Source organism: Alnus glutinosa, chromosome 6 (genome assembly GCF_958979055.1).
Source record: "Alnus glutinosa chromosome 6, dhAlnGlut1.1, whole genome shotgun sequence".
Taxonomy (NCBI): Eukaryota; Viridiplantae; Streptophyta; class Magnoliopsida; order Fagales; family Betulaceae; genus Alnus; species Alnus glutinosa.
Genome location: NC_084891.1, coordinates 2,549,148 through 2,693,326, shown reverse-complemented (window position 1 = coordinate 2,693,326; position 144,179 = coordinate 2,549,148). Strand labels below are relative to the sequence as shown.

Sequence of the window (144,179 nt, the reverse complement as noted above, 5' to 3'; positions counted from 1 at the left end):
CTCCATGACTCTAGGAAGCGGTAAATGTGATGTGAGGGTTGTTAGTAATGAGTAAGAGAAGCCTGACTCTCCATGACTCTAGGAAGCGGTAAATGTGATGTGAGATTGTGAGGAGATTCCTACAATTTCATCCAACAATTTTTATGAAATCATAGATTATCAAATTATAGAATTTAGGTTATTTTTAATACCAAAACGTTTAAAAAATGTCATTTATTAAAAAGTGGCATGTTACCGTATAGATTGAGTATATTTTTTTCAGGTTTTTCTTTTTGTGTTGTAAACAAAAATTGAATAAAAAACTGTCTTATAGTTTTCTGAATAGTAAACGCCTATGTAAAAGTAAAAAATAAGCATTTTGAGAGGAAAATTATTTTCAATTGTCTTGATAATATGCTCCATTTTTCAAGCTTTGTGATGCTTAAAAAGGGTCTAAATTCCGTAATATGATAATCAACAATTTTTTTGAAACTGTAAGAAATCTTAATACAAGTGTGAGACGGAGAATATCCATTTTATGATTTGTTTTTGTTGCATATATGTAGTCTGTTTACGGTTAGGGTAGTAAAGGCACGATTTGAAATTACTTCATCATCTTTTAACTTTTGATTTTCATTGACTCTAAGGATCGATTGATGGGTTCTGAGTCGTACACTTCGAATCGGCAGGATGGGTCTCCTTCCTACGAGGCTGTAGTTCGAGGGGTAGCTACATCTCATGTCAAGCATGCAGGGAAGCAATGTTTGGTTGATGAGCTGCGTGAGTTCGATTTGCTTCCAGAGTCGTGCTCTAGGGTGGTTGATGACAGAAGAAGGGCGGTGAATTGCTTTGACCTGGAGGAGCAACTGCACTGGTGGCCGGTGAAATCCTTTTCACGCGGCTCGTCGTTTGATCCGTTGGATAAGGGATTGATTCTTCGTCCGCTGGGTAAGAAGAAGACCCACGTTTCTCACTCTGCACGAGGCGTGTCTTCTTCTCGTTTGAATTTGAATTTGCATGGGTGGATCCACAAGCTCGTCAGCTTTAATTGGGCTTTGGGCCGGGTTATTTAGAAGCTTTTGGGTCGTACTGCTGGGTTCGGTTTGGGCCCTAAGTGCAAGGGGTTCCGTTTGGGTCGGCTTTTGTTGAATCCCATTATGAGACCCAAACTTAGAGTCCCTTTTCAATCGGTTGCCTATGAGGATGCGAGTTCGGTGTCGACAGCTGATCTTGGACAATCTTCTCAGCTGGAGTTCTCGTCACCTACAACTTATGGGTTGGTTCCGACCTTGTTTTCTTCTGGGAGTGGGTCTAGTAATTTGCAGGTTTCGGGCAGACAGGGACAAAATGGCGCGTCGACGGCCGATATTAGGCAATCTTCTTAGCTGAAACTCTCATTGACGTCAACTTATGGGTTGGTTTCGAGCTTGTCTCTTGTTACGATTCCGGCCCCTCTACCTATTTGCTCCAATCCTACCTCTTTATCTCAAGAGGCCACTAGCAAGTCGTCCCTTCCTTTCTCCTTCCCTCCTTCGTTGGTTACACAGACATTTCAAGCGATTTCCCTTGTTGGATCCCGTTTTTTTGGTGGACACGGTCTTGATGCTACCACCGTGCCTTGCAGCTATGGGTTCGTCCCTCCTCCGCTCACAGGGGCGGCCGAGATGGGTGAGAAAATTCGCTATTCTCTCCTTGTGTTGCAGCCTTCTAAGCCCTTTCCAACATTACTACCAAAAGGCTAAGGATATTATGGAAGGTCAAGTGAAATGGAACGATGGGCTACTTGCAAATTCCATTAAAGCTTTTGAAGAAGTCTAGTGGCTTATGTAATAAGGCTTCGGTTGCAAAGCCTAATTATAAGGAAGATTCTACAACACTCCATTTGAAGTCTTCCGCAGGTACGACGAGCAATGAGAAGAAGGAAGCGAGCAATGGGAAGAAACGCTTCCTTCGGAAAGTATTTCTCAACCTAAGGCCGGCTGTGTTAGCCCCTTCCACCTCCTTCTCCTTGCCCTCTGAGTTGGCCCTGTCTTCGACTTCGGAGGACAAGGAAGTTGATGTTGTGAGGGACAACGACATTACCCAGTCTCAACAGTGGCCTGTTGGGTTCAATCCTTTTGGGGAGGTCGTGGTGTGGGAGAAGGATGAAGAGTTTTGGGACGGGGTGCCTTTGGATTGGAAGATGAATGATGGTCTTGAGGTGGAGTCGTTGGCTATTCTTGATGTTATTACAGAGGATTTTTATCAAGATCAATTGGTATCTCACAAAAAGACCAGAGGCAAGAGAGAGCTTTTGAATTTGAAAAGCTCCGTTAACTATAGAGATATGAGCGCTCCCTCAAGACGTCGAAAAGGAAAGAATTCCATGACGTAGGGTTGTGTCTCTTTGGTGGGTTTTGTGGTCTTAGGTTGTTTGGTTTGTAAGGTTTGTTTGGGCTCCTTTGTTTTTTTGTTTTTTTTGTTTTTGGGCTTTTATTTTGGCTAGCTTCTGTATATACTACTGGTGTACTTAAGGGTGCCTTACACTTTTTAATAAAAAATTTCGTACTTATCCAAAAAAAAAAAATATATTGTTTCAATTTTTGTTAACTCGAAATAGGTTTCTCTATAAATTTTTCATTCAAGTTTTTCGTGACCCATTAATGCCACATCAATCTTCTGTCCAAGTTCGTTAGGGTTCATTTTATTAACAAATAATACATATATTATTGAAGAAAAAAAAAAAACTACCCACTCTAGTAGCATCCCACCGTTGGCCACCCCTAAAGGTAGCTAAGAGTGGCTGGCAGCAGTGTGCAAACCAATAAAATAGGGTATATTTCTCTTCTCATTCAAATCCAAGGAAACCTGACGTTGGATGCAGCTATGCATAGGGGGTGAGACTAATGAGATTGGCAACACGGGGAGGTTGTGGTGAGGAGATAGTGAGGTGGGCAATGGCGAGTGAGCTGTTTGGCGATGTTGACAGCGTGGCATGAGGAGACGGCAATGTGGGATGGCATAGTGGTTGGCTGCGTGTTGGTTCTGTCTCTGGTGATGTCTAGACATGCGGCTAGGGTGGGCTGCTCATGGCAACACTGTAGCGGGTGTCAAGCCGAAGACCCAAGCATGGCTCTTTGAGGCACGGTGCGGTGGCTTGTTGGCTGACGGGTTTTTTTTTTTGTGGAACCATGGCGATGGCTTGGTGCGGTGCTTTTGTGGTCTAAGGTGTGATGGGTTGTTGAGGTTGACAACAGCGCAAGCTGTGAGATAGATACTGCGATGCGGTGTGGTTTTGTTTGGTGAGTTTGGTTGGGATGTGTTTTTTATTTGGGTTTTGGGTGGTGGCTATGTTGATGGGTTGATCTGTGGTGGTGAGGCTTTAATGTGGTGGATTGGATCACGTATGTTGATGGAGTGGTTGTGGTCGTTAGGGTTTGGGTATTTGCAAAATGGTGGGGATGTGGTTTCTTTTGTTCGTTGTTTTCTAATGATAACAAGAGTGAGATTAATTGGTCACGTCGATGTGCTGCAGTGCCATCTCTCCGCTCCTTGACTAGCGGGGCTCTACCAGAGACTTGACACTCAAGGAACATAATATGGTTAGCTTTGTGGTGATGTGCAAAGCTTGGATTTGGTTCGTCACCGTAGCAGCCTAGCTCTAGTACCAAGTTGTTACAGACATAATTTCTCAAACACGTAACAAATAAATTATGATAATTTGAGGAAGTCTGACACCTGCAATACAATTATAAGAGCTGAATAATTAATAATTTTCTCTTCTTTTTTCATAAACTTGATTATGTATTTAAATAGATATTTACAATTCTTAGTATAAATAAAAGACTAGCTATAACAAACCAGTTAGGCAGTTATAATGTTATCTATAACATTTAATCATAATCCTAATGTTATTAATAAAGATAACTTATTATCTATAAGTTACTATAATTTGAAAGTCCTAAAGTTAGCAAGACTTTTCTACAGTAAGATGTAGACCCATAACAATAGTCTTCTACCAAAGGTCCTTCCATAGCCTTGGATGGTCATGGTCCCGGACCTCACTTATGGCTACCTAGAAGTTATTTGTTTATTTTGTTTATTTTTTTTTATATATATATATATATATATATATATATATATATATATATATATATATATATATATTTTGGTATAATTGATATTTAAAAAGAATTGTGTTAATTGTTTTTGAAAAAAATGGTGGAAATGACCCATTTAATAAAATCTTCAACCATAACAATCTTTTTGACAAGGTTAAAAATGCCAAAAACCGTTTATTTATTTATTTATAAAGAGTTGAGGTAAATAATGCGATTTTGATATTTTGTTTCTTAAAGCCAAGAGCACTTAACACAAAGAGATATATTATTTGTATATATTTTGTACACAAATTGTACACATAATGTTTTTTGGCATTTTTTTAAAAAAATAAAAATAAAACACATAGTCAAAAGACATTGTGTATATAACTTGTGTACAAATAATATATCTCTAAAACAAATGTCCAAAAAATAAGAAAAGTAAAAACCATATTACTTTAATTTTCATCCCAACAAACAGGGCACATGGGTTTTTCTTTGGGGGGTCATAAAAAAAATAGTGGGCACAAATGGCCTCCTTTGTACTGTTTATTTTAGTAACATTTTTGTTATTTTGTGTAGTATATGCTTAAGCATGTAAAAGTGATGTTTATTATTTGAATTATCTAAAATTAATGGACTTCTTATATCTATGAGTACCTGTTCTTAGCTTGGCTTTGAATCATACATTGATGGATATTATATATTCAATAGTTATAACATTTGCAAGTTTACTAAGAAGTTTGATTATGAAAAGAACAAATGCTCAGTTTATTAATGTGTTTTGGATGCTATTTTTTGTTTTTTGTTTGAAAAAATTGTTATAATATGATGTAAAAGTAAAAATTGATTTTGTGTTTTTATGAGTGTTTTGTATTTGAGTTGTTTGTTAATATTTTTGTTTTGAGAAAAAAAAAAATACAAATAGTAAAAAAAAAACAAAAAATTTAACAAACTAGGTTTTTTTTTTTTTTTTTTTTTTGTAAAGTAGATCAACCTTATATATAAAATTAGCAATTTAAACGTAGCGTTCTACATGGATAAGACCAGTAATACAGTGAGGGAATTCCTCAAGAATAAACTCGTTCCTCATTAAGAATGAGTGTTTCATTCGCAAGACTGTTGGTAGTCCCATTGGCAATTCACCAGATATGAAAAACCTTTCACTGAATAAGACCATTTAAGACCCCACGAGCCTCCTCAATTACATGCCCATATTCACTCAAATCACAACATTCTTTTCGCACGACCTGCACCACCTGGAGAGCATCTCCTTCTAATTTCACCTATTGATACCCAATTCCCTACAGAACAAAGTGGCTCACCGAGCTGTAATGACTTCAGCAATAATTGGGTCAATAATATAATTTTTCGGAGCTGACAAGGTAGCTAGAACCTCACCCTTATAATCTCGAATAATAACTCCAATACTTACCTTTCGATTGTCTTTGTCCACAACCACATTCTAATTAAACTTTACAAAACCTTCGAATGGGCCTTGCCAAGTCAAGTTCATGAGACGGATGTCTTCTCCAAATTGGGTTCAAATAATTAAACTGACATATAGTTAATAAACTGAATTTTAATTTAGACCAAAAAAAAAAAAAAAAAAAAAACTTTATCCTCAATTAATAAGAGGTGGAAAAGTACTAAAAGAGTAAATGAGCTTGTTTGATAAATCATCCACAAAATTTTCATTTTCATTTTACTTCTCCCAAAAATATCAAATAAAAAACATTCTTACTTTTTTACACTTTTTACATCACATCAATAATTTTTTATTATTATTCAACCAAAAAAACTCACTACAAAACAAAACTTTTTCACTTTTCTATAAAACATTCTCAAATTTTCTATCACATCAATCATTTCTTACTACTATTCAAATAAATATTCCAATTCACAATTACTTACCAAACAAGCCCATATAACCGAGATTCAAGAAGCTTGGAATATCCTTGGCTCAAGAGGGTTTATTCCCTACAAAGATCTCACTGGTCAACTCCCCTCTCCCATCTTTCTCACACACGTGTGTGTATATATATATATACAAACACACACGTAAACATATATTTTTTTTTTCTCAAATTCGGGTTGAAGAATTTTTTCCAACTTGTTGGGCATATGATTCGTACGTGTATTTTAAAAATATATGTAAAAATTATATATTTTGAAGATAAATATTAATTCAATAGATTGAATTAAATTAATAACAAATGTTGCATATTATGTTAATTTTATTAAAAAAATAGATTTTTTAATTAGATTGGAAGAACTTTTTCAAAATCAGTTTGGAATAAAATTTTAGCTATTTTTTATTTATTTTTATTTTTTAAATGACGATTATACTAAAGAGATATGGGATTTTGGAGGGTCCGTGTATCCTATGTTGTTTTTGGCCGTATTCCTTTGCTGTTGGCCTAATTTGTGGGTGTGTTAGCCGAGTAATTCTATCCGGCGAACAAACGTCCATCCAGAATCCATCTTCAGTGAATGAAACTTTTTGGCCATTTTCTTTCTTCCCCAAAAGTTTTTTTTTTCTCTATTCGTAACCATGAACAGTTGATGTCTCTAAAACAAACTAAAAAAAATAAGAATTCCTAAATCTTGCCTAAAATGACATGAAGTTCATAATGGAATTTTGAAATTCACAATAAACATGAGGAGAATATTTAATCCAAAAATTGGTCTAGCAAAAATCCACTGAAAATTATTAAGTGGTGTAATATTTAAGAAATGAGATAATTGTAGAAAGCAAAAAGCAAATCCAATCAAGCTATCAATGAATAACATATTCAATTAGCCAAAAGCAAATCCAATCAAGCTATCTATGAATAACATATTCAATCAGCCAAAAGCAAATCCAATCTAGAAATTGGTATATTTTACTGCTAGGAAAGACTAAACTAGACAGTAGTAGTCTAGATTATACACAAACATATTAATAAATTCTTATGCAAGACATTTATTTCATACCCATATTAAAGGTTGTTTTTCAAGCACGTTTGTTGAAAAGAAAGTTTAAGAAGCAGCCTCCTGCACTATTCTTCAAAGGTTGTCTTGTTCATAGTTGAATGGAGACTAGTGTACTAAATAGTATTATTCATTTATCAAGAGATTAATGCTATTCGGTGCGTGAGATTTATGTACGGGTCTTTATGCGCTAACATGACAATGTAGTCAATAATTTCTTTTTTTTCACAAAATCACTATATTTGGTAGTTCGGGGTGATGTCGACCACCAAATTTGTGATTGGTTAATAAAAGAAAAAATTTAAATCAACAACTTCGAGCGGATTAGACCTCTAATTAATTACTTTGAAAAAATCAACCTCCAAATAACTTAGACAAAGTTGCATTTCCTTTCTATGAATTGGCCCTACGACATCTACAATCTTAAATGGAGAAAAATTACACATATTTTGAAAATGAAATAAATTTAAATTTACCAACACAAAAGAAAATCAAGGGAATAACGACATCAACAAAAATAATATTTGGAATAAATGAAAATTTAATTTGAATAAAAATGGGAAATGTGGAGTTTCCTAGTTGAAAGCGATCACAACCGTCCAATAGCTTGAAAGGTTATGCAACAACCTTTGAAGGTTTGGTGGGGTCATCGACCGACACATTTACAACATATTTTTGACTAAATTTGGGTCAACCCGTTTTGTCAAGCTTAAATCTCATTTCATGTGAGTGGGTTGTATAAGTGTCGTGTATGAATCATTTCTTGAATATAAAATTGCGTGTAATATGAGCTAATGCTGCAGCATATAAGATGCCTATGCACGTGGCACGTGGCACGTGTCCCTCAAATCAAAGACCAAACTCCTATATAATCACCACAAGTTAACTGCCACTCTTGATCAGTCTCCAAGCTCTCCAAGTCCTCCTCAAAAATCTCGGTGAGAAGGAGGAGACCAAGAGCACGAGAAATGGCAGGAAGTGGAGTGTTTGCAGAGATCATAGAGGGTGATGTGTACAGGTATTACTCAGATGGCGAGTGGAAGAAGTCTGCTTCAGGGAAAACTGTTCCTATCATCAACCCCACAACCCGGAAGACACATTTCAAGGTCCAAGGTAATCAATAACCCCCTTCAATCCACACCCACTTCCTATTTCACCTTAAATTCGAGGAAAGTCTTGTCCTTTTTTTTTTTTTTTTGTTTTTTTGGTTGAAAGTTGTATGTGTTCTTATGTAAGTTTCTGCGGAGAATAGATGGTGCAAAGTCAATTTAGTTGCTGTTTTGGAGAATCTTTTTTATATTATCTTGCTTGGAAATGGATGGTTTTCCTATCATGGCTGTTACTGTTTCTGCTAGTGTTAAGTTAGAAAACCCAAAAAAGAAAGCTTTTCTCTCATAGAATTAATGGCATAAAAAATTAATGGCTCTGTTTGTTAACCCTTTTTAGAGGGCGATTTTTTATTTTTTATTTTGTTTGAGTGTTGGTGAAAGTAAAGTTGAGTGTTTTGGGTTTTGGGTTGTTTGTTAAAGTAACTTTTCAAAAGAAAAAAAAAAAAAAAAAAAAAAAGAAAGAGAGAAAATTTTATTAAACAAAGTTTCCAACTTTAGAGCAGAATTGAATAATCTGATTTTTTTTTTTTTTGAAGTTTCATGTACTAATTAATTGCAGATTAATCAAATTTTATAAATTAAAGCTCAGTAGTTATTGAGTCGAATAATTGATCAGACATGTTTTTCTTTAATTAAATCCGAACAGCTTGCAGTCAAGAAGAGGTGAACAAAGCCATAGATGCAGCAAAAACAGCACAAAAATCATGGGCAAAGACCCCTTTGTGGAAAAGAGCAGAATTGCTTCACAAAGCTGCAGCAATATTGAAAGAGCACAAAGCACCCATTGCAGAGTGCCTCGTTAAAGAGATTGCTAAACCAGCCAAGGATGCAGTGACCGAAGTATGTATACTCCCTGTGTATTTGAGTTGCGCCCATCTGTACCTTCTAATAAGACTGAACTTTGAGAAGTTCAAATGCTTATCAAATAATGCCTACTCCATGCATTAGAATTGGGTTTTGAATTGTCTTTGTATGTTTTATGGTCTGTTGAAGGTTGTTAGGTCAGGAGATTTGGTGTCATACTGTGCTGAAGAAGGGGTGAGGATTCTTGGAGAAGGGAAGTTCCTGCTTTCTGATAGTTTTCCTGGCAATGAGAGGACCAAATATTGCCTCACTTCAAAGGTAATTTTATCTAATTTTTCTAAGGTGGTCATGTGCTGTTGGCACCTTGTGGTAATTTGTTCTATTAGTGATTTAGTGGTTTTGCTGATAGAACCACTTCAGTGACCTTTTTTGTCCTGACATGAAATGAGTATTAATTCTGCAAGGCCTTCTGATTCTTACCATAGGGGAATCAAAATACAAAGGTATATCCAGAGAATCATTGACCAACCACTGCATTATATATCTCGGAAACCCCTCAAACAATGTAACATAATCGGAATGTCAATTTCATCTGTTTTTATTACCAAAAAGTGTTAATGAAGTAGTAGGCAAAATTCCATAGAGATCCTTCTGTAAAATAATATTACAAATCAGTTAATAAAATGAAGCATTCAAAGAAGATTCTTTGCCTTATATAACTAGAAAAATCATGGGTAAAGAAGGTGCAAAACTAAAAAGAATACTTTTTTTTGGGGAGAAGGGGGGGTTTAAAAATTAATTTTGTAGGGTCTATCTCATTAAAAAAAATAGAGGTATTTTTAAAATTTCGGGGGGCACTTGCATGTAATTCCGCCCCTGGGTTTAGCAATTAGTGGCAGTGGGTTTATGTCCCAAGGATGGGGCTGCAACTACTGGCCATCTGGAAATGACAGAGTGACGTTTGGCCATAAGCGAATCCAAGTATTTCTTGTGTGGATTTATTTAGTATTTATGTAGTGGCTGTGTGCCAAAATTACTTGGAACTACTGCTACAAGTCACTTTTTATAGACTTCATGCGTGCAGGTGTCTTAATTCATGACTCACGACCATCAAAATCAAGATTTACTTTGAGAAAAATGGTCGATTCTTTGACAAGATAGTACTGTAAAATCTGGTCTCATGATGCCATGAGGAAACATTTTTGGTAGTCAGGCATTCTCTTGATTTTTGACTTCAATAGCCGTTTTATTACTGATGCTAGGGGGAAAACTAGATGTGAATTTAGAATTGGAAGCTGTATCAAATACTAAGCCGAGTATTATAACAGAAATTGAGCATCAAGACAGTAAGATGAGGTAGAGCATTTTTGTTATCATTTATTGTGTATGAGTTCCCCGTGTGTTGTGACATTGATTAAAACTATAAGTAGTCCTAGCATGTTCTCAGACTCTTATTTATCTTGTTTGTACTAGATGAGTGATTTGGACTAACGCCTGTGTGCAGATTCCATTAGGTGTTGTTTTAGCTATCCCACCCTTCAACTATCCTGTCAATTTGGCTGTTTCAAAGATTGCTCCTGCACTTATTGCCGGAAACTCCATTGTGTTGAAGCCTCCAACCCAGGTATGGGATTAACCCTTGATGATCCTAGTATTCCACCTTCCATCACATATAAAGGTTCCGGTGCTGCTCCGCCTTTGATATTCCTATAATATCTCACCCGAATGGACTTTTATGTTTTTTTAACTGGTTTTCTTAGTCCAGTTGTTCTGATGAACTTATGTTATTCCTTGTAGGGTGCTGTAGCTGCATTGCACATGGTGCATTGCTTTCATTTGGCTGGATTCCCCAAAGGCCTTATTAGCTGTGTTACAGGAAAAGGTTCTGAGATTGGTGACTTCCTTACAATGCATCCAGGGGTCAACTGTATAAGGTAATTTTTTAGTCACCTTAAGATCGTTGCCTTCCATCACTTTCACTGGTTCTTATCCTTCCTGATTGTACAACCTTTTCTTTCTCCTTTTCTAATCATACAGCTTCATCATATGGAGATTTACACCTTAAACCAATATAAGCTATTGGGAAATTTACTTGTTTTTATTTTTTGGCCAAGTGGTTTGTGCATCCCTCTATAACCAGATATGATAATAGAAACATTATATTTACATGTCCTGTAAGTAGCAGGTTCTCCTACCTGACAATCATCTACCTCAGCTTCACAGGTGGAGACACAGGAGTAGCGATTTCAAAGAAAGCAGGCATGATTCCTCTTCAGATGGAATTAGGTGGAAAAGATGCATGTATCGTTCTTGAAGATGCTGATTTGGATTTGGTAGCAGCTAATATCATAAAAGGAGGTTTCTCTTACAGGTGAAGGAAAAAATATGGAATTGCTAAACGCACTCACTTTGACAGAATTCTCCATATCATCAAAGAGTCTTAAATTAATATTAGAGTTTCTTTAAGAACGTTTAACTGAAATCTAACAGATTTCATTTTATAATTTGCTTTTTATTCATGAATAAAGAATTTAAGTACCAAACTATTCACAAAATTGAAGAACAAGTCTATAGCAGCTGCATAAAGTTCCTTTTCCCCCCTGTATGAAACTTTTTTCCCCCAATATCCATATTGATCTGTATTTACTGTCCTTAACTAGAAGAAAGAATGATATTGCATCCAAAAAAATTTGTTTTCTAGCACATTGATGCACCCTCATGCTGTCGGCGACTCGGCAAGGGAGCAATGTCTTTCTTCCTGGCTGTTTGTACAAATAATTCCAATTAATTCTGGGCTCCAACTTCTATCTTGGAAAATAACTTATGAATCACAATTTCATCGCTTTGGTCGCTTTGGTTTTACATGGCTCTATCTGCAGTTCAAGCACATGTCCTCATAATTTTGTATTGTTATCTATATCAGTGGTCAAAGATGTACGGCTGTAAAGGTTGTCCTGGTCATGGAATCTGTTGCTGATGCTCTTGTTGAGAAAGTTAAAGCTAAAGTAGCAAAATTAACTGTTGGGCCACCTGAGGATGACTGTGATATTACTCCAGTTGTTACAGAGTCCTCTGCTAACTTTATTGAAGGCTTGGTAATGGATGCAAAGCAGAAAGGAGCAACATTCTGCCAGGAGTACAAAAGAGAGGGAAACCTCATATGGCCGTTATTGTTGGACAATGTTCGACCCGATATGAGGATTGCATGGGAGGAGCCATTCGGTCCAGTCTTACCCATCATCCGCATAAACTCGGTTGAAGAAGGAATCCACCATTGTAATGCTAGCAATTTTGGCCTTCAGGTATGATATTAGTCAACCTTTGTTCATCCACCTAACTTCTCATTCCAACTTGTCCAACTTTTTTTCATAACAAGTCATGTAATTCTTGTAAGTTTTTGACTGTTTGAAACTTTCTAACAGTTTTCATTTCAAAAATCCTCTGCACCATCCAAGTTTTCAGTTCAACTGATTCCAGAATTCCTCATAAGCTGATATACTATTTCAGGGTTGTGTTTTTACGAGAGACATAAACAAAGCAATTTTGATCAGTGATGCAATGGAGACAGGAACTGTTCAGATTAATTCAGCACCGGCTCGTGGGCCAGATCATTTTCCTTTCCAGGTGCATTATCTTTCCATGTTACAGGTTGGATAAAATAATCATTATGAAGAATTATTGTAAAAGTTTCAGAAAGTTGGAAGGAAACCACTTTCCTCTTCAGGTGCAAGACACTATTCACCCACATACATCATCTTGCATTGTTCCAGTCAAAATATTCACCTACTTATTTTTCCTGGCCAAAATAAGTAGCTGTGGTTTGAATAATTCCTTTTGAATCCCTTATGTATCATTCTCTTAATGATTTTTTTAACACGCTGCTTTGTTACAGGGTCTGAAGGACAGTGGAATTGGTTCCCAAGGAATCACTAACAGTATTAACATGATGACAAAGGTTAAGAGCACTGTAATCAACTTGCCCTCACCTTCTTATACCATGGGGTGATATGCCCCTGAGGATAAGCTACATGTACTAGTAGTGTATTTCGGCAAATTATGCAAGTGATATTATGTAAGAAGAGGAAAAAAAACTTATGTGGTGGATCTTCTGAGTAGCCACTGCAATATAAAAACTATCTGCTTCAGTGAATCAATGACTTCCATGAACGTGAGGATCAAGTAATGCTTATTAGAAAATGTACAGTTGGATTTAATACAAATTATAATATCTTATCTTCAGATAACTTGATGTTATCTTGATCCTGTGCTTGAATGGATATCTTTTTATCTTTATCTTCTCCCTTTTTTGAATTCTTTGGATGTTTAATCTTGTCTGCAGAATCTGTTTCAATAGTTAATATGTTTTGGGGGTGTTTTTTGTTTTTATTGAAAAAAATATTTTTAAGTGGAAAAAAATAAAAAACTAAAATTTTAACAAAGTCACCTTTTCTCTTTGCAAATATTTTAAAATTATTGGAAAAGTTCCACTTTTATAAAAGTAGTTTCCCTTACTTTTTTCTGGTTGTGGGCTGTTCAGACAGGCTTCACATAAAATTTTCTTCTTGCTTTTGTTGGGTTTTATTTTTGGTGGTTTGGGGGGATCTGTTGAGTAATTTTGTTTAGGTAAATGTTGGTAAATTCATTTACTTTAGTTGAATTATATTAAAATACTAATTACATCGTAATTAGTTTAAACCGTTAGGATAATTGGTAATTTAATATAGTATGAGAACAAATATTCTGTATATAAAAAGAATGTTTTGAATTCAAATTTTGTTTCATAATTGGCCATTTAACAAAGTATGAACTAAAACTTAAGGTTATGGCAAAACTCAAATCCATTAAGTTTGCTTGTCTTTTACATATTTCTTGGATATTTGCATAAAATGATCCACAAATTTTCTCTCAAATTGGAAGTTGAAAAGTGTAGTCCATGCAAGAAAAGAAAAGATGCTATAGATGATTGGTGATGTACTGCTCTTTGGCCCACTTTCTTTTCCCAACCATTTGAGGAATTTACTTTTACACTATCAAGAAATCAAACCACAAACCTTTTTCATGGAGAAATTTTTTGAATCGATATATATATATATATATATTTTAATTCAGTCTGTTAAATTAATATATGTCTTTAAATTATATAATTTTCACGTATATTTTTTATTTTCAAATGTATTTTTAATAAGGCATGTGATTCTTACATGCATCTTTTAAAATATGCATGATAATTATATATTCTATGAACAAATACCAGTCAAATAGACAGGCAATTTAGTTAAAAAAAAAATTGTTATTTTCTAATATGGTCTTTTTTTTTTTTTTTTTTTTTATGATAAAATTCATTTATAAACCGTTGTGGCAATACATAATTGGTTAAACAATTAAGAGCGTCTGATTGGTCATAATTTTTTTTTTTATTTCTTTTAAAAATTCTGAACTACCACGTCAATACAGATTTAAAATGAATTAATTTATAGTCAAAATTTAATGATGTTACGCTATTTAATAAACGACATGATGACCAGAGGACATGGCACGTGTCACGCGACCAGAGTCCTAATTGCTAATTGACTTTTTTGTCCCAACTAAAGCTGTTTCGTCTTTTTTGGGTAAAAATGTAATTCCCAGCTAAGCCCTCACCTGTCTGTTTTAGAAATTTATTCCTACCATTTGTACAGTCATTCATTGCAGCTGCCGGTTCAGATTCTATCATACTTAAAAAAAAATCCCTAAAATAGACTACTAATGTCATACTCGAAATCTATTTAATTCCATGTATTTTAAGTTTTTTAAATATTAAATATATATTTTCTTTAACAATTTTAAAATGTGTGATTTTAAAAAATAATAATTTAAAAAATGCAACTTTTATAAAAACGGTTAAAACATTTTTGTCAATTGAGTATTTAAAATTGTGCGTTTATTAAAACGTGCCCCATTGCCTACAACACAAAAATGTAGATTTTTTTATATTTTCAAACTATTATTGTTTTCAGACGTATTTCCAAACGAGACAATTTTTTTTATATAATTTTATTTAAAAATGTGCTTTTGGCATACAAAATAGCGGGGTTAAACACACTCTAAGTGACTTGAATCATTTCTAAATAAAATCACAGCCCTTTATAAAGCATTATAAAATTCTATAGTTAAGATCTATTACTTTTTGATGAAACAATATTTATTACCCTTCTCAAATTACTACATAATTTGCAAAGTCCGATGCATAATTACCAAATGGGTTGCAATATTCCTTATTTACTATCAAAAATAACAAAAATATCCTATATAAGATAAAAAAAAAAAACAAAATTTATAAAAATATCTTCTCAAAGTTGATGTGGCTTTTAAATTCACAATTGGAACAAAATTTAATTTTGATCTATACCAAATCTAATAAAGATTTAAGAGCCACATTAATTTGGAAGGATAAAAAGATAATCCCTACCTAGCATTATTAATAGTTAATGAATAATGTTACTCTTCATACAAATTTATTATACTCATTTCATACTACTAATAGCGTATTTTAAATAGTTTTTTGGGTCGGTCATTTAATAAAAACAAAAAAAAAGTCACTTAAAATGCACAAAATCAATTGAAATAAAATAAATGTAATAAATGAGTGAGAATGGTAGTAATTATTTATTTATTAACCACGGGTGAGGATAATAATATTCATTTTCCTGAAAAAAAACAACATATTTTTTCTTCGTATAATATGGTAGTGGATAATATTGTTAAAACAATTGTGAAATTTGACACCACACCTAATCACCACCCATTTATTCAGATACGCAGAAAAAAGAAAAAAAATCCAACGGTCCAGACAACTCCACGTGGGCCCCCACGTCCCGAAAATCAAAAGGCGGATCTCAAACTCGGAATTGAACTCAAATTCAATCCCCAAGAGTCCAGGCTTCGCTGGATCCTCCTTTTTATAGGCGCACCATGGTAAAAAAATCTAGTACCACGCGCCCACACACAAACACAGAGCCCAAAAAAAAGAAAAGAAAAAGAAAAACTTAATTTTGTATAAAATATTTTAGATCAGCAATTTTATTAATTTTTTCGCGAATTTTGTCCGGAAATCCCTAAAAAAAAAAATGGAACCCTAAAGTTTCTCTCATTGAAAATTCCCAATTCTCTGTCTTTGTCTCTGTCTCTTCGATTCGTACGTTCTAGGGTTTTGATGGTGTGAAATCGGAGCGAGAGGTGTGAGATTTGGAAGGATCTAGGGTTACGAAGCGAGCAACAATGGCGACTTCGGATACGGAGCTCGAGGAGCAGCTTCTGCAAGCGGGGAATAGGCTCGTGGACCCTCCGTCGTCCGTGGATGAGCTCCTCCCTCTCCTCGACGTAAATCCCTAATCTTCTTTCCCATTCGTACCAAAACTTTAACATTTCAAATTGTTTGTTGGAGTTTGCACGTGTTCCTGGTTTTTTTATTTTGTGTTTGATGAGATGGGTTCGTGGTATCTTGGGCAATTGAATCTTGTGATGTGGGGGTTTTAGTGGTTTTATTGATCTGTGTTATTAGCCTTTTTGCCTTTTTATTATTGTGTTGCATGCTGTGTTCTTGCTTATTTTCTCGGTTTACAGTTTTATTTTCTGAACTAATCTTATGAGCTTACTTCATGGTGCTGCTTTCATACGTATTTGAAGAACTGGTTGGAATTAGAAGTTGCGCGTGCAGTATAACTAATCTTCCGATGTTACGCTGTTGTATTTTTGTTAGTCTGTTACACTCATTCTTGACAGTACTATGGATGAGAGATTTTAGTGAATCTGTAGCGGTGAAATTTTATTTTATTTCTTTATTGTGGGGCTAGCATCTGTGTAAAGTAGGTCTGCGCGCGCATTTTTGAAGTTATGTATGCAGATATGTGCGCCTTTCTTCATTAGCTGTGGGGCAATTATTTAGATTCTGCAATAAACACAATGCCATATTAGCGTTATGCTCAGGAGATTGTCAGGAATGAGCTATAACTAAGATGGCATGTAGTTGGGGAAACATGAATGACTTAAGATATCAGTATTTATTGACAAGATTTAAATAATTAATTAATTTTTTCTCGAGCAGTACAACTAAGGAAACCAAGTGGATACTGAGAAACTTTTGAGTTCGTTGAATTTTAATTATTGTCGCCGTAACTGTAGAGGAATTGAGGGAGCGAGTGAGGGGAGAGAGATTACGTTTGGAACTCTACGATCTCTGTTTGTTTCACACATAAATTCTGGAAAGAAAATATGGAAAGGAGAGGTACATTTTGGATTATAACTTCTTCAAAAGAGGAGGAATTATGGATAAGCACGTCACTATAATAACTGAAGTTCTTGTTTCTTTCCTTTTCTAACTGCATTTTTTCATCAAAACATGGTTGTAACCATTTCTTCTTTTCTTACTGTCCGTTTGTTTTGCTTTCAGACAACCAATTATTGAGAGGGGTGTTGTCTTATTTCTTTTAATTTCTTTGCTGTTCTTTACACACATATTTTTATGATATGTGTTTAATAGATTTAAAGTCAATTTCAAGAAGTGCCTTTAGTGGGTGTGATAAAATTCTGTCACATATTTTATGTAAACTACTTTTAGAAGATTTCTTTCCTTTTTTGAAAGTAGGGAAGCCCTATTTTTGGTCATGGGGGTGTAGGTGGGGCATAAAAGGAAATCATCAAGGCCTGATGTGTGCATATGCGTGAAGCTCTTGATTCTGGATTTATTCAAAGTGTCCTCAATGATGTTTCCCTGAAGTTTACAATGATCCTACATAAGTTATATTTTCAGAATTTGAAGCATTTACAATTTTTTACAATTTTTTTTTTTTCTTTTTCTTTCAAGCCTGTGATGAGCTAGGTAGATGGTGCATGTTTGATAAGTATCTTAATACTCTTTAAAAAAAATGCTCCATTCTTGTTATGACCAAACTTGGATCATCCATGCAGCGCCTGATGCAAACAGGAAGTTTACTTGATTTCTTTATAGAATATTGCTATTGATTGTCAAAGAAAATTATCAAACTTCACGAAGTTTTGTTGTTAAAAAAAAAAAAAACTACATGAGGGTAGAAAATTTTTACGGAGGAATTTTTGGAAATTTTGAGAAGGTACATGTTACAGGGCATTTATGGAATCCAATAAATTTGGATCTGTAGAGAATACAAGAAGTGTGTATTACTGAACTAATTTTGTTGAGAGAACGCAGATTCTTGACCTGTTAGTAGCATGGAAGCTGCTTGTAAAGATGATCTTACAAATGATAAGCCTCTTGATTTTGTGTTGGTACTGCCATATTTTGCTTGAGCTATATAATGTTTTAGTGAGAGATATAATTTTTAAAAGATTAGTTGTTTCTTCAATTTCAAGTGTAATATGTTTTCTTGCTGTTGCAATACCTTGAAATTGTTCTTTGATTTAGGACAGCTAGAAGCCTTATTTTTCTTGGTGGCTGTCCTCCAAAAAATCCTTCTTTTTCTTCCCTACATCACCAAAAGCCGCGTCATTCCATTTCTTCAAATCTACTTTCAAAGCTTTCAACTTACTTGCCAATATAAAGCTTGGTAATCCTTGAAAGCTATAGGACAGCCACCAAGTTTTCACGTGCACCACAAATCCCTCTGATTTCAGCCACATATTTTCAAACTTGAAATACTCGCTACCTCGACCTGACTCCCCACAATCCAACATCAATGCAAAATGATCTGACAAGATTATTAGAAGTCTCCTCTGTGATACCTGTGCACTAGGGTTGCGCCCCACTGCGTTTATTTAATGATATTGAATTACTTATAAAAAAAAAAAAATTTATTAGAGCTGTCGGTTTTGGTTACTGCTATTCATATTTGTAATTTTGAGTTTGTTTTACATGCACTCTCTTCCATTTTTGGTCTGTTTCATTAATGCTGATGCACCTTCCTTTTGCAAAATTACCAAATGAATTTGCAACTGTTAGGCTGTAAATTTGTTGAGTATCAGGCTAATTGATTGTCCACTGTCACACCTTTTTCCATTCAGCGAATGTTTAAATGGTTATGTTATATTTATCTTAATTTTTGTAATGATGAGAGGTTGAAAATAGCAAAGCTGTTACTTTTTACTCGTTCTCATGGTCGTTGCATTTGAATAATCCTTTTTTTTTTTTTCCCTGGCGATTTTAGCGAGTAGAGAACTGTCTATCAAGAGTGGAACAATCTCCTACCAAATCAATGCAAAGTGCACTTTCTCCATCATTGAAAGCATTGGTTGATGATAAACTTTTTAGACACTCAGACGCTGATGTAAAAGTTGCAGTTGCCTCTTGCATCAGTGAGATAACAAGGATAACTGCACCTGATGCTCCTTATGATGATGACCAAATGAAGGTACTTGGAACTAAATGTTCTAGACATTGGGAGAAAAGTTATATACAAACTGTCTGTCTCTTTGTTCTCTAAAGATTACAGCGTTTTGATGAACTTTCATTTTATGTTATGCAGGAGATCTTTCAGTTGATTGTATCTTCATTTGAAAATCTATCTGACAATTCCAGTCGGTCATATACAAAGAGGACCTCGATTCTTGAAACTGTTGCTAAGGTCAGGTCATGTGTGGTGATGTTGGATCTTGAATGTGATGCACTGATCCTTGAGATGTTCGAGAATTTCCTAAAGGCAATAAGGTATGTAAATTATTTTCCTGTTGAGAGTCCCCCCTTCTTGAGGATATTTTGTTATTGACAGATATCTACTGTAGTATGTCTTTCATTCTGAAGTTTGGTTATCTATTTGATACATTTGATTTGTGAAATGGTACATATACATAAGACCGATTCTTTCTCAAACCAAGACAAACTTTGGTGTCAGTGGTGCTATTGGGAACAGGGTTGGCTGCATTTATACGACCTTATTATAGAGCATTATATTCGTAGATGGATGGTTCCTTAAATGATCGTACTGGATACTAAAATACAATTATACACCTGTGCTTTGTGGTTTGACTGCTGAACTTATGCTTATACCATCTTGAAAGATCTATTCGAATATTTACTTGACATAAATTATATCAATCATGTATTATTGATTTATATCAAGTAAATATGCTTGGAGCCCAAACTGTCATTATATACCCTGGTCTTGTAAATTATATGGCTGAATCCCGTGACAACTATTCTCTTTTACATTTGTTGTTGTTTGTGTTGTTATTTTGCTAGATTAAGTCATTACAACAAAGATACTAATAAGATGATTGTTTGCAAATGCTTACAGTAAAAATGTTTATCAATTTGCTGTTAGGGATTTCAGGGCTTGTTTAGATATTGTATTAAAGTGGAAGTTACCAGTAATATATTACCACTTTTGTTGCTTTGTTAAAGGAACGAAGGGTTGATGGTGTAGATCAGGTAGAGAAGAATAACAGACCTGGCTGAAAACTAATAAATAAGTAAAAGATATGAATATTCAATAAGTATTTGTAGTTAAGGTGTTGTACTCATATTTAACACTTAGAATATAGTGTAATCAATATCAAGTGGTTGAGATTTATGGATTGTTTCCTTACGCATTCATTAATTCATTGTCTTTTAGAATTTGTTGGGGTGGAATATTTGGGGAAACAGAAAATTCATATTGTGGAAGAGGATTTAGGATGACATAATATTGTTGCATGACTTGAAGTGATAAGTTTATGCACCTTTTTTCCTTAGTTTCTGCTACTCCCTGTTTTTCATCCTCCTTTTATCATTTATTTGATATTTTGAGAGCCTTGATTTTATTGATTTTTATTTTTTTTAATTTTTTTTATAGAGAGGTATGCAGTATTCCTTTTACACTGTTCAGCCCTATCCTCTTCCCAGATTATCTAATTTATTGCCTTTTGGTTTCCTAATTCAAATCTATACTGCCATGATCACCAATAAGTTGGAGTTACTGTCCCTCAAAACCTTCTTTTTATTTTATTTGTTTCAATTTGTGATTTATCTCGTATTTCTGATGGTTCCCCTTGTTCAATTATCAGGGACTATCACCCAGAGAATGTCTTTTCGTCTATGGAGACAATTATGGCCCTTGTTATAGAAGAAAGTGAAGATATTTCTCTAGAGTTACTCACTCCCATCTTAGCCAGTGTTAAAAAGGACAATGAGGTTAATTATACAGTGTGGCTGACAATATGCTTCTACCCCCTCAATTTTATTAATTTTCTGACATCCTCCATTTGCAGGAAGTTCTTCCCCTAGCTCGGAAGTTGGCGGAGAGAGTGCTTGAAAGCTGCACTACTAAAGTTAAACCTTATTTGATTCAAGCAGTGAAAACCTTGGGAATATCTTTTGATGATTATAGTAAAGTTGTTGCTTCAATATGCCAAGAGACATCTGGCGCTGTTGAGCAGAATGAAGTCCATGCTGCTGGCAAAGATATGGTATTCTTGCAATTGGTCTCGAGATAGACAAATTTTACATTTGTTGTTTTTTCATAACCGCAAAAGAACTCTTGATTTGGTGCTTCCTCCATAATCATCACTATAGCTGCCCCTATCGGCTCTGACCCATTCGTCATGGCATTTGACTAGCATTTCAACCAAATCTAGTAACTCATCTGGTATCATTGTTGCCATTTTGCCATCTTACTGTTGCTTTGTCCACCAATCACCATCTCTTCTCCTGCTAACTGTGTATTCCTTAATTGCTCAAAAACAAAATTTTATTTGCTTATGAAATATTGCCATATAAATAGTGTCTTGAAACAGTTGTCTCATGTGGGATATTTCTTCCATCTGGCCAAGTTGTCATTGGTTGTTGCTTGCGCTAGTTCACTGGTGTTATAATTTGTGTATGTGACGAGAATATAACTAAGAAATTGCATGTTTATATTCTGCAGGCTGATGAGAGCAAGTCAGTTGGGGCATCTTTGGATGAGTCAGCCCCAGTATGTTGTTCTTCCACTTCTTTTTAGTGTTTTGCTCTACTTTTTTATTTTATTTATGATTTTTTGCTTCTGTGTAAGCTAAGTTTTGAGCCTGTGGTGGTCATTTACATAATTTTTCTAATGATTAGGAGGATAAAGAGAGAGCAACAGCAGTTGTTTCTTCTGAACAAGTTGATCCTGCTATTCAGAGATCTCCCAACTTGGTGATGAGCAATGGTGTTGCAGAGACTGGGGAAGATGACTCTTTGCCACATTCAAATTCCGAAAAGAAGCAAGAGCATGATCATCATACTGATCAGTCCAAAAGTATTAATACATCGAGCAATGTTGAACCTGATAGTTTGGACACTAAGAAGGAAATAAATACAGAACTTAAGCCAGAAGAAACTACTAAGAAAAGAGGAAGAAAATTGAGTTCTTCAGCGAAATCAACTGAACCTTCTGACAGTTCTCTTATTGATGATGAGGTGGAAACTGAAAAGCAGACTGAGCATAAAAGTCACAGTGAGGATGTGCCTAGTTCACCTGTTAAGGACCCATCTGTTGAGGCAGCTGGGTCTACAGAAAATGAAAAAGAAGCTGGTATTAAGCTATCCTCACCTAAGGTTTTGGAGAATGAATCTGGGAATGTTGCTTCTCAATCCCCAAGTGGAAGCGTTCCTGATGAAAACCGTTCCAAAAGGGCTGGTGGACGACAAAAGAAAAAAGGGAGCTTGAATAAGGAGGCTACCCCATCTGCAGATGATGTTTCCAAAAAAGCTTCTGAAGGAACAAGTGATTCAGAAATAAAACCAAATAGACGCTCAGGGAAAAAGGTGCCCGGGGACGTTTCTAATGAGAACAAAAATCCAACTGCAGTAGATGCATCCAAAAAGGAAAGTGCCAGCATAAGTTATTCAGAGGCAAAACCATTGAAGCAGTCAGCTAAGAAGGTAGATGGAAGCAGTAAGATTGGACATGGACCCCTTTCAAAGCAGCTAGAGGACAAGAAAAAGCGTGGACGAGGAAAAGCTATTTCTGAAAAGGATGCAACAAAATCTTCTGCTAAAGATGATGACAAAGTACTTTCTTATTGGCTTTGTAGTGATGAGTTTGCTGTCGTTTCAATGTAATGCTATGTTGAATTCTGTAACTAAGAGAAATGTTGTTATTATGATTTATGTAGAAAATGGTGACTTCACCAAAGTCACTGACAAAATCAACTAAAGATGATCGTAACTTGGAGGAGACCCCAAAGGCAAGTTCCAAGAGGAAGCGTATTCCAGACAAGGAAAAAGTATGTAATCTTGATTCTGCAATGATTTTTTTTTCCCCGTTTCAAAAATAAATTTCAACTTGCGTGTAATATTGTGCTTGGGATTTGAATATGTAGAATGTCCTCCATAGAACAAGTAGATTGCATGCTGGTAACCTTTTTTTGTCAGATTTTGGCTTTCTATTTTTGTAATGAAAATCAGTTGCAGTTCTCTTGATGTAGAATGATCAGTGGATACTTGTAGACTTAAAGTTTGTGTAGGTGTGTTAGTTTTTCCATTGTGATTACTGTTGATGTTGTTGATTGGATCTACTGATACATCCACTTGTTTCACCGGATGTATGAATTCATGCATGCAGAGAATTATTTTTGTTGCTTGTAGGCTTTCATTGTATTATTGTGAAATTTTTTCCTACACGAGTAAACAAATATCTAGAATTTGTGGTCTTCTGTATCCTTTTGTTTTCAGATATTACTTTTTTGGTGCACAAAACTGAGCTGTTTGTTAATACCATGTAGAAGACTAATACTATAAAAGTAGTCGCATAGATGGTTTGTTTTGTCCCTATTAAAATGATTATGTTACGAACTTTGAGCCAACCTTATATGATTCAATAAGTTGTTTTAATAACACTAGGCATTGTGCTCTTTAAATTATTTCAATTTCAAACACACTGCAAGAGTTGTCTTTCATATTTTATATTTGGGATTTCACTTGAAGACCCCTTTATGCTTTTGGGATCAATTTCTTACCGAGTGATTTTCATCGCAGGACTCTGATTATGGTGAGAACTTGGTTGGTTCAAAGATTAAGGTTTGGTGGCCGAAGGATCGGGCGTAAGTACCATTATTATCTTCTCTATGCTTCAAAAGTTTTTGCTTGGGCTGTTTTGTGGGTTTTGGGTTTATTTTGGTTTCTCCCTTCTTTTTTTTTTGTTGGGGGGGGGGGGTTGTCCTTGTGTATATTTCTAGTGTACTTTAGGGGCGCCTTTCACTTTTTATAAAATGTGCTTGTTCGCCTATCGAAAAATAAATTTTTTTTTTCCCTGGAGATCTTCATTAATTGATCTTTTTGAATGCTGATTTTCTGTGAGGTTGTGTATCTTATGTTTTATATTTTCTCCATTTTCTTTCTAAGCCATTCTGGAGAGTTTTGTTAATTGAACTGTTGAGTGCTTGTGTCTCCATGTGTGTTCGTCATCTATAATTTTTTTAGGCCTTGTTTGGTTCGCGGAATAGATTCTTGGAATGGAATGACTTTTTCATAAGAATAGTGGGCTTGTTTGATAAATACATGTACAGAACAGAACATTACAGAATAGTGGGTTGTTAGTTTTGAAATTAGTAAAAAGTGATGATGTGATATAAAATAAAAAGAATTTGTATAAAAAGGTGAAAAAATTTTGTATTGTAGTGAATTTTTTTATTTGAATAGTAATAAAAAATTATTGATGTGATATAAAAAGTGAAAAAAGTGGGAATGTTTTGATGTTGATTGGTGGTGAAAAATATAAAAAAAATGAAAAAAAGAATGCATGAACAGTGTTGTATTGTTTTGTATTCTAACAAACAAGGCCAGTAATTCTTTTGTTTGGTAGGGGTCTATTCCTTGAAATAGTTTGGGATTGCGATTTTAAACCAAATCGCAGAAAATAATCATTTGAGAACTGTGTTTTTAAAAATTGCGATTTGAAAACGCAGAAAATCTGTCTTTTCAAATCGCAGGTAAGATGGTGTTTTTTTTGAAAATGCAGAATTTTAAGGGCTAATTTGCTATTTTAAAGGTTAATCTATGATTTTGCCAAACGGTTAACTGCGTTTTTAAAAATCACTTTTTTCAAATCACACACTTTGAAATCGTTATTTTAAATTGCACTTTTTGAAATTGCAAACTCAAATGAACTCTTATTCTCATTGGAATAACTATTCCATTACGAAGATGAATACTTATTCCTCTAAAAAAATGAGATAAATAGTTATTCCAATGGGAATATACTACATTTTCTAGGAAAAAAAAAAACCTCTTTTCTTTTTTTTTTTTTTTTTTTTTTTTTTTTTTCTTTTTTTTTTTAATTATTATTATTATTTTTTTTCAAAAAAAGAAAAAGAAAACCAAAACCCCAACCCCCCTTTACAGCAATGGGTGGTTGGCCTGCCACCGGTTTTCGAAATTTTTTTTTTTATTGTTTTTATTTTTGTTTTTTGTTTTTTGTTTTTTTTTTTATAATTGGAGTCTTTTTTTTTTATAATTTTTTTTAATAGTAATTTTGATTGGATTCTAATTAAAGTATATGAGTTGTTACCAAACTAAAAATTAGGAATAACCATTCCATTCTACTTTCTTTTATTCCTGGTAATAACTATTCTATTTTCCAATAGAATACTCATTCTGCAAACCATGCGAGGCCTAAGTGGTTTTGATCAAGTGTTTTTGTTATATGTTATTCAATCATTTCATAGACCTCACCCAAAAAAAAAAAAAATCATTTCCTAGACTAGTCATGTCATCATTTTTTTTTTCTTTCAAAAATCTAGGTTCAGCTTCTTTCATGACAACTAATTGCTGTAATTGTCAAATACTTTTTCTTCAATTGTTGTCAACTTTTATCATCTTGAATACAAGTAACTTTTGTCATATTATTTATATATCTTAGATGTCAGACCTGAAAGTTAATGCTACTTAGGTTTCAGTGGTGATGGCTTGTCCCCTGTGGCGTCGTGTGGAATTCTGTGAAAGTTTGGTCTTTATGGGGGTAATTAGGTCCATTTGGAAGGAGGGAGAGACGAGAAATTTAGGAGGCATAGAGGTGACAAATGAAGTTGTAAAGAAGGCAATTCCTTCATTAGCAGCGATTATGATGTGTAGGTACACTGAAGTTTAGAGGATGTTGTATTTTAAATATTAACTAGAAATTGTGAGCCTAAATGAGGAATGAAGTTGAAAAGAAGAATGAGATGAAATTTTGCTTGGTATTAATTGGGAGGTTGAGTAAGTAGTAGATCTATTGGAGGATATGTAGATAAAGAAAGTGGGTTATCTTTATTGGTGTGACTGCTGACCTGGATGAGAGGAAGCTTTCATATCCAATTTTGTAGGTGGGGAAGGGATCCGAGAGACTTTGATTGGGAAATTCATTGTATTTGAGCTATGGAGATGTTGAGCTTGTTTTTTCTTACGCCTATTTTATAATTTTGCAGGTTTTATGAAGGTGTTGTGGAATCTTTTGTTTCTGAAATAAATAAGCACAAGGTCAGAAGCCAATTGTTCTAGCCATATAACTATTATCTCTGTTACTTATATTTTTTTTTTTTCATAAAATTTGCACTGGTGATTATGAAAATTTATACGGATTATTTTATTCACTAATAAAGATGGCCTTTTTTTTCTCTTCCCCTTTGTGCATTGTATTTGATGTTGACTTTCCTTTTTTACTTTGATTGTGGTGTTCTATATAGGTCTTATATACTGATGGTGATGAAGAAATATTATACCTTAAGAAGGAAAGGTGGGAGATCATTGGAGGTGACTCTGGGTTAGATGGGGTGGGTGGCGGCCTGATTTATATTTTTGCTAGCTTATACTTTCTTTCTATGTGTTCTAGATTAATGCTAATATGTTGCGTTAACAGGAACAAGCAACTGATCACCAAAGTCCTGATGCTCCCACTAAAACGTATGTATTGCTTTCTTTGATATCAACTTTTCAATCATGAAATCGTTCCATTATGCTATTCTTTTGAGGTGTTCTAAATTTAATTCCTCAGTGTTATTTTTAATTTCTGTTGAATTACAGAGTCCAAAACCAATTTTAGCAATTTTTAGCTTTGTTGCATTATTTATTTCCCTGCCATGGCGGATGCTGCTGTAACCCTGTTTTGTATGTTGTATCAGCTTTTTGTATTGGTCTAGCATGATAAATTTACTGACAAATTTGTCATTCGGGATATCAAGTTAATATGACCTATTAGTTCCATTTCTGCCTGCTTTGAATTGGTGCCAAATGGTGCTCTGCTGTTGTAGTATAACACTACATGAACTTTAAGTTTTTTATTTATTTATTTTTTTAAATTTTTTTATTTGTATTATTTTAACCTTGCATTTAGTTGTTGTCCTTAATACAAAGTGGCTTATGTGGTGGGCTCCTTCGGCTGTCTCGTTTGTTTATTTGCAAACGTTCTTTCTTGTCTTTGTAACACCTGCTTTGCTTTGTTTTGATCATTACTGCCAGGTCCTCAAAGAAGAAACTGAAAATAATTTCTGGTGAGCCAACAAAGCATGGAAAGATGGATGCTTCACCCAAGAAGTGCGTGCATTTATTAATCAATTTTGGGTGTTGTTCTTTAGTTGGCTTCTAAGAGTTTGGTTTACATTTCAGGAGTGGAGGTGCTTCCTCTAGCAAATCCAAAGGTACATCTTCAAAATCTGATCGTAAGTCTCGTGATGGCAAGCCGAAAGATGACTCCCTCAGGACTCTAAGCAAATCAGAAGATGTCAGTAGCGGCAAATCTAAGGATCATGCGCCTAGAAGTGGCAGTAGTAAATCAGTTGATGCTGCTCCTAAATTGGCTGGGAAATCCAAGAACAATGATCCTGACATACCCAAGACTGGCAAATCCAAGGATGATGATACTGGCACACCGAAAGCTTCCACAAAACCCAAGCAAGATATTGCAAAGACTGGAAAGTCCAAGCAGGACACGCCCAAGAGTGCCCCCATTTCCAAAGGCAAAAACCCAAAAAGTGGTGGCAAGTCTAGTGCTAATAATGGTACTGGCAAGGTGAAATCTGGTGCTTCATCAAAGATAAAAGAGAGCGAGGATACGAGGGAAAACTCAAGTGATTCTGCTAAGGTGCCTGAAAGTACAGCAAAGGGGAAGTCGCCAAGTTCAGCGAAAGGACAGGGAGGAAGTGACTCCAAAAGTGGGAAGAAGCGACGAAGGGGAGCTAAAAGTTGATAAATTTGCCCGCTCGTTGCTCTGAAGCCTGTTTTTTTTTTTTTTTTTTTTTTTTTTTTTTTTTTTTTTTCTTCTTCTCTCCTTTTAATATAATATTCAAATCTTCCTACCGCCATCTTCTGCAGCTTTCTTTGATACTCAGCGCTGCAGTTAACATAAGCTGTCAATTAGGTATTCTTCATCATCTTTTGACATAATTGCCAGGTTGTGACTTTAGCTTGTAATCCACAGGTAGACTAGTTTATAGTGGTTTTGTTAGGGTTTAGTTAGCTTTGCTCTACATTCTTGTTTTAGATTGAATTTCTCGTGTTATTTGGGAGACAGCAGTAGAAGACATTGGTTAGCTTTGTTCAACAAAGTGGCTTTTATAGGCAGTGTAATAGATTCAAAAACTTGGCTGGCAGAAAATTTCTTCTCTTGACCGTCCCAGCATCCTGTTGCTTTCCCACGCTAACCAGGGGTCTTCTTCTTGATACTCCAATAATTTACCGGCCAAATCTTTTTCTTATAAACGACTTTTACATAATTTTCATGCTTAATCATGTAAATGTTCCATCCTTAATATACACTCGTAAAACGTGGATTTGAACCCAAATCTTGTGTTTATCTATTCCAACCCTGATTTGATATTTGCAACTCTCACATAATACTTACATAAACGTCTCATAAATATCGTCTTTTGTTTTAAAAAAAACAATATATTTGTTTAAAAACAATATATCTATTGCGCTGCAATCTGGGCCTTATTTGTTCGGACAGGTTCATAAGTGGGCTTGAGAGGTTTTGAGCCCAATATAATATAATATACTAAAGAAGATCTAGGCCTGTGGACCGATTGAAGCACTTCCATCTTGGTGCACAAGATAGCCATTTATGTTGAGGAAAAAGATAAATTATTATCAGTTGCTGTTTAAGGCTTTTGGGCACGGTTCTGGGGGATTTATATATGGTATGGGCGGCCTTTTACTCTCTTTTACAACCAGTAGTAGATCACAAAAAAAAAAAAAAAAGATTTTTAGAGGTGGAAGAAAATAAAAGAAAAGACACCTGTGAGAGCTTTTGTTAAAAGAATGATGTTAGAGGTGGGACATCTTTTATTATAAATTCCTTACAAATTGATGTAGTAGTTTATGTGTCACTCATGTAAACTGTGACGTAAAATTGTAAAGAGATCTTAATAAAAGTTGTTTAAATGGAACAGTGTTTTCCAATTTATAAATAAGTAAAATATAATTGAAGTCCACATCATTTAAGATTTGGATGTACCCATTTCGAAATACAATCCAAAATTTCAAACCCACTTCATGTTTTTGCTTTCCCACTTTGTTTATCAAGTATATTGTCCTTATCAACTCGATTACACTTTCCCTTTTTCTTTTTTAGGTGTTTATCCACTGCGAGTAGTGCAGTGTTGCATGTACATTCCCAAATTCAGGGTTTGACTTTATTGTGCCAAGGAATTCCGGTAAATAACAAAATTTTACTCTAAATTGAATTGGAAAAAATTAAATCTTTCAACTCAGTCGGTTAAATTAATTAATTATATATAAAATATATATGATTTGCACACGCGTTTTAATTCTCGCATGCATTTTTGAAAATGGTAAGCTTAATCGTTTTCACCTTGATGTGACAGCAGAACAATCATTCATACAAAACACAAAACAAACATCCTTTAAAAAGCATATATTAACAGACAGAAGCTTTGTCGTCTAGTAAAATTCCACAAAGTTAAAGGGCATTCTTTCACGTAAAAGGTTGGATTAACATGGACCGTAACTTTCAAAATGAATACCAATAATTATCTTAACACAGCGATTTCGTTGAAAAAGCAGCATATATATCAATTAATTTGCTTTGTTAATTAGTGAAAACAGTAAAACTTTTTTTTTTTTTTTTTTTTGATAAATTACTCAAAAGCTCAAACTTCTGTGATTATTGCTCCAATCCCCACGCGACATCCGTTTGCCCCCCACTTAGGTAGTTTCACAAAGTTAGTGGATCGATCACCTTTTTTTTTATTATTTTTTTGTTTTATTTTTTTTGTATGTGGGGGTGGTGGTTGAAGAAACTCAGATTCCAAGTCTCTTTTGGGTGGATGCTGCTTCTTTGTTCCTTTCCTTTTGTTATTTTTTTTATACTTAATTGTTTTCCTATACTTTGTATTTGGTCAAATGTTGCTGCAAAAGTTCAACTTCATGTCATGTTTCTCCGTCAAATTTGAAGATATGGTTGGCCAAGCAAAAGTGGCTTTCATTTTGTCCTATATCGACAGGCATATATGGGTGCTGTCTGCTGAGGAAGTTGGAGATACTGTCCTCTTTTCGGCTTTGGAGGTTGGAGATATTGTTCATGCATCTCACTCATGGACATCACTTCTCATCATGCAAAAGTTACTAAAAAGATGCTTCATATATATATATATATATATATATATATATATATATATATATATATAAAACACATGTTACTATGATTTAACATGGTATCTGAGTAGAACGTACCGAGTTCTAATTAAATATTCGACGTGTTAAGCTTCACGTATTTAATAGCTAGACGATGAGCTGCCATATTTATCTCTCTTTTGATATACCATGTTAAATCATAGTAACCTAAGGGTTAAAACTAAGGGCGGAATAGACAATTTTAAAAATCTCTCCATTTTTTTAATATTTTAATGAGATGGACCCTAATATAATTTTTTTCCCCCTAAAAAGTTGTTTAATTCTGACCATGCTTATAAAGTGAGGGTTAAAACCATTTAGAGAAGATTCAAAATAAGACCCACACCAATCTTATGCTTTTACCACTCACGACATTTTCTAGCTTCCAATGATTGAATGAGATCAATTGACAGGGACGAAATGATCAGACCATTAAAGTAAAAAAAAGAAAGAAGAAGAAGCTAGATTTACCAAATGACGCAACCCTATTCCATAGAGTACTTTTAATGTGGCAGATTAGGTGTTTAATTAATTAGGCCATTAAGAAGAGACCGGCTCTGTTTGATAATTTTTTTTAGATGGTAAAAATAGTTTTAACTGTTGTTTTGTTTTTAAAGTTGTTTGTTAATATTTTTATTTTGAGAATGTAAAACAAAATGAAGAAAAAAAAAGTTTTATCAAACAAAGTCTCCGGACTTTATCGGAATCCCAAAATCTAACGAGTAATGCTTGAAATCACATTTTTATCACATAACTATTTCGCAATGCTAACATGATAGTCTCAACTTACCATTTGATTTATTATTATTATTATTATTTACGACGACTTATCAAAGGATTGGTTGGGACTGCAATATTAACATTGTGAGATGGTTATATGATAAAAATGTGATTTCTAGCTCTACTCAAATCTAACCGTATTCATTCGAGTAATGCTATAAGGAGGACCCATGTCCTCATTGAGTCCTCCTAAAATTGATGTGTCTTTAAAATCACTATCGAATTAAAATCCAATAATGATGTATCACACATCTAATGGTGATTTTTCAGAGAAATCAAGGAGGACATAAGTCTTCTTTATAACATTACTCTATTCATTCAGTTACATGCATGTGAAGGTAGACACATGTGATATGACCATGATTTGAGGACTCACACTACAAAAAAACCCCCAATTATTGACGTTTTTTTTTAGACGGTTTTAAAAACCGTCTAGAATTAAATTTTTATAGACGGTTTTTTGAACCGTCTACAATTTGGTTTTTAAAAAGAAGAGAATCAATTTGTAAACGCCTCCTCGAAAATACCAATCATCCATATTCCTTTTTTTTTTTTTTTTTTTTTGAGAAACACTCATCCATATTTCATGTCATCGATCCACACCACAAAATAAAGTTCACGTCTCAACCATCTCTTTCAAATTTATCAACGACTTAAAACACCCCACAATCACACAATTTCTCTTTACTTTATTCATAGACTTGGCCAAAGAATTCCCAAGAGGCAGGGCGTGCAGTTCTCGTTCTTCTTCTCTCTCCAATCGGCGACTGAAGACGGGTTACGGGATTTGGACGAAACGGCAGGATCGGGACGATGGGAATGGAACCGCTGGAGAGAGTGCCGGAGATGGAGTGCCGGATTTGTCAAACCCATGCCGGTGTGCATGGGTTTTCGACTGATTTGGCGAGGTCGTCAGGGTTTCCGGCCAGAACTGGCTCTGGGTCGTTTTGGGTTGGAGCTAACAGGTTGGTAATTGGGGTGGGTTTCGGTGTTTCTAGGTTGTTTTATAATTTCAATGGTTATTTGATTTGGGTTATGGAATTTTGAAATTCATTATCGATTGATTGAGGTACACCATTTGTTTGTTTTGATTGTTTGAAGTACTATATTTTTTGGTTGATTGGTGAAAGGGGGGTGTTTGGCTGTGGTTGTGCGATGAGGGAGGAGATATGGGCTGTGACTTGTCTTTCTTAGTTTCTCTTGAAGTGAAAGAGAAACAGAAGAAGATGTCTATAACCTGAATAGTGACTCATTTTTCTGGACGGTTTGAAACCGTCCAAAATAAATAGTCTAGTCTTTTTTCCAAACGGTTTCAAACCGCCTAGACTTCCAATTTTTTTTGTAGTGTCAATTCCAAAAAGTTTAGTTAAGAACCATGTCTAGGTCAAAGTTCTTAGAATGGTGCAAAAATAAAGTAAATATACAAAAGCCAAAGGAGATTAATCTTAGACACATGAATTTGCGAAAGGGCAGCTGTCGAAAATGGTGGTGGAAAAAATTACTAACGACAACATTCATATAAACCACCATACCACGTCAATTAAATATAGATTTGTTTGAATTGCTAAAATCAGATTAATTGGATTGCAAACAATTATATATATATATTAACTATTCTTCCAGTTAGAATAGTGTTTCTTTCTTTTTTAATAATGTAGGTTGCAAACAACGGCGCTTACATCCAGTACCCCCTAGAAGGAATAAAATTTTATTTTAAATTGAGTTAAATAATTTTTATTTATTTATTTAGTCTATCTATCTTTTTAAATCTGTTCTTATTAGGCATATGCTACATATCACCATTGTATCTCCTTTTTGTCTCTTTAAAATTGATGTGGCTCTTAATTAAAAGCTTCATTAATTTTAAAAGAACAAAAGAGTGACACAAAGGTGATATGTAGCATTTCTTAGCATATATAGCTAGCTTATGTTGCGCATATTAAAATAAAAGCTTAAGCGTGGTGGTTGATGATAATTGTAGGGAGCAAACTCAGTGCTCAGTGCTCACAAACAAAAATATGTCACTTATAAATAAGCATGCACAAAACATAAGCCATCCAGATGAGAAGGTGGGATATACCTCCTAACTCCTCTCTTTTGCTGGAAATGTGAATTCCATTATGGAGAGGTGAGAGGTGGAAATCCCTTTCCCTTGCATTGGGAATGTTATTTTTATTTAAAAAAAGAATGACAAGAATGCCCAAATTGAGCTCTCTCGTGTGTGCTAACTCTCTCCCCCTCCCTTGAGTGGATGAATCTCTACGCATCGATGTGGTTCGATTCCTAGTAATTAAGTTTCCTTCCAAGCCCCAACTAGCTAGGTTTTTCTTTTTTTGCTAATCTCTTGTCAAAATCCATTGTCATGTCTTTTTACGGACTCAAATTCATTGTCTCCAACAAATTATCCAATACGGTATATTACCGCTCCTTCCGATAGTTGTATAAGGTAGAAAATAGTGGAATTGATCTTTAGGCTGGGAATTCTTCGTCGCGGGGTTGACAAGAAGAAATGGCACGGACAACCTTTCTCCTTTTAAATGGTTACACCGAAAATTCTCAGAAGAGTAATTTGTCTTTGGAGGATGCTAACATTCTCAGTAGAGGACTTGCAAGTCCATGGAAGTAGTGTCAAGGAAAAATGTAACTAATTTTCAGTAATTTGCATTAAGCTAGTGAGGTCCAAAGTGGATCATCTGGAGAGTTTATTGTAATAGCCAAAGTTTTTGTTTGTACAGCAAACCGCACGTCTAGAGACCAGCCAACAAAACTTGCTAAGACAAGAAACAAATAAGGGTAACTTGCTGGAGGTATTGATATGATGGACAACACTCGAATGCACAAGTCAGTAGGATATTTGAGAGAATGCAATGGGAAGAGAGTGGAGAGGAAAAATGTGTGTATCTCTTATAATAGGGTCCATCACATTCACTTATAAGATTGTACGTCGTCGTCCTATATAGGGAGTGCTGACCAGCCGAGCTCAGTCCATCCAAAGGATGGATAGATGGACCTTTCTGAGCCCGTGGGGTTAACGGACTTTATTGGGTCACCGGTTTTCACACCAATTTGTTATGAAAAATTAGGATTTTAAATGACAAACAATAAAGACATAATATTTATTTGGTATAGAACTCTATGAAAATATCAATTGTATACAACATTAACAGATAATTTAAAAAATATGTTAGATATTTAAGCTATGAAAATGTTATACACGTGGACAATAGGATTCTTTAATTTGGACTGTCTCCAAATGATACTTTTTCATTGAAGAGTGTCTGGGAGTGTGGAGGGCATTCAATGGGTAGCATCCAATGCTAAAGGGGAAGAGTCTCTTGAGCCTTATTATTAAGTTAATATTTACTGCAGCTATCTAATATTTATAGAGAAAAAAAAATGCTAGAATTTTCAGAAACGATAATATATATTGAAAATGTTTTCTTATATATTTTGTCTGGGGTTAGGTCACGGGATATTAGCTTGGACTTGTGTAAAGTGACCCCTTTACATGAATCAGGTAATATTTTGACTTTGCCAACAGGCTAACCCAAAAAATTATTTGCACTCCAAACAATTCAAAGCTTAAACCTCATGGGATAATGTTGGCATTGGCTTTTAGCATTTTTATCTTTAATAGATCATACAACCATACAAAACAATGGATCAATGGCAATAACTAGTATTACCCAAAAACTCTTTTTTATTTTTTATTTTAATGCAAAGAAATGTTAGAATTTTCAGAAACAAATAATATTGAAAATGTTTTCTCATATATTTTGTTTGGGGTTAGGTCACTGGATAATTATTATTATTATTTTATAATGACGAGAAACTCTTTGACCTTGTATACCCAATTTTATCAGGTAAACCTTAAACTTGTGTACAGTGCCCCCTCTATATGAATCTCTGGCTTTCCCGGCATGCTAGCTCTAAAAAATTGTTTTCACTCCAAAAAATTCGAAACTTAGACCTCACGGGATAATGTTGTCTCTGGCCTTTTATCTTTAATAGATCATACAACGATACAAAACAATGGATCAATGGCATTAACTAGTATTAGCCATAAACTCTTTCTTTTTTTCTTTCTTTCTTTTTTTTTTTTTTTTTTTTTTATTTTTTATTTTTCAATTTTATTTTTATGCAGGGAACACTATGAAGGGGCTGGTCTCCATGAAGAACAATCCAATTGCATAACACTATGAAGGGGCTGGTCTCTATGAAGAACAATCCAATAACAGTGGGTATACCAGACTTGCAAAACCTGTGAAAATCAGAATGATACACAACCCAAAACATATTAAAGCAAATAATATATATATATGGAGAACCAGATGAAAGCAAACATTAAAATGAACACAACACCTGCCCTCAATTCATTCTTCTTTGCATTTACTCACTGATTCCCTGTTTGTGTATCAAATTTGTCCAGCTGATTCTGCAATCCTATTGTCATGAATTTATGCAAATTATTTTTCTATTCATTATCATTAGGAGAAAAAATAAGAGGAAAAAACAACAGAAAAGTGAGTCGGGAAGAAGAATAAGGCAAAATAAGGGGGCCAAATGCAGTCAATCTTTAAACCTTTCAAGCACAGATTTTTAGATGGGGAAAAAAGCAAAATCATTGACGAAAAATCATAAATTAATCCAAACCCTAACTTCCTTCAAAGATAGGTGTTGAGCTGCGTGCTGCGTGCTTGAACTACTTGGCCAGTAGGTCGATCCCAGGCGGGTTCCACAGCACTAGCGGGTAGGTCGCCGGGTGGACGGCAGCTGCGCGTTCGCGCTTGGCATCTGCTCTCCCCCGCCGCCGGCCGCTCGAGCCCGACGCATCGCCTCCATTTTCCACCAGACAATTTTTGAATAAAATGGAATGGAAAATTAAAAATTAGGGTTTTGGGAGGGTCGCAATGTACGGGGCCATTAGAGGGGTAAACTTACACCCTAGATTGCAGCGAGAAACGGAGAAAGATCGAGAGAGATTTGGAGGGAGATTGTACAGACACGAGAGAGAGAGAGAGAGAGATCAATGGGAGACACTGGATTTTGCTGATGGTTTGTGTGTTGGCAATGGGGATCGAACTATGAAGCCTGGATTTGGGGAAATGGAGAGGGAGATGGAGGCGCGCCTACCAAGATAAATCTACACGTATGTGCTCATTTCTCGGCGTGGTATATATTCAATATCAAAAATTAGGATTCTACGTGTATTTCTATTTAAAATTTCATGAAACGATATTAATTTTTATTATCACGCCATATAATAAATACTCGAGAGTATTTGCAATATTCATTTAATCTTATCTACATATTGTTTTACATATCGCTTTATATACAAATATTAACTAGATTTTAGTTGTTATTGTGATATGATTCATATAATAATCGACAAAACTTGTCGTTGAAATCAGTGATTACAAAAGTCTTCGCTAATAGGAAAAAGGTTGTTACTAATTAGCTATAATAATTAGCAATAATTAATATGTCGTCGCTAATAATTTGATCGCTAAACACTAAATTTCTTGTAGTGCCTCAACTTGCAAAATGATCCCACGCAATTAATACAGACTTTATTAGAACCCATCCTTTTAGGGCTTCAAATTTATTGGGTTGGAATCAACATGAGATAGATGGAGTGCCACCTGTTAAACTGCTAACACCATCCTTTTTTTTCTTTTTAAAAAAGAAAAAGAAAAAGAAAAAGGAACATCGATCAGTCTCAATTCCTAAACATAGAGATTGTGCTGTTTTTAAACAATGAATGCTTTTTGCAAAGCATTGGAACAGAAATATTAATTTTAAGAAAATATGTGTTAGTTTTTTTATATGTAGATACTAACTTATTATTTATGAAAATAAAAATAAAAATAAAAATAGATGGTCATCCCCAACGTACGGTTAAAAAGGTGGCTACCCAACATGCATAACACAAACGACACACGAAATCCATCGGAATTCATAGGGGTCACCGTATGAATGAAGAGGGTTAAGTTTAATTTTAATGGGTGACAACTTAGCTAGTTATTTAAGCGAACAAAAAAAAAATGTATGTATTTAACTTATTAATCTTTTAAAAATAAAAAATAAAATTGAAAACAAAAGGAGGCCATGGCTATCTTGGTCGATCTACATGATTTAGATGGTCTTTTATTAACTCATGCCCCACTTACATGCAAATTGCAACCCAACTGACGCTAGTCACATGCATGGGGTTGCTATGCTCCACTTGTCAAGATTCCTAGACAAAGATATCTGAGTGTCTTCCATAGATCGATATGATGGGGATAGGAGAGAACTCGTAAGCAAAGACACCAACATCGAAAAATTAGTGTGCAAATAGTTAAAACACAAACAAAATTACAAATACCTTACTATCCTTCTCCTTGGACTTTTGCGACTTCATTTATTGGCCTTTGAAAAAACTACAGCACATATATTTTAAGAGAACTAGCAACAAATACCTTAAGATTTTTTCTTTTTCTTTTCTTTTTTTAAAATTTAAAAAACCAAACTACTTTTTGCTTCTCTATACAAATACTCTTCACAATAAATTCATTTTATTTTTTCTTATATCATTAAAATAATATTTTAAACTTCTTTTTTTTTTCTTTTTATTCCATAAACATCATCGTCTCTCTTTCTCGTCTTTGTCTCTCAGTGTTTTTGGGTTGAAGATTTCGTGGATTTAGTGTTTGTTCAATCTTCTGATCTTGGTTTGAGTTGGTTTTGGTGGCCGATTGAGGGCTGGAAAGGTAAGTCAAAAAAGAAAAGAAAAGAAAAGAAATGGGTGTCTTCCTAGTTTTATGATTTGGTTGTAGAAGGTGAAGAAATTGTGTATGGGGAGGTTTGGTTGCATAAGCCAAAAGGTGGAGAAGGGGAAGAAATCGCGTATGGGGGAGGTGTGAGAAAGCGTGTATGAGGGCGTGTGAAAGGAGAGAGAATGATTTTTATGATTATAGTAATGTAACAGTGCTACCCAATAGTTTAGAGAACATTTGGGGAAACATGATGCGGGTGTTTTTTTTTTTTTTTTTTTTTAAAGATTTTTCCTATATTTAGGGAAATGAAGTACTACTTAAGAGCACCAGTCGTAGCTCCTTTTAAATTTTTTCTCAATTTAGGGAATTAAACCACACCACATTTGAAGCAGAATTTCAGGATCTTCTCGTATTTAAAAACAACCCATATAGAGTTGTTCTTAGTGTTGATCTTCCTTCCCCTAGCCAACGGTTTAGAAAGGTCAAGCACAATAGGTCAAACCGCTATAGGCATATGTTGCCTTTATTTTATTTTAATATATATATATATATATACACCCCTTCACCATTATCCCAAATTCTAAAAAAATAAACTACAAATTTGCAATCAATTTTCATTGTTTTTTTTTTAAAAAAAAAAATCAAATCCCATATGAGATTTGGAACGGCTGGAAGAGCTCCGTTTTTCTTCATTAGAGAGAATCTCATTAAAGTTGCCTATGCAAAGCCACGGTTCTGGTTGCATTCTAGCTAGAAACCGCAAAAGGGACCACGCCTCTAGGCGTTTGGCAACCTCAGGATTGCTATAGAAACCTGAAAACTTCCATGAACGAGCTGAGCATTAGAACCGAGTTGCACTACAACATTTATATGCCTACGGCTGTAGTTTTGGATGTAGACCATTGTATCTGTCTTCCAAAAGAGCATCAGCCCCCCGCCCCCCCCCCCCCCCCCCCCACTTATTCCTTTACAATCCACCATTAAAATTAAACATGATCATAACCAAGCTTGTTTCTCAAAAAACTATAATTTTTTTGCATAAGTTTTGTCTCCATCAAGAAGACCAACGTGGGCTTCTTTTCTTTCACTAAATTGTGAAGGTCTTTAATTGTCTAGGAGTTCCCAAACCCCCGATAATTCTAGCTTAGAGCGCCCATTAAATTAGGCGGGGCTGTGTCACAGCCTCCACCTTATTGTCCTCATTTATATATTGTGTGAGTTTGACCTCATCTTTATGAATTGATTTTAGAGTAAAAGTTTGTTACTAGTCTCTACGGTACAATATATTGTATATATTCTTTTTGGATAAGAAAGAAAAACGACTAATCAATTAAATGTTGTACCGTACTATATATAATACATAAGCTAGCGTAAATCCCGAGTGTTTGAATTATCCCTCGCATAATAACAGAATAAATCCACAGATTTGAATCTCGAATAATAATGTGGGGGAGGATTTCATCCAAAAACAAAAAAAATAATGTGGGGAGGATGACTATATATTAAAATTATAATGTATTATAATGTTGTAGCCTAGCCTAGCCTACACCGGATGTACCTCCCCCCCCCCCCCCCCCCCCCTCTTTTTTTCTTCCGTTAATAAAATGTTCGATAATTAATTGAGAAGAGGATAACTATATATTAAAATTATAATGTTGTAGCCTAGCCTACACTGGCCGGATGTACCTCCCCCCCCCCCCCCCCCCCATTTCTTTGGTTAATAAAATGTTTGATAAATAATTGAGAAGAGTAATGTTAGAAACTGCATTTTTATCTTATCACTACAAAAATGCATGCATTTTGACGCGTGTCTACAGTACCCGTTACTGTAGACACGCGTCCAATTTGACACGTGTCTTTGGAGACACGTGTCTAATTGTACAGCCGTCACAAATTGACACGTGTATTTAATACACGTGTCCAATTGGACACGTGTATTTAATACGCGTGTCCAATTGGACACGTGTATTAAATACACGTGTCAAACTATTTTTTTTAAATATAATTTTTTTTTAATTAAATAGAATTTCAACAATTAGACACGCGTATTAAATACACGCGTCCAATTTGACACGTGTATTTAATACACGTGTCCAATTGGACACGTGTATTACATACACGTGTCAAACTGTTATTTTTTTCCAAATATAATTTTTTTTTAATTAAATAGAATTTCAACAATTAGACACGCGTATTAAATACACGCGTCCAATTTGACACGTGTATTTAATACACGTGTCCAATTGGACACGTGTATTAAATACAAGTGTCAAACTGTTATTTTTTTTTCCAAATATAATTTTTTTTATTAAATATAATTTCAACAATTAGACACGCGTATTAAATACACGTGTCAAACTGTTATTTTTTTCAAATTTAATTTTTTTTATTAAATAGAATTTTAACAATTGGGAACGCGTATTTAAATACACGTCCCGAATTGGGCACGTGTACTGAGTACACGTGCCCAATTGTTTGGTTTCTCCCGGTTAAAAGTTTATTTTTCCCGCTTATATATGTGTATATATATATATATATATATATAATTTTTAAAATTCAAATAATATAATAATATAATAATAGATTAAATATATATATATATATATGTACATACAGATCGGAACCCATTTGGGTTCCGATCTGAATTCTCTCTCTCTCTCTCTCCCTCTCTCTCTCTCTCTCTCTCTCTCTCTCTCTCTCTCTCCGTCACAGTTTCGCCGGCCAACGTCCGGCCACCGCGCATCAGCCCTTCCCGCCGGTGAGACGCCCTCTCTCCACCTCTCTCTGCTCGGTACAGTGTTCTCGGTCTCTCTCTCTCTACCTCTCTCTCTCTCCCTCTCTCTCTCTCTCTCCCTCTCCGTCACAGCCGCAGCGGCCAGCTTCCGGCCACCGCGCATCCGCCCTTCCCGCCGGTGAGCCGCCCTCTCTCCAGCTCTCTCTGCTCGGTCTCTCTCTCTATCGCTCTCTTCCTCTCTATCTCTTTCTCTCTCTCTTCCTCTCTATCTCTTTCTCTCTCTCTCTCTACCTCTCTCTCTCTCTCTCTCTCTGTGTATCTCTCCCTATCTCTCTCTGCCTCTCTCTCAGTATCTCTATGTCTCTCTCTCTACTCTCTCTCCCTAAATCTCTCTGCCTCCCTCTCTCTCTCTACTCTCTCTCCCTATCTCTCTCTGCCTCCCTCTCTCTCTGGATCTCTACGTCTCTCTCTCTCGAAAATAATAAAATTTGGAAAAAAAAAAAACAAAAATTTATTAACCCAAATAAATTTAAATAAACAATAACAAAATTAAATTGAAAAAAAATTCCAAATTTGGAATTTAAATAAACAATAACAAAATCAATTTGGATTTTTTTTTTTAAAAAAAAAAACGTTTTGACACGTGTATTTAAATACACGTGTCAAACCGTTTTGACACGAATATTACAAATACACGTGTCAAACGGTTTGACATGTGTATTGCAAATACACGTGTCAAACGGTTTGACACGTGTATTTAAATACACGTGTCAAACCGTTTGACACGTGTATTTCTGTACACGTGTCAAAATGTGCAATTAGAGTCTTGCACATCTGACACGCGTAAGACGCGTGTCAAAATACTCGTGGCAAACATTTTGACACGTGTACAGTGCCGTACACGTGTCAAAATGCACGTGGCAATTTGACAATATTTTTGTAGTGACAGTTCCAAAACTTATATATGGATTAGGGGTGAAAATATGAGCGGGTAATAACCGCTCGCATCTGCTATCCGCATAAGCAGATGCGGTTAGCAAAAACCAATATCTGCATATGCGTATAGCGGTTTTTATATATATATATATATATAGTGATCATATAATGCGGATACGGATGCATATATTTAAAAGTAATAGTCACATTTTGCAGATGCTGATGTTGCTAATAACCGCATCCGTATTTTCACCCCTATAATATTAATCAATTATTATAAAAAAAAAAATAAAAAAAATCAAGAGGTTATTGGCACGAAAAATGCTATATGCAACACTCCCATCATACTGGATTGATGTGGCAGTGTCCATCAGTCTTTATTTATTTTTTATTTTTTAACAAGGGTTGATAGGCACTGTTAAATGTTGTTTCTAGTATTAGATTGTAGTATATAACATATTAGCTATTAGCTAAGGTGAGATAGTAGTTGTATAAAAATTTTGTTTTTAGTATTACTCAATGTAAGATTTGAGAATTATATATTTCTGCCATGAATCTTATGGGATTATTGCTTTGATATTTATAACTATTATTCAATCATATAACTTTTACTATAATTATGAATGGTTAGAACACTCACCTCTTATTTCATTATACATCTTCTAACATTTTGTATTTAATGTACTGTGGGAACTCTTCAATGATCTAGCCATTATCATCTTCGCCTATAAATGATAAGATGCTTGTCATTACTGCTTTGAATTGAATCTTTTAACACTCAGGTGAAAAAAGGGAAAAGAAATTGTTTCTTGGTTACCAAAAGAGACACTAAAACCGGAAGACATAATGGGTTGGTTTTCAATAAATTTGTCCCATTTAAGGATTGGTCTTCAATAAAACCAGGTCAGGTGGTCCATGACAACTAGCAACCCTAAAGCTAAGCTATTGAGGTATTTAAAGGGAAAAAGGACAATTACATATATATAGGTATACAACAATATTAGTGGCTTTATGGGCGTGGTCTGTGCTTCCCCTAGCCAGATCCAATCTTTTCAGTCTCAAAATACTAGTTTATTAATTTGCACAGTTGTTGGAGTTGGCTATTTAAAAATTTATAGGCGTGGTCGATCAGTGCATGATTACATTTTAGGGTGAAAATGGTGTCGCCTTATTTAAAAGTTTTATATGATTTGACAAGATATACGTTATTATTATCTAAACAACAAAATGAATATTCTCAATTTCAAAATTTAAGTTAAAAATTGTTAGCCATTGTGTTGCGTGTCAAATTGGGGTCATTTGTTCACATGCTCTTGAACATCATTCCCTTGCAAGCCAGTTTTTAAGGGTGAGTTTTAGCTACTCAAAGTTTGAATCATTTGGTGTCTAGAGCCAAACCTCACGCCATGGTTTGAATTACGGAGGGGGCAACCTACAGGTTGGATTGAAATACTGATAGGTGAGTGGAGCCGCAAAAAGAGAAAGGCTACCATTGGGTCATTGTCTATAGAGTGAGCCGCCGTAGGCATTAGTTGCGAAAGTGTGGTAATATGTTACGATCCTTGTTCACATGCTCTTGGACACCCTTCCCTTACAAGCTGGTTTTTAAGGGTGAGTTCTACCAAATGCTTGTATCATTGAGACATGCATATAAGACTATATATATAGGTTAATCATAATTGGACCCATTTAATTATATGGGTCAAACCCCTCAACCCTAACTTGCGAATTTCGTGTTGTATTCACAATCTAGTAAAAAATATTTACCGGCCTAATTTCACATATCTGGTCGGGTAGATACATCCCTTTCACTTATTTTTTTCATGTAGCTATATACATCCCCCGAGTAAAAAAAATAAAATAAAATAAAAACTATATACATACTAATTAATTAATCTGAGATCTTTTATCCGAGTAATGCTATAAGTCATTCTCTTGTCATTCTTGTGTCCTACAAAAAATGATGTGACTTTTAAAATTATCGTTGAGCTTGTGATTGATCAATATTGAATTTTGATTAAATGACAATTTTAAAAACCATATCATTCTTGGAGGGACGTAAACAAGAATGACTTCTAAAATTTATCATTTTATCCACAATCATTTTTTTATTTTGTTATATGTACCAACGTAACTACACTTTTTATTGTTTGATTTTGATTTATATTTTCGCTGAATTTGTTTGATTTCTACTGTTTCTTATTTGTTTGATTTTTAGATGTTTGTATCCAATATATCAGCATCGATCTTATAATTTTATTTTTTTTAACGAAATTCTTTGATTTCATTACTTTGCCCTTAACATATATTGTCTTAGTTTATATACCATAATCAAGCATACCTTTGGTCTCTGTGTGTGTGTATATATATATATAAGTCTGGGACAAAATCGAAGGTGAAAAAAGTTGAACTAATTAAGCAAACCCTAATTATTAGCTCAGCTTATGTATTCAGCTTATGGGAACACTGATGAGCTCTTCACACGCCTCGTGAATCGTGATCCTATGTTCAATCGCATTTGACTCTGTCCCCAATTAAATTCCCAATTAATTACAATTTACTTTGACCGTGTTTGTTTGGATGTAAAATAGCTTTTGAATAACAATATTTTCAGCTAGAAAATATTAATAAAAAAAATTCACTAATTTTTCATTGTTTTAGTTGGTACAAAAGATATTTTTTCACAATGATTATAAACCATTCCAAAACAAAACCGCTCAAATTTACTTGACAATGTCAAATACCCCGGCCCCTCCCCCACACACAAATAATACAACGAAAAAGAAACCCCACAAAAAACCTATAGACAAGGAGGGGCGCACGACAAAAGGGAAGAGGGAAAGTTGTTGGAATGCTGCAATTCAAAGAATGAGGACAATTGGAGGGAGGAGGTGAGAAAGTGATCGAGCTAGAGAAGGTGGTGTCAACGTAGAGAGGTCGTTGGGTTCCTCTATGGGGGTGCGGGTTACTGTAGGGAGGATTGAGACGGCATAGGAGGGATGACGGATGAGAGCCGGAGGGGTTGACAGCTGGGTTCCTCTATAGGGGGTGGAGGGAGTTGCAGCTTAGGGCGAGGGATGTGGTACTATAAAGGAGGGACAATTTCGAAAAATAGATTACGCCTTTCAAAAGACATAACCTTCTTTTTTTTTTGACCCAATATTATTTTATATTAATGAAATCTTTTACCCACATCAGACACTTAAAAATACAAAAAAAATATATATATTTTACACCAAAATAAATGTAAAGTTAATATACAAACTATTTGACTACTTCATGAGCTCTTATCTCTAATTAGTTGATCACGTTATTGAGATATTCTTTGGCAACTGCAATCTTTCTATCATTGGACTAATACAGAGATATTTAGAAATGCTAATTTAAGAGCACATCAACTAGGCCGGCCGTTATCAATTGTATTTTTGGAAGCATGCATTGATTATTGCATTCTCAATTATTTTCCTATCCATTTTTATATTTGTATTTATAGTAAGATAAACTCTCCTTTTAACTTTTCTCTCTCTCTCTCTCTCTTTTTTTCCTTTATTGCTGAGAAAACAAAATAAAAATAATTAATAATTAAAAAAAAAAATGGTCACGCTATTGACCAAACTGAACTGTAATTTAGTGCCTATCTCAATCAAGATATCTTGAACTTTTTATGTTTTAGGGACACCCTAAGATCCCTACCCTAAGATACCTAAGAGGTAAAGAGCCAAATACTCCATAACCGAAAACGCCCAAATTTACATTTTGTCAGTTTTTGAGACGGCACTAAGGTTTTGTTTGGTTCGTAGGATAAACCCTCAGAATGAAATGACTATTCATATTTCTATGTTTAGTAGAGGTATATTCTTTAGAATAGTTATTCTCATTGGAATACCTATTCCTCTAGAAAATGAAAAGAATAGCTATTCCAATGGAAATAGACTAGATTTTTCTGAAAAAAATAAAAAATAAAAATAAAAATCACTCTTATTTTTTATTTTCTTTCAATTTTTTTTTTTAAACAAAAAATAAAAAAAGGAAACCCCAACCCCCCCCCCCCCCCTTTAACAGTGGCTGGCTGACCACCCTAATGGGTGGTCGGCCAGCCACATATGGCACCAGGGGTGGCCGCGGCTATTTTGTGGGTGGGTGGGTGGTAGGCCATCCTAATATATATATATATAATGCGAGGTTTTTTTTAGTAATTTTGATTGCATTCTAATTAAAGTATATGAGTTGTTACCAAACTAAAGATTATGAATTACTATTCTATTCCACCACTTTTTATTCCTATAAATATCTATTATTTTTCTTAATAGAATAGTCATTTTGCAAATCAAACTAGACTTGAAATAAAAAATAAAGAAAAACAAAATTCTTGTCTAGGTTAAGGGGTAAGTCAGACAAATCATTGAACTGGGATAAACACTACTACTAGGAAATTAAAACTGATTTGACATTTCCTTCGAAAAAATGAGGAGTTCATTTAATTTGGAAAACAAATTAATTAAGAAAAATAATAGTGCCGGATTTTAAATCTTACATTAGATCCTTAATTATTAATTATTGAGTGAGACTGAACTTTATAACTAATTATTTCAAAGTGATAACATAGATGTGGCTATATCTTTTTTTCGTGTTGTTATATAGATGTACAATAAGTCACCTTGTCTCAACCATCTCTCCCCTAAGAAACCATTAAGTTTTCCTTTTAATTAACGTTGTATTACTATTAGAGAGTGGCAATACACTCCTTAATTTACTGCAACCCAAGAGCTATATATATAACAGCAATAACAAAACCTCTTGCAACATGATTTTTACAGTACTTTTGTAGGTGATATAGAATAGTCACAATTGATCTCTCCTGCCCGTCTTTTAAAATAATAATAATAATAATTTTTTAAAAAAAATTAGGAGGAACTCGGTACGCTAGGATAGCTAGCCTTTACAACATCTAAATTCCCTACGATTCCTCTAGCTAGCCCTTTTAGAGGAGAGGGTATAATATTGGAACCATAAAGGCCAGAGCCTTGCATCCTTTATGGGGAAAAGGACTTATCTTTTAACTTTGGACTCAGTCACTACTCTAGCCAAGTCCAAACTATGAGTAAGATCGAGTCAATCTCCTATGCAAAGCTTTACTAAAAGGTTGTATACCTCTGACATATTGTTGCTATTATGGCTTACAATTTGAACAAGGTTGTATATTCAAGGCATATTGGTTTTTATTGGCCTACTTAAGGAGATAAATGTATTTTCTGTTGGTTGGTTGAGGAGAATATTGGCTTCTTTTTGTTTGATGCCCATTTTCAGAAACTATTTGGTGTAATATTTGAAATTAATAGGTGTAAGATTTTTTGGGCTTGTTGGAATTGAGAGGTGTTTATTTATGGTTGCTACTACAATATATGCTATATGGCGCGTGAGAAATGCTAGATTATTTCATTAGAGAAATAGGAATTTTTGGTGTATTGTTTTGAAGATTATGTGTTGGGTTAGATCCAAATTCAATTTCTTTAAGGGTGTCCGTAATTCCTCCGTTAATCCCTTTAAATTTCTAACAGCATGGGCCTTGAGATTTTTCTAATGTATTTAATTGTATCTTTTGGTTTTGCTTGCTTGCTTGCTTGTAGTGCTTATCTATATGTAGGCTCCCTCTGGTTTTTAGGTCATCTTGTTTAATTACGAGAGATTGCTTGTGAATCCTTTTTGTTCTTATTGTGTTTAAATTCAACCAATTCTTATATATATATATATATATATATATATATAAGATTTACTAAAAGAGTCCATATCAATGCCAACTTAATGGAGGTTGTATTAAGAGTGTGTTTGAGATTACGATTTCGTAGACAAAAAGTGTGATTTTAAACTAAATCACAGAAAATGAATCGTTTGAGAATTGCGTTTTAAAAAAATTACGATTTGAAAACGTATAAAACTAATTTTTTAAATTGCAAGCAAGTGAGTATTTTTTTGAAAACACATAATTAAATTTGAAAACACAACCTTTGAGAGAAACTAATGATTTCACCTTTTAATTTTTTTTTTTCCTGAGCATAACTTCTGGAGGGTTATCAAGCCTAGAGTCACTCTCCTTACACATTAAGACCACCCTACTCCATGGACATTTGTCTAACATGTAATACATATGAACAAAACTTCCTTTAAATCAGGTTAGATAAATTTTCTTCAACTCAGTTTATTTGTACAGTAACCGTACGCTAAGCACAAGAAGGGAAGGTTGAAAAGAAGACGGGTGGTTAAAGATGCCCGAAAGAACCGTTTCTAATACTTAAGTAGGTGAAAGTAGGAGACGAAGTAGATTGACAAAGTCTAAGTATGAGAGTTGTGATGCATACATGATGGAAGACCCCACATTCTCTTTATATTGATACAATCATCCCGCCTTTTTTTGGTAGGACTTTTGGGACTTCCCGCCTAAAAATCGGGGGAGGTCATCTAACGTGAAGAGAAGGGGAATTGTTTATGACTACCTTACTATGGTTTAAGTGCACTTTGATATTCTTGGGGTAGACCGCCTCCCATGGTAGGGTAGTGGGCTTTTCGTTAGGATAATTATTCAAATGGCTGAGGGGAAACTTTAAACCCTTTGGTAGTGGCCAGGTGTTTCAAATGTAGTCGGGCTCGAAGGGCCTTAGGGTAAACGGGGCCTTATGACAAAGTAATTATGTGGTTGGGTATATCAGTAGCTCCCCAATTTTCTGTCGGTCAACTTTATTAGAATAAGATAAATAAAATTGGCAAAAACTTGTTGGATAAAGAAATATTTAATGTCGACAGATGGTTCATCTAACATGTATATGGGAAGGGGGGGAGGAATGAATGAATGATAACTAGTTGACGTTATTGACTTATTGGAAGTTAGATAATCTGTTGCTCCGTTCTCTCTCCTCTATCCCCTTCCTTGATTTTTTTCCCTATGCACACCGCCATGGGAGGGAAGTACTGTGCTTCCCTCCCCAACACCCATCTCCGTTTTCATACCTTCTCCTTCTACCCCGACACGCAACCACCCCTCCTTCTCACTTTCTATCACCTATTACTTCACCCATCTAGCTTCTTTATCGTTTTCAAGGCCTATGGAGATAAGGCATAAGCTCCATTTATCCACCTATCTAGCTTCTCTTCCGTTTTTCAAGCCTTTGGAGATAAGGCATAAGCTCCATCTACCCACCTATCTTACCTGCTTTTTCCTTGTTTTTTCGTGTCTTCAGTCTATATACGGGCTGTTCTTGCTCCTTTCCTCCACTGTCCACTGAGTTTTTTTGTAATTTTTGGCAAGGGGTCTCGTTTCAATTTTTCGGATTTAGATCTACATTCCTCCAAAAACAATTACAAGACACGCATCTCACCAACGGGCTCACTGGCGTCTCCGGATTCCACCGACGGTCGTCGTTCAATCCGCCGGCTTCTGCTCCCCTGCGCGTGGCACACACGCTTCAGAGAGCTCTCTGCTCTTTCCGGCGCGTGGGTGCCATGGTTGTTCTCCCCGCTTTCCACCTCGACCGCCTTCGATGTTTCTGGGCTTTGCCGGCAAATCCGGCTGTTGAGAGGCCTCCCCTTGGCGGCGCGTGGACTTCACGCATCGTCACGGACGGCTCCCACTCCTCCTCCATTAACAGGACTTTTGTTGTATTTGCTGTTTTTGTGTTTGATTGTTTGTTTTATTGAGCTTATTTGTTGTATCCATCTCCCCTAGTTTACCCCCTGTTTTGGTGTTTGGGTATTTGTGACTCAATACACTTGTGAAATCACCTTTAATGGTGACCCCGGCTTTGTGACATCAGTGTCTCAAACCAAAGGGCTCGCATCTTCGGAAGCATTGTCCCTGCGTACTTTCGTTCTTAGTTTATATTTTGGGTTGTCCAAGCCCTCCTTTGTTTGTATTTTAAATTTTTTGTTGTAATCGTTTATGAAGTACTTATTAAAATAATAATAATAATAATAATAATAATAATAATAAACAACTAAGTTGACGTTATCATGCATTTTAGGGCAGTACAGTAAATGAGTGGGTCAAGTAGAAACGGCGCCCAGTACTACTCTCCTTTAAGAACGGCGTCCTATTTGCAGAGACATGTACTGCTCCGAGCATATAATGTACTATATATATCAATTACCAGAATCCAAGGTAAAGAGGGGGAAAACAATTGATTCTAAAAAAAGGCAACAAAGTAGAACATCAAATATTTTTTTACACGAAAAAGGAAATCAATAATAAATATTAGGGTACAATTGGTCCCCGCCCAGTACCACTGTACCCGGCCCCAACATAATAAATATTGCACCTAAATTAATTCCAAAGGTGACCCTCCTTTCCAGAGCCTTATTTACCCCTTTTTTTTTTTTTTTTTTGTCACCAAGAAAAAAATAGTAAGAGAGCCGTTGGAATTTGACACTCTCTAGCGGATCGAGATTTCAGAGTGCAGTGAAGTTGTTCATTACACATTATATGGGATCCAAGTATCTTTTTTTTAGGATCGACAATTTTTTACTTCATCTGCGAATCTAATACAAATTCAACATGAAATTAATATGTTAAAGTTTTATATAATTTAGTTCGGATCAACCCAAATTAACCCATTTAATTAATAATCATGTTCATTTCGAATTAACTCGTTTAACACATGGATAACTAGCATAAACCCTAAAAAGGCTAAAATTCATATGAATTCATTTTTATATAAAATGAATAATAGGCATGAATCTATTGGACAAGGAGGCGGTTATCTCACTAAAAAATAGATATAATAATGAAATTTATTAGCAAGATTTGAACTCAACCCAAATCCTTAATTAATCTTTACATGGAGAAACTCTTACATATGAATAATTGATTTGACTAAGTAATATAATGTAGTAATTGGAAAGATTTTTTTTTTAATAATAATAAAAATCTAAATTTATCAAACAAATTTTATGAATTTAAATGTGTTAGAAAATACAATATTAATTAAATGATTAAATTTATTACTTTCTATCAATTTAAAGTTTTGAGATAAATCATGATTTGATATGATATTAAAACAAAAATTTCGAGTTTAAATAATGCCTTTGTAATTCACATTTTATTTTAATAAAATATTTTATGTGTTGGGTTATAGTTAAAATAAAAATTAAATGATATATTAAACTGATCCAAAATAGTATTGAATTGTATTAGTTCTCTCTTTTTTTTTTTTTCAATAAATTATAAATTTTATTAAAAAAAAAAAGGGAAATTAATAAACAGTTGTAAGACAATGGATGAATTACAAGGGAAATTTGACATATAATAAAAACAAAATGGTGTGTGTGTCGTAGGTGTAGGTGTAGATTTCTTTGTAGGTTGCATGAGTTGATGGGTTACGCTAATAATTTACAAGGGAAATTTGACATATAATAAAAATAAATAAATAAATAAAGATTTGACACATATTAATTAGTGTATTTTAAAGAGATAAAAATTTGGTCAACTTTAAGATGATTAAAAATAAAATTTAGGCCAATGTTTCCACGGCTCGCATTTCAATCGATCCCATCCTAACTGCCTTTGGGCAGTTTGAGATGTATGCATGATTAGCTAGTTGACCGAAAGAATATGTAAAAGACGACAATTGTGGCTGTCATTGCGGACAATTTGTCCTCTCATGCTGTACACAATATTATATTTGTATCCTATTTTCTTTATTTTCTTTATTTTTTTTTTTTAAAAAAATTAATTAGCAATTTCACATTAATAAAATGAGATAATATTGCGGTATAAAGTATTTTTTATTTTATTTTATGAAATAACAACAAAATGAATTCGCTTTACAACCTTTTTTCAAAAATACTAGTGTATGATCATGATCAAGGGGTAATATTATTTATGAGATTAATTGTTATATAACTATTATATAATTTAATGATGTGACAACAAAAATTAGTTATTGGATCAACATTAATTTTTTAAAAAAAAAGAAGAAAAAAACTAAGGGTTAATTTGTATTACCACATTATTCAAATTGTATAACAATTGAATATCAATATACTAAATATCATTATTTTTTATAGATTTATTTTGTTGTTTTTTTTCACAGGCCGAGTCTTTCACTAGACGAGTCGTTAGACGGTAACTTAAGACTTAGAGCATTCCTAGTAGCTTCATCAAATTTTACTCACTAAAGTAGCTAAAAATCACTTTTCTCTATTCTAGTGAGCCACTTTTTTAAAATTTTTCCAGCAGCCTCACAATTTTAACTATTCACAAGCTATCACTATTCCATTTAAATAATATTTTTTTTTCAAATTTCTTTATTTAATATTTTTATACAACAGGCTACTATACACCTTTATCTTGAAATTAGATAATTGCTAAGAAATTCACAGAAGTTTTCATTTACTTCTCAACCAAATTCAAGAAAGAAATAAATAAAAGATAAATGAAAGAACCACAAAGCTTATGTCATGGACAAAAAAACCTTCATGTCCATGAAATAATGACATCATCGTATGAGAGAGATGAGAGATGAGAGAAGAAAATGGGAGAAAAAATTGAAAAAAATGTGCTGATCATGTGAGAGAGAAATGAGAAACAAAATTGGTGAGTGAATATTACTCACCAAAACTTTTTGGTTAAAGTTGTGAGGCTGTTAGGAATGGTTTTTTAGTGTTTTCATCAAATTGGCTAACCAAAAAACTATTTTGATGAGGTTACTAAAAATGCTCTTATAGTAAAATAAAACCCTCAAATAATAATAGTATTGGTAGTTTTGATAAAGGGAATATATGGTTAACGAACAAAATTTTCTTGGGAACCAAACAATGGATGGACACATGGCGATGGGTTGGGGGCTATTTTTAATTAATTAATATTTATTTTTCGTTGATGTGGAGCTAAAATGAGTGTGACGTGGAAAATCATGACATGTCAACTATGATGTGGCAAGTTCATCATCAATTTTTTTAATGGATCACTAACGGAGGTATTGAAAAAATTAATTTGCAAAATTCAGGTATTAGAAATGGGATTTAACACTGTAATTAATACTTTAACACTCTCTTTTTACGGCCCGTAAAGATAACACATTACAAATTAATGAATACATAAGCTTAGAATTTGTTGTTTTAATTTTTGTGAGGCAATTAATGAATAATACGATAAATATATGAGAGAGGGTAGGACTAGTCATTTTCATCATCTTTAATTCCAAACTGGTGCTTTGAATTTTGTAGACATATCATAATGTGAACTGTGTGGAAAGGCGACGATGATTGGTTGAAAAATTCATTTCCGTCAGGTAGTCCTGCTTTTTGAGCGTGTATTATACGGTCAAAGAGTCTTAAATGATGCTGTTTATGTAGTGGACTCGTGGGTCTAGTTTAAATTAGATTTGTCGATTTTTTTTTTTTTTTTTTTTTTTTTTAAATTTTTTTTTTATCTCACTTTTATATTATTGAGTTGATGTGGCAATGTCTATCTACCTTTAGATCAGTTTTTATTAAAAAAATAAAAAATTTAAGGATTGATGTGGCAATGCCAGTGGTATGAGTCGATGAGAGTGGGATGTGAGATGAGTATTTATAATTTATTCATAATCTCAATGGGTTTAGTTTTAAATCCAATTATCCTAAATAATATTAAAAACAATACTTTTATCTCGCTGTTGTTCCACATGTTGACGTGGCAGTGTCAATTATTTTTTTTTTCTTTTAAGCAAAGATTAATTTAAGAGCTGATTGATACTGTTATGCCAACAAAATGAAATAATGGTGTGAAAAAAAGTATAATTTATAGCATTATTCTTAGTGAGATTTGGTTAGTATTAATTTGGAGATCTAGGCATGGGGGAAGGAACCATATTTAGTGAGTGAGGAATGGAATACCACAAGTACTGAGGATTAGACCGATAGATGTTCTTTGTAATTCCTATTGGTTAGGTTGGTTAGTTGGATTGCTTATAAAATGGGAGTTCAATGATGGATGTTTTTTTATTGCCATCTAAACCATGTCCATGATTATGGGTCGCAACAAAAACAATAAAGAATAAAATGGACGCATTAACGTTGGTCAATGACAAATTTGATCCATCAAAAATAATGCTTAGAGCACTAGTAATAAATTTTTTATATCGGTTCCCTTATCTATATTTAGAAAAAATTTAATGAAAAACACAAAAAAACCTATCATAACAAATGCTCTAAATATGCGTTAGGGCCTTGGGAATGTACAAGTAATTCCCTAAATATACATGGACACTGTACATTCGCAATGTATTATCTACATATAAAAAAAAAAAAATTTAATTGATATAGGGAACAGAGAAAAAGTAGGAAAGAGAAAAAGAATAAAATGAGAGTAAAAAAAATGAGTAATGCTATATATCATCTCTTTGTCCTCCTTTTATCCTCCCAAAATTGATGTGACTCTTAAAATCACCGTTGAATTTATGATAGATCATTATTGAATTTTGATCAAACGGTGATTTTAAGAGCCACATCAATTTTGGGAGGATAAAATGAGGACAAATGGATGATATGTAGCATTACTCGTAAATAAAAAATATTTAATTGATATAGAGAAATATAAAAGAATCTATTGTGAAATATTTTTTTTATAGGGAAACAAAAAGTAATTTTGTTCCCTAAATATAAGAAAAATAGTTAGGAATCTATTGTTAGTGCTCTTACTATATATGTTTTTGTTAACGATTTCAAAACGGCCAGTATTAAAAAAGAGTAATATTAGAATTTAAAAATTAATTACACTTTTATTTTATTATTTGTGGTTTCTAATATTATTTTTTGAAAAAATAGCAATTTTTAAATGTAGTTAAGCGTTTGACAAAGTTACGATTTGAACTTTAAAAATCTATATTAAACTTTAAAAATCATGCATCTTTAAAAATGTATAGTCCATATCTTTACACGGTTATATTTTTTATTTAAATAAACTATGAAAGGGGAAACCTTTCCTAATTTTATTAAAAAAAAAAAAACACATATTTAGACTTCAATTAAAATGATGGACCAAAAGGAGCTATTTAATAAATAAATGATTAAAAAAATTGATTAGTGTGGAGGGGTCATGATGATTGACACCCAACAAAACGAGAGAAGTGACAACCCAACAACAACTGTTCACAATGGGGTCATAAATAGAAAATAATAATCAATTGTTAATTATAATAATAAAAAAAAAGGAATATTAAAATCTGAAAGCTGTATCCGTTGGGAGGGGGGGTTACGGATTTGGTAGGGTTAGTTAACTCTCACAGCAAGTTCCGGTTTTGACCCTGGTACGGGGATAGCAGTCAGAGGCTGCCACGTCACGGTACGTTAGAGAATGATTAAGTTAATTAATCCGTGCAAGGCTCATAGTGATTGGTGCGGTCGCACATCCGAGTCTGTCTCCCCTGGTGACGCAGTCCCATCAGCCCCAATTTCCGAGCAGACGCCATAAAGGACAAGCGGGCGCCGTGGGGCTGGCCCCATCATCATTTGTGATCTGAGGGCAGGGAATGGTCTGTCACCGGAGTCCAATCAACGACGGTGACTCCAGATGGAGTCACCGACCCATGATTAACAACACGTAGCCTGCGAAATATCTGAGCCAACCAATCCCATCCGTATACGTTGCCCTCTTCTCTCTCTCTCTCTGTCTCCTTTTTTCCTCCTCGAAAAAGCTTCGTGTACTCTTTTGTCTTCCCCAAAAACACCAACGAACCACACACACACACGCACAGATGTACACACGTACCGGAATCATGATGAGAAAAAAAAGCCAATCCAAAGCAAACCACAGTTCATTAGAGAGACTTTAAAGAGTCAAGAGACTCCTCCTTCCAACTTCTATCCATCCATCAAAGCTCTGTCTTTCTCTCTCTCACTTCCTTTCCATTCCTTATTTGGCCCTTTTTTGGTGCAATTTCTTGGGTGCCCGTCGGCACTGTTTGATTTGTTCTGAGAGAAGTCAGGCTCGGGCGGCGTGTTTTCGACACCTGTACGTCATGCATGAGAGAGGAGCAGGGAATACAAGGGAGGCAGTAGTGAAAGAAGAGAGAGAGAGAGGGTTTGTTTGTTTATTTTCTGTTTTTCTTTTTCTTGGGTTTGTGGCTTTTTTCTTGGTGTGGAAAAAACCCTAAATCCTCATTGAAAGTTTCCCAGTTTTTTTGCACCGAAAGAGAATGGGAATATAGGATCATAGATTTTGAGTGACTTTCAATTGCTTTCCTTAAATGGGTCTCACTGCGTTCTCAGATCTGACTCATATCTTTTTTCCTTCTTTGAGTTTGTTCGCTGAATCCTTTCGTTTCCACATCTGGGAATAAAGCCATCTTTATTCCTTTTTTCGCTTCTAATTTCTGTTTGTTGTTTCCCTGGGACATAGAAATTGACAGAAGAGAGTGAGCACACAGAGGTAGATGGTATAAGTCTATGCTATTTCTTTTGCGTGCTCACTTCTCTTTCTGTCAGATTCCGGTGCCGGAGGAGGCCTGCCATTGTTCCAGATCCTCTCTTTATTTTTCTATTATTTTATTATTTTTATTGTTCTCTTTTTAATATTTTCGATCTCCTTGATCTTTCTCGTGGCGTTGTGAGACTTGATCAAATAGAGGGTTGAAAGGGTGTGTGTCAAACAGTGCATCTAGAGTAGTAGTCTATTGTTTGAAATTTTTGACGAATAATTATATGTTACAGTGGTGATTGTGTATTGAAAGCGTGACTTTTGATGGCGTTTTCATGAGAAGGTGTGCCTGATTAATTACTGTGCGGATTAAGCGGCAAATTATCTTGTTTATATATCATGGGACCATTCCCGTTATGTAGGAGTATATAGTATGGTCCTCACCAACCCTCCTTCCTTTCTCCTTTCACCTTCTTCTTTCTATCGCCGTTCCCTTTTTTTTATTCCTGCGCATGCGTTTTTCACTCGATAATTGGTTCTGATTGGATTTTGTTTTCACCTGAATCTACCCAGATTCTGCTTCCTTGTTACCTCCCTTCAGATAGATGTTTTTTTTTTTTTTTTAATGGGTTTGAAACCCTATTCTGGCAAAAGGGTTTTCTAGGTCTAAGAAAACAACTAATTTTCTGAGCATCTTTCATCTTTTGGTTAGGTTATGGTGATGATCAGAATTTAACAGCTATGGCCTTTATTTTGCCTGTGTATTTAGAGTTTGTTTTGCAGGCAGGTAGGCACGAATGCGTCAACTCAGATATCAAAAACTTGTCAACCAGGTTTTGGGCATGCTTCCATTAACTTTATTTGTTGCACTTGTAGCTTCCACTTCTTCCAATAAGTATATAACTACATATAAATATATTAAATATATATTGGAAACCAAGTTTTTTTTTTTAATAGGGAGATGGTTGATGATGAGGTGAAGAGCAGACTGAAATTACAGGCCAGACAGCTCGAGTTGTTTTTCAACAGGTTAATTACATGGAGTCATAGACATAGTTTCGCCATCATTTGGCTTTGGGCTTTTTGTTCTGTCTAAGCTGAAACTAGATAAGTTTGAGCTGACTCTTTCTGGAGCTTTGAAATAATATTGGCATCTATATGCTTGTCTTTATCGTAATCAACAATATTTGGATGTTTGGGGTCATTGGTAGGAGCATCGATCAGGTCAAATAAATTAGTTATCCTATTATTTTATGCCGACTTACAACTAATTATGTTATTATATGTTCTCATGATTCAATTTCAGAGCTTTAGTGTTCCTGCCAAATGCTTTGGGTTGCCAAAATGGAATGTTCGAATGATCCTATGTTTGTCAAGGTAATTTAATCTGCTTCAGAATAATATTTCCTGTTTAAAAGTTGGAATTAGTTGCTGGTACATATTCATGAGTGACATCATATATATACCAAAGTTTTGTATTCTAAATTATTTTTTCTTGCTGTGCCTCGTTTTCAGTGTTAATTCTTTCTCTTAATGTTAAAGTGATCCTGAAATCATGGGCTGTCTGGTGCATAAGAAATTGATTGAAAGAAGAAGCTTCCTTGTCATTACTTGAAGGTTTGTTATTTAAATTAATGTTGCATTTGGGGATTATGTAGAATTTAATTTAGCGCTATGTAGTTAAGCTAACAACTAATCATTTTGAGAGATGTTGATGTCTTATCTAAGCAGCTAGTGAATATACTGAATTGACTATGGTATAATTGGTCAAGAATTTCAGCTGGTTAATGCCCTTTGATTTTGGTTATATATTACTTTAGTGTGGATAATGTGTGGACATAATTGTTTTCGTAATTCATTTTTAATGCTTTTATACTTTTATTAGTTCAGAGGCAACACATTGAAAATCAGTTGTTGTATGAAAAAGGAGGTGGAATAGTAGTTGGTGGATGGTCCTCAAAATGGAAGACTAGTTGGTGGATAAATATTGAATACAGGTTAATGAATGTGTGAATCTTTATATATATATATATACTATTTGGGTACGTGTGGAGATATATTTCAAAGAAACTTCATTCTATAAGAGTATATATTTTCCAATTTATAACATCATGAAGTCATTATATATATGCTCATCTAGATGAGGTTTGTTAGAAATATACTGGTGCTGATGTATATATGTACAATATATGTAAATTTTTAATTATATATGCAGATATCCTATTAAACCAACTAGTAGTGCAATCCAAATTAACATATATTGTAATTATAAATGCATGTAGTATCCTATTAAACCAGCTAGTAGTGAAATCCTAATTTCAATATCTCAAAACAAAGTTTTCTTGGAAGGTGGGAAAACATTTCTCCTTGAGGCTCTAAGCTGCTTGATTTCAATATTGTAAAGACCATGATCAACTGATTTTTCTTCTTTTGCTATATGATTGAGATGCAGAAAAGTTCTTCCTTACAAACCTATGTAATTAATTTCAGTGTTGATCTGCCCATACAAGGGTCTTGTTGTGCTAAGTTTCCACTGATTTTCTACCTCAAAACAAAAACTATACATAACAAAACTTGTAGTAATCTTGAAACAATAAGATAGGAGTTAGAGAATCATGAAATATAAAATGCAAGCCCTAGCGGATAATGAAAAAGTACCTAGCTTATTCATCCAAAAAAGAAGAATTAAGGAAAGTACCTTTTTTTTTTAGAGGGAGGGGGGGCAAGGAAAAACAATCTTGAATGCCTTCAAGAAATTCATTAGACAAGTTGGTGGGCTTTAAGAACTGTGATTGCATATTTGGGCATGTTCAACTACTACTTTCCATGTGTTTTCAGATGAAGAGTTGCTTCCAAATTGCTGGCTTTCAGGATGTTGTGTTTGCTTTAGGGTGGAAATTTGACAAACACAAAATAAAGATGATTATATTTCTTGTGTCATGAACAATTGACAAAACTCACTGGTCGATTAATAATTCCCATGCTTATTGAGTTATGTAAACAAACTTATACTAGATCTGTCAATTTACAGTACTATCTTTTGTATATATGGAAGTTGCCAATATGAATTCTGATTTATTAGTTTCATATGAGTCAACTCTTTAATAAGTAGAAGTTGAATTTGGAGACTTTAGTAATTAAGTCAATTTTATATTCTCAGCCCATTATTTTAGCACCAATTAACATTTTCCTTCGAAAGTGTACTCAATAGTACTTCTCTTTAGCCTCTAACAACCCACCCTCCGGTTGCTCCGTGATATATAAGATAAAGAGATGCAACTGTTAGAATAATTTGACAAGAATAAAAAAGAGATGCAACTGTTAGAACAATAGTACTTCTCTTTAGCAGTGCAACTGTTAGAACAAGAAGGCGAGGCTCCGTGATAACAAGGTGCTTTTATGTATATGCAGCTATAATTTATACATAGGCTTTTTAGAGATTTAGGTTTATATTATCACAAGGTGCTTTTGTGTTTTCTAGATCTTAATTGGAATACAAAATTCAATCGATACAGCAGTGATATCAAAAAAACATCATTTGTGATTGCTGGGATTAGTGAAAATATTCAAGGATTTCTTTGTGAATAGCTCATGTATTTGCGTTATTAGTTTTATGTTTCTACAAAATTCCAGGATATTATTCTTATAGTTCTTTGTTCTTTTAATGCATATATGCCTTGTGCTTGAATGAATTATCCTTTCAATCTTTTTTATTCATGTCAGTCATGGATCTTCAATGTACATGGGTGATGGATTAGCCCCAAGCCTAAGCTATGGAGCTAGCTAGCTTTCCATGCATAGAGGTATATTTGCAAGCTTTATTAAACCCTAATTACATTTTGGTACCTTCTACAGATCTTCATGCCCAGCCTGCAGTATAAAAAGATAACAGAACTTTTATTCTAAAAGCCTAAATATATATATTTTTTTTAATATAAGAAAATACATCTTAATTAAAACAGAGTGATAACATATTTTTCTGTTGTAGAAAATCACAAGGGAAAAGCAAGAGTAATATATGATTAATTAATTCATTATTCGTTCCTAAAAAAAAAAAATTGATTAGTTAAAACAGGGATTCAGGTTTTGGACTCAATATGTTATTCCCAAGCTTGAATGGAGTTGGGGAGTGAAAATTATTTTATTTCTTGAAATGGGGAAGAGGGATTTTGTTTTGAGATGCACCCAATTAAGCTTGAATTTGCTGCCCCTAGTTATAAGACTTCTATATATTAAAGTAACTCTCTCATAGTAGTCGCTTGATTAATAATGAATATAACAAGTTCAGTGCTATTCCTATGCACCATAAAGTACGTTCATGATAATGTAACCATGTATCTATGAGTTCTGTTGATTGGATGGCTGAGTTTGGTGGCATTTCTTTTGTATCCTCTCTCAGATTATGTGATTTATTGAATTACCTGTTGGAGAGATAAACGGTTAAGGAGTTTTTACTTTGAGTACATTAATATTCATACTTGGACACCACTCTAACCCAAAAGCCTAAGCTAATGGGATTGGGTCCAATATTTATGTATATTAACTACTGTTTTTCTTTATACTTTCTCAATGTAGGACTCAACACTCACAAGTGCACTCACAACAATTTCCCCTTCATTTGTTAGTATTTTTCACATTGACCTAACTTCTCATCACTTGCGAGTCTTTTTTTATTTTTAAGAGTGTCACGTGTATAAGAGTTGCCCTAGAGGACCACAGAACGCAACTCCAAACCAAATGCATCCAGACACTTCCCAGGATAATCATTGCTCTAATATCACTTGTTGGGGAGATAAATGGTTCAGGAGCTTTTACCTTGAGTACATTAACATACATATTTGGACATCATTCTAGTCTAAAGGCCTAAGCTAATGGGCTTGGGTCAACTTAAGTATATTAACTGCTTTATTTATTTTTTATTATTATTATTTTTTAATTTTTTAATACTTTTTCAATGTGAGAATCCACACTCACAAGTGCACTCACAACATTACTCTCTGTAATTTTTAGGACAATATCCCTTTTTCACTGCCTATGTGCTTGGATTTTCTCATATTATCAATAAATTACTTATATATAAGAAGGAAACGGAGTACTGTATCTCTTCTATATTAGTTGACTATCTGATTCATTAGCCATATTGGCTGGTTTGCTAGTGACATTTTGTTGTGGTGAGTAGGGTTTACGATTAGAAATGTCTTTGCCTCATGAAAGTGGTCCTACCAAAGTATATATATGGAGTATCCTTGAATTTGCGAACTTAGACCACCTTTAGAGCATCTCCGGCCAAAAGATGCTTGAAATGTCACATAATAGCTAAATATAATTAATATTGACTATTTTTCTCCTCCAACAAATGCTTTAAAATGAATTGTTTTGAAAATTTTGCTACAGTAAACTTTCATATCATATTTGTAAGTAATATGTAAGTTTACTGTAGCATATTGTATGATTTTTGTATTCATTTTTCTCCCTTTTCTCTCTCCCTAATCGCTCTGATTCTTTGCCAATCGTAACAGATATTTGAGCTTGAAAATAGCACTAGAAGCACAAGAATTCAAACCTGCATGATTTCAAAAGAGAAACAAAGGGTGATTAATAGAAAACAAAAGGGGTTGGGACTGTTTTAGATAACCAAAAACAGAAGCAAAAAAAGGGAGAAAAAAAAGGGGGAGAGAGAGAGAGAGAGAGAGAGAATTAAAAAAAACCTAAAAAAATAATATTTAAATAAAGTAGAGGGTTGAATACATATTCTCTGTTGGGGTTTGTAGTGAAAAAGTAGTAACCAAAATAAAAAATAAAAAAGTGTGTTTCGAGAAGTTAAAATAGCAATTGTTACTAGAGATGCTCTAATTGCACATATAAGTATGGGTAAATCAAGAGTTAATAGATTGATGTTAATAATTTTTCTAAGAAATTGTTACTTGTTTCTTTGATATTGAGGTATTTCCTAAGCTTTCCCCTTTCCCCTTACTTTTAGCCTTACAATTAATTTTATATTGATTTTTCCGTGGATCTTTTTTATTTCATTTTTCTTCTTGAGTGGGAAGACTTCATAAATATTTTTCTTGACGGTTTTAATTAGGAACAACAATGTTGAATAGTTCATAATGGGGAATAGATGACTATATATATGTAGATATATGTTTGTATATTAATTTATATGTCTATAACTAGTGATGTGTATTATGAAAATTTAGATTAAGAGAACAGAAAATTCTTTGATATATTTCAGGCCTGTAGCTTAGCATATTGCCATTGTTGTTCATTTATTTCATTGTTTTTTTTTTTTTTTTAAAATTATTATTAAAAACTAATATAACACTGTTGCAAGCAGTGATTTTTTTGAACTACAACTCTAACTGGCACCATGACATGAAGATTAATTAGTTGTGGAGGGCATGTTTGCTAACCAATTAAAAAAATATCTGGTCTTGAACAGAAAAAGCTATTCTTTACATCATGAAAATACGTTTGGCCCTTGTTTTTGAAAAATTCCTTTTGGAGAACATTTGAAAGATGTTCTTGTATTAATCTTGTTTCTAATTAAAGACGAGAAAACATCTGGCATGAACAGTGCACATTAAGTGCATTAATGTAACCAGCATATAAAAGGCACTTTTTGTTGTATATATATCAGTTTAATTTGGTTGATGTTTAATGCTTTCTTATTCATGCAAAAGTTCTCATCTCTTCTCTCTCTCTCTCTCTCTCTCATGGTGCAGAAAGTTGAGAAATCGGCTAGCCTTTGGAGCTTTCTTCTTTGAGGAAGTAAAAGGACCAGTGGGTCATGATATGATAAAAGATGGTAATGATGGGGATCAATTTTTTTTTTTTTTTTTGAATTAAACGAAATATCATTAAAAGCACAAAAGACACAATCCAAGTACGCATGAAGTATACAAGAAAAATACCAAGTTAGAAAGAGAAAACAAGTTGAGAAAATTATGAAAACTAGGCATATAAAAATCTAATGCAGTTGTCCAGAGGTAAAGAGTTTTGAGGAAGAAAGACTTTAGTTTCACTACTGTCCTTTTATGATCTTCAAAAACATTTATCATTTCTCTCTCCAAAGACACTAAAAAAGGCATGTCAGGACCAAATTCCTCACAGCTACACACTGAGAACTACCTCCCAACTCTCTCCAACAAGCAAAAAGGTCAACAACTCTTCTAGGCTAATAGAACACACTCTTCTAAGTTAATAAAACACCCTAGTACTTGAAACCTTTTGCTGTATAATTTCCACTGTGCTCATCTTGATGAGCATGTATTGATATATATAGATTTACAGAATACTAGAATAGCTACAACACTACCTCTCTGCATTTGAATCCATTCTTATCTACCTATCACTGCATGCTGGACCTTATCATTCTATCATAGCATGCGTTTACAAAGTTGTATAGTTCTAGTATAATTCTAGGTTATATCTCTATCACTAGAGTTCCAGATGTGATGATTATCTTTAGTTTCCCTAGACTCACGTATAGGATGTGAGTCTTTAGGGGATAAGTTAGATGTGCTAATACCATCCCACAAGGTCAACAAGGGGAGAACATACATTGAGCTTGAAACACAACCTTTGTAATCGAGTGGAAACAAGAGGTTTGGTCAGAACATCTGCTAGTTGGTCTGAGCTTCGAATGAAGAGTATTTCCAAAGATTTGTCTACAACGCGATCCCTAACAAAGTGGAAGTCGATTTCTACATGCTTTGTTCGTGCATGAAAAACTAGATTGTACCGCCAATGTTGTTACACCATAGTTTAGGTGTAGAAGTGAGAGAGATATCGAGTTCATGAAGAAGAACTTTAATCCACATAAGATCAACAGTGGTGTTGGCAACTGATTTGTATTCGGCCTCTGTAGATGATCACAAGATGGTGGGTTGCTTCCTAGAGCTCCATGAGATCAAGTTTGAGCCAAGAAAGACACAATAGGCTCCTGTGGAGCGGCCATCATCTGGGCAGCCTACCCAATCAACATTTTTGTCGGCTTGTAGGCTGTTACACTATGTTCAATGTAGAAGTAGGCCATGAGAAATTGTGTGCTTGAGGTATCTTAGAATCTTTATTACAGCTTGCTAGTGTAGTTTAGTTGGTCTATGCATGAACTGACAGACACATTTAACATCAAACCCCAAGTCAGGCCTTGTCAATGATAGGTATTGTAGTGAGCCAACAGTACTGCGATATAGAGAAGGATCTTCCATTGGATCACTCGCAAAAGCTGACAGAACTGAGGAGGATGACATACGGGAGGTGATAGGTTTGGCCTCCAACATGTTTGTTTTCTTCAATAGATCCAAAATATACCTTCATTGGGAGAGAAGGAGATCGGAGTTGACTTTGAGAACTTTAACCTCAAGAAAGTAGAGAAGATCACCCAAGTCCTTAATAGCAAAGTCGATACTAAGGAGCTGAAACAGTTCTGTAATTGTAGCAGGTATAGAGCCGGTCATGATGATGTCATCTACATAGATGAGAAGGAACATGGTGACTGATTTGTTGCTGTAAATGAACAATGATAAATCTGTCTTTGATGCCGTGAAGCCAAGTTGAATCAATTTCTCACTTAGTATAGACAACCAGGCATGAGGAGATTGTTTTTAAACCATATAGGGCCTTGTGGAGCTTGCATACATGCTGTGGATAGTTTGGATTGATGAAACCGGGTGGTTACACCATGTGTACTTCTTCGGACAGGAAGCCATGAAGGAAGGCATTTTGAATATCGATTTGTTTGAGAGCCCAACCTATAGAGTAGGCAATAGATAATACAATACGGATGGTTGTAGGTTTAACAACCGGACTATAGGTCTCACCAAAGTCAATTCCAGCTTCTCGGTGAAAGCCTTTGGCAACCAGCCTTGCCTTATGGCATTCAATTGACCCATCAACCTTCCTTTTGAACTTGAAGACCCATTTATAGCATACTATGTTTGTGGCAGCCATTGGAGGAACAAGGGACCAAATCTGGTTTTAAAGAAAGGCATTAAATTCCACTTGCATTGTAGCACTCCATTATGGAATTGTGACTGCATTTGAGAAGCATGTACGCTCTATAAGAGTTGAGTGAGTCTTAGACAATAGTGCTCAAGGTATAAGATACCTGATTGTACCATCTGTGAGCTGCCTCTGCTAGACAATATTATTGAGGGCCTTTGTGCGCATAGGATGAATGCAAGCATGGGATGTTGGAGTGTTCGAATCTGAAATAGTCACACTTGGTTCTGTAGAAGAAGAATGTGACACAGGAGAAGATGCTGGAATTGTATGAGATGATGCAACAAGAAGAGCACGCCAAGTTTCTGTAGGTGTTGAAAGATGTAGATGAGGAATAAAAGGAGTAAGGAGGAAAGGAGGAACTTCAGTGGGTGATGATGCGGCAGCAAAAGGAAACCGATCTTCATGGAATACCACATCCTGTGAGATGTACATGCGGTCAAACTCAATGTGATAGCATTTGTAGCCTTTGTGATTAGGACTATAGCTGAGGAAGATACATTCTTTGGAATAGAGGGAAAAATATGAGAATTGTAGGGATGAAGGTTAATGAAACATGCACACCCAAAGATCTTGAGGAATGTGTTATCAGGTGTGCGGTTAAACAATTTTTGAAAAGGAGACTTATTTTTTAGAAATGGAGTGGGCAACTGATTTATTAGGTAACAAGAGGTGAGTCATGCCTCATCCCAAAAAATTTTGGGAAAGATTACTTTCAGCTAGGAGGGCTAATGTAGTGTCAATGAGATGAAGGTGTTTCTTTTCAGCACATCCATGTTGTTGGTGTGTGTGAGGACATGAGAGACGATAGATGATGCCAATAGATTGAAAATAAGTGTTGAGACTGTGATATTCACCACCCCAATTTGTTTGAACACTTTAAATTTGGAGTTTAAAAAGATAGGCATAACATCAAACTTAGATTGGTTGGAAAATACCCATGTGAAACGACTGAAAGCATAAATAAAAGACACATAATAATGATTACCATTTATAGAAAGAGTTGGGGAACGCCCCCATACATCTGAATAAATCAAATCCAAAGGATTACAAATGCTAGAAGTTGAAACTAGAAATGACAATTGATGTCCTTTGGCATAAGGACAAGGAGTCGATGCCCTGTTGGGGATGACTGGAAGCTGAAACATAAATAGGACACTTTGAACTGTGCAAAGAGCGGGATGACCTAAGCGCTTGTGCCAGTGATCGGGGGAAGTACGTTCACCTTCAAGGGCTTGATTATTGATGGAAGAATTGGATGAAGTTGATAAAGTCCATCCTTAAGTGGGTCGTGATGTAGAGTGATCCCTATTTAACAGTCCTTAATCAAAAAATGAGAAGAATGAAATTAAAAAAATAATGAATTATCAAGAGCAAATTTTTGAACAGAGAGAAGGTTTTTGCTTATTAGAGGAACAAGAAGAAGTTGTTTAAGGAGATGTTGACGATGAGTAAGAACGAGAAGTGCATAACCAATGTGAGTTATAGGCAAACTTGTGTCATTTCCTACATGAATCTGGTCCTGCTCGTAATAATCCTTAGTTGATAGGTTGAGTTGTTTAAGCTCACTAGTGCCATGGTGAGTCGCCTCAGTATCGAGGTACCAATTTTTCTCATTTGGTAGGGCAGGAGAATAGTAGGCCTAGGGATTCTACTAATAGGTCTATGGATGCTGCTGTGAATTCGAGGAATGGGTTGATTTGAGCCTTTGGTAGCACCGAGCAATGGTGTGGTTGATCCTACCACAAAACTAACATATAGGCCGGGAAGTAGGAGCAGCATCATTGTTGAAGTAGGAACCACGTCCACGATTGCTAAAAGATGCGCCTGGACACGAAAATAAGAGTGTCCACCAGATGAGGAGCCTCGGCCACGATAGCCTCTGCCTCTGTGCATGGGAGCTCGAGGAGAATAGTTGGTAGAAGGCTGAGTGAGGTCGAGAGAGGAAAGTTGCTGCTTAATTCGAATCTTATGAGCCATGAGATGCCCATACAGCTCATCCAAAGATAAATGATCCACCTGGGTCGTTACAGAAGTAACAAAAGGATCAAACTCGGAGCCAAGGTCTTTGAGAAGAAAAGAAACACTTTTAAAGTCATTGAAAGGCTGTCCAGCAGCAACCAAAGTGTCGCTCAAGGTCTTGATGGTCTGGAACTACTCAATGATGGAGTTATTTCCCTTCTTGACCGTGGCAAGTTGGAAGTAAATTTGCATGACATGAGCCTGGGCTTGAGATGCAAACATGGTGGCCAATGTGTTCCACAGAGTACTGGCCGTAGCATAGCGGACAACATGAACCGCATACGGCTCAGAGAGGGTGTTGATGAAGACATTGAGGATCATTTGATCCTTTTGACACCACGCAAGGTATTTTGGATTGACCATGGTGGCAGGAGCACCAACAGTAGTGTTGGTATTTGGAAGAATCTGGGGCTGAGATGAGCCATCTAGAAACCCAAAAGCATCTTGCCCTTTGATGTAGGCAATGATCTGCGTCCTCCAGGCCATGAAATTCCCTTTGGATAGCTTGATATGTAGGGAATGATTCATGTTAGGGACGGTAAAAATAACAGAACTATGGTTAGTTGGGTGGGGCGGTGAAGCCATGACAGAAACAGAAGCAATGGAGATATCAGGAGAGGTAGGTTTAGAGGCTATGACAGCAGTAGGAGTGTTAGGTTCAGAGACAGACATATGGATCAAGACGTTGGTCTATAGGCTGTTTTGATACCATAATAGAACATCTTAGTTTCCGAAACCTTTTGCTGTATAATTTACACTGTGCTCATCTTGGTGAGTATGTATTGATATATATAGATTTACAGAATACTAGAATAGCTACAACTCTACCTCTCTACATTCGAATCCATTCTTATCTACCTATCACCGTATGCTGGACCTTATCATTCTATCACAACATGCGTTTACAAAGAGTTATAGTTCTAGTATAACTCTAGGCTCTATCTCTATCACTAGAGTTCCAGACGTGATGATTATCTATAGGCTCCCTAGACTCACGTATAGGATACGAGTCTTTAGGGGATAAGTTAGATGCGTTAATATAGGCATAACTCAAGCTACACATTGAATGTAGCACTCCACAAAGGACTTGCGGTCTCATATTAGAGAAGAAGATGATCTACAGTCTCCTCACTCCTTTTGCACATACAACACCAGTTAACTACAATGACACTTTATTTTCTTAGGTTATCTATAGTTGTGATTTTCCATAGGGCGGATGTCCAAGCAAAAAAGGCCACTCTCAAAGGAATCTTATGCTGCCAAATACTATTCCAAGGAAAGGGGGTGCTCTCATGAGGTACAATGACGTTATAGAAAGATCTTACATCAAACATTCCTCACTTGGAAGGAGCCCAATAGCTTGTCGTCACCTCCCTGTCTCAATCAAAGAGAATACAACAAATAAAAAAACAAAGTAAAGACATCAATTTTCCAGTCATGAACCGCTCTAGTGAAACTTATATTCCATATATTAGAACCACTAGATAACTCCAAGCAATCTATTACTGAAGCATCTTTTGCACAGGCAATACTATACAAAACCGAAAAAGATTCCTCCAATGCTTGATCTCCACATCACAAGTCATGGTAGAATCTAATATTGGAACTATCACCCACTTCAAATTTGGTATGACGAGAAAAATCCCCCCCAATTCCTCCTGATAATTTGCTATCACCCTAACCCATACGACCCATGATCCTCATTAGAACACCACCCCACGAACAACCATACTTAATGGCCACTACAATTATCCGTAAGGACTCTCTCATGCACAGAACACCAAAGCCACTTCTTCAAAAGAGTACGGTTGAATAAAAGTAAATTTCGAACTCCAATCCTCCCTAAAAAATTGGGGAAAAAACCTTGGACCAACTAACAAGCTGAAATTTGAACTCATTCTGTTATCCACTCAACAAGAAATCTCGTTGTAGCTTTTCTATGCGATTGGCAACACCAGTAAGAACTAGGAAGGGGAAAGAGATGTAAAATATGTGGGTGAATTGGAGAGGGTACTTTTTTTTTTATTTTTTTATTCAAGTAATCCTTCCGCCCTTAGACAAATACATCATTTTTCACCCCGCCAAACGGCGCTCAATCTTTTCAATAACACAATCTCATTGACTTGGCCTTAAAAGAAGCTCTCAAAGGAAGGCCAAGATATTTCAAAGGCAAAGAACACACCCCACAACCTAGAATGGTAGCCAAGCCATTAACATTATGGGCATAGCGGGAACCAACTTTGATTTGGCCAAATTAACTGTCTGACCGGATACAACTTCAAAGCATAAGAATAAGGCACACAAACAATGGATGTGATCAGGGTTAGTCCCATAGAAAATCAAAGTGTAATATACAAACAGAAGATGTACGTGAGATATGAAGCACATCGGAGTTCATATACCCCACAGAAAAGCTTGAAAAAAAACAGCCCCTATCAACATTAATTAGTAGAAATCATTTTACTTAGAGCCTTCATAACAATGAAAAAGAGAAAAGAAGATAGAGGATCGCCCTATCTCAAACTATGAGAACTACTTAAGAAACTTGAAGGGGTAGTTCCATTCACCAAAACGAAAAAACGCACCGAAGAAATTCATTGCGTTATCCAATTACACCATTTCTCCCCCAAATTACCTCTCCTTAACTAGTACAAAATAAAACTCCCAGATGACATGATCATAGGTCTTCTTTATAGCTAGTTTGCAAAGTACACCGGGAACACGAAATCTAATCCTATTGTCCAAGCATTCATTAGCAATGAAGACGGAATTTAGAATTTGCCTACCATTGACAAACAAATTTTGGCAATAATGTTCTAAATCTCATTCACAATACTGATAGCTAGGTCTAAAATCTTTAACAACAACCCTACTCTTTTTTGGAATGAGATAATAAAAGTAGCATTAAGGATTTTTTTAAACTTACCTTTAGCATGAAAATCGTGGAAAACCCTTATGACATCATCTTTAATCCTATTCCAACATGTTTGGAAGAAGGCCATAGAAAAATCATCACGGCCTGATGCAAAAAACCTTTGAGGTTGTTTTGGAATTATAGGAAGGTGAGATGTGGAGAGTTTTTTTGGGTAAATGACAAAGAAATATAATTAAATCCACAAAGAAATGCAAAAAATTTAAGAAAACCCCAAGCAATATCATCAACCATGTAGGAAATCCAAAACCACAATAGGCCAAGGACAAAGATGTAACGCCCCCTTCTCATAGGAAGACGATATTAGTCATCACTCTAATCAGAAACATAATATATAAGAATTTCATAAACTGAAAATTAAAGTAAACCAAACATTTCATAACAAATGAAAACTCAATCCATTGTATTACTGTTATTACAACTCATCCCATTAAAACTTAACATTTAAACCCTTAGTCTTAACATAGAATGTGATTAAAACAATTTTAAGACAACAATTGCATTAAAATTTAAAAGAAAGAAAATGCATGATCATATCTACTTACCTCGCTCTTTAGCTTCAAGAATTTAACACACTTCTCTTAGCAACCTAAGCAAACATTTATGGACAAATATTGTCTATTAACGCTACCGTATATTGTTTATTCTTTTCTATTATTCGCTCCTTAGCTATGTTTCGTCTTAGGTCAAGATGTGTTGATGGAGGTATTACTCACCAACTGGGATCGGGAATCGTGGTGTTTGGTTATGGAAGATTTGCAGATGAGCGATGTATGGTGAGTTGATTGGGTTTCGAGGTTTAGCGGTCGTGGATTGTGTCGTTTTTGCAGTGGTTAACAGGTAATGCTAGTGACCATCTTTTTATCATCTTTTTAATGTCTTAAAGTTGATATGACTTTTAAAATCACAAATGGATCAAAATTCATGAATAGTGATCCATTCAAAATCTAATTGTGATTTTTAAAGCCACAATCATATATAGCTAGTGACATTTTAGCTAGTGAATCTTGTCTTAGTAGTTCCTAATACAAAATTAAGGTAGGCCTAGTCCTCAATCCCAATTTAGTGTCCGCATGTAGATTCGCTCGAGGACATGTGGAGTCTGGTAATTAGTGCAGATAAGCTTGCAGGAATTAATGGGGCTTTAGATTATGCAAAGCCAGGAAGTGGGAAGTGGGAAGTGGGAAGTGAAATGGGGGATGTGGACAAAAATTAGGGAATTGTTATATAATTGTTGCAATTGTAGTGCATAGAAAATAGTCCAAAAAAGGTGGCGCACCTTAAATATTTTAATAAAATTAAAGCTTGGCCTTTCAATCATGGCTGGGGTATATATATATGGAGTTGTTGTACTGCTCGATAAAGACATTTGCCCCATACTAGCTAGTTGGTGTACGTGAGTGTGATCATTGTCTCCATAGTGATGTATTAATTAACTCCTTTGTCAATTGTTTGCAGGATGTGGAACATGATGATCATCAGCTTTGTGCTTGGTGGCCTGCGTTGAATATACTCTGCCGATTGCTTATTGTGCATGCACAGTCGAAGAGGATCGATCAAAAGTAGTGTTTCTGTTTCTTTTTTCTTTTTTAAGTGGATAAGTTAGTTTTTATTAATTCTCAAAACAAGCATTAGGGTTCCCTAAGCCCCAAAGCTCAACACAACCTACTCCCTTGTTCAAGGAGATCATATTTGAGCTTGGGGTTTGCCTCAGTGTTCTAGCTTGTAAATCTTTCTGTCTATAAAATTCTTATTTACACAAAAAAGAAAAAAACAACATGAGGGACTCTAGATCCTACAAATTAAAGGGTATGGAATGACCAATTCAGGTGTTCACACCATGAGAGATCGAGAATAGATTTCTACTTTTGTGCATCGGTTTTGTTACCAAATCTTAAAAAATGGGGGGATTCTATATATATTACCAAATCTTAAATGTTATCTTTGTTGCTTATATATTTTCTTAATGAAATATATATATATATATATATATATATATTCTTTAACATATTGTAAAGCATTAAGTGAATGTAAAACTTCATGCACACAACATTTTTAACCAAATGTTATTTCAATGAATAAAGTTTTTTAAATTTGTTTTGATATTTTATGTAGACTCCCTAGCATCACGTACTCTAGGGACAATGCATACATTTTTTCATAATTTTTTTTTTCAAAAAAAAAAAAAACCGAAACAACTCTGTTGTGAAGAGACTCACCCACCATGAATTTTCCAAGAATTGTTAAAGAATTAAAAAGAAAATATGACCTCTTAGTTTTGTTACAGGTTCTCCATCAGGAGTAATGAAGGCTAAAAATAACTCTCTTTGGGGGAATTATTTACTTATTCAACAAACAAAGCCCGTGTTTTGAAAAGTGTTTGATTTTTTATTTTTGAAAATATATGTATATATATATATATATATATATATATATATATATATATATATATATATATATATATATATATATATATATAATGTTTTCATGTACTATGAAAAATGAAATGTGATTTTTTTTTTTTTTTTTTGGTAAGATTCACGTTTAAAAGGTGTTTTGGTTTTTGAATTATTAATAAATAAAGATTTTAAGGAAAAAAAAAGAAAGATATTTCATGGTTATTGCGCTAGCTAACCAGGAAGCATCCTTTTTATAATTTTTAATTCTTAAAAGTCATTTTGTGGTTGCTCTCTTTGGATTCTGAGAATCAAAGAATTGAAAGAAGAAAAATAAAAATAAATTGTTTTATTTTATTAATATATTCAAATAGATTAGTGAAGTGGTGTTTATTTTAGTTTTTCTCAACGAATAAGAAAAAACAAATAATCATAAACAAATGACAGTTTTCCTCCAAAAACTGAATTGAATAAAAATTTTCTAACTAAATTTATTAAATTGATATTTTTCCTTAAAACATGTAATTCTCATATATTGGTTTGGTTTGGATCCAATTTTAGTTGAAATTAGACCCGTTAGGATTAGAACATGTATTCTATATCAAGGGACAAGAGACACGTGTCCTAATTCCAATTAGAGAAATGATCCCTACACTCATTTCTCACAACAGCCCCACAATAAGCTGACGTGGCTGGTAATATTTTATTATTTTTTTACAAAAAGAAAACAAAAAAAATAATAAAATATTACCAGCCACGTCAGCTTGTTGTGGGGCTGTTGTGAGAAATGAGTGTAGGGATCATTTCTCTTCCAATTAAAATTGGGCTCAAGCCCAATCCAACATGTTAGCAATATTCGTGCTTTCTTTAAAAAACTTTCTCACATTCTCTCTCTCTCTCTCTCTCTCTCTCTCTCTCTCTCTCTCTCTCTCTCTCTCTCTTTTCTCATTTTTAGTGATTTTTAAGAACTCTAATAGATAGAGGTGATAATGCGAATGCATATGCGGTTATTAGCAACATCCACATCCACATCCGCATATGCAATAATGACCATTTTCGATTATTATATAAACCTATATGTAAGTTTAAATAATGCGGGTTATTACTATATGCATATTCAAACTTAAATAAATTAAGATTTTACTTATTACACAATTCAAGATTATCAACTATAGAAGGTCATTGTTTCATTAAATAAAACCTAACATAACCTAAAGATCTTAAACTTACTGAATCCAAAGTGACATTTTATTGAAATTATATATATATATATAAAAGGAATGCGGATGCAGTTATTTACAACATTTACGTACCCTAAAACTGCATACGCGATTAGATACGAATAGCAAATGCGGGCGGTTGTTATCCACCCGCATTTTCACCCCCAATTACTTGGCCCAAAGGATTGAAATTGGAGCAATAATGCAAATTTATCACAAATTTGAAAGAGGTGGCAGAGTGAATATATATGATAATAAACCACTTTTACCAAAGCTAATATCCTTAAAAAGATAATATGCTTGCATTGTTTTTTGGCATCTTACTTTGCCACTCGGGTTGGGAATAAGGACTTGCTCTTATTTCAAAGATTAAATCTAATCATTCATGACTATCCTCCTCATTTTGGCACCCATCGGCGTTCGCATTTCCTTTATAATACTAACTACTTCTCCTTTATGTGGGCGCGTGAGAGAGATGGACGTTGAAAGTTATTTATTTCAAATCTTTTCGGATGCATACGTGTAAGAGGTAGTGGTGGAAAACGATGGCCATGACGATGATGTTTGTGGGGCTTGCTGGAAACCAATATCCGGTTATGCTTTCAAACGACGTTGTAGCGACCTCTTCTTTCATTTATCATGCCTCGATGAACCCACCAATTACAAAGCCCTTGTGTTGCACTTCAACAGTTGGCATATTTTAACATATTTCAAAGGCTTATATAATAGCAAAGCAAATGTCTTTTTCTAGAGACAATTTGAAAGAATATGTGAAGCGCTAACCCTTGAGAATGACCTGACCTAACAATCATGGTTGTTTCTCCTAATGTTCAAACTCGTAAGAACGGCTTAACCTTTTGTGCCAATAGAAAATCGTTTTTTTGTTTTTTTTTTTTCATACATATTTGTCCTTATTTTTTTGGGGACATAGCCTTATCTTAAAAGATGTAACTTGTCTAGAAAAATATCAATTGGGTTCGAGTCTGTGTTGCTTAAAGGAAATTTCCAAACTATATAGTTTAAGAATTTTGAAATAAAAGACAAAGACCTATGCCATCTAATGGGTCACCATGACAGGACAACTATAATCAATTTCAACAATAGGACTCGAATAGTAACAAAACAACTTGGTGGGCCAAAAAGCATACAACCATCAAGAACCCCAAACCCCAAATGAATAATATTTTGCAAAAACTCTGCATCAATAAGTTTTTTAAATAAATCATTAAGAAAATAATTGTAATCACAACACAGTTTACATATAATTGTAAGAAAAAATGACAAACTAGGAATATCAATACACAACAATACTCCAAAAGACATATATGGAGAGAAATATTACCTTAATAACTTGTAACAAATATATTTGTACCTTACACATTGACTATGTAAAGATTAGAATATGAAATTTGTCCTGCACATTGAAGAACTAGAAAGCTTTCACACAAATATTTGAAAAAAACCTTGTAATGTTTTATCTACCCGATTAGTAGACAATAAGTCAATCAAAATGGTGGCAGTGGTCGCATTTGCCGAAAAACCTTTGTCAACCATCGTTTTGATATATTTCACTACCCATGATGTCTCATTATGTTGCAAGAAGCCTTGGATGATTGTGTTATATGTGAAATCATTAGGCGAACAACCATTTTCCTCCATTTTCTCAAATAGCTCCATTGCTTCAATTAGTAGTCCCTCTTTGCAAAGCCCTTTGATCATTATATTGTAAGTCCGAACATTAGCTTGCAAACCTTTAGTAGGAAGAGTATTAAAGAGTTCTCTTCCAATCATAAGTTTCTCGGCATTATACATACCATCAATCAAGATGCTGTAAATCACTATATCAAGGTGTAACTTTTTGTCTTCCATCTCATGAAACAATGAGCTTGTTTGGTAACCAATCCAAACAATTTCCATTTCCATTTCACTTCTCCCAAAAAAATCAAATCAAATCAAAAACATTCCAACTTTTTTACACTTTTTACATCACATCAATAATTTTTTCTTACTATTCAAATAAAAATACTCACTACAAAACAAAACTTTTTTACTTTTCTATAAAACATTCTCAAATTCTATATCACATCAATCATTTATTACTACTATTCAAATAAAACATTTCATTTTCCACAACTTACCAAATAGCTTCAATGCCATTGCCTCTTGAAAGTGTAGATTCTTACACAAGCCATCTAACAAAATAGCATAAGTTTGGAGATTGGGATGTTGGCCACAAACTTGCATCTCATGGAGTAGCTCTAATGCATTCTTAAGTTTCCCAACTCGGCAAAACCCACCTATAAGAGAATTGTAAGTGACAACATCAGGGAAAATTTCCTTTATGGACATTTCACGAAAGAGACTAATAGCCTTGTCAATTATTCTTTTTTTACAATATCCATGGATTAATATGTTATAGCTCACAATAGAAGGCGAAAAACCCTTTCGTACCATTGCATTAAATGTTTTGACAGCTTCATCCATATTATTTTGCAAACAGTAACCATCAATCAAAGAATTGTAAGTGATTGTATTAGGCTCTATATATGCCTCTCTGAATCATCACATCATAAACTTCTTTTGCTTCTTCAAACCTCCATTCTTTGCCAAGTGTGTCCGTCACTATGTTGAATGTACGCACATCTGGCATGATTTTCCTTTTAACCATCTCCTTCCATAGTTTAATTGCCTCCTTCCACCTACCGAAATTGCATAGGCCTTGAATTAAAGAATTGTAAGTGAAAACATCCGGTTGAATTCCTTTACTTGTCATTTCAGAGAAAAAAGTTCAAGCCTCAGGTACTGATCTGTCCTTACATAAACTATCAATGATTGTGCTATACAGCACTACATCAAGTTCAAGATTTCCTTCATCCATCTTTCTTGACAACCCAGTAGCTTTACTAGTCTTACCTATTTTACACAAACCATTTATTATCGTTTCGTAGGTAATTGTATTAGGTTTGTAGCCTATCTTCTCAATATTGTTTGCCAACTTCACAGCTTCAGCAATTCTACCCTGGAGACAAAGCCCTTTGACAAGAGTACTAAAAATTATACAGTTCGGTTGAAAACCAAGTCTCAAAGTTCTTGCTAAGATAGAGTAGCCGAAATCCACCCTGCTCAAATGGCAAAAGCAATTAGTCAGAAACCCTTAGAGTACAAGCATCGGGAGCAATTCCTGACATTTCCATTTCTTTAATCAGAGAAATCACGGTTGAGTGATGCTTCATTCTTGCAATTGCACTCAGCAAATGATTAAAATCCACGATGGAAGGCAAGGGGGTTATGCGAAGCATTCTATGAAACAGGGGTAAGGCAACATCAAGATTGCTTAAGCTTCGAGATCTGCATCGATCTCTCACAGATTGCAAGAACTGATTGGGGCTTTCCACAACATCTCTACCACTATTGGTAGTGTTAGCAGAAGTAGCACTAAAACTACGACAATAATCATAAAAATTTCGAGCATTGAAAGAAACCCTTAAATGACAATAATGAGGATCGTTAAGGAAATGATTGAAGAAGAAAGCAAGAGAGAGTGTAGACTTAGCAGTCGTACCCATGTCAGCCGATCTGATGCAGTGGCTCAAGAGAAATAAGCAGAAGAAGAAGCAGATCTGATGCTCAAGAAATGTAAGAGAAACTGTCACAATCTCCCGAACCGTTCCGGTTCCGACGATGGAGAGGCCTTTTTTGGGAGAAGCTGACGGTCTCTCAATGCAATCGGGTAAGAAAGAGAGACGAAACGAATGACTGAACCGACTCAAAGAAAGGAAAGCATCGGATAAGCATGAAACTATTTAACTATCCGCGTAGACAAAAGCAAGGGGGGAATGAAAGAGGGATTACACGACGTCGTTTTGTCAGCATACAACCTTCAAAGTTCAAACGATCGATGCGCAAAGCACACGTGTCACCTCTGAGTATTTCTTTTTTGCACCGTGCAATTACCTTTTTGCCCTTTCTTCAGCTTGACAATTGCAGTAGATGCGCTACAGAGACACACAGAGAGAGAGAGAGAGAGAGAGAGTACAGAGGAGAGACAGAGTACCTGCTCCGGCCTCCGAACAGGTACGCTGAAGCGTGCTCAGCTTGCTTTCTTCTTGGAAAGCGTGCTCAGCTTGCTTGAACCCCTTCTTCTTCAGGTACGCTGCCACGAACTTCTCTATTTGATCTTCCTCCATTGCTCTCCCTCTCTCGCTCTCTCTTGCTCCGAGTGAGCCTCTGATTTTAGGTCTTGCCGTTTCGGGAAATTTGCTCGCGGGATCTTGGGCCTGAGTTTGGACTAAACCCTTGTGCCTATGAAAACATTTTCGGCCTTCATCAAAGCCCAATACCCTTTTTGGGTCTAGAAAGAAGGCCTAAACCCAAAAGGCAAATAATGAAATGGGCCTAAACTTTGAAGAGATGAAATATAGCCCTAGTATATATATCTTTTTTATAGATCATTAAAAACAGAATTAGGCAAAAAAATTAGGATAATTATGCGAAAATAAAACTTCCATCCTAATTTTGAAGACTTTCATCTAGATGAGTGATAGGGAAATAATCAGCTCTGACGCCACGTGGTCCCCATGACAAGTTGGAGGTTCAACCCATAGGTCCGACTGAGCTTGGTCACCTTGGATGTTTGTCACAACCCTATACGAAGAAATCAACCTAGTGCCTGAACACCTCGGATTATGACATGTCTTGATAGATTGATCACCTCGGACATAAAGACTCCACAGGGCGCGAAATATACCAAGATCTCCTAGTCTGGATGGAGCGAACACATCTCGAGTATTTCCACCTCAAAGTGTTGGTTGGGGTATGATACAATCGCCTTGAAGCTATCTTCTCAGGTTTAACAAGTAAGTGTTTGAAGGCTATTAGAACTCAATATCCAAGATTCGAGGGCATAGACTCGAATCTAGGGATTTTTGTTAAGGGTCAATCTTGAGAATCTCGGGATTGACCCTTATCTCGACATTAATGGGATAAGGTACCTATCAATATGGAATTCATCTAAAGAGGCAGAGTACTATCCAACTTCTACTCGATTCAAACTCTAAGAAGAATAGATTGAAACCTACATGATTCAGGACTCAGACTAGAAATCCAACTATGCTACAAGAACTCCAGTAAGTCTTTAACTGTGAGCCTATAAATAAGACTGCTACACCAGATATACACACAGATTCTCTACGCTCTGAGATTTCTAGTTCTCTATTAAAGTCATAAAGTTTGTACTGACTTAGTTATCGGAGTGGGCGTAGTCGGCACCCCCAACTAGTTGTTTGTTATTTTTGTAGATTCCAAGGAAGTCAGAAAAGACGAAGCTTTTGGTGAACCACAAGGCGACATGTCATCATACCAGAAACTGTACCAACAATGAGGTTTGTTAGAAATATACTGGTGCTGATGTATATATGTACAATATATGTAAATTTGTAATTATATGTGTAGATATTCTATTAAACCAACTAGTAGTGAAATCCTAATTTCATTATCTCAAAACAAAGTTTTCTTGGAAGGTGGGAAAACATTTCTCCTTGAAGCTCTAAGCTGCTTAATTTCAATATTTTAAAGACCATGATCAACTAATTTTTCTTCTTTTGCTATATGCATGATTGAGATACAGAAAAGTTCTTCCTTACATAAACTTATGTAATTAATTTCAGTGTTGGTCTGCACATACAAAGGTCTTGCATGTTGTACTAAGTTTCCACTAATTTTCTACCTCAAAACAATAACTTTACATAACAAAACTTGTAGTAATCTTGAAACTATAAGATAGGAGTTAGAGAATCATGAAATATAAAAAGTAAGCCCTAGCGGATAATGAAAGTACCGAGCTTATTCTTCCAAAAAAGATGGAAAGTACCTTAGTCATGCATATTGAGTTATGGGAAAAGATTTTTACACAACAAAATTGTATAACACATGGACAACACAAAACACATGGGTGGAACCCATGTGAGACCTATGTGAGTGGGACTCACCACATGGGTCCCACCCCATGTGTCTAGTGTTGTGCAATTTTATTGTGCACCAATTACAACTCTTGAGTTATATAAACAAACTTCTACTAGATCTGTCAATTTATAGTACTATCTTTTGTATATATGGAAGTTGCCCATATGAATTCTGATTTTTTCTTAGTTTGATATGAGTCAACTCTTTAAGTAGAAGCTGAATTTGGAGACTTTAGTAATTAAGTCAATTTTATATTCTCAGCCCATTATTTTAGCACCAATTAACATTTTCCTTCGAAAGTGTACTCAATGGTTCTTCTCTTTAGCCTCTAACAACCCACTCCCCGGGTCCCCAACCTCCAAAATAAAAAGAAATCTGTTTTTTTTTTTTTTTTTTTTTTTTTTTTTTTTTTTTTTTTTTGTTTCTTCTATAGCAAGCAATGTATTATAAGAAAATTAAAATTATGGAAGAGAAAAGAAAAATCTTTAACATATTTTAAAATTGAACATATCTTTGTATTCTATTCTTTCATTGTTTTCTTTTTTATTTGAACCAGAAGACCCAAAACTATTAGAAATGCCCCAGGAATTAGCAATGCAACTGTTAGAACAAGAAGGCGACGCTCTGTGATAACAAGGTGCTTTTATGTTTATACAGCTATAATTTATACATTGGCTTTTTAGAGATTTAGGTTTATATATCACAAGGTGCTGTTTCTTTGCTCCATGATATAAAAGATAAATTTGAAAGATTGCTTTTTATTTTTGGTTGCTCTTTGCTTTTGTGTTTTCTAGATCTTAATTGGAATACAAAATTCAATCGATACAGCAGTAACATCATTTGTGATTGCTGGGATTAGTGAAAATATTCAAGGATTTCTTTGTGAAAAGCTCATGTTTTTACTTAATTAGTTTTATGTTTCTACAAAATTCCAGGATATTATTCTTATAGTTCTTTGTTCTTTTAATGCATATATGCCTTGTGCTTGAATTAATGAATTATCCTTTCAATCTTTTTAATTCTTGTCAGTCATGGATCTTCAGTGTACATGGGTGATGGATTAGCCCCAAGCCTGAGCTATGGAGCTAGCTTTCCACAGAGGTCTATTTGCAAGCTTTATTAAACCCTAATTACATTTTGGTACCTTCTACAGATCTTCATACCTAGCCAGTATAAAAAAGACAACAGAACTTTTATTCTAAATGCCTAAATATTTTTTTAATATAAGAAAATGCATCTTAATTAAAACAGAGAGATAACATTTTTCTGTTGTAGAAAATCACAAGGGAAAAGCAAGAGTAATATATGATTAATTAATTCATTATTTGTTCCTAAAAAAAATGATTAGTAAAAACAGGGATTCAGGTTTTGGACTCAATATATTCCCAAGCTTGAATAGAGTTGGGGGTGAAAATTATTTTATTTCTTGAAACGGGGAAGAGGGATTTTGTTTTGAGATGCACCCAATTAAGCTTGAATTTTGTTATAAGACTCCCTATTAAAGTGACTCTCTCATGGTAGTTGCTTGATTAATAATGAATATAGTAAGTTCAGTGCTATTCCTATGCACCACCATAAAGTACGTTCATGAAAATGTAACCATTAATCTATGAGTTCTGTTGATTGGATGGCTGAGTTTGGCGATTTCTTTTGTATTCTCTCTCAGATTCTGTGATTTATTGAATTACCTGTTGGAGAGATAAATAGTTAGGGAGTTTTTACCTTGAGTACATTAATATCCATACGTGGACACCACTCTAGCCCAAAAGCTTAAGCTATTGGGTTTAAGTCCATTTATGTATATTAACTACTGTTTTTCTTTATACTTTTTCAATGTGGGACTCAACACTACTCACAAGTGCACTCACAACAATCTCCCCCTCACTTGTTAGTATTTTCCACATTGACCCAACTTCCCCTTACTTGTGAGTTTTTTTATATTTTTAAGAGTGTTACGTGTACAAAAGTTGCCCTAGAGTACCACATAACGCAGCTCCAAACCAAACACGTCCAGACACTCGTCCCAAGAAGCTAACCATTGCTCTAATATCACTTGTTGGGGGAGATAAACGATTAGAGAGCTTTTACCTTGAGTACATTGACATACATACTTAGGACATCACTTTAGCTTAAAAGCCTAAGCTAATGGGTTTGGGCTTATGAAGCGGAGGTCACTAGTTCGAATTCTCCATCCCCCTTTTTGTGTAAACATGTCAAAAAAAAAAAAAAAAATGTACTCACAACATTACTCACTGTAATTTTTAGGAAATATCCCTTTTAATTTTCACTGCCTATGGGCATGGGTTTTCTCATTTTATCAATAAATTACTTGTATATAAACAGGAAAAGGAGTTCTACTATCTCTTCTATATTAGTGACTATTTGATTCATTAGCCAGGATATTGGCTGGTTTGCTAGTGATATTTGGTTGTGGTGAGTAGGGTTTACGATTAGAAATGTCTTTGCTTCATGAAAGTGGTACTACCAAAGTATATATGGAGTATCCATGAATTTGCAAACTTAAACCAACTTAGAGAGCGCATCTCCAACAGATGCTTGAAATGGCACGTAATAGTTAAATATAACTATTATTGACTATTTAAAGAAAGTAGAGGGTTGAATACATACTCTGTTGGGGTTTGTAGTGAAAAAGTAGTAGCAAAAAAAAGTGTGTTTCGACTTTCGAGTAGTTAAAATAGCAATTATTGTTGGAGATGCTCTAATTGCACATATAAGTATGGATAAATCAAGAGTTAATGGATTGATGTTAATTTTTCCAAGAAATTGTTATTCCTCTTTCCCCTTACTTTTAGCCTTGCAATTAATTTTATATTGATTTTTCTGCGGATCTTTTTAATTATTTCATTTTTCTTCTTGGGTGGGGTGGGGGAGTTTAGAAGCAGGCCCTTCTTGAGTGGGAAGACTTCATAAATATTTTTCTTCACAGTTTTAATTAGTTATAACAATGTTGAATAGTTCATAATGGGGAATATCAGCTAGGTTGCATGCATGTTGAATCTTAATTTGTACGTACAATACCTGTCTTCTTGAAGGAACTGATCAAACTCCCTTAATTATGCTGTTTTTCTTTTCCTTAAACCGATGCTGTCGATCTTGCCTTGCAAATTGGGATGTTGTTTTGATGTTAATTAGTTGCATGTTTTTGGTGTCACAAAATATATATAAGATGATGATTGCTGAAGAGAAAGGGTGGGGGAGTCTTGAGTATGAGAAGATGATAGGCAATATTTTTCAGTTGGTCAAAGCCAAAGCCAATAGATGACTATATTTAATGTAGATATATGTTTGTATATTAATTTATGTCTATAACAAGTGATGTGTATTAGAAAAATTTAGATTAAGAGAACAGAAAATTCTTTGATATATTTTGGGTCTGTAGCTTAGCATATTGCCATTGTTGTTCATTTATTTCATTGTTTTCTTTTTTTATTTATTAAAAACTAATATAACACTGTTGCAAACAGTGATTTTTTTTGAACTACAACTCTAACCGGCACCATGACATGAAGATTAATTAGTTGTGGAGGGCCTGTTTGCTAACTGTTACGGGTCTACACCCGGTGAAAAGACAGCTCAATTAGATAATTAGAATTAGGTCTCTTGTTAGATAAGGTAAGAGACGTATTGTCCCCTTTAGGAGAATAATAGATTTATTATCCCTATTAGGAAAATAAGGAGTGTTGCTCATAAAGCAATATCTCTAGTAGGAAAATAAGGGATTTGTCTCCCTTTAAAATTATATTTACTATCTACGTTATTTCTATTCTTACTATGTAATCTTTTATTTAAACATGATAAGTGATCAATAAAAAGGATGGGAAGTTTAATATTCAACTCTAACAGTTGTTTTAGGAGGTTAGACTTCTTGAGGGCATGTTGCTGCTTGTGCTGGCTTCCCCCTCAAGCTGTTAGGCCTTCTTGTTTTTAAGGGGTTGCCTTGCATTTCTATTTGTTTTTCTTCTGATTTCTTGTGTGGAAGATGGTGCATTCGTGTCTCTTGTAGTGTTTTTGGATGAAAGAAATGACAAGTTTTGAGAACCGTGAGAGATCATTAACGAAGCTCGAGTCTTTTTTGTTTTTTGTTTTTTTGTTTTTACTTGGACAGCTGTATTTGTAGCTCCTTGGGAGCTTAACTTTCATAATTATCAAAACCACTCTAATCAGAAACACCCATTTCCATAGGGAGACTATATTACTCATCGCTCTAATCAGAAACATAAGATATAAGAATTTCATAAATTCAAAATTAAAGTTGTAACGACCCAAGGAAAAACACTATCACCCCAAAATGCTTTTCCTTGAGTCGTTACAAATGGTATCAGAGCCACCTAATAACGTCAGGTCATGTAGTACTGGAACACCGCATGACTTGGCCTTGACGAGGACGTCAGGGGTTTAAAGGAGGGAGTTTGTAACACCCTAATCCCATATTGAGAAGAGATGAATAGCTCACATAAAGTGAGTGGTTTATAAAGATACTCATGGGTGTTAAGTTCCACATTGTCGAGTTACTAGGTGAAACTGGGCTTTATAAGGGATTCTAGGAAAGCTCCGAATTGACTAGTCTTTTTAGAGTGATAACGTAGATATGACTAGCGCTTTTCCTTGGATCGTTACAAAAGTAAACCAAACATTTCATAACAAATTAAAATTCAATCCATTGTATTATTGTTATTACAACTTCTCCCATTAAAACTTAACATTCAAACCCTTAGTCTTAACATAGAATGTGATTAAAACAATTTTAAGACAATCATTGCATTAAAATTTAGAAGAAAGAAAATGCATGATCGTATCTACTTACCTCCCTCCTTAGCTTCAAGAATTTAACACACTTCGCTTAGCAACCTAAGCAAACATTTATGGACAAATATTGTCTGTTAACGCTTCCGTATATTGTTTATTCTTTTCTATTATTCGCTCCTTAGCTACATTTCGTCTTAGGCCAAGATGTGTTAAGGGTGGTATTACTTACCCAACTGGGTTTGGGAATCGTGGTGTTAGGTTATGGAAGATTTGCAGATGAGCGATGTATGGCGAGTTGTAACAGATATATTAGTTAATGGGCCGCCTTAGTAGTTTAATGGGCCTTGGGCCTTATTAGTTAGTGGCCTATTAGTTTAGTGGCCTTTATATGGGTCTATATAAACAAGTCTAGTTAAATGTTTTAGGCATGAAAATGGTAATGCAGTCTTAGATTGAAAATGGAGGGGGAGTACCTCGAATTACTTGCGGAGGTTTTAGGCATCCTCGAATTTGCCTAATTTCAATATAATATCATTTTCCAATTTTGTTGTTCTTCATTGTTCTTCCATTTCTTCCTCAGTTCATCCACTACAAAAAAAAAAAAAAAAGAAGCAAATTCTGGACGGTTTTAAACCGTCCAGAAATGCGAAAAAACCGTCTGGAATCAATTCCAGACGGTTTTTTCTAGACGGTTTAAAACCGTCTAGGATATAACGTCGCTAAATAAATTTCTGGACGGTTTGGACAAAACCGTCTAGAATTCCAAACGGTTTTGTCCAAACCGTCCCTAACTAATTATGGACGGTTTGGGACCAAACCGTCCAGAAAATTATGGACGGTTTGGTCCTAAACCGTCCAGATTTTTTTTTTTTTTTTTTTTTTTTTTTTTTTTTTTTTTTTCCGGTTCCCTTTTACATTTTATTAATATAATTGATTATATAATGAAAATTCTCTGGACAGTTCGGTTCCACTGCTTGGGGGTTTCAGCGGGATAGGGCCTAGAAGGGACCGTCGCCATCGTAGCCAGGAGGGACCGTTGCCGTCAGTGACGAACACGCAGAGGTCGAAAGGCCTTGGAGGGGCGTGGGGATGCGGCGGACGGCCGGGAAGAGTGGGCCAGGGAAGTGCGGCATGGACCTTGGGGTACATTCGGCGCATTGAGGCCCTTCACGATCTGCTGCGCCGTGGCTAGGACTCGATCCTCTCCGCCTGTATTGATGCTCTTCGTGGTCGTGGTGGCCATTTCCGGTTTCGGATTCTTGGGGTTTCAGTCTCAGAGACAGAGAAAAATGGTTCGGTATCAGGAAATTAGGGATTAGAAATTTGGGGATAGGAATAGCGATAGCGAGGCCATTTTCTCTTTTCTTTGTTGGGTTTGCGTGAGTGCGTGTGTTTGGGTTTCGGAGGAGCTGAGGTTGACGCTGAAATGAAGAGAAGTGGTGGCCATGGGTGGGAGGGTTTCTGGCCGGTTGTGATGTTTCAGGCTAGATCAATTTTTCTATATACATATGTTTTTTTTGGCTGTAAAGGAAATGGGTGGTTGTGATTTTGGCTGGGAAAAAATTTGGATGGATGTGGTTAAATTTGGGGACATCACACGGATTGATGATATGGCATGAAAAAAAAATTTCCAGACGGTTTTAAAAGAAACCGTCTGGAAATGAAATTTTATGGACGGTTTGGTAAAAACCGTCCATAAAATTCTCTAAGAATAACATTTATAGACGGTTTTGGATGAAACCGTCTATAAATTTCTAGACGGTTTCATCCAAAACCGTCTGGAAATGTTAAATTCCAGACGGTTTAGTTAAAACCGTCTGCAATTTTATGGACGGTTTAATAAAACCGTCCATAATAAATTTTTTACAGACGGTTTTGAAAAAACCGTCTGCAAATTTTTTTTTCTAGACGGTTTTAAAAATCGTCTAGAAAAAAACCGTCCATAAATGCCTTTTTTTTTGTAGTGATCATCAATTCTATTTTCATTTCATTTCCGTTTACAAATCCCATACTTAAACCCTAGAAATCATTAACAAGCATTTTTATCTTGTTAAGTGCTAAGTGCATTTAAAGCGTCTAAGCGACTAAGCGACACGCGTGCGTGCGTGCGACGACCAGTGCTTCGCACTGGGGTGACGCAACTGGCACAACTAGCACATGTATACTCAAAATCTTATTTAGTATAAGAGCTTGATAAATGCTTATAAAGCACAAAAAATACTCATAACTTTTTAATGTGGGACAAAGAATAATAATAAAAAAAGAGAGAAATTTAAATATTCAAATTAGAGATAAACTTGGATTTTCATGAAATAATTTTCAACATTCCAATCTGTTTTGAAGAACTAGTTAAAGTGTTTTTAGCACACATGCATGATGAGCATGCATGAGTAATGCTAGTGACCATCTTTTTATCCTCTTTTTAACCTCTTAAAGTTGATGTGACTTTTAAAATCACAATTTGATCAAAATTCAATAGTGATGATCAATTCAAAATTCAATGATAATTTTAAAAGCCACATCAATTTTGAGAGGTTAAAAAGAGAATAAAATGATGGGCCCTAGCATTACTCTAATGGGCAGTCTTGTTGAAGTTCTCAGGTTGCTTGACATCTTCTTTATGTTAGATATTGTCTCCATATATGGCCTATATGCCACATATACAGTGTTTATTATATTTATTATAAATATAATATACGGTATTACGGTTAGGTAATTTAATTAATTTAGATTACCGTAATGGAATCGTTTAATTGATTTAAAATCAATTAATAATATTGTTTCCTTGATGGGAGGAACAATACGGTACTTACCATATTTGAGGGTCCCTGACCTAGCCTATAAATAAACAGCCTGTGTACACCATCAGTACGGCAATACAGTCATAGGCATAGGTTAGAAGATCCCTCAAAATAATATTTTCTTGTTCTTCATGGATCGTGGAGACGCTTGAGCAAATATGGCTAGAGGTAAGCCTGAATCCTGTTTTATTCGTTTTCCGCTGCGCATGTTAGATTAAATAATATGTTGATTATTTCTATCACTTTAAGCACTGCCATGGGCTGATTAGTTCTCATATTGCTGACTTGCCTATAACCACACACTTGGCTGCAAGGTTTTGGGCTTTCGACTTCTTCTTAAAGGCTTGTCTGCTTATTGCTTTGGCTTTTCAAGTTTGCTGTTTAGGCTTTCCTTCTAGCAGCTGCTATTCAGGCTTCTCAACTTGTTTGAGCAATTGTGGTTATTGTTAAGGCTCTTTGCTGTTGTACGTCTTTTTCTCACTTGTCCTTCTCGCTTGTTGGCCTGCTGCATGTCTTGAAAGTTCAGATCTCTGTTTAGACTTGCCAATTGCAGCTTTTTTCACTTGATTGTCAGAACTTTAGAAATCTTAATTATGAATTTCATATCTTTCAATTGCTACCTCTTTCAACAGTACCTTGGTATTCATCCAAAGACATTTCTTTTTGAATTTCAAATCTCTGTGCCCACACTTGTGCGCGTGCGTGCATGTGTCCGCATGTAGATTCGGTCGAGGACATGTGGAGTCTGGTAATTAGTGCAGATAAGCTTGCAGGAATTAATGGGGCTTTAGATTATGCAAAGCCAGGAAGTGGGAAGTGGGAAGTGGGAAGTGGAAAGTGAAATGGGGGATGTGGACAAAAATTAGGGAATTGTTATATAATTGTTGCAATTGTAGTGCATAGAAAATAGTCCAAAAAAGGTGGCGCACCTTAAATAATTTAATAAAAGCATGGCCTTTCAATCATGGTTGGGGTATATATATATATATATATGGAGTTGTTGTACTGCTCGATAAAGACATTAATTTGCCCCATACTAGCTAGTTGGTGTACGTGAGTGTGATCATTGTCTCCATATTGATGTATTAATTAACTCCTTTGTCAATTGTTTGCAGGATGTGGAACATGATGATCATCGGCTTTGTGCTTGCTGGCCTGCGTTGAATATACTCTGCCGATTGCTTCTTCTTTCTTTCTTTCTTTCTTTTTTTTTTTTTTTTTTGTGAGATTCTCGTTTAAAAGGTGTTTTGGTTTTGAATTATTAATCAATAATAATTTTGGAAATATATATATATATATATAATATTTATCATATACGTTAGGCATGTGAGTTGGGCTCCGTCAGGAATTAACATCGAATCCTAACGGAATGTCCTTAAGTGAGGATTTTTGATAGATGGATACCCCGATTCGAGAGCTTTGCTAGTTTGGTACCCTTCTGTAAAAAACGTGGATAGTTTGATACCCTTCCGTAAAGTTAATCCTAATTTTTAATTCTTAAACGTTGTTTTGTGGTTGCTCTCTTTGGTTTATGAGAATCAAATAATGCTTTGTTTTCTTTTATTAATATCATTCAAATAGACTAGTGAGGTGATGATTATTTTAGTTTCTTCAATGAATAAGAAAAAGTACAAAGAATTAGAAACAAATGACAGTTTTCTTTCAAATTGAATTGAATAAAATTTCTTTAGCTAAATCTATTAAATTGATATTTGTCCTTAAAACATATGATTCTCATGTATTATCGTGCTATCAGCACTAGTACAAACAGCCAACCATAAGAATAAAAGACCCAAAAAGAGATGGACAAACAAACCCCTATAGCATCAAACAAGGTATTGTTTAGCTATTCAATTCAAAACAAACAATTAAACAATATTCAAAATATCATAAAAAAAAAATATTAAAATCTAATCAACCATGCATGTATTAATACAAGAATGCTTGAAACCACGTAAAAATTAACCTCTAGCCTAAGATGCAACATAAAATCATATATGAATTTGGTTTGGATCTAGTTTTAGCTAGTTGAAACTAGACCTGTTGAGATTAGAACATGTGTTCTATATCAGGACACAAGAGACACGAGTTCTAATTCCAATTGGAATTGGGCTCAAGCCCAATCCAATAGGTTGGAAATATTTGTGCTTTCTCTAACAAACAATCTCACATTCTTTTTTTTTTCTTTTCTTTTTTGTATAATCCCATTTTTAGTGATTTTTAAGAACTCTAATGGATAAGGATGAAAATAAGGATGCAGATGCGGTTATTAGTAACATCTATATCCGTATATACGGTTATTACTGTATGCAAGCTTAAATAAATTAAGATTTTACTTGTTATACAATTTATAATTATCAGTGATAGAAAGCTATTGTTTCATAGAATAATCGAGATTTGGATTACTCAAAGAAAAGAAAAAAAAAAAAAAAAAAAGAAAAAAAAAAGAAGTAAATGTAGTAGGATATGACTTTGAAATGATAGTAAAAAAAATGCAGTTATTAACAGCATTTACATACCCTAAAACAGCATACGAGGATAGCGGTTAGATACATATAACGAATGTGGGCAGTTAGCCCGAATTTTCACCCCTAATTACTTGGCACAAAAGATTGCAATTGGGGCAATAATTAATGCAAATCTATCACAAATTTGAAAGAGGTGGCAAAGTGAATATATACCTTAATTAACCACTTTTACCAAAGCTAGCTAATATCCTCAAAAACAAAATATGTTTGAGTTGTTTTTAGGCATCTTACCGCCACTCAGGTTAGGATTAAGGACTTGCTTTTATTCTGAAGATTAGATCTATCATTCATCAGCCATCTTCCTCATTTTGGCATCCGCCGGCGTTCGTATTTCCTTCATAATACTAACCACTTCTCTTTTATGTGGGCGCGTAAGAGATATGGATGTCGAAAGTTATTTATTTCAAATCTTTTCGCAAGCATACGTGTAAGCGGCAATGGTCGAAAACGATGGCCATGACGATGATGTTAGTGGGGCTTGCCGGAAACTGATATCTAGTTCTGCTTTCAAATGGCGTTGTAGCGACCTCTTCTTTCATTTATCATGCCTCGATGAACTTACCAATTACAAAGCCCTTGTGTTGCACTTCAGCAGTGGGCATATTTCAACATATTTCATAGGCTTATAATAGCAAAGCAAATGTCTTTTTCTAGAGACGATTTGAAAGAATATGTGCAGCCCTAACCCTTGAGAATGACCTAACAATCATGGCTGTTTCGCCTTATGTGCAAGCTCATGAGATCGAACGGCTTAACCTTTTGTGCCTATAAAAAATCGTTTTTTATGTTTTTTCATAGATATTTTGTCCTTATTTTTTGGGGACAAAGCCTTGTCATAAAGGATGTAACTCGTCTAGAAAAATATCAACTGGGCTCGAGACTGTGTTGCTTAAAGCTTTCCAAACTATATAGTTTAAGAATTTTGAAATAAAAGACAAAGACCTATGCCATTTAATGAATCACCATGACAGGACAACTATAATGAATTTCAACAGGACTCAAATATTAATAAAACAACTTGGTGGGCCAATAAGCATAAAGCCATCAAGAACCCTAAACCCCAAATGAACAATATTTTGCAATAACTCTGCATAAAGAGCCGGTGTATTCTCGTCACTAGCTTCCTTGCTTTTCTTTTTGACTGGAGGTAGTGGCGGAGGAATTAGGTTTAGCTGAAATGGAACTCCTTTTGCGGCAAACAATTATCGGAGCAGGCGAGTTGTGTTTTGCAAGCAATGCATGAGATCTTTCTAACTCGGGTTTAGGCTGGAACGGTGATGCTGCAGCATTCGGTGCCGGAGAATGTTCTTTTGGGAATGAGTTGCTGCGTTTAGGGATCTCATTCAACAGGAGGTGGCGAAGCTGGTGGGCAGTGATGGACTCAAGGGATGACATGGGAAAGAATAACGCAGCGTTGTTGAAGAGAAGCAGGAGGTCTCGGTAGAATCCGAGGGTGCATGAGGAATAGGTGCCCTTGACGATCCTTCTTTGTACTGTCTCCAAATCCACATGCTGCTTCACCAAGCTTTGGTACTCCTCACTTTCATGCACAGTAGTTGTATATATATAATGTAAGATCTAGAATTACCGTTTTGGAGTATGCGTGAATGGATGAATTTTACTGGATTTGGCTTGTTGAGATTTCATGCGGTTCAAATAAACAACCAAGATTGCAAGACGAATCTTAGCATTTACCGTCCTCAATAAGTTAATTATGATTTCTAACATTAATCTTTAATATCTGGAGGAAGCCAGATCCATTTTACCGGCCATAGACAAACCAATCTTTAATAACAGGATGAGTCAGAGAGACGTTGATGTAATTAAACCTCGAAAATTGTCTTTTTGTAGAAGAAAGAAAGAGAGTTTGTAGAGTTAGCAGTCGTACCCATTTCCGGATGTAGTGGGAAGAAAAACAGAAGCCGATCTGATGCAGTGGCTCAAGAGATCGAAATAAGCAGAAGAAGAAGCAGATCCTGATGCTCAAGAAATGTAACAGAAACTTTCACAATCTCCCGAAACTTTCCGGTTCCGACGATGGAGAGGCATTTTTTGGACTTGGTATTCGATTTCGACCCCTATAAAAGATCTTCTTTCTTCCGACTCCACCCCGCCCCCTCTATTTAGCCCCCAGGAAAGAAAGATTGGGAGAAGCCGACGCTGTCTCAAAGCAACCGGATAAGAAAGAGAGACGAAACTATCATATTAATATTAAGATCAAGGAATGACTGAACAGAATTGGGATGCCTCAAAGAAAGGAAAGCATCAAACTATCTGCATGCGTAGCCAAAAGCAAGGGGCCGGGATTGAAAGAGGGATTACACGACGTCGTTTCCGTTAGCATACAAACCATCGATATACAATGGGGGAGATTTTTTTTTTTGAAAAGGTAATGTCAAAATCACTAAGCGTACGATAAATGCTTTGCCGTACCGAATTAATTAGTTTCATCAAGAGGGAGCAAAGAATTACTTCTAATTTTAAGTTACCAACTAATCTCTATTGAACCTAAAAACATATATCGAGGTTTGCGTGATTAATTAGTTCAAACCATCGATCTTTAATAAAGAGTGTAAGAGATTCTCCCGTTAATCGTTTTTTAATTGGGCCTTAAGGTTCGTCTGCTATAACCTTTTAGTTTTGCTTGCTCTTGTTTGCCCCCTTATAGGCGCTTACTTGTATAAGCTCCCTCTAGCTTTTAGTTTTTGAGGGGTTATTTATGAGTTATAAATTTTTTTTTTTACCAGTTACAAAAAACACTCAAAATGACTCTTACTATAAAACATTCAAACTTATTTTATATTCGCTATCCTTTACTCTTTTATAAAGGAGCGAGATAACAAGACAAAAGAAAGAAAATCTTTACTTTCTGCAAAGATAACTTCTCGTACAAGATAAAATTAGAGGTATGATACACACTTTCACTCCCACACTTCTTGACGTGGCACTTAAAATTAATATTGGATCCAAAATTTAATAGTAATTCATTCAAAATCTAGTAGTGAATTTCAGTACCAAGTGGAAGAATGTGCACTTGGGAATGCGAGAGTGTTTGTATCACTTCTAAAAAGAAAAATGAATTACAGGGCAGAAAGAAAATGAGAATTACGAGGGATAACCCCAAAGAAATTGAGAGCAGCACTCCACTTTGCAACAACATGAGCTCTAGAATTATTGAAGTGATTGGTTGTTTATGGCCATAATGACAATAAAGGAGGTCCCTTCCAAAATAAGAAGAATTTTACCAAAGGAGACAGCCAAATTAGATGCTAGAAGAGCTGCTTTTGCTTAAATTATGGCTTAAATTTGAAAATACGAGTTTCTGTTTTCAGAATGAATAGATGCTTTGAAGGATCAATTATGAATTTCACCCAGGTGCTAATAGGCAGATCCTCATACACATTATTGTTGTTGGGGGAGATTGAGGAGCATATAGGCCAAAACACTGCAAGTCTGCAAATAGCGTTTGTTAAGCATCTTCGAATTCTTCCAATAAAGAAATTTTTTACATTGAGTATTAATTTACAAAAGAAGATTCAGCAACAATTTAAAACAAATCTCCACAAACCAAAATAAATATAACGCTTAGTGGAGAGAGAGCAATCTATACGCTTTTTGAGAGGCCCCCAGCTGCAAATAGAAGATTCCTCTGAGAGAACTGTTCCCAAAACAAGAACATCACAAAACTAGGATTAGAATGAGTGGCAACAGAAATTTTGAGAGAAAAAATGAGCTAATCTGCTTGGAAAATGCTCGGGGTACTATAGCTTGTACTATAATTCCCAACATACGTGATTCTCCATAATTGATGAAATGATGAAAAGTATATGATTGACAAGAAGGATTTGTTTGCATAATCATGTCACCAATTATGGACTGCCATATGAAAACTTGTAATAGAAGCTGTAGTACTCAATCTGCTTTTTGTCAATTTACCCGCAATGCGTAGACGGGAGTGGACTTCGTCGGAAGAGTTTTCAATGATCTTAGTCTGTTGGCATTTCCACCTTTGCTGATGAAAGTCAACATACTTGTCAAACTCTATTCAAAATTAGTTCAAATGATGCAAGAAGAGCAATAACATTTAACAGTCCTCGTCAACAGCCTGTTTTGGATGCACTTACTTTTCTTCTGTCTTGGGCGCCTTTGAACTCGTAGTTACGTCCCATAATTTTACAGTGCAATCAGCAGACCCAGATGCAAGAAGTGAACCTTCACAACTCACAAACAAGAAGGATGGCAAAATTAACTTCTTTTCCTGGGGAAAAAATAATTCGACATATTCTGTAGGTATTCAAGATCAAGGAAAAGATATCAACCAAAAGCAATGAGGTTTGACCCATCAAAGGTGTAACACACCGACCGGTCGAGAGGTCCCACATCATGATTGTGCCATCTTCATCACTAGAGGCCAGATACCGGCCATCAGGTGACATTGCCAAAGACAAAACCATACTCCTGTGACCAATGAAAATTCGAACACACTCACCACTTTGTACATCCCACAATCAGACCGTTTTATCACTAGAGCCAGTGGCAATGTAGTTGCAGTTGACATGCCATTGCACAAAATAAAAATGTTCAACCCATTGAGAAATGATCCCTACACTCATTTCTCACAACAGCCCCACAACAAGCTGACGTGGCTAGTAATATTTTATTATTTTTTTTGTTTTGTTTTCTTTTCTTTTTGAAAAAAAATAATAAAATATTACCAGCCACATCAACTTGTTGTGGGGCTGTTGTGAGAAATGAGTGTATGGATCATTTCTCCAACCCATTAGATATAAACATCTAACAAAGATTGACATTTGGTAGACAATAGTTAGGCAACAGATTGTGTGTGCGCGCGCACGAGAGAGATCTACTCACATCAACATCAGATAAGTGCCCTGCCATTATCCTTAAAGGCAGTATTCTGTCCATAGACCAAATCCTTACTGTTCGATTGTGCGAAAAGCGGGCAAAATAATGTCCTACAGGACTAAACTAAACCAGAAATAGAGAAAAAGATACAATATTAAAGTTGATGAGAAATATTACAAAAATAAAATAAAAAAATTGATGAGAAGAACAATTATGTTAGGTCACCCTAATGAGATTTGGTTTTCTGTTTAAGACAATGCCTCTATGACAAAAAACAGTTAATTATAATAACTGAATCAACCATGAATCTGTGGGGTAGTTCCAGGACAATTTAGTAATTTAATATACATATGAATGATACATTCACTAATATTGAGCATCCCAAATCAGCCTTGCACGGAGAAACCAAATTAACAAACAAACTGCTTGTTTCAGCCATTGCAAGTCATTACAGATTATTAAGAATATTATTTTTCTTTGAATAATGGGAATCATTGAGAAATAAACAGATAGCAACCCCCTACACGCAAAACACCAAAAAAAAAAAAAAACATAAACTAATTATAAATCAAAGAATCCAGAAATCCCACAATCATTGACTCTGAAATGAACAAAGAAATTTAATGTTGTGCATATGTAAATCCCCTTAAAGAATCTAAGCACTAGTCTTCGTCAAGTTGTCAAAAGTGTCAGAGAGGAAGGAAAAATAGCGCGCAGAAACAGAACATAAAATTAAAAAAAAATCCAATAGACTTAAGGGGGAATTATATGCTTGACATAAATGTTTGAGCATGAAACCTTGGTTGCTAGTTCAGTTTATTAATGAGAAGAAATATAACTTGTATCATAACTAGTCCGGGGATTACTTCAAACAATCACATAAATACATAATATTAAAATCAAATAGTCATTGGTGCTAACTAAGTTGGTAAAGCCTCTTTTCATCAAACAAGAGACCTGAGATTGAGTCTCGTCTACACCAAGAGACTGGCAGTTTAAGGAATGGAGAGGTCTACCTCCACCTTGTGCAGCCCATATTGACCATATTCAAATAGGGCTATTAGGATAGCGACAGCCATCTACTTCGCACATGTGGTTCTAAACTCATACATCTAACCAACTGCAATACAAATTGGACTCACTGGTGAACTGCTAGCATCCAGGTAACCTTTGTCAGAAGAAATGGAAAATATACGAAAATAAGGTTTACATTATCAATTTACCTGAACATCCCATACTGGGTAATTGTGGCCCTTGTAGCAGACAAGATTTGCATTTAGGTTTGTGCTCCATAACCGAACTGCAGCAAGTGAAGTAATTTTTTACAGTTACACAGTAGTTTCAGCAAAGACTACAGTATTATGATTCAAAAAAAAAAAGTTATTACTAAACAACAGAGCGAGAAAGAGAGAGAAAGTTTGAAGCAATTATATGATAGTCTAGGAGAACATACTTGTTGAGTCTGCTGAAGAGGAAAGTAAAAAATCCCCCAGTGGACTAAAAGTGGCAGAATACACTGGCCCTGAATGACCTTGAAACAATGTATATCTTTTTCCACCTCTTTTCCCTAAAACACGTTCACGAGAAGTGGTACTGTTTTCACCCTGCAAAACAGCTGACACCAACACCATTTAAATATTCCTCTTCAAAGAATATCTAGGCAGTAAACAAAAGTACAGTAACACAGACAATCATCTCCAAAGAGATCTGCTGCCCATTAAACAACATATGACACTAAGACAGCCAACAAAAGTCGTATAAAGGTAACCAAGAAAGTATAACATTTTACTCTGCCTGCCCCAAAATGATTGTCTTCTTTTTCAAACTCACAAAAAAAACAAGAGCCCATGAAGTGGAAGTTTGATAAAGACTTTGACAGTCACAAATAACACTGTATTATTACCTTCCGCAAACAGAACTCTGGTTGGGTCTTGAGGCTTTTCTAGATGTAACTTTGACAGTCGCAAATAAGATGCCACTAAAGCGTCCTTAAAACACGCCAAAATGAAAAAGTCTGGAAAAGCTGTCTTGAGGCCTAATCCCCACACCACACATCATACCAAAATTTAATTCTAGAGCCATCACTGACATTAAATCTAGTATGATTAGAAAACTCCCCCCCAACTCCTATTATTCTTCCATAGGCCCACCCCATACGCCCCATAAACCCACCCCATAAACTCTCTCATGAACATTACGCCTAAGCTACTTCCCCAAAAGAGCTCAGTTGAATGAAAGTAAATTATGGATCTCCAACCCTCCTTCGGAGGAGATTGGATAACACACCTTAAACCAGCTAATCAAATGGAATTTGAACTCATCACCAATATCACCCAATAAAAAGTCCCACTGCAACTTCACTATGCGGTCGGCAACACCAACATTGAGGGGAAAATGAGACATAAAGTAGGCAGATTAGATAAAATACTTTTGATCAAGGTCACCCTCCCAACCCTTTGACAAATACATCCTCTTCCATCCAGCCAAACGGTACTTAATCTTCTAAACAATGCCATCCCATACAGATTTGACATTAAACGAAGCTCCCAGCGGAAGGCCTAGATATTTCATAGGAAGAGAGGAGACCCTACAACCCAAAATGCTAGCCAGACCTTCCACATTGCTAACATTGCCAACGAGGACCAACTCTAATTTAGCCATATTAATCCTCAAACCTGAAGCTGCTTCAAAGCATAGGTACAAACAACGCAAATTGCGAAGATCTTGATTTCCCCCGCAAAAAATCAAAGCATCGTCTGCAAACAAAAGGCGAGAAATGTTAGAGGGCACCAACATTCTTGGATCCCGCCGAAAAGCCTAATAATAGACCCCCGTTTACCATAGGAGAAATCATTCTACTTAACATCTTCAACAATCCTGAATTTACCAGTTCTATGAAAAGCAACAAATAACAATATTTTTGAAGCTTTATTAAAATAGTACTACTGTGCTAGTTAGTGGAAGATGATCCTCCATGAAGTTAACCTAATACCCATATTCCATCAACAGAGGAATTGTTATGACTTGTAGCTTTCTCATACACAAAGAAATGTGAAATTCTTTTATGTGGCATTTTGTTCAGGAAATCTAACATTCCTTCTGTTACCCACATTCCTAGGCACATTCTTGGGAATCTGGATTCAAAGGAATGTGACTATTCCTACGTTTGGGAATGATTAGGAATCTAATAGGATCCCATGTTTGGTTTACTCCTAGGCTTCTTGTAGGAATTATTTATTCTTCCCAAAATATCCTTAAGTACGTTTTGTCCATATTATCCTTACAATTTGCATGTTTTACTGCCAACAAAAAGAAACACGTCTAAATCATGAATTTAGTCTTATTACTGACAATATAAAGAGAGGAATGGAACCTACCGACAACAAGTACTTATGTATGGTAGAGCCCATCGAATGCTCAGATTTGAGATAGAGATTCATCCGCTCAAGGGAGAGGGAGAGAGCTCCAATTTGGGAGAGTTTCGTCGGCTCAAGGGAGAGGTAGAGAGTTTCTAGAAGGGAAACCACATTCCCATCAAAAGGGAGTTGATAGGGAATCCACATTCCCTTGGGTATCTAGATTCCCTCCACTTAAGTGCAACCAAACGAGGTAATCTTTTTGGATTCCTAGGAGTCCTAAAAGTTACCCCCATCTAAACACCCCATTAATTCTTTATGTAAAACTGTTTCTTAGCTAATCTAAGGTAGCTTCTTCTTCCACAAAATTTAACCTGGATCATAAAATAGAAATCTCAATTTCACTTAAAATCGAGAAAATTATTTGAGATTTACCCATTGTAAGTACGAAACTTATGGAGATTTAAAAAATAAGGAACACTCCTATTGTTTGTCAACAGAAGGTGATTGTCTTTCATCTCTTAATCTAATATATCTATGAAATATCTTAGTACTAAATTATTTAGTTTTTTTTTTTCAACATTCTTACTATATATATATATAAAAAGAATTACAATAGTCTACAAATCTCTTTGCCACCTGGTGAACTAATAGCTTCTAAGAATAATATACAGAAGAAAGAAAATCATGTAAAGCAGCCATTTGTGGAATTTTGTTGGTGCATTATTCTAATACATGATGGACAGAGACACATGTTGAACAAATAGGAAAAAACTAAGAAACAAGTTTATTATGCCTTGAATTGACTGTACCATTAGAGATGTATTAATGTCATCTGCGAAGAGGCAAAATAGGCAAAATGGGCAAAATGAAGCACACATGAATGTAAACGGTTTGATTTTTTGGGTACATATCCTTATCTTAAAAGGATGTAACTTGTTTATAGCAATTATCTAAAAATGATGTTCGAGTCTGTGTTGCTTGAAGGAAATTTTTTTTTTTTTTATAAGTAAGAAAAGTTTTATTAAAAAAAGTGTAAAGCGCCCTTAAAGCATCTCAGAGGATTTGCAAAAACAAATAGCTTAAGAATTTTGAAATAATAGACAAAGACCTAGCCCATTTAAAGAGATGGAAATGCTATTTTTTATCACTAAATAAAAATAAGATTTGATTTGTTGCCAGTATTATTATAATTTCAGAATAAATGTGCAACCGAATTAGGTCAATAATTAATTCCTACAAAACAATAGATTTCTTGATTACTAAGATGTGATGTCACTATTGTACTATATTACAATTTAAATTGAACGATCTCTGAGCCAGTAGACGAAGAAGCATGTAAATAATTATCACCAACTTCCTCACGTTGAAAAGCTAACCAAATGATACTACTGCAAATTAGTTTCCTACTCCAATGTCCATCCGACCCCAAAAAGAATAAACATAAGGTGTTCACTACATCATATCATAAAAGTGACACATTTGTTCGATCATAATATTTAATTCATTATTCTATAATATTGATAAATTATTTTAGTTGATGAAACACTTAAAAGTTTAACTTGGTGGGCCAATAGGCATACAACCATCAAGAACCCAAAACTCCAAACAACCAATATTCTGCAATAACTCTACATCAACAAAATGTTTAAATACATCATTAATCAAACAATTCTAGTTACAACACATGTTTACAGATAATTAAGAAAAGATAACAAAATGGGATTAGCAATACACAACAATAGTCCAAAAGACATGAAGGAAAATATTACCTTAATGACTTGCAGCAAATATGTTTGTACCTTACAGATTGGCACTGTAAAGGTTAGAATATGAAATTTTGTCCTGCATGTTGAAGAACTTAAAAGCTTTCACACAGATTTTTGAAAAAATTCTTGTAATGTTTTATCTGCCTGATTAGTAGACAACAAGTTGATCAATATGGTCGCAGTGGTCGCATTTGCCGAGAAACCTTTGTCAACCATGATCTTAATATATTTCACTACACATGATGTATCATTGTGTTGAAAGAAGCCTTGGATGATTGTGTTATATGTGAAATGGTCAGGCGAACAACCAATTTCCTCCATTTTCTCAAATAGCTCCCTCGCTTCATTTAGCAGTCCCTCTTTGCAAAGTCCTTTGATCATTATATTGTAAGTCCAAACATCAGCTTGCAAATCTTTGGTATGAAGAGTATTAAAGAGTTCTCTTGCAGTCGTTAGTTTCCCAGCATTACACATACCATCAATTAAGATATTGTAAACAACAATATTAATGTCTACCTTTTTGGCTTCCATCTCTTGAAACAATTCCATTGCCTCAAAAAATTGTAGGTTCTTACACATGCCATCTAACAAAATAGCACAAGTCTTGAGATTTGGAGGTTGCCCACAAACTTGCATCTCATGGAGTAGCTCTAATGCAATTTTAAGTCTCCCAACTCGGCAAAACCCACCTATAAGAGTATTATAAGTGACAACATTGGGAAAAATTTCCTTTGTGGACATTTCACTAAAGAGACTCATCGCCTCGTCAATTCTTCTCTTTTTACAATATCCATGGATCAATATGTTATAGCTAACAATAGAAGGCGAACAACCCTTCTCAACCATCGTATTAAATGCTTTTACAGCTTCATCCATTCTATTTTGCAAACAATAACTGTCAATCAAAGAATTGTAAGTGATTGTGTCGGGCTCTATCCCTCTCTGAATCATCACATCAAAAACTTCGTTTACCTCTTTCAACATCCCTTCTTTGCCAAATGTGTCCACCAATATGCTGAATGTATTTACATCTGGCATGATTTTCCTTTCAACCATCTCCTTCCATAGTTTAGTTACCTCATTCCACCGGCCGAAATTGCATAGGCCCTGAATTAAAGAATTGTAAGTGCAAACGTCAGGCTGAATTCCTTTCTTTGTCATTTCGGAGAAAAAATTCAAAGCCTCAGTTACTAATCTGTCTTTACATAAACTATCAATTATTATGTTATACTGAACTACATCAAGTTCAAGATTTCCTTCTTCCATCTTCCGAAGCAACCCAATAGCCATCCTAGTCTCACCTATTTTACACAAACCGTTCATTAATGTTCCATAAGTAATTGTATTAGGGTTATAGCCTATCTTCTCCATTTTGTTTGCCAACTTCACAGCTTCAGCAATTCTACCCCGAAGACAGAGCCCCTTGACAAGAGTAGTGAGAATTACAGAGTCTGGTTGAAAACCAAGTTTCAAAATTCTTGCTAAAATAGAGAAGCCGAAATCCACCCGGCTCAAATGGCAGAAGCAATTAGTCAGAACCCCTAGAGAAAAAGCATCGGGAGTAACTCCTGACAGTTCCATTTCTTTAATGAGAGAAATCACAGTTGAGTGATGCTTCATTCTTGCAATTGCACCCAGCAATTGATTAAAATCCACGAGGGAAGGCAAAGGGTGCATGTGAAGCATTCTATGAAACAGGGGTAAGGCATCATCAAGATTCCTTAAGCTTCGAGATCGGCATCGATCTCTCACAGATTGCAAGAACTGATTGGGGCTTTCCACAATATCTTTACCACTATTGGTAGTGTTAGCAGAAGTAGCACTAAAACCACGACAATAACGAGGATCCAAACGCAAACGATTGAAGAAGAAAGCAAGAGAGTTTGTAGACTTAGCAGCCGTACCCATTTCCGTATGAAGTTGAAGAAACGCGGAAGAAGCAGATCAAATGCAGTGGCTCCGCTCAAGAGGAATAAGCAGAAGAAGCAGATCTGAGATGTAGAAAGTAGAAAGGAGAGAAACTTTCGCGATCTGAGTACACCAGAGTACACGACGTCGTTTCTGTTGTCACGGTACCCTGTTGTCAAAATGTCTCTTTGGAGTTTGGATGATCTTTCCAACAATACAAAGCACACGTGTCACCTCTCATGAGTGATTTTGGTTTGCGCCGTGCAATTACCTTTTTGCCCTTTCTTCAGTTTGACAATTGCAGTAGATGCGCTGCACAGAGAGGAGAGCGAAAGACAGAGAGAGAGAGAGAGAGAGTACAGAGAAGATCCAACTATTGATTTTCAGATTGATATTAACCAGGTCTAACAATAATAATAAAAATTTGGGATAATTAGTGATTTAACATAATATTATAGCCGAGATATTGAGTTCGAACCATGACTCAATAGTTTGCCCCATATTTCAGTCAAAATAGTTTTTGTATTGTCTGGTCTCGCACGTGAAGGGAGCGATACAATATTAATTTAAATCAATTCAAATTACAAAAAATATATGTACTCAACTCTAACTACATTCAGAAGCTGCTAAAGCACATCTCTTTGCTCAAAGTCTTATATATCGTTTGGAAATGCGCTTTTTAAAAAATTGTGATTTGAAAACGTAAAATCGTTTTAAAAATGTATAATTTTAAAAGCTAAAAAATTACGATTTTACTTAACGCTTAACTGTGTTTTAAAAATTCACGTTTTCAAATCGCTATTTTTTAATCCTACGTTTTGAAATCACAAACCTAAATAGACTATTAGTCAATGCCATTTTCCCCGGCCAAAAACTTATGAAACCTTCCGTTAACTTCGATCATACTGCATCCAGCAGTCTTAGCAATGCTCGAGCCATTCATCTTGTCTCTCCATCTCTTTGCTTCCTCCCATTTACCACATGATGCATACAAGTTAGCAAACATCATAAACTCCCCATCACTAAACTGACAAGCCCTGCCAAAATAGAGCTTCATTACTTTCTCCCCCGTGTCAAGGTCTCGATGAGTGACACAGGCACTAAGCAAAGCACCCAAGATAGACTCCCCCGGTTCATATGGCATGGCTTGGATGAGCTGAAATGCACGGTCAAGAAGCTTGGCTCTGCTGAGCAGATCAACCATGCAGCCATAGTGCTCTATCTTGGGAGTGATCCCAAAGTCCTTTTCGATGCAATCAAATAATCGGCATCCGTCTTCCACCAATCCTGCATGGCTGCAAGCACTAAGTAGGCCAATGAAGGTAATGTCATCAGGCCTTATGCAGCTCTCTCTCATCTTGTCAAATAGTTTGAGAGCAGCATAGCCATAGCCATGGAGAGCGAGTCCAGAGATTATGGCATTCCAGCAGTAAATATCCTTAACTTGGGATTTAAAGAATACCTGTAAGGCGTTCAGTATGCTTCCACACTTGGCATACATGACTATCAATGCTGTTGTGACATGAAGGCTTGCGTACTCAAGGCAGTGATCTTTAGCATAAATGTGTATTTTAGTGCCTCTTTCAAGAGAACCCAGATAAGCACAGCCAGATAAAACAGCAACCATCGTTACAAAATCAGGCTTTACATTTCCAGCCTGCATTTCATCAAAAAGATCAACAGCCTCAGCGTAAAGTTGATTGCGTATGTAGCCTCTCACCATTGTGTTCCATGTTATAACATTTTTTGCTGGCATCCCCTTGAATAATCTATGTGCTTCAACCATATCTCCAGCATTGGTATACGCCAGTATCATAGAGTTCCACGAGACAGCATCTTTCACAGGAATCTTATCAAAGATAATTCTAGCAGATGCTGTTCTTCCCATACTTGCATACCCAGAGACCATGATATTGAAAGATGTGAGGTCCTTTAAAGGCATGGAATCAAAAAGCTCCACTGCAGTACCCATCTGGCCACTAGACACATATGCATCTAACATGGAATTCCAAGCAACCACATCTTTCACAGGCATATTATCAAACACTTTACAAGCATCACCAACGAATCCTAGAGAGGAATACATGTTAAGCAAGGCAGTTTGGACAAAAACATGGTTACAGAAGCCAGTTTTTATTGTCTGTCCGTGGAGTGGGAACCCAATGCAAGACCCAGAAAGGTCTCCTGCCGCTTTAAGTAGAATGGGAAATGTATAGTTATCAGCTCTGCAACCAAGTTCCTGCATGTTTGTATAAGTTAGAATTGCTTTCCTTGCATTGCCCTTGAGCACTTGTTCCTTAATATTCTTATTCCAACTTAGTGGGGAATCAGGCACCGTCGACAGGCTGAACTTGCAGGCCAAGAAAGCCATTTCATTGCATATCTTAGTGGGGAATCAGGCACCTCAACGAAGCAATCGACGACAAGGCTTGACCGCTTGACCCTACAATTGCATATCTGTTTGCCTCTCCAAGCTTCTTAGCCTTCCCCATCGTCTTGTCCCTCGCCTCCTTTTATGACGTGCCTTCAACACATACCCAATAACACCTGGCTTCTCTTCTTGTTGCTGAGACTCCTCTTATCATGGGGTTGATTGATTGTGGTTTGTTGTGTGGCTTGCGTGATTGATCTTTTGGTATGGAGAGAGACGAGAGGAAGATTAAGGTTTGTCGTTTGACAAGGAAGAAGGATGAGCTAATTTTCTGGTGCGGAGAGAGATGAGAGGAAGATTGTGCGGTGGTAAAGAAAATAAATAAATAAATAGATAATGAATTAAATAATCTGTTGCAATTTATAGTGAAAAGTTAATGGTCAAAATAAAAAAATAATAATAATTTGAATTTTGAATAGCTAAAGTAGCCGTTAGAGATGCTCTAATTTTTTCCATTACTTCAAGAGAATAACTTCAAATCGGCTGTGGCAGAAAGTAAGCATTGTTTGCCCACCAATAAAAAATTGACACATAAGCTTGGAGCAAGAAAATTACGTACAAACAAAACACCCAATTTTTTTTCTCTCTTTGCTGTGAAATGAAGATCGAGGGAGAGAGATGAGAAATGAGAGATGGAAACCCAGCCCCAACCACCGACCACCGACCCCCGACCCAGACCCAGCCCCAACCACCGACCCGGCGTACCCATGGAAGCCGCGCCACCACGGGGCCGACCCGAGATGAAGAGATCGAGGGAGAGAGATGAGAGACCCAGCCCCAACCACCGACCCCCGACCCAGACCCAGACCCAGACCCAGACAATCAAACCGGCGTAGCCCATGGAAGCCGCGCCACCACGTGGCCGACCCGAGTTCGACCCCGACCCCGACCACATCACCGTTCGACCTCGACCACGTAACCAATGGACCAAATTTTTGACCACCAGAGGGGTGAGAGGGGAGAACGGCCGGCGAAAGGAAGAGATTCCGGGAGAGGAGGAGGCTTAGTTCGGATCTGTGGCTGGATCTCTGTCGACGGTGTCGGGAGGTCGTGGGGAAGAGGATCTGGAGGCTCGCCGGTGGTTGCCGGATCTCTGTGACCGGATCGCTGTGGCTGGAGGATCGAGGACCGGTTGTCCGGTGACGGGAAAGAGGCAGTCGGGGAAGAGGACGTTGGGCGGACGTGCAGTGGGTTTTTTTTATTGTTTTGGAATGGTGAGAGGAATTGTCTACTTCACCAGAATATCAAATTTTTTGTAATTTTTTGCTTTTAGCTGATGTGTCAAGTTATTATTGGTGGGCATAAATCCCATCTTTTCTGCCACTACCGTATAGAAGGGGCACTCTAACTTCAATCCATCCATATATTGATTATGGAGGCAAGACATCCTAAAAAACAATTGTATTCAAACGTTGTGTTCAAACTTTTACTTCTTTTTTCTTTTCTTTTCTTTTTTTTTTCCTAAGCTACAAACTTGTACTTCACCTCTCTCTTCTCCATTGATTGATGGTCAATCACACCGTCAATAAATGTTCCATTGATCGCACCCATCTTGCAGGACCCATTCTATGTGTCAATTTGAGTCTAATTCCAATTAAATTTGAGATAATGTAAAATAAGAGACATAAGAAACACGTGTCTCAATTTTAATAGGTTCAATTCCATCTAAGTTGAGTTTCATCAAAAAAGAAAAATTAGGGATAAAAAGAAGAGAATTTGAACTGTTAAAATTGAGATATGTAATTCTTAATATGGTCGATCCCAAAGATCATTGTTCAAAGGATATACTATAATGTTGTGTTGGATAGAGGAGTCTAAATTGGATTTTAATTAAAATTAGCATTTGAAAATTTTTCATGGTGATTTCTTTTGCTTGTCTTAACAGAAGCAAGAGGGGTTAGTTTAAAACTCTACTAAATTATGTAAAAAAAAAAAAAAAAACTATTAAATCAAGACTTTAAAGTTTTGAATATCATAAGAGATATGTTGTCACATCATTTTAAAATTTTAAATAATATGACATTATATACACCATTAAATATAGATAATAACTTTTATAAGAATCTAACATAAACTATGTTCTTTATGCCTTCCATACCAGTAGGCCACAATATTAGCTTAGAACACCAAGATAATCTAAGACGAAAACTCTCGAAGACATTTACCATCAACCAAAAGCACAATAAATCTAAAACACATATCAAGAAAAGACCACCCACAACCTCTGTTCTTAATTTTTTTGTAAGGATTGGTCGAACCACCACCAAGGGCCTTGGCGACCACACCCATTTAGCCAATTAGGGGAGGCCGGCCATAGGGGTGGCTCGAACCACCCCAATTTTTTTTTTTTTTTTGTTAAACGCATTTGATCCCCATGTGATTTAATGACTTTATTTTTGCCCAACTCAATTTTTAAGGGCAGGCCTTTTGTGGGTAACGGAACCACTCCCAAACCAACTATATAGGGGTGAGCAAACCATCCCCTTAGTCATTGAGAGTGGTTCGGCCAACACCAAAAAGCCAATCCTTGGCCACTCCTCTTGCAGATTTAAAAAATAAAATCATGTTATGAAGAACCTAACATAATCTCATGTAGTGACGATTTTATTGAAGATTTACATGTTGCTTGAAATGATTTGATCTCATGTTATGATACTATATGTTAGAAATTTACGTGTTCATAGTGTAAAGATTAAATCTAATGATTTATGAGCTTGCTTATGTGGTGAGTAATACAAAATTTATTGTAGTCAATGACTATGGATGCATACAGTAAGATGGATGGTTGTCGTATACTAGCAGGTGGTGTTTCTAAATGTTGTGAGTATTATTAGTGTATATTACCTCCAAGAGAGAAGCAAATAACTAAAAATGGTGCCCTTTTTCGGGGTCAACAATTAGGGAATATTTGGCTCATTTTGGTGTACTATTTGCTTACAAATTTACTGAACATCGCACATCTTCATTTATATTCATTTGCATTTCATCTAAATGCCATGCACCTGTACATTTTTGTCAATTCTAATGTTGGCTATATCATAGAGAAACAACAATAGCCAAATGCTAAGTTATTTCCGGAAGAACTGCTTCTGTGGATTCCCTCGAGGAAACTCTGGCAGCAAAGAAAAGCTAATTCTTGCAGCAGGATTTCACAATACAGCACTTGTTTCCCTACAAAAATAAATGGATTGTCTGGTCCTCAATATGTCTCTCAGCTGAACCAGCTCTTAAACTCGACCATGTTGTGTACAACGTTTCTGCATTAAATCACAAATGAGATGAGTTCATCATCCAATAAGCATGTTTGAACAAGCTAGAGAACAAAATAGGCCGATACTTTCCTATCTAATCCATAGAATCCAGGATTTCAGTCCATATGTTTGTGGTAGAGATCCAACTGATTTACTCTACTAATATAAAAAGAGTAATTAAAGATCCATTTCAAATCTAGTAGCGGCTTTAAAAGCCACCTAATGGTGTGTGAAAAAGTGGGAGTGTGTAGCATTACTCATTTAAAAAATGGATTCTAGTTTCCCGTCCATATGCTAGACAACCAATCAAAAAAGGGAAAAGTGGAAAACAAAGAAAGGAGACTTCCAATTGTCCAATGAAATTGAGTAGCATCCCACTAACAGATTTTACACATGGTCTGTTTGGGCCACTTTGGAGTGAATATCATTTTATAAGAAATAATCTATGAGCAACAAAAACATTGACATTTTAAAGCTCAATAGTCATGAATTCTATCCACAAATTTCTGATCAAGTAAGTCAACACAAATAGACAACACACTGGACTTGGCAGAACAAACAACCTTTTGCTACATGTTCCAGCCATTTCTGTTGAAGACAATGTTAGATGCTGGTCACCAGAAAGTTAGGTCATTGCACAGATGTTGACAGGAAAATTTTACAAAGAGATATTAGAGCATATTACATAGCCAGTGGTTAAGTTAAAAAGAGGAGAGGGCATTACCTTCTACGTCATATGGGGGTGGAAAGAATTGTAAAAATAGTGGAATAGCAAAATATAACAAAACAGGGATAGCAATATACAACAATAGTCCAAAAGACATGGAAAGAAATATCACCTTAATGACTTGTAGCAAATAGGTATTTATTCCTTACAAATTGACTCTGTAAAGGTTAGAATATGAAATTTGTCTTGCACATTGAAGAACTAAAAAGCTTTCACACAGATATTTGAAAAACACCTTGTAAGGTTTTATCTGCCTGATTAGTAGACAACAAGTCGATCAAAATGGTTGCAGTGGTTGCATTTGCCGAGAAACCATTTTCAACCATCGTCTGGAGATATTTCACTGCCCATGACATCTCATTATGTTGCAAGAAGCCTTGAATGATTGTGTTATATGTGAAATGGTCAGGCGAACAACCATTTTCCTCCATTTTCTCAAATAGCTCCCTTGCTTCATTTAGTAGTCCCTCTTTGCAAAATCCTTTGATCATTATAGTGTAAGTCCGAACATTAGGTTGCAAGCCTTTCGTAGGAAGAGTATTAAACAGTTCTCTTGCGGTCGTTAGTTTCCCAGCATTACACATACCATCAATCAAGATGTTGTAACTCACAATATGAAGGTCTAACTTTTTGTCTTCCATCTCATGAAATAACGTCGTTGCCTCTTGAAAGTGTAGATTCTTACACAAGCCATCTAACAAAATCGCATAAGTTTGGCAATCAGGATGTTGGCCACAACCTTGCATCTCATAGAGTAGCTCTAATGCAATTTTAAGTCTCCCAACTCGACAAAAGCCACCTATAAGAGTATTGTACGTGACAACATTGGGAAAAATTCTCTATGTGGACATTTCACGAAAGAGATTCATCGCCTCGTCAATTCTTCTCTTTTTACAATATCCATGAATCAATATGTTATAACTAACAATAGAAGGCGAACCATCATATTAAATGTTTTGACAGCGTCATCCATTCTACCTTGCAAACAATAACCGTCAATCAAAGAAATGTAAGTGATTGTATCAGGCTCTATGCCTCTCTGAATCATCATAGCAAAAACTTCTTTTGTCCCTTTCAACATCCCCTCTTTGCCAAATGTGTCCACCAATATGTTGAATGTATGCACATTTGGCATAATTTTCCTTTCCACCATTTCATTAAATAGTTTAGTTGCCTCCTTCCACCGGCTGAAATTGTATAGGCCCTGAATTAAAGAACTGTAAGTGAAAACATTTGGCTGAATTCCTTTACTTGTCATTTCAAAGAATAAAGTCAAAGCCTCGGTTACTAATCTATTCTTACATAAACTATCAATGATTATGCTATAATTCACTACATCAAGTTCAAGATTTCCTTCTTCCATCTTCCGAAGCAACCCAATAGCTACCCTGGTCTCACCTATTTTACACAAACCGTTCATTAATGTTCCATAAGTAATTGTATTAGGGTTATAGCCTATATTCTCCATTTTGTTTGCCAACTTCACAGCTTCAATAATTCTACCCCGAAGACAGAGCCCTTGACAAGAGTAGTAAGAATTATAGAGTTCGGTTGAAAACCAAGTTTCAAAATTCTTGCTAATATAGAGAAGCCGAAATCTACCCGGCTCAAATGGCAGAAGCAATTAGTCAGAACCCCTAGAGTAAAAGCATCCCCCGACAGATCCATTTCTTTAATGAGAGAAATCACAGTTGAGTGATGCTTCATTCTTGCAATTGCACCCAGCAATTGATTAAAATCCACGAGGGAAGGCAAAGGGTGCATGTGAAGCATTCTATGAAACAGGGGTAAGGCGTCATCAAGATTCCTAAAGCTTCGAGATCTGCATCGATCTCTCACAGATTACAAGAACTGATTGGGGCTTTCCAAAATATCTCTACCACTATTGGTAGTGTTAGCAGAAGTAGCACTAAAACTACGACAATAATAATAATAATAATAATAATAACAATTTAGAGCATGGAAAGAAACCCTTGCATGAGAATAACGAGGATCCATAAGCAAATGATTGAAGAAGAAAGCAAGGGAGTTTGTAGACTTAATAGTCGTGCCCATTTCCTTATGTAGTTGAAGAAAAGCGGAAGAAGCAGATCTAATGCAGTGGCTCCGCTCAAGAGAAATAAGCTGAAGAAGTTGATCTGAGATGAAGAAAGTAGAAAGAAGAGAAACTTTCGCGATCTGAGTACACCAGAGTACACGACGTCGTTTCTGTTGTCACGATAACGGGTTGTCAAAATGTCTCATGTCATGATATCGTGATTTTTTCTTTTGCATCGTGAAATTACCTTTTTGCCCTTTATTCTGTTCCAGAGCAACTGCGGCTGCTCCGCTCTAGTGTGCAACAACTCCTTCTCTATCTGAGGCTTCTTCTTCGTAAGCCCCATCACCACACTGATTCTTCCTCTCTCTCCGATTTTAGATTTCTCGATAATTCAAATGCTCTCTACAATTTTAAATGAATTTTAAATATTTAAATTACCATTAATCCTTAGTAAGGAGCGTTAGGGATTCTCCCGTTAATCGTATTTTAATTGAGCCTTAAAGTTCGTCTGATGTAAAATTTTATTTTTGTTTGCCCTTGTTTGCCTCCTTATAAGCGCTTGCTTGTGTAAGCACCTTTTAGGTTTTCTTGTTTTTTAGGGGTTACTTGTAAATCTTTTTTTATACCAGTTACAGAAAACACTAAAAATGACTCTTACTATAAAATATTCAAACTTATTTTACATTCGCTATCATTTATTCTTTTATAGAGGGGCGAGAACAAGACAAAAAAAAAGAGTGTAACACCCCGGTCTCATATTGGGAAGAGATAAATAACTCACATAAAGTAAGTGATTTATAAGAGATAAATAAGTGTTAAATCTCACATTGCCTAGTTACTAGGTGAAACTAGGCTTTATAAGTGATTATAAGGAAAGCTTCAAATCGACTTGTCATTTTGGAGTGATAGCGTAAATATGGCTAGCGCTTTTTCCTGGGTCGTTACAAATGGTATCAGAGCCACCTAGTAACACTAGGCTATGTGGTATTAAAACGCTGCATAATGTGGCCCTAACAAGGACGTCAGGGGTTTAAGGAGAGAAGTTTATAACATTCCGGTCCCATATTGGGAGAAGATAAATAACTCACATAAAGTGAATGGTTTATAAGAGATAGATGAGTGTAAAGTCTAGCCACATCTGTTCTATCACCCCAAAAGGACTATTACTTTTTGCAAAAATAACTTCTTGTACAATATAGATTATTACTTTACATATGATTAAGTAAAGTCTCGACTATTTGTTGGTAGCTGACAGATTCTCTTATGCTTTTGTTGGAAGATTACAAGATGTCAAATTTCTATGGTAGATCCTCTTCTACTTTTTTCAAGTGATCGATGAAGCCTCTCCCATACTTTTTCTTCATCCTTCCTTCACGAAGGATTATGACATCTCGGTTTAGGACCAAGATTGGCAATACAGAGTTACGAGGCAGATAAAAAAATAAATAAATAAAATAAAATTACAAGGGATAACCCCAAAGAAATTGAGCGCAGCAGTCTACTTTGCAACAGCATGAGCTCTAGAATTAGCATGCATTCCCACTTTGTGAGCTTCCTATAAGACTATAACTGCTAGGAAAAGAGCTGAAATGATATCCCTGATAACTGGAGCAATATGCCAATCATTAAAGTGTTTGGTTATTGATGGCCATAATGACAATCAAGGAAATCCCTTCCAAAATAAGAAGAGTTTTACCAAAGGAGACGGCCAAAATTAGATGCTAAAAGAGCTGCTTTTACTTAAATTTGAAAATACGTGTCTTTTTTTAGAATGGATAGATGCCTTGAAGGATCAATTATGAATTTCACCCAGGTCCTACTAGGGAGATCCTCGCACATTATTGTTGTTGGGGGAGAATGAGGAGCATCTAGGCCAAAACACTGCAAATAGCGTTTGTTAAGCATCTTCGAATTCTTCCACTAATGAAAATTTTTACATTGAGTATTAATTTACAAAAGAAGATTCAGCAACAATTTAAAACAAAATTTCCATAAACCAAATCTGAACAAGGTAAAGTCCTGAGGGCTAAGATCAAAATAAACATAATGCTTAGCGGACAGAGAGCACTCTATACGCTTTTTGAGAGGGCCCCAGCTGCAAATAGAAGATTCCTCCGAGAAAACTGTTCCCAAAACAAGAACATCACAAAACTAGGATTAGAATGAGTGGCAAAGTAAATTTAGCGAGAAAAAATGAGCTCATTTGCTTGGAAAATGCTCGGGTACTATAGCTTTTACTATAATCCCCAACATATATGATTGTCCATAATTGGTGAAATGATGAAAAAGTATATGATTGACAAGATGGATTCTTTTGCATAATCATGTCACCAATTATGGACTGCCATATGAAAACTTGTAATAAAAGCTGTAGTACTCAATCTGCTTTTTGTCAATTTACCCGCAATGCGTAGACGGGGGTGGACTTGGTCGGAAGAGTTTTCAATGATCTTAGTCTGTTGGTATTTCCACCTTTGCTGATGAAAGTCAACATACTTGTCAAACTCTATTCAAAATTAGTTCTAATGAAGCAAGAAGAGCAATAACATTTAACAGTCCTCGTCAACAGTCTGTTTTGGATGCACTTACTTTTCTTCTGTCTTTGGCGCCTTTGAACTCGTAGTTACATCCCATAATTTTACAGTGCAATCAGCAGACCCAGATGCAAGTAGTGAACCTTCACAACTGACAAACAAGAAGGATGGCAAAATTAACTTATTTTCCTGGGGAAAAAATAATTCGACAAATTCTGTAGGTATTCAAGACCAAGGAAAAGATATCAACCTAAAAGCAAGGGTCCATACACACGAGGTGTGACCCATCAAAGGTGTAACACACCGACCGGTTGAGAGGTCCCACATCATGATTGTGCCATCTTCATCACCAGAGGCCAGATACCGGCCATCAGGCGACATTGCCAAAGACAAAACCATACTCCTGTGACCAATGAAAATTCGGACACACTCCCCACTTTGTACATCCCACAATCGGACCGTTTTATCACTAGAGCCAGTGGCAATGTAGTTGCAGTTGACATGCCATTGCACACACTGAAATAAAAATGTTCAACCCATTAGATATAAACATCTGACAGAGATTGACATTTTGTAGACAATGGTTCGGCAACAGATTGTATGCGTGCGCGCGCACGAGAGAGAGAAAGAGAGATCTACTCACATCAACATCAGATAAGTGCCCTGCCATTATCCTTAAAGGCAGTATTCTGTCCATGGACCAAATCCTTGCTGTTCGATCGTGTGAAGAGCTGGCAAAATAATGTCCTACAGGACTGAACTGAACCAAGAAATAGAGAAAAAGATACAATATTAAAGTTGATGAGAAGAACAATCATGTTGGGTCATCCCCAATGAGATTTGTTTTTCTGTTTAAGACAATGCCTCTATGACAAAAAACAGTTAATTATAATAACTGAATCAACCATGAATCTGTGGGGTAGTTCCAGGACAATTTAGTAATTTAATATACATATGAATCATACATTCACTAATATTGAGCATCCCAAATCAGCCTTACACGGAGAAACCAAATTAACAAACAAACTGCTTGTTTTCAGCCCTTGCAAGTCATTACAGATTATTAAGAATATTATTTTTCTTTGAATAATGAGAATCATTAAGAAATAAACAGATAACAACCCCCTACACACATAACACCAAAAAAAAAAAACAATAAACTAATTATAAATCATAGAATCCAGGAACACTTGACTCTGAAATGAACAAAGAAATTTAATGTTGTCCATATGTAAATCCCCTTAAAGAATCTAAGCACTAGTCTTCGTCAAGTTGTCAAAAGTGTCAGAGAAAGGAAAAATAGCACACAGAAACAGAACATAAAATAAAAAAATTCTAATAGACTTAAGGGGGGAATTATATGCTTGACATAAATGTTTGAGCATGAAACCTTGGTTGCTAGTTCAGTTTATTAATGAGAAGAAATGTAACTTTGTATCATAACTAGTCCGGGGATTACTTCAAACAATCACATAAACATAATATTAAAATCAAATAGTCATTGGTGCTAACTAAGTTGGTAAAGTCTCTTTTCGTCAAACAAGAGACCTGGGATCGAGTCCTATCTACACCAAGAGACTGGCAGTTTAAGGAATGGAGAGGTCTACCTCCCCCTTGTGCAGCCCATATTGACCATATACAAATAGGGCTATTAGGATAGCAACAGCCATCTACTTCGCACGTGGTTCTAAACTCATACATCTAACCAACTGCAATACAAATTGAGACTCACTGAACTGCTAGCATCCATGTGAAAGAGATTGAGATTTAGGTAGCCTTTGTCAGAAGAAATGGAAAATATATGAAAATAAGGTTTACATTATCAATTTACCTGAACATCCCATACTGGGTAATTGTGGCCCTTGTAGCAGACAAGATTTGCATTTAGTTTTGTGCTCCATAACCGAACTGCAGCAAGTGATGTAATTTTTTATAGTTACATAGTAGTTTCAGCAAAGACTATACTATTATGATTCAAAAGTAAAAAGTTATTACTAAACAACAGAGAGAGAGAGAGTTTGAAGCAGTCATATGATAGTCTAGGAGAACATACTTGTTGAGTCTGCTGAAGAGGAAAGTAAAAAATCCCCCAGTGGACTAAAAGTGGCAGAATACACCGGCCCTGAATGACCTTGAAACAATGTATATCTTTTTCCACCTCTTGACCCTAAAACATGTTCATTTGAAGTGGTACCGTTTTCACCCTGCAAAACAGCTGACACCAACACCATTTAAGTATTCCTCTTCAAAGAATATCTAGGCAGTAAACAAAAGTACAGTAACACAGACGATCATCTCCAAAGCGATCTACTGCCCATTAAAGAACATATGACACTAAGACCGCCAACAAAAGTCGTATAAACGTAACCAAGAAAGAATAACATTTTACTCTGACTGCCCCAAAATGATTGTCTTCCTTGAAAAAGGCACAAGTATTTTAATTAAGAAGTAATGAATGTATTGTGGGTCCTCATATCTTAGTCTAAAATATTCCAGAGTTTGACTTCTTCTCCTCTATGTTCATTGCCTCTCTCCTTCAATTTTGATAAACTCACTTTAGAACTCCCACCCCTCCTGCCGGGAAAAAAAGGTTAAACTCACAAAAAAACAAGAGCCCATGAGTGGAAGTTTGATAAAGACTTTGACAGTCACAAATAACACTGTATTACCTTTCACAAACAGAATGCTGGTTGGGTCTTGAGGCTTTTCTAGTTGTAACTTTCCAGTTTAGTTAGCCCTTTTAAGGGTGTGCTGCTGCGTGTGCTGGCTTTCCCTCAAGCTGTTAGGCCTTCTTGTTTTAAAGGGGTTGCCTTGCATTTCTGTTTGTTTTTCTTCTGGTTTCTTGTGTGGAAGATGGTGCATTCTTGTCTCTTGTAGTGTTTTTGGATGGAAAGAAATGACAGAAGTTTTGAGAACCGTAAGAAATCGTCAATGGAGCTTGAGTCTTTTTTGTTTTTTTTTTTAACTCTTTTTACTTGGACAGCTGTATAGCCTGTATTTGTAGCTCCTTGGGAGCTTAACTTTCATAATTTCTTGTTCTTTTCTCTCCTCCAACATACGTGTTTTCTTCTGTATAATCCATGTATACTTGAGTTGCGTTTATTGCTTTTAATGATAATTCGATTACTTATCAAAAAAAAAAAAAATCAAAGGCGATACTTTTTTATTTATTTAAGTAAACACAAAATATTTAAAGGCGCAATTCAAGTACACATGAAATATACAAGAAAAACACCTAGCGAGTAGAAGAAAAAAGATCAAGAAAAACATGAAAGTTAGAAATATTTAAGTCAATGGCGGTTGTCCAATAATATTTAATTCTGCCACCATCTGTTCACAGTTTTCAAAGCTCCGATCAGTTCTCTCCATCCAAATACACCACATAAGGCAAGACGGAACCATCTTCCATATAACAACATTCTGAATCCTACCCAAATGTCCTTTCTAGCAAGCAAAAAGATCTACCACTCGACGAGGCACAACCCACGCCAACCCTACAAGGCTGAAGATGGTATTCTACCGGGTATTAGCAATCTCATAATGCAGTAAAAGGTGGTCCACTGATTCTCCACTCTTCTTATACATACAACGCCAATCAACCACAATAACATGCCGCTTTCTAAGATTATCCATAGTTAAAATCTTCCCCAAAGCAGTCGACCAAGTAAAGAAAGCCACTTTAAGAAGAGCCTTATTATGGCAAATACTCTAAGAAAAAAGAGTACTATCGTGGGGATCAAGGACATTGTAGTATGATTTAAGATCAAGCAGCCCTCTCTTAGAAAGACACAACAAAGCTTTTCTTTCCACCCTATTTCAATTTGAAGGAGTACAACAAATTGAAGAACAAGGTAAAGAGATCCACCTCCCAGTCGTCAGTCGCTCTGAAAAAGTTAAATATTCCATTAATGAGAGACACCAGAAAACTCCAAATAATATGCCACTAAAGCGTCCTTAAAACACGCCAAATTGAATAAGTCTGGAAAAGCAGTCTTGAGGGCCTGATCCCCACACCACACATCATACCAAAATTTAATTCTGGAGCCATCACCGACCTTATATCTAGTATGCTAGAAAACTCCCCCCCAACTCCTATTATTCTTCCATAGCCCCACCCCATACGCCCCATAAACCCACCCAACACGCTGCCATATTTAGAATCCACAACCACCTTCCATAAGTCTCCTCTCTCCTGAACATTACGCCTAAGTTACTTCCCCAAAAAAGATCAGTTGAACGAAAGTAAATTATGGATCTCCAACCCTCCTTTGGAGATCGGAGAACACACCTTAAACCAGCTAATTAAATGGAATTTGAACTCATCACCAATATCACCCGATAAAAAGTCCCGTTGCAACTTCTCTATGCAGTCAGCAACACCAACCGGGAGGGGAAAATGAGACGTAAAGTAGGCAGATTAGATAAAATACTTTTGATCAAGGTCACCCTCCCAACCCTTTGACAAATACATCCTCTTCCATCCAGCCAAACGGTACTTAATCTTCTAAATAATGCCATCCCATACAGATTTGACCTTAAACAAAGCTCCCAGCGGAAGGCCTAGATATTTCATAGGACGAAAGGAGACCCTACAACCCAAAATGCTAGCCAGACCTTCCACATTGCTAACATTGCCAACGAGGACCAACTCTAATTTAGCCATATTAATCCTCAAACTTGAAGCTGCTACAAAGCATAGGAACAAACAACGCAAATTGCGAAGATCTTGATTTCCCCCGCAAAAAATCAAAGCATCGTCCGCAAATAAAAGGCGAGAAATGTTAGAGGGCACCAACATTCTTGGATCCCGCCGAAAAGCCTAATAATAGACCCCCGTTTACCAAAGGAGAAATCATTCTACTTAACATCTTCAATAATCCTAAATTTACCAATTCTATGAAAAGCAACAAATAACAATATTTTTTAAGCTGTATTAAAATAGTACTATTGGACTAGTTAGCTGAAGATGATCCTCCATGAAGTTAACCTAATACCGACATTCCATCAACACAGGAATTGTTATGACTTGCAGCTTTCTCATACACAAAGAAATGTGAAATTCTTTTACGTGGCATTTGGTTCACGAAATCTAACAGTCCTTCTGTTACCCACATTCCTAGGCACATTCTTGGGAATCTGGATTCAAAGGAATGTGACTATTCCTACGTTTGGGAATGATTAGGAATCTAATAGGATCCCATGTTTGGTTTACTCCTAAGCATCTTGTAGGAATTATTATTCTTCCCAAAATATCCTTAAATACGTTTTGTCCATATTATCCATACAATTTGCATGTTTTACTACCAACAAAAAGAAACACGTCTAAATCGTGAATTTAGTCTTATTACTCACAATATAAAGAGAGAAATGGAACCTACCGACAAGTACTTATGTATGGTAGAGCCCATCAAATGCTTAGATTTGAGATAGAGATTCGTCTGCTCAAGGGAGAGGGAGAGAGCTCAAATTTGGGAGAGTTTCGCCAGCTCAAGGGAGAGGGAGAGAGTTTCTAGAAGGGAAACCACATTCCCATCAAAAGGGAGTTGATAGGGAATCCACATTCCCTTGGGTATCTAGATTCCTTCCACTTAAGTGCAACCAAACGAGGTAATCTTTTAGGATTCCTGGGAATCCTAAAACTTACCCCCATCTAAACACCCCATTAATTATTTATGTAAAACAGTTTCTTAGCTAATCTAAGGTAGCTTCTTCTTCCACAATTTCTGGGTATATCAACTATAAACCAGGTATAAATTATATGTGCCAACAATTATGATTTGATCACATTAACAATAAATTATAAGTGTTAATACGTACATAAACTCATATGATAGCAAGTTGCAACTTGAAGAAAAATAAATAATAATAGAAAATCTCATTCAATTAAAAAAAAAAAAAAAATTATTGCAGACTTACGGCCAACAGGTTCTTGCCCAAGCTTTGCCATGTCCCAAATCTATGGAGGCACAGTTCAAAAATTAGAAAATGTTAAAACACAAAGAATATTGGTTATGATATCTGATCAGATACAACCTTCAACGATGAGTCTGAAAATCCACCAGCAACCAAAGATCCATCATGGGATATTGATGAACAGTTTAAACTGGGACAATTTATCAAAAAGATAAGTATTTAAGCAAAAATGTTACTAAAGAAACAATATTAATATTAGGCCAACAAAGTTATGGACATTACCCATTATGTGTGTTGATGAATGTATAAAAGCTGACAGATGGCAGTGATACACTACTCAACTGAACCCGGTTTCTTAGGTCTTCAAGAATAGACTTTTCTACATCTGTGTGACTGAAGCAATCAATAAAAGTTAAATCAATGGCCTGTGGCAGAACCTTGACATCAACAGCGTCATAGATTTCTTGTGCTGATACCCCAAATTTATCCACAAAGTCTTATTTGGCAAAACATACCATAAGAAATCATTAACATTGCAATGAACTGCAACACAACTTTATTCTAGGGCATATTGTCAAATAAAACACAAATGCAATGAGTACCATTGGTCAACGTAAGGACTCAACCAAGGCACACATCCGATTGGCTTGCAAAATCTTAAGATATCCTAAATGCTTAATTTACAAGGAAATCTTGTATTCAAGAGATGATTAGGAGTCAAAACTTTAACCAACAAGGCAAAGTCCCATCTAGCTGCAAGAGTACAATATATATTAACATGAGACTTTCAAAACAAATCATGTGAAGCACGTATTAAAAAATGAAAAGAAAAATAAAACTATTTCCAATTGAAAAATGACCCAGAACGTTGCAATAAGTAATACCTCATGACTATCCACTAATTAAGTTCCAGTTAACTGGAATAGAAGTAAAAAAGTCACAATTTAGCGAGAAAGAGAACTTATAGTTTGTTGTTAGGGGTGTAAGTGCAGAAAGGGTGGGGGTTAGAGATAAGGTGCTGATGGTTTCTGCTTTGTCGCTATACATTTATAAAACTTAGTAAAACAAAACCTTGTCAATATCATAAACCATTTCAAACTCAAGCCAAACTTTGAATTTTTGATGCAATGCACTATAAATTGATATTATATTAATAAACCATTACCTACACTGAACAGTGAAAAGTCATATTATATTGCTCATTTTATTGAACTTGTCTGAATTTTAAGTTTTCCTGGCAGCAGTTTAAACGATATGATAACTCTACTCTAGGTCACCCCACTCCATGTAAAGCATAGTTTCTGCTAATAACTGTAACCTTTGTTTAATGAGGAAAAAAAAAGAAAATAGAGGATTCCAGAAAATACATTACTGGCAAAGTAAGCTCTGGTTTGACTCGTGGTGCCATAGGTACAGTGTTAGCCTCAGGACGCCCAGTTTTCCCTGTTGCACTTACACCCTTGTCCTTCTTTAACTTTTTAATTGACATGCCTTGCTTTGCTCCTTCACCTGATCTTTTCTGAACAAGAAACAGGTAACACAAAAGTCAAGCGAAAGAATCCGAAACTTTGAACTATCAATCACTATAGAAATGACATACACGACAAAAAATCACAAATAAATTATTTCAATCAATTATAAATCTGTAGATATGGGAGAATTTTTTTTTTTTGATAAGTAGATATGGGAGAAAGTTACAGGTATCTGAAGTACATTTTACCTTATTTTCATCTAATTCTCCCTCTTTGGTTTCTCCTTCAGCCTTTTCAGAATCGGAGAGCAAACCTCCACCCTTTTCCAAGCGTTCTTCTAAAGAATCTTCAAGCAGCTATCAAAAATATAAGAGTAAAGCTCAAAATTAAATAACCAACCAAGAAAAAGAAATTACACTTACACAGATAACTACCATTGAGAGCAGGGACAGGTATAGAGCTTTTTTTTTTATAAGTAAATTTAGTCTTATTGAAAGCGTCAAGCGCTCCTAAGTACACCAGAAGTATACAAAAGGAAACACCTAACTAAGAAGAGAAAAACGAACAAGAAAATTGACAAAACTAAGCGACAATGGGAACAAAAAAGCTACCATCTAAAGATACAAAGTACGAAAAAAACGAAGCTAAAATATCCTCCATAGAACTCTCCAAATCCTCGAAACACCTAAGATTTATTTCCTTCCGAACACACCAAAAAATGCAGATTGGCACCATCTTCCAAATCGCAGCAATCATAGGCCTTCCAAAATTTCACAAACAGGTAAACAAGTCGATAACTCTTCTAGGCATAACCCAAGACATACCAAATCGAGTGAAAAGGGTATTTCACAGAGAGGAAGCCGCATTGCAGTGAAGAAGAAGGTAGTCCACTAATTCCCCATTTCTCTTGCACAAGCAACATCTGTCCACTATGATAATATACCTCTTCCTGAGATTATCCACAGTAAGGATCTTGCATTGCACCGCCGACCACGCAAAAAAAATCACCCTCGAAGGAGCCTAAGTCTGCCACACACTCTTCCAAGGGAAGCGTCTACCTTCAAAGCAAGCCAAAGAGCTAAAGAAGTACTTGACCTTGAACAAGCCTTTCTTGGAAGAAACTCACCAAAGCCTATCTGCACGATCTCTACTCACAATGGTCGAGTGCAACACCTGAAAGAAGGAAGCAAAGACATTCACTTCCCAATCATGCGCCTCTCTAATAAAGCTCACGTTCTACTGAGTAGAACCGCCCAAAATCTCCATATTATCCGCAACTGAGGCATCATTCGCATGAGCAATACCAAAGAGAACAGAAAATGCTTCCTTCAGAACTATATCCCTGCACCACCCTTATTAAGAGTACCCTCGCCAATTTACCTACGTATTATTTGTCATTATTCCCTCTCCCGGGGAGTATTGCTGCTCGAATTGAGAAGTTACAACGGGATTTTCTATGGGGTGGGATTGGTGAAGAGTTCTTTTTTTAATAAATAGGGATTGGTGAAGAGTTCAAATATCACTTGGTGAGTTGGTCTAAGGTTTGTACCCTACTTACAGAAGGAGGGTTGGGTATCAGGAACTTGGTGATGTTTAACAGCGCTCTGTTAGGTAAATGGTTGTGGTGGTTTGGGATTGAGAGAGATGTTTGGTGGAGAGTTGCAATGGACTCCAAGTTTGGCAGTTTGTGGAGCGGGTGGTGTTCCCTTGAGCCTGTAGGTGCCTTTGGAGTGGAGTTGTAGAAGAACATCAGGAAAGGGTGAGAGACTTTCTCTGGTTCTGCTATATTTGAGGTGGGGGATGGGGTCATAGCAATAAAACTCGTTCACAACTAAATTAAGGCTGACTAATTAAAAATTACCAAAATTTGTGGAGAAAATAAATCATATACAAACCAACCTTTCAACAATGCTTAACGAAAGTGGACTTAGAGCCAGTTTGAGAGGTTTATAATTTTAATATGAGAAGCTGCAGCTGTTTTGAGGAGCAACCAAGGGCTACTTCTCAAAATCTACCTAAAAAGCCTAAACTGCTTCACAAAATTTGCAAAAAAAATGACACACCGTTGAGATGCCAAACGAGATGCAAGTAGCTTCTACTATTTTTTTTTATAAGTAAGAAAAGTTTTATTAAAAAAAGCGTAAGACGCCCCTAAGTACACAGTGAGTATTTTTTTGATAAGAAAGTACACATGGAGTATACACAGGAACAACCAAAGGCAATCCACAAAAAGCACCTCAACGAAACCCTAAAGCCCAAAAGGAACACCCAAGAATAGCCCACAAAAGAACCCAACAAAACCCACAAGGAGTTAAGCCCTAAAACCCGAAAACCCTAAAACCTCCAGTAGCTTCTACTGTTAAAAGCTGAAGCACCGTTGATATCAAAGGAGTTGGGGAGGAGTTTATGGGAGATGGCTCTAAGGTTAGATTCTAGCATGATGAGGTGTGGGGATCAGGCCCTTAAGGATGTTTTCTCGAATCTATATAGTATTACGTGTATTAAGGATGATTCTGTGGTAGATTACTTGGAGTTATCTAGTTATTCCCATTAGTAGAATGTAAGCTTTATCAAAGTGGCTCATAATTGGGATGAATGTCTTTGCTTTGTTTTTTAATTTATTGTACTCCTTTAAAAAAATTGTGGGCCACTTCCAAGATAAGGGTGTTTGGCGTTAGATCTTTCTATAACATCCTTGTACCTCATGACAGCACTCTCTTCCTTGGAAGAGTATTTGGCGGAATAAGGTCCCCATTGAGGTAAATTTTGTATGCAAGTATATTATATTGTAACATCTGAAAAGTTTTAGGCAGTTGTAAAAATATTAGCAAAATGTCCATCATTAGTATTGTATTCAATGTTTGCATTGGCTATGAAAACCACACATTTAATAGCACGAAATCTATCAAAATCAATGACATTTAGTTAAATAATTTAAAACACAAAGAGCAATACAGAGAGAATAAGGGGCAGTTATTTGGCATTTCAAACAAAGATGCAAGCCCAGTATATTCGCAGCCGATTTGCAAATAAAAATCATGACCACTATATACAATTACAAGACTACTATCCTTTTGAATTACAAAAATACGTTATCCCTCTCAATAAATAACATAAAAGGAACTCAGAATCTTTACTGACCCCCCAATGTATTTCCTTCTGATTTATCCGGGTGGCCTCATCGTGGCTGCTTCCAGTAAGTGTTACGACTTCAGTGTCATCAGAAATTGAGATGGGCTGCCCTGGAGAAACTGCAAAACTAGTAATATATGAATATCATAATAACTCAAACATATAAATTCTTATATACATGCAACCAAAAGGCTAACAGATGTACCTTGAAAGTTAATATGCTCATTTATAACCCCAAGCATTGTGGTCAATTTTGTCTTGTGTAGATACTGCAGCAGTAGCTCATAGGAGTACTGGCACAATAGTTAACAATAAGTTTTTCAGTGGTCCAATAATATATTCTGAACCTATCTAAAGGGTAACAACCAAGAAACTATTATAGGAAATTCCATCTCTATAGCTATCAATGTAACAAGGCCACCAATAACTCATAGCAATAAAAAGAAAATCATATGTTAGCTAAAAATAGAATTCCATCGCAAAGAACTGAAGTTTTCTTAGTGCAATAGGACATCATAAACCTAAGCTATCAAAGATCAAATTGATACATAGAATTAATGTTGATTATACAGGAAAAGATGGCTTCCAGGGACCTTAAGATAGACAAGTACTATGATTTGCGTGATCTATAATTGGATAAACATTAACATGAATCACTTTGGATACTAACAAGTTAATCAAGAAGAACAAGAAGTTACCTGACATATCTTTATTTTCACTTTGCTCTGCCTAAGAGAATGAGCAAATTCCATCTCCTGAACAGAAACTTGATGATTAAATTATTATGATTTCTAATTTAGCCATATAAAGAATGGGGAACATTAAATGAAGGTTCTAAAGTAGTAATTACCTCCAGATGAGAGGGAGAAAGAACTCCTTCCAACTTTTGAAGGTCTCGCGAGTGCATCATTTCATGGTCTTCACGGAAGCTATTGAAAAAGGTTCGCGCTGGAGATATCAACCATAATTATGTGAACATGTACACATTACAGTTGTTGAACTAATTCTCACTTTGGTAAGTTTGCAGTACAAAAAGCACAAGACATGAAGAAAAAAGATCAACTGTAATCATGTAAAAAGAACCAGGTAACAGTTGCACTAATGGACCACTTCAGTTAGTTTCTGACATAGACTACAAAACATACCTTCTTGAACATGCCCTTTTTCCACCAGATCCATGAAACAATGAATAAATACAGGATAAAGCACACGAAGCAACTCGTGCTGCAGAGGTTGAAAAGGTGATTTAGTCGAATCATAAACACCGGGATTATGAAACTAAAATCAATTTAAAAACCAGCTACCTTGTACAAATCTAGTGAAGTATAAGTCCATGACCTAAACTTGCTATATCCATCATGGTATCGTGCAGGACCATTCTCCAATCTGAAAAATAAGAACTTTCATGATGCAACAAAAGCACCTTTGTGACAATAAAAAGTGCACGAATAACCAGAGAAAAAAAAATTAATATAAAGATTGCATTTTTCAATCCTTTTAATAATACTCTTATGTCAGCATTTTTCACCATACTAGATACACTAACATGACTGCTGCAAAAGTATAGCCGCCCACTCCACTTTCAGAATTTATTACATTTTCAGTGTCGACCACTACAGTGCTACACAACCATGTCATTCTCATCAATGCCACTAAGTATCGGTTCAGTGGTAAGCCGGGGAGGCCCAAACAACTTGATTTTCCTTTACTTAAAAAACAACATGAAAGCATCTTGTCTTCTATTGTTCAGAAGAATTCAAAGTTCACTGCAGTGATTTCTTACATGTTCTATATCTCCCACTTCTACAATATTTAAGTCTTATGAAAGTCCCCTCCTGCAAAAACTACGAAGAGGATAATTCTCGGGAGGTTAAAGGCGTGTGCTCTAGTTCCAGAGAAAGAAGGGGGCTTTTGAACTTAGATTGCTCCATAAACTATGATTCTACATGCGCGTCCTCAAGGCGTGGAAAATGCAAGGCTCACGTTTTTTATTGTGAGTGCCTCGGGTTGAGGGCTTTTGGTGTTTTGTGGGTTCGAGTTTGAGGGTTTGAGTGCTTGCTGTTTTGTGGATTTTTGGCTGGGTAGTGTGGGTTGTTTGGGTTTTCCTCACTCTAGTTAAGGTTCCTGTTGTATATTGCGTGTGTACTTTGGGCGCCTTACGCTTTTTATAAAATTTCCTTTAGCTATCAAAGAAAAAAAAAAAAAAAAGTCACAAACATGACTATGCAACAAAGTTTAGAGTATCACTCCAACACCAATACATATAGCCCATCCCATATCAATGTAGTGATGGTCCAAAACAAGGCCAACCCCAAACTATCAAGAAATGATTGCTCCAAAGAATGTATTATATGGGTCGCTCAGTGAACAAGAGACCAAATTTAGTCTTCAGATACCCAACTATAGCAAATATTATACCCTAATTAACATAAAATTACCAGCCAAGTGAAAATCCAGAACACTTGTCGTGTTCTTATAACTTGTAAACCGTGGCACAAGCTAAAGAATTTCAACTTGGGGATCTGAAAACTTTAGAAATACTCTTTGAGATATATAATAAGTGGTATAAGCAAGTCCACAAGTGAATCATAAGTAATAGCAAATTGTCAAAAACAATGCCATATGATTCACATGAATACAGTGCATATTCCCAATTCACTCTACGTATTAACTCTAGCTTAGCGTGAACGACATAAAACATATAAATACGTATGGCACATTCAACAGTCAAACCCCTTACAATTATTTGGCACGTCAAATATATTTTTTAGAACATTTGGCACCTAATATACGCATAAAATGTGAACCTTTATCCCAATTTAAACCATTCCATAGGTTAAGCATGTCTTCGAGCGAAATTCATAAATTCGACCAAAAAAAAATGTTATTTTTTGGCTCGTTTATGCAGCATTATCATTCACCGCACCAATATAAGTAAAGCTATAGACATTTACTTCACTAATCCAAGCAAAATTTGGAAATTACTTATCCTCGTGCTTTATACATTTGCTTGAAAAAAAAAAGGATTATATATATATATATATATATATATATATATATATATATATATATATATATATATATATATATAGAGAGAGAGAGAGAGAGAGAGAGAGAGAGAGAGAGAGAGAGAGAGAGAGTACTCGGAGAAGGCGAGGAGGTGCTTGGCGAGGTCAGGGTCAGAGAGGGAATTGGTGGTGGAGGACGATGAATTGTTCTTGCTCGATTGCTGTTGTCGTTCTTCTTGGAAAGCGTGCTCAGCTTGCTTGAACCCCTTCTTCTTCAGGTACGCTGCCACGAACTTCTCTATTTGATCTTCCTCCATTGCTCTCCCTCTCTCTCGCTCCGACTCCGAGTGCGCCTCTGATTTAGGTCTTGCCGTTTCGGGAAATTTGCTCGCAGGATCTTGGGCCTGAGTTTGGACTAAACCCTTGTGCCTATGAAAACATTTTCGGCATTCATCAAAGCCCAATACCCTTTTGGGGTCTAGAAAGAAGGCCTAAACCCAAAAGGCAAATAATGAAATGTTTGAAGAGATAGATCATCAAAAAGAAGAATTAGGCTAAAAATTAGGATAATTATGGGAAAATAAAACTTCCATCAAAGAGAGGCAGGCAAATGAAAGGCTTTCATAAAAATTCTTGCAAACACACTCTGACTGTATTTTGACGGTGAAAAAAATAATAAAGATTTTTGTTAGGGTTATTACAGCTTTTAATATGTCTTTTTACAAACTGATATGGTAGTGTCCATAATTGATTAAATAACATTATGCTCCGTTTGTTTCAACGTAAAATGATTTCGGCATTTTCCGATGTTTAGTACGGGTAAAAATAATAGTTAACCGAAAAATAATTTTTGTTTTACCAAAAATACATAGTAAATTTCGAAAAAATGATTTACGTTTTTTAAAAACGTAAATCATTTTAAACGACGTAGTCGACCTTCACGCTCAAACAGTCAACCATCACCGAAATCTGGCAACCATCACCAGATTTCGACAAGCCATATTTTGGCACTAGTCGGAATCCGACCAGTGCCGGAATTTGAAAATTTCTGTTAAAATCAGACGACATTCGACCATTGTAGCCGGATTCCGGCGATACTGTGCCAGATTCCGGCCAAATAGTCGGATCCGGCAAGATCGAGATCCAGCCAGAACTAGTAGGGATCTAGGCGTTCCAGCTGAATCCGGCCAGATGGTCGGGATTCGGCACAAATGGCAATATTCCAACCACTTTAAAAATAATTTTTTAAAATACTCCCAATTTGTAAAATATATGATTATTGTTAATCAATGTGTATATCTTAGTTAAACATAATTTTTTAGTTTTTTTTTTATATTATTTTACATAAATACTTTTATGTTGTGAATAAAAATTGATTTTTATAAGTTAATATGATTGGATGAAAATATAAAAAATATTTATGATTTTCCATACGCGCCAAAGACCGAAAAATGCTTTCGGCCGAAAACATTTTCCAGAAAAATGACTTCCCATAAAATATTTTATGACAGAAACCATTTTATGCCGAAACAAACAGAGCTTAAGTAGAAAAATTGACTTGTCAATTGAATTAATTAAAAGCTGACTTATCAGCTATACACTCTTAATCATTTTACTGATTATAAATTGCCCGTCATATCAATTTGTATGAGAATTGTAGTAAAAGATGTAGCATCCCATGAAATTTGTTTAGGGTACTACACATTTTTTCTACAATCCGTTTACAAACTCACATGACAGTATTTTAATGGTAAAAAAAATTTAATTGTTTAGTGGATGACACGATAAGTGCAACATACACTACCACGTCAGTTTGTAGATGACTTATACTAAAAGTTATAGTGCCCCTAGCAACATTCTAAAAATAAATAAAATTAAGCTACAAAACTTGATAAATAAATTTAATTGTTGAGCTGCTGATGAGATATGCAATTAAAACTATCACGTCAATTTATAACCCATAACATCACTCTAGAACTCTTTTTTTTTTTTTTTTTTGAAAAGAAGAAATCACTCTAGAACTCATCATAAATAATACATATCTCATTATTAATATTATTATATGAATGATGGTAGAAATTACATTTTTATCCTACAAGTATATCACAATGTTGATTTGGCAATCTAAAGTTTGATTATGCCTACCATATCAATTTTATTGAATAATTATTTATAAAATAAAAATGTAATTTCTAACATTTTTCTTATCTTTATCATAATACATATCTCATTACCGTATCAATAGATCAAATTATTAGGTGGCACCAAGCCGCTAACCGTAAATAAACAATAATAATATTGTTTTCACCAATGAATTTTTATCAAACACTTTACAAAACATCTCGAATCCTTAAAAAAAAAAATAATAATAATAATAATTCCTTCGAGATTAAACACTCAATTTTAAACACAATCGGAAAAGGTGATTAATTTAGAAGTGTGTTTGAAAAAAATAAATGTGAGTTTGAAATAATAGAAAAATCTACGTTTTTCAGTGCAATTTGCAAATGAAAAAATAAAAATAAAAATAAAAAAAATCCTACTTTCAATAACGCAAGTGAAACCGCACGTTTTCAAACCGTTAAACCAAACTACAACCAATTTAATAATCGATATCCAATTATTGTAACCATAATTAATAAACATAAACCGACTTCTCAGTACAATATACAATCAAAATAATATTGCAGTCTAATTTTATATTCATCTATCAAACTTATTAAAAAAGAGTTCATCCACATAAACAAACACATACCAATAATTAAAAAAAAAAAAAAGGGGTAATTACCTTTTCCCCCCATGAACTACCGGCCAATGTCATTTTGCCCCCACGAACTACCACTTCGACCAAAAGAGAGCATCAAACTACCATTTTTATACACGTTGCCCCCTTCCGTCAGGAATTCCGTTAATTTTGGATGGAATATGCCATTTTTTACCGTTAATTTTGACTTAAAGACCAAAATACCCTCTACAGTAATTAATAAAAAAATATTAAAATTAATATATTTAAAAAAAAAAAAAAAAAAAAAAAAAAAAAAAAAAACCAACAACCTGAAGGAAAAGGGGTGGCCGCACGGCCTCCCCAGAACCTGGGGGGGCCGCGCGGCCACCCTAGGTCATTTCTAGGGTGGCCACAGCTTTCGGGGTGGCTCGCGGCCCACCCCGACCTAAGGGGTGGCCGCACAGCCTCCCCAGAACCTGGGGGGCCCGCGCGGCCACCCTAGGTCATTTCTAGGGTGGCCGCAAGCCACCCCAGAGGTGGCCGGAGCCACCTCTGGGGGTGGATCGCAGGCCACCCGGCCACCTCAGGGGTGGCGGCAGCCACCCCTTTCATTCAGTCTTTCTTTTTTTTTCTTTTTCTTTTTTAAATGAGGGTATTTCAGTCATTTTTAAAATTGAGTTAGGGCATTTATGTCTTTGCATGAATTAGACTGACAGAAGGGGGCAAAGTGTGTAAAAATAGTAGTTTGATGCTCTCTTTTGGTCGAAGTGGTAGTTCGTGGGGGCAAAATGACATTGGCCGGTAGTTCATGGGGGGAAAAGGTAATTACCCAAAAAAAAAATCACATTCCAACATATAACAGGATTAAACTTTCTCACTAAGCATCAACAATTATTATTAAGAATAGGAAGTAGATGGAGTTGAAATCTGATTTAAATTTATACAGGTTATGCGGGTTAAACATGTTGACTCGCTTATTATCTGTGCTTAATCAAGTCAACTCGGTTTGAATCCAATCACACTAAACCTTAATCTATTAATTTCATATCGAATTCATAAAAGTGGTATAAAAAATGGTGAGCCCGACCTAAATACTCCCGAGAACTATCAAACTCAAAAGAAGCGCGTATTAATTGACTTTTGGATCGTGCATGCTTTCGCGCGGTTGCAAAGTGGGCGTGGCATTCAAATTTCAAGCTTTTGAGCTGCCAAAATGGCTTTATGTATATTTAAAACAACTTCAACACAAATTAGTGTGTATTTGGAGCAGTGATAGGCAGGGCAAACCAACCGGCCCCTGCCCAGCACTTTCCATTTAAATGAATTTTTTTTAATCAAAAACAGCTTCTGATGTGACATCAGAAGCTGTTTTTGATTAAAAAAAATATTTTTTTATTAAATCAGTCTGCTGGGGGACGGTAAATCATTTCCCGTGTATTTGTCTCTATTTCCCGATGCAGCAAAAGGCTGAATAATGAACAAAATCCGCCGCTTTTATATATATATATATATATGCACCAAATTAAGTACTGTTGCTTATGCATCAAATTATCAATGATCATGATGTAAATATCAAATAATTGAAGCAGCGGAGTCAGTGGACCTTTTCAAAGTCATGCTTGCTCATAATGGGTAATTTGTCAACCAAGCGTTGCTGTCAACAACATGCATCATATGGGTTGGATTCATATAGTCTTCGTTTCATTAGTGGGTTTTTTTTTTTTTTTTTTTCAATGATGATGACTTGACAATAACATGGATTGGAATTGGAGAGTACTACGATCAGACTTCGGAGTATTTCAGGTAGATTTTTGCTAGGGTTGAGCAAATTAAATAAAAAAATAAAAAATTCTGAATTTCAATCTTGTTTTCGATCTGTGCATGTTGGGTTTGCGAGTCACATATTGAAAGGATTTTAATATTTCCAAAAAAAAAATTTGAAGTTGGGATTGAAATATGGGTAGGATACGTTTTCAATTCGAACACAACCAGACTTTTAAATATACTTAAAGCGACGTCGTTGGTGATATTTTAGGAAAAGTCAACATATTTTCTTCAAACTACCACCCAATTAATAATATATCTCTCAAACTTTTAATTAAGACAATTTCATCTCCAAATTACCAAAAAGGCAAGCAAAAAAGATAAAAATAACCTTACAATTCTTTTAATAGGACAAAAATACCAAATAAATTCAAAAAAAGAAAAAAATTATTAAGAAAAATGAAAAAAAAATTATTAAAAAAAAAGAGAAATTTCTTAATTTCTTAATTTTTAATTTAAAAAAAAAACTTTTTTTAATTTTATTTTAATTTTAAATTTGGCTACCCCCTCGTTTTTATGTATTTAATTTTTAATTTTTTAAAATTTTTTTATAGTTTTACTTTTTTTTTTTTTGAATTTTAGTATTTTCTGTTATTTTATTACGGGTATTTCGTCATTCGGGGAACATTTACAATTTTTGGTAGTTTGGGGGGACATTATTACCTGGGTGGTAGTTTGAGAAGAGTATGTGGACTTTACCCTTTTATTTTCCTAACCTACTCATTTAGGTATAACTCACTGTTGAAAACTAGCTTGTAAACTGTAAAGAGAGTGAGCCAAAAAATTTATATATACATGAATAAGTTTACACTTAAGCTATATGAGACACTTAAGATCATAACAACGCTTATTTGTATTTTCTCCATATACCAATAAGCTGGGCCGGCTCATAGGCTAGGCAAATTATAGGCAATCGTCTAAAGTCCTCAATTAAATAAGGCTCCAAATATTAATAATATAATTAAATTTCCTTTTATAAAAAAATAAAATTTAAAGCCCTAATTATGACAAAAAAATTAGTAAATGCTCCTTCCTTAATTAAGGCTCCAATTATAGTAAAAAAGAATATTATGACAAAAAAAAAATAGTCAATGCTCTTTAATCAAGACCTCAATTACTGTAAAAAATAAATACAAATAATTGAATTTCAATATATTAAGGAGGAAAAGAAAGAAAAATAGAATGTTATATTAATTGTACCTCTAAAACAGTTATTAAACTCATAATTTTACATGAACTTAAAACTAAGACTAAGCTATCATTTAAAATAATTTTTAGAATGAAGTAAATTAAATTCTATATAAAAAGAATAATATGTAGTTCAACACAAAATATGACATGTTGAAATTAAATGTAGCCTAACAAAAATAAATTTTGCAAGCCGTTCGGAAAAAATTAAATATTTGAATATAAAAAAAGCTCCACTCAAATTTGCTGCCTTAGGCCTTAAAATCTATTAAGCCGGCCCTGCAAACAAGTCTTGTAAATTGACATATTTGATGCCAAAAATAAAATGACATCTTTGAGATCCATCCTAGGTCAAAGATACACACTATCCTAATATACTTGGTATGAGAAATCCTAGAACTCTTTCTAGTGTTCTTTTGATGTCTTTCTATACTGACATGACATCTTGTATATATTTTTTAATAAAAATAAAAAAAAGAAATCAAGTTGTAGTTTTTCTTTATTAAAAACGAATTGACATGTCAGTATAAAAATACCCTAACAAAATAGTATAAAAAGGAAAGTTGTAGTTTTTCTATTCATATTTTCCGTACTGGAATTTATCAAAGATCCACCGCTCAAAAAAGCATATATATATATATATATTCGTTATAGTTATACTAAACGACATGCCGGCGAAAAAGAATAAAGATGCATAATTTATAAAGAAATCTAAATACAAACGCATATTATATGATAAAGTATGAGTTGCATAAAAAGCAATCATAGCACGACGGCGCGGATCTTTCAACCAAGGGAGAAGATGGAATTTTTTATTAGGGTTAAATACATATTTGCTCCATGTGCCTTACGACCTTTATTTTTTGCCCATTCAGTTTCATTTTTTATCAAATTTGGTATCTGTGGTATATGAAAAGACCGAAATAGTACCTCCGTATGATTTTCCGTCCAAAACTAACGTCCACCTACGTCATTGGGTACCTAAAAATTTGAAACCCAGAACCCAATTCTTTACACATCGTTTCCAACAACATCCAAATAACAACATAACAGAAAATGTCGTGGGTAGACATTAGTTTTGGACGGGAAATCAGACGGAGGTACCATTTCCATCTTTTCATATTCCACAGGTACCAAAATTGATAAAAAGTGAAATGAGGAGGCAAAAAATAAAGGTCGTAAAGCATATGGGGCAAATATGTATTTAACCCTTTTTATTATTTGATTGTCCAAATTTTACAGAAATTTAGCATTTTAGATGAATCTTGCAGTAGGAGAAATTAAAGTCTTTTTCTCCTAAGCTATTGGAATTTTTGTAACATTTAATGAATAAATATAAAAAAGCTCTGTAAACTATCAATCATTTTCAATAAAAACCTTATAAAGCGACATGTGTGACTGTTTGATGTATAAAAAAATGCAACTTTTCTATCACTCTTCCTAAAATATTCTTATTTTTTTAAAAAAATTAATATAAAAAATAAATAAAACATTTTCAATTTCATTTGTAATATTTTTTTTTTATTTTGATTTTAGTTTTTTAAATTAAATTTTTAAGAAAATAGGAGTATTTTAAAAAGAAGGCCGGGTTTAGTGATATGTTTGATAATGCATGCACCAACGCGGCTAATGGGACCGACCCGAATAAATGAAGTTGATCGAAGTCTCCAGAACCACCGTATCAAGACATTTATTTGTTTATTAACACTAATGAAGATTTTAGTTGAATAAAAGTGGGCCATGGATTGAATGGTCCATAATGATATTTATTGGACAAGTTTATTTGTCTGATTTCTCTTTTAAACTAATTAATCTATCAAAATAAATAATGGTAACAAAACGTAATAAATAAATAAAATTAGAAAAACTTCATTTAACATTTCTGAACTTTCATTATATTTACAATTATCTCCTAAACTTCAAAAACTCTTTATTTAATGTATCTATCTTTCAATATTTTTTTTTTTAATTTCATTCATTCGTTAAGATTTTCTGTTAAATAACTTAAATTCTAACGGAGGAGTGTGAAAATTCTTATAATTTTTTTTTAAAAAGAGAGAGAGAGAGAGAGAGAGAATTGAAAGGATTAAACGAAATTTACAAAAATGCCCATGAACGAATCTTTGATTTTTATTTTTTTTAAAAAAAAATAAATATTTTGAAAATTTTTACAAGATATAAAGGAAAATCTTAACAGAATTTGATGAATAAACAAAGTAGAGAATTTTTTAAGTTTATGAAGATAATTGTAAAAATGACAACAACTCAGTAGAGTTAGTATAATTTTCCCTACAAAATTTGTCTTCTTTGATGTTTACCTCGCTGCTTTGGGGTGGCCGCTCCCCCCATCATGGGTACAAGGTGGTATAAAAATACATAAATAAATAAATAAATATATGTAAATTGATGCGACAAAAATGATTAGATAATTTGGGACTAAATAAGTGAAATGAAAAATTCAAAAGATGTAAAGAGTTAGAAGTGGGATTGAAAAAATGAGAGAATAAAAGAAAAATGAAGCGTTCATGGAGTATATATTTATATTTATCCTAATTATAGATATGTTATAATAATTTGCCAAGGTGAGAACAAGAAGCACAAAAGAAAACTAAAGAAGTGCATCAAAGCAAGATGCCAATTGGCAGTCAATTCAAATCGACTTTGAACTTGTTGCATTTTGACAACTCAAATATTTTGTCACCAATTTTCCAAAGTAATTTTTAGTCAATTTAACAAGAAATACCACATAAGACAACCATTTAATTATTATCTCAATTTTAATATAATTCGCAACTTGTAATTAACGACAAGAGAAAGTCAAATTTCATCTTCTCACGTCTCATTCATTTTTTTTTTTTTTCCCTTAAAGATGGGTGATGTGGGAAAATCTTGACCATTTATTTTAAATAAATAGAATTGTACGTCTTTGTAATTTTTAGAAAAAAGTACAAATATCTCCATCAAACTATTATTCAATTATCAATAAGATAATAATGTCCTCATAAATTCGGGGAAAAAAAATAACTTTTTAAAAAATAAGGGAAAAACTCAAAAAAATTAAAATTAAAAAAGAAAAAGAAAGATTTTTTTTGTTTGTTTTTTCAAAAAAAAAACAAACGAAAAAATAACTGATTTTTTTTTTTTAAAAAAAAAAGCTTAAAAAACAAACAAAAAAGAAAAGAAAAGAAAACACGTTTTTATTTTTAATTATTATTTTTTTGGTATCACTTTTTTTATTATTATTTTAGATTTTTTGAAATTATTTTTTAGTTTTTTTTTTAAAATAATTTTATGAAGGGTATTTTTGTCATTACGAGAAATATTTACATTTTTCGATAGTTTAGAAGAGGAGATTGATATAATTAGTAGTTTGAAATGGACATTAACAATAATTTTATAGTTTGCGAGAATTATATGTACTTTTTCCTAATTCTTAATAGTTGCATGAAATTGTTTTCTCCTTTTTTTTTTTTTATGTTTTATAAAAAAAATTATATATATATATATAACACTCGAACGGTCGAACCCCTCGACCTTGCAGGTGTGTCTCTTCTTCATAGTCATATGCGACGACTTTTCTTTTAGAGTATCTTTCGCAACAAAAGATAATGACGTGGCCAGGCAGCAAAAACAACCAGCGAACAACCGAGATGATGGTGACAAATATTTTGTTTGTTTATGGAATTATTTGTTTAGTCTATCGCTATATCTTTTTGTATTTTTGTTCTGTTCCTTAATACTTTTTTAAAATATGTTTTTCTTTTTTTTTGTTTATATCACAAAAATAAAGATTTGATTATATTATTATTATTTTTTTTTTTACGAATAATATTACATACCATATTATTATCCTGCTATTATCTTATTATATTGATATAATACTATCAATTTATCCTTAAATCAACCATTGTTCTTATATTTCCACACCAATTTCAACTAGAGCCTCGTCAATTAAGAATCTATACAAATATGAATTTATTTTGTTCGGCTTTAATATTTTTGTTTTATATTTGTACATTATGCACAGCTTTTTATTTAATGTAAATTAAATATCAGAATTTCAAAATTCGGAAAAAAAAAAACAAAGATTACATTTTGTTGTAGTTTCAAGTAAAAAAATGGAAAGTAATCACATAATAAGTAATGAAATAATAAACAAAAAATGATTCTTTCTTCTTTTTCTTTTTCTTTTTTCTCTCTCTTTTTCTTTCTTTACGTACATTGTGCACATCTTTTGTCATTGCTTTTCAAAACATGGTATTCATTTATGGGAAATGCTTGATGTCTAATTCCTATTTTATTATTGTATACGTAAATCAATAATGTAAAAAATATTAGAGAGAATGTAATGGAATTTTAATTTTTTAACAATATTATTAATCCACGTAAATAAGATTGGAATAAGAGAGAGTGGGACACCAAATATTTTTCTTCGTTTATTTTTTCTTAAAAAAGGTGATTAAGACTTTACCGTATTATTAAAGTATTTGTGGTCCATGCTTGCAAATGTGCATATATCCTAATCACTTTCCACAAAACACAAGCACAATCCTTTTCGGATTCGACCAAAGTTCAGTCTCAATTACAATTAAAATCATTGCAATTAAACGACATATTTTTGTGTGTTGTTATAAGACACGTGTTTTAACGGGACACTTGTTCTGATCTAGATGCCCATTTAGGATTAGGAAACAAATAGATAGAGAACAATGAAGCAATCAATTAATCAATAGAAACTAGAGAGATTTTACTAAGAAAGAAAGCCAGTTAGGGAAATAAAAGTAATCAATATCTTAATTACTCAATATTAGCCATCAGTTAGACAGTTACTCTCATGTAGGGCCAAATCACTATAAAACCGTGTTTTCGTTAGGTAGAGTACCACTAATTGCGAGCATTTATTTCTCTTCATTTGGCTAAAAAGATTTGTATGGGACTCAATAATTTAGAGAAAAATTTGGTGCGTTATTATATTATTTACTCCCCAAAATGTAAAATAAATAAATAACATTATTTATCATCTCAATAAATAAAAAAAATATTTGAATGTAATTATGTAAATAATTAAAATAAATAGTGAAGTGATAGCTAAAACAATGATAATAATTATTATTTTTTTTTTAAAAAAAAGGTGATAATAATAAAAAAGAAACAGAGCAGCGCCGGAAAACAGGGGAAGCAGCCGTCGGGTTGAAGATGAAAAGCTTTAATTAAATTAAATTAAATTAAATCATCATAGAGGCTCCTTCGTAACCCCCAAGCACGTGTCCTGTTCTCAGTCGTTCTCACCCGTTTAAAATTTTGAAACTGTTTTCATACATCTTCCTGTGTGCCCCGAGGAAAAAACTAGGTGCTCCCTCTGCCTCCGCAACTCTAAATCTCCAAAATCTTCCAAATCTCCCACATATAAACGACTTTCTCAGTAACCCTCTGGATGGAATCCTTTGAGATTTGCATCTCTTCTGTACTTTCTTGGATTCCTTTACGGTATATTCGTCCAATATTATTGTAAACAAAACCCAAAATTTGTTTTGTTTCCAAATTAACCGAAGCTGAAGCTGAGAAATTTAAGAAATTCCAATACCAGTATCTATCTTTTTTGATTTGGGTGGCTCTCTGAATAATCTATGGAGGAGGAGAGGAATATATTGTTTGGGAAATATGAGATGGGAAGGCTGTTGGGGAAAGGGACTTTCGCCAAGGTCTACTACGGCAAGGAAATGGCATCCGGCGAGAGCGTGGCGATCAAGGTGATAAACAAGGATCAGGTGGTGAAGAATGAGGGGATGATGGAGCAGATAAAGCGGGAGATCTCGGTGATGCGGCTGGTCCGCCACCCCAACGTGGTGGAGCTCAAGGAAGTCATGGCCACCAAGACCAAGATCTTCTTCATCATGGAGTACGTCCGAGGCGGCGAGCTCTTCGCCAAGGTCGCCAGGGGGAGGCTTAAAGAAGACTACGCCCGCAAATACTTCCAGCAGCTGATCAGCGCGGTGGACTTCTGCCACAGCCGAGGCGTCTCGCACCGAGACCTCAAGCCCGAGAACCTGTTGCTCGACGAGAACGGGAACCTCAAAGTATCGGACTTTGGCCTCTCCGCTTTGCCGGAGCAGCTCCGCAACGACGGACTTCTCCACACGCAGTGTGGCACCCCGGCGTATGTCGCCCCGGAGGTTTTGAAGAGGAAGGGCTACGACGGGTCCAAGGCAGATATTTGGTCCTGTGGGGTGATCTTATACGTTCTTCTCGCTGGGTTTCTTCCGTTTCAAGATGAGAATTTGATGAACATGTACACCAAGATCTTCAAAGGCCATTTCGAGCTGCCCCCGTGGTTCTCTTGCGAGTCCCGGCGCTTGGTCTCCAAGCTCCTTGTCACCGACCCAGGTAATCAATTATCTCAAAATCAATTACAGAGACGAAACATAGTTTAAACTCAGTATTTTTATCATGTTAATCTAAATTTTCTCTAAATTTTAGCTAAACAATTACTTTTCTTATTTTATCTATCACTTCTAACCAACTTTATATACCAAAATTTCTAAATATTTTTTTATTTTATCTAAATATTAAAAATTTGTGAGCCAAATTTAGAATGAAATTATGACGAGAACAAAAATAATAAGATTATAAAGAGTTGTTAAAGTTGACTTTTTTGATTTGGTGAGAAAATTGAAATAAAGAGCTCATTAAGAATGCTCTTAAATACTGTTTTTTATATTTTGACATAACATTAAATTATTATTTATTATAAAAAATTTAAACCGTAAAAAAAAAAAAATAATAATAATTTAATTTATATTCTAACAGGTAGTCGGATCACGATTCCGGCGATAATGCGCACACCTTGGTTCCGCAAAGGGTTCGCCAGGCCTGTCCGAACGGCTGCAATGGTCAAAGAAACAATGCAAGTAGAGCTGTCGTTGACTGGTGATGATGATCAGTCTCCGAAAACGCCCAAGTTCTTCAACGCATTCGAGTTCATATCCTCCATGTCGTCCGGGTTCGACTTGTCGAGCCTGTTTGAGAAGAAGCGGAAGGTGGGGTCCATGTTCACGTCCAAGTGTAGGGTGGCGGAAATATTGGCGAAGATCGAGGCGGTGGCGAAGGGGCTGAGCTTGCGGGTGGCGAAGGTGAAGGACTTCAAGGTGAGGATGGAGGCCCAAACGGAGGGCCGCAGTGGGAGGCTCGCTATCACAGCGGAGATCTTCGAGGTCGCCCCTGAGGTTGCCATTGTGGAGTTCTCCAAGTCCTCCGGGGACACTTTGGAGTACACAAAGTTCTTTGAAGAGGATGTCAGGCCTGCTTTGAAAGACATCGTGTGGACATGGCAAGGCGACAGTATGTGTAACGGTAAGGATGATAGCGGTGGAGAATGTGATTGTTATGGTCTGCAATCATGATTAATCCCCTGTTTTTCATGTTTGTTCCATAGCCACAGAGACACAAACGAAGACAAGATCTTTTAACATGCATTAGCTCTTTTTCCTTTTCAATGTTTTGGAAAAAATTTTGTATAATTTGTATATAGGGTTGTGATTGCCAAATTAAGTGATGGAGTGAAAAGGATGACAAGGTTTTATACAAATTACGTTCATGTTCTCCTTGAGAATGTTGTTTGGTTTGGGAGATATGAAAGAAGCGATCCAAATGGACGGAAATCTTATTATACGTGAGTTTCATCCCACTTGTTCGGACAAGTATTTTGGTAGTTCGAATAGGTGTACGAGAGTTCTTTGTTCGAGAAAATTGGGTTTGGGTGCTCTCTTGCATACAGTACGGACAGTTTATTATATTCTTTTGGAAAGCGGACCCAAAGATATGGAATCCAAACTCAACCCCTACACATTTTTTTTTGAAGAAAAACCAGTGGAAAAGAATCTGTGATATTCAGCATTTTCCCTATCAATTTTCAACTAATAGCGGAAATCAATGCTGCGCTGTACATTATGCTTTGTAAGCGTGGGAGCTAGTGATTCATTAGATGAACCATTTTATTATTGATATTTTTTATTTCATAAATTTAATTGTGTATATAATATTATATATTTGGTGAATATGCATATTGTCATCTCATTTAAAAATCTTACATGACATAACATTATGAACATGGTTAAATTGAACAAAATAAAATTTTAACCAAATAATTCATTTCTATTTCACTTGAAGGGTCGGTTTGAATTTGCGATTTAAAAAGTGATTTAAAAATATCGATTTTAAAAACGCAGTTAAGCATTTGGCAAATTACAGTTTAACTTTTAAAATTATGCGTTTTCAAAACAAATAAACTTGTCTGCGATTTGAAAAAATAAATATTTTACGTTTTAAATCACAAATTTTTTAAAAATATAATTTCAAAACAATTATTTTTTACAATTTAATTTAAAATCAAACTTTTTATCTTCCAAATCAAACGTAACCGATATGGTGATTGACTACCTCAATTACAGCCTATTGGAACAACCAATTGAAAAACTATTGGGACCCATTTGACCCAAGTGGTGCCGGGCATCTGTCTGGACAAATAGGTCCATCGAAGCCCTATCGGGCAGGCTGCACCGAATTCCTCTGACCGAAGTGCAACCCAATCCATCCGTTAGAGGACAGGTCATGTAATCCAATTAGACGTGGGCCAACCTAGTTTCCCCCAAAGTAAATAAGAGATATTGGAACAGTCATCATCATGAAATTATTTCGGTTGGTACATCATCCAACTACAAATAACTTTACACGTGTCGGTCGGAATTTTCCGAGTTCTGCCAAACCTTGTGTGTGTCAAAATTCTTGTTTGGTTTCCCGGAAAAAGTTTTCTCCTGTAATCAAGCCAATTAAACAAGATTAGGAGCCTGGCTTATGCAACAAAAGCAGGATCCCACATGATTTTGTTTGCAATTGATCGCTCGAATTACAATTAATTAAGTTTTTATAAAATTTATCTGTCTGAGCAAGTGAGAGTATGTCCAACAGATCCTTCTCATGGTTTATAATAAGCTTAATAGCCATTCAATTTATTCTTCCCTCAAATGCTTCAAAATTGAATATCTCCATCCATTTTGCTACGGTAAACTTTTATATATAAAAATGTTAAAACTTAAAAGTATTCATTAACCTTGTCACCACCATTTGAATTAAATATTTAACGTATTAGACCTCACCTATTAAAATGTAATTTAAACCCACACATGACAGAGAATGTTAAAGTATTCATTGTTAGAAATAAGTCCATGGAACTACAGAAATTAATGAAAGCAAAATAAAAAATTGTACAAAAAATCACTGAACTCTTAGATAATAAGACGAATATTAATCTGTCTCTTAAACAAATATTGTTTCCCACTTATACAATAAGTTTTGCAAAAGGGAATGCAACAATTTTATCCTAGGGATACAATACTGCCCGAATGCAATGTGTAAATCGCAAATTATGAACATTATTCTAAATAATAAATTATGTAACAACAGATAATAAGAAGAAGAGAAGGAAAAAGATCACTAAAATATGTAGAAAAAAATATATTTTTATAAATTACATAGCAGTTTATTACAGTTTCTAATTATTGAAAAATAGTTTGACTGTCGAAAAAGCAATTAGAAAATGTAATTTCTGACGGTTGAAAAAATAGTTAAATATTCAAAAATATGACTGTTAAAATAACAGTTGTACATATCAAAAAAATAATAAGCTTATGCGTGCAATGCGATGTGCGTACTGGATGACACAACTAGCATGTGTGTACTCAAATCCAATATAGTATAAGAGCAAGATAAATGCTTATAAAATATACAAAAAAAAACTCATAGCTTTTCAATGCAGGATAAAAAAATAATTGAAAAAATAACGGAAAAGTTGAAATATTTAAATTTGAGAAAAACTTAAATTTTCATGATATAATTTTCAACCATCATTAAATAATTAAATTAGCTTAAATAATTAGAATAAGTTGTGATTTAACCGAAAGTCTACTGTAATACATTTTAGTTTTTCTTTTCTTTTTTTCTTTTCTCTCTCGTATTTACTTCTCTCTTTCCCAACTTTTACAATAAAAAGAATATATTAAAAAATAATGTTTAAAAAAACAGCAGAAAGTGAAATAAATAATCGGTTGAAATTTGCATTAAAAAACTAATAATTAAAATAAAAAATAACGACGACAAAAAAGATGTTCCAAAGTCTTGTAACTCCAAGAACAGATGAACACAATCTAGACAGCCCTATCTCATTGGAATTTGGAACACGAACATGCGGCAATTTTGTCAACAAATTCCCGTCCAATCCGGAGAAGATAAGAAAGATCTATCAATTTGTTCAGTTCCCATCTTCATTGGAATTGATGCAGATTCATGTTATTTTTAATTCCTCTTTTAGCAACAAAGTTTATTATAAATAATACACGGGGGGGGTGGGGGGGGCCTCTGAGCTTCTTCTAAGAGAAGAGAAGAGAAGAGAAGAGAAGAAGGGCTTAGAAGCAGATTCGGAAGACACGTGTATCCACCAGGGTGAAAACTGAAAAGGTGCTGAGTATGTTTTAAGCTGCATTGATTAACTACGAAGCATTATCTATAAAATAATAATAATAATAATAATAAACTGAGAAGCTTTAACCTACCACATCTACTACTCTACCGGCATCAATAGTATTATTTACTTTGTGAAGATAAGGTTGTGGTTGTTTCTTAAGAGATGGTTATTTATGAGATTGATTTTATCAAATAAAATTTGATTGTGCAACCATTCCAACTACTTAATTGAGTTAGGTAAGTTTTATAAAAAATTTCTCATAATCGTCTTTTCGAATTCTCTCAAATTCGAACAAATAATTTGAGGGGATCTTAATCCTAAAGTGGTATGACCACTTTAAATAAGTGATTAACTATCTTTCTTCATATCAGTCGGTATTAAATAATTGCGATAAATGAGTATGAAAAATAACATTATTCATTATCACTTTTGTTTTTTTAGATAAGGTGGTTGGTCATTTCTTAAGAGATGGTTATTTATGAGATTCATTTTATAAAATAAAATTTTGGTTGTCCAACGACTTCAACTACTTAATCTAGTCAAGTGGGTTTTATAAGCGATTTCTCATAATCGTATGCTCGAGTTCTTTCAAATTCGAGCAAAAAATTTGAGAGGATCCTAATTATGGGTTGGTATGACCACTTTAAGGAAGTAATTGGATATCATTCGTCATATTAGTCGGTATTAAATGATTGTGATAAATGAGTGTAAAAAGTAACATTACTCTTGTCACTCATTTTTTTTTTATAGATAAATGTTATTTTGCATTATCCCAACATATACTCAATACCTCATTTCTTATTTTTTGAATTAAAATTGATCTAATGGTGGATTAAGCATGCCACGTCAGCTGAGTGTACTGAGATAAAGCAAAATAGCAGTTCTCTTTCCTTTAAGTGGTTAAGAACATTCACAATGAGCTCTTTAAAATTATTTCAAATTTAACTCTAAAAATCTACTTTTATTGATTTAGCTAATTACTTTTTAAAACTATTAAACAACAAACTCTCTAAATGTTCTATACTTTAAATAAATACTATTTCTTTATTGATAAAGTTAACTGTCAAAAGCATTTAATACATTCTATTCAATTCAAGCCAAACGTTTTGAAGCATTTAATGCAAAAATTAAAAAAAAAAATATATAAAAAATGATAACATTTACTTGTTTGGCTCTTTAAATGTAAATAGGTTTCTAACATATGTTTTATTTGTTTATTTATTTTTTTGAAGGGTTCTAACAAACATACACATTTGATAAAGAACTTGTTAAATGCCAGTTTTTATAGATTTTGTTAAAAATTCAGAAAAAAAAAACCAAATATAAAGAGCTCATTATAAGTGCTCTAACATGAAAAGTCACTTAAAACACGTCATGTTAGCCAATATAAAATGAATGTGATAAATAAGTGTAATGAGTAGCATTAATCTTTTGACAGACTTTCTCATGTGTTTTTGCCAAAAGCCGCCAAAAAGTTGCTCCAGTTTTGTAAATCTTCAACACCAACCTTATTCTTCCTTCCAGGAAGTTTAGGGTGTATTCAACTGTAAATTAAATTTATTTTGTCACAAATGAATTAGTGACCGCATAAATGTCCAATAGTTTACTACCCCCTTCGGGGTAAGGAAAAGAAAATTTCTGATATAATTTAATACATAAATAAATAATCAAGGGTCCACTCAATTAAAAGGACTATAAAATTTTTGAGATTATAGTGTACACAACTATGTATCCATTAAGAGGCCGAGAAATTAGGAAATCCGATCCAGAGACCGTCTCCAAAATCCCAAAAAA

The 144,179-nt window shown here is 35.1% G+C and overlaps 8 protein-coding genes and 3 long non-coding RNA genes across 21 annotated transcripts; 4 read left to right on the top strand and 7 right to left on the bottom strand.

Moving 5' to 3' along the window:
- The first annotated feature begins 7,919 nt into the window (after positions 1 to 7,919).
- LOC133871238 (NADP-dependent glyceraldehyde-3-phosphate dehydrogenase) lies at positions 7,920 to 13,198 on the top strand. Its single transcript, XM_062308637.1, has 9 exons — positions 7,920 to 8,144; positions 8,787 to 8,980; positions 9,134 to 9,262; positions 10,449 to 10,568; positions 10,742 to 10,878; positions 11,160 to 11,315; positions 11,868 to 12,246; positions 12,452 to 12,568; positions 12,837 to 13,198. Exons 1-9 carry the CDS (start codon positions 8,000 to 8,002, stop codon positions 12,948 to 12,950), a joined length of 1,491 nt encoding a protein of 496 aa, XP_062164621.1. The 5' UTR covers positions 7,920 to 7,999; the 3' UTR covers positions 12,951 to 13,198.
- Positions 13,199 to 15,907: 2,709 nt separating this feature from the next.
- Positions 15,908 to 28,461, top strand: LOC133870346 (sister chromatid cohesion protein PDS5 homolog C). The gene is made up of 14 exons (XM_062307441.1): positions 15,908 to 16,303; positions 19,102 to 19,305; positions 19,420 to 19,601; positions 20,936 to 21,062; positions 21,140 to 21,337; positions 21,796 to 21,843; positions 21,972 to 22,904; positions 23,009 to 23,119; positions 23,871 to 23,935; positions 26,297 to 26,348; positions 26,555 to 26,641; positions 26,728 to 26,771; positions 27,327 to 27,401; positions 27,474 to 28,461. The coding sequence occupies exons 1-14, from the start codon at positions 16,202 to 16,204 to the stop codon at positions 28,051 to 28,053; spliced, it is 2,808 nt and encodes a 935-aa protein (XP_062163425.1). The 5' UTR covers positions 15,908 to 16,201; the 3' UTR covers positions 28,054 to 28,461.
- A 6,938-nt stretch (positions 28,462 to 35,399) lies between these two features.
- Positions 35,400 to 36,438, bottom strand: LOC133871769 (uncharacterized). Its single transcript, XR_009900871.1, has 3 exons — positions 35,937 to 36,438; positions 35,640 to 35,720; positions 35,400 to 35,538 (listed from the first exon to the last, which is right to left on the bottom strand). It is a non-coding gene; the product is annotated as an uncharacterized LOC133871769 (long non-coding RNA).
- Positions 36,439 to 55,309: 18,871 nt separating this feature from the next.
- On the top strand, positions 55,310 to 71,926 carry LOC133870431 (uncharacterized). 4 transcript variants are annotated; one of them, XR_009900727.1, is made up of 8 exons: positions 55,310 to 56,924; positions 57,033 to 57,120; positions 57,398 to 57,468; positions 57,607 to 57,708; positions 59,815 to 59,894; positions 62,817 to 62,899; positions 70,737 to 70,891; positions 71,510 to 71,926. It is a non-coding gene; the product is annotated as an uncharacterized LOC133870431 (long non-coding RNA). The 4 variants fall into 4 exon arrangements; XR_009900726.1 differs by having other exon boundaries at positions 55,311 to 56,924; positions 57,049 to 57,120; XR_009900728.1 differs by having other exon boundaries at positions 55,311 to 57,120; positions 57,634 to 57,708.
- A 3,134-nt stretch (positions 71,927 to 75,060) lies between these two features.
- Positions 75,061 to 77,201, bottom strand: LOC133870596 (pentatricopeptide repeat-containing protein At3g22470, mitochondrial-like). The gene is made up of 3 exons (XM_062307755.1): positions 76,207 to 77,201; positions 75,906 to 76,004; positions 75,061 to 75,611 (listed from the first exon to the last, which is right to left on the bottom strand). The coding sequence occupies exons 1-3, from the start codon at positions 76,438 to 76,440 to the stop codon at positions 75,108 to 75,110; spliced, it is 837 nt and encodes a 278-aa protein (XP_062163739.1). The 5' UTR covers positions 76,441 to 77,201; the 3' UTR covers positions 75,061 to 75,107.
- Positions 77,202 to 90,609: 13,408 nt separating this feature from the next.
- Positions 90,610 to 92,087, bottom strand: LOC133871313 (uncharacterized). Its single transcript, XR_009900845.1, has 2 exons — positions 91,613 to 92,087; positions 90,610 to 91,264 (listed from the first exon to the last, which is right to left on the bottom strand). It is a non-coding gene; the product is annotated as an uncharacterized LOC133871313 (long non-coding RNA).
- Positions 92,088 to 92,652: 565 nt separating this feature from the next.
- Positions 92,653 to 101,966, bottom strand: LOC133870212 (pentatricopeptide repeat-containing protein At3g22470, mitochondrial-like). Of its 8 annotated transcripts, XM_062307288.1 has the most exons (9): positions 99,719 to 101,966; positions 96,044 to 96,205; positions 95,814 to 95,890; positions 95,607 to 95,710; positions 94,597 to 94,708; positions 94,044 to 94,182; positions 93,849 to 93,936; positions 93,661 to 93,736; positions 93,193 to 93,382 (listed from the first exon to the last, which is right to left on the bottom strand). In XM_062307288.1, exon 1 carries the CDS (start codon positions 101,621 to 101,623, stop codon positions 99,818 to 99,820), a length of 1,806 nt encoding a protein of 601 aa, XP_062163272.1. In that variant the 5' UTR covers positions 101,624 to 101,966; the 3' UTR covers positions 93,193 to 93,382; positions 93,661 to 93,736; positions 93,849 to 93,936; positions 94,044 to 94,182; positions 94,597 to 94,708; positions 95,607 to 95,710; positions 95,814 to 95,890; positions 96,044 to 96,205; positions 99,719 to 99,817. The 8 variants fall into 8 exon arrangements, with proteins under 8 accessions (XP_062163277.1, XP_062163272.1, XP_062163271.1 ...); XM_062307287.1 differs by lacking the exon at positions 94,044 to 94,182 and having other exon boundaries at positions 94,597 to 94,713; XM_062307293.1 differs by lacking the exons at positions 94,044 to 94,182; positions 94,597 to 94,708; positions 95,607 to 95,710; positions 99,719 to 101,966 and adding exons at positions 92,653 to 93,177; positions 96,494 to 96,712 and having other exon boundaries at positions 93,335 to 93,382.
- Positions 101,967 to 102,125: 159 nt separating this feature from the next.
- Positions 102,126 to 104,323, bottom strand: LOC133871289 (pentatricopeptide repeat-containing protein At3g29230-like). Its single transcript, XM_062308700.1, has one exon. It carries the CDS (start codon positions 103,992 to 103,994, stop codon positions 102,468 to 102,470), a length of 1,527 nt encoding a protein of 508 aa, XP_062164684.1. The 5' UTR covers positions 103,995 to 104,323; the 3' UTR covers positions 102,126 to 102,467.
- Positions 104,324 to 108,244: 3,921 nt separating this feature from the next.
- LOC133870593 (putative pentatricopeptide repeat-containing protein At1g12700, mitochondrial) lies at positions 108,245 to 110,416 on the bottom strand. The gene is made up of 3 exons (XM_062307752.1): positions 110,318 to 110,416; positions 109,011 to 109,638; positions 108,245 to 108,831 (listed from the first exon to the last, which is right to left on the bottom strand). The coding sequence occupies exons 1-3, from the start codon at positions 110,414 to 110,416 to the stop codon at positions 108,245 to 108,247; spliced, it is 1,314 nt and encodes a 437-aa protein (XP_062163736.1).
- A 1,545-nt stretch (positions 110,417 to 111,961) lies between these two features.
- Positions 111,962 to 126,518, bottom strand: LOC133871023 (transcription initiation factor TFIID subunit 5). The gene is made up of 19 exons (XM_062308359.1): positions 126,268 to 126,518; positions 124,429 to 124,510; positions 124,270 to 124,348; positions 123,975 to 124,072; positions 123,823 to 123,879; positions 123,330 to 123,417; positions 123,134 to 123,243; positions 120,241 to 120,348; positions 119,888 to 120,039; positions 118,803 to 118,913; positions 118,641 to 118,710; positions 118,524 to 118,563; positions 114,661 to 114,822; positions 114,439 to 114,515; positions 113,251 to 113,367; positions 112,858 to 113,123; positions 112,663 to 112,758; positions 112,475 to 112,550; positions 111,962 to 112,196 (listed from the first exon to the last, which is right to left on the bottom strand). The coding sequence occupies exons 1-19, from the start codon at positions 126,447 to 126,449 to the stop codon at positions 112,143 to 112,145; spliced, it is 2,025 nt and encodes a 674-aa protein (XP_062164343.1). The 5' UTR covers positions 126,450 to 126,518; the 3' UTR covers positions 111,962 to 112,142.
- Positions 126,519 to 137,156: 10,638 nt separating this feature from the next.
- Positions 137,157 to 139,566, top strand: LOC133870392 (CBL-interacting serine/threonine-protein kinase 5-like). The gene is made up of 2 exons (XM_062307505.1): positions 137,157 to 138,253; positions 138,677 to 139,566. Exons 1-2 carry the CDS (start codon positions 137,497 to 137,499, stop codon positions 139,267 to 139,269), a joined length of 1,350 nt encoding a protein of 449 aa, XP_062163489.1. The 5' UTR covers positions 137,157 to 137,496; the 3' UTR covers positions 139,270 to 139,566.
- The last annotated feature ends 4,613 nt before the right edge of the window (positions 139,567 to 144,179 follow it).

Coding starts and splice junctions, on each gene's coding strand:
- LOC133870346 (XM_062307441.1), top strand. CDS start 16,202: ATGGCGACTTCGGATACGGAGCTCGAGGAGCAGCTTCTGCAAGCGGGG. Junction 19,306..19,419: donor ATGATGATGACCAAATGAAG/GTACTTGGAACT, acceptor TATGTTATGCAG/GAGATCTTTCAGTTGATTGT. Junction 21,844..21,971: donor CTTTGGATGAGTCAGCCCCA/GTATGTTGTTCT, acceptor TCTAATGATTAG/GAGGATAAAGAGAGAGCAAC.
- LOC133870593 (XM_062307752.1), bottom strand. CDS start 110,416: ATGGGGCTTACGAAGAAGAAGCCTCAGATAGAGAAGGAGTTGTTGCAC. Junction 109,639..110,317: donor ACAGAATAAAGGGCAAAAAG/GTAATTTCACGA, acceptor CTGCCATTTGAG/CCGGGTAGATTTCGGCTTCT. Junction 108,832..109,010: donor TGACGGTTATTGTTTGCAAG/GTAGAATGGATG, acceptor ATACTCTTATAG/GTGGCTTTTGTCGAGTTGGG.
- LOC133871289 (XM_062308700.1), bottom strand. CDS start 103,994: ATGGCTTTCTTGGCCTGCAAGTTCAGCCTGTCGACGGTGCCTGATTCC.
- LOC133870596 (XM_062307755.1), bottom strand. CDS start 76,440: ATGACAAGTAAAGGAATTCAACCGGATGTTTTCACTTACAATTCTTTA. Junction 76,005..76,206: donor TTCAGAGAGGCATATATAGA/GCCTAATACAAT, acceptor ATGTCCATAAAG/GAAATTTTCCCTGATGTTGT. Junction 75,612..75,905: donor AGCTACTCCATGAGATGCAA/GTTTGTGGCCAA, acceptor TTGATTTGATTT/GATTTTTTTGGGAGAAGTGA.
- LOC133870392 (XM_062307505.1), top strand. CDS start 137,497: ATGGAGGAGGAGAGGAATATATTGTTTGGGAAATATGAGATGGGAAGG. Junction 138,254..138,676: donor GCTCCTTGTCACCGACCCAG/GTAATCAATTAT, acceptor ATATTCTAACAG/GTAGTCGGATCACGATTCCG.
- LOC133870212 (XM_062307287.1), bottom strand. CDS start 101,623: ATGGGTACGGCTGCTAAGTCTACAAACTCTCTTGCTTTCTTCTTCAAT.
- LOC133871023 (XM_062308359.1), bottom strand. CDS start 126,449: ATGGAGGAAGATCAAATAGAGAAGTTCGTGGCAGCGTACCTGAAGAAG. Junction 120,349..123,133: donor AGAAGGAAATACATTGGGGG/GTCAGTAAAGAT, acceptor TATTTTTGATAG/CTGCTTGAAGATTCTTTAGA. Junction 120,040..120,240: donor GAGAATTAGATGAAAATAAG/GTAAAATGTACT, acceptor TTTCTTGTTCAG/AAAAGATCAGGTGAAGGAGC.
- LOC133871238 (XM_062308637.1), top strand. CDS start 8,000: ATGGCAGGAAGTGGAGTGTTTGCAGAGATCATAGAGGGTGATGTGTAC. Junction 8,145..8,786: donor GACACATTTCAAGGTCCAAG/GTAATCAATAAC, acceptor AAATCCGAACAG/CTTGCAGTCAAGAAGAGGTG. Junction 12,569..12,836: donor CAGATCATTTTCCTTTCCAG/GTGCATTATCTT, acceptor GCTTTGTTACAG/GGTCTGAAGGACAGTGGAAT.